The 119925-nt window shown below is 40.5% G+C and overlaps 3 protein-coding genes across 9 annotated transcripts; all 3 read left to right on the top strand.

Annotated features, from left to right (window-relative positions):
- Window positions 1-10891: 10891 nt before the first annotated feature.
- Window positions 10892-74854, top strand: PHLDB2 (pleckstrin homology like domain family B member 2). Of its 6 annotated transcripts, none has more exons than XM_058824478.1 (19): window positions 10906-10931; window positions 20507-20616; window positions 24651-25999; window positions 34843-35226; window positions 37474-37623; window positions 38479-38616; window positions 47239-47367; window positions 50941-51096; window positions 51849-51959; window positions 52697-52786; window positions 55943-56086; window positions 57665-57805; window positions 58379-58478; window positions 64453-64660; window positions 66427-66517; window positions 66941-67087; window positions 69398-69617; window positions 72160-72245; window positions 72939-74854. In XM_058824478.1, the coding sequence occupies exons 2-19, from the start codon at window positions 20568-20570 to the stop codon at window positions 73077-73079; spliced, it is 3834 nt and encodes a 1277-aa protein (XP_058680461.1). In that variant the 5' UTR covers window positions 10906-10931; window positions 20507-20567; the 3' UTR covers window positions 73080-74854. The 6 variants fall into 6 exon arrangements, with proteins under 6 accessions (XP_058680478.1, XP_058680461.1, XP_058680496.1 ...); XM_058824487.1 differs by lacking the exon at window positions 10906-10931 and adding an exon at window positions 11027-13014; XM_058824495.1 differs by lacking the exon at window positions 20507-20616 and having other exon boundaries at window positions 10892-10931.
- A 1545-nt stretch (window positions 74855-76399) lies between these two features.
- Window positions 76400-86407, top strand: ABHD10 (abhydrolase domain containing 10, depalmitoylase). The gene is made up of 5 exons (XM_058825128.1): window positions 76400-76484; window positions 79342-79525; window positions 80352-80463; window positions 81400-81537; window positions 82557-86407. The coding sequence occupies exons 1-5, from the start codon at window positions 76400-76402 to the stop codon at window positions 82896-82898; spliced, it is 861 nt and encodes a 286-aa protein (XP_058681111.1). The 3' UTR covers window positions 82899-86407.
- Window positions 86408-95553: 9146 nt separating this feature from the next.
- On the top strand, window positions 95554-106969 carry TAGLN3 (transgelin 3). 2 transcript variants are annotated; one of them, XM_058799964.1, is made up of 6 exons: window positions 95554-95677; window positions 96542-96651; window positions 97068-97249; window positions 98104-98278; window positions 102792-102894; window positions 106416-106969. In XM_058799964.1, the coding sequence occupies exons 3-6, from the start codon at window positions 97070-97072 to the stop codon at window positions 106555-106557; spliced, it is 600 nt and encodes a 199-aa protein (XP_058655947.1). In that variant the 5' UTR covers window positions 95554-95677; window positions 96542-96651; window positions 97068-97069; the 3' UTR covers window positions 106558-106969. The 2 variants fall into 2 exon arrangements, with proteins under 2 accessions (XP_058655947.1, XP_058655946.1); XM_058799963.1 differs by lacking the exon at window positions 95554-95677 and having other exon boundaries at window positions 96353-96651.
- Window positions 106970-119925: the final 12956 nt, after the last annotated feature.

Here is a 119925-nt window from a genome sequence, read left to right on the forward strand (position 1 = left end):
GTATATGTGTGGAAGAAATGCAGAGTACTCCCACTTGCTTTTCTCCCCCTCTCAGAGCAAAACATCAAATACAGTAACCAAAACATATGTGCTACACAGTACCCTACAGAAAGTATGTATGTACATATGTTTTCAAAATTATGTTTGGCTTGAATTTTGAGATTTAATCCAGTTTACATCTTCACTTACCCAAAACAGTTGTATCGACCTTCATTTAAAAAATGGAAACAGCAGCTCCGCTAGGGACCAGAAAATTGATTCTATAAAGCTAGTTCCAAATGAAATGGTTCAGAAAAAAAAATAAAATCTGAGAGCAGTACTCTTCTGGTAGCAGGTAGATGAGAGCTTTGCTTCACATGGAGGCTATGCTTGAACTCTGGGCATCCAAACAGATCAGCAACATGACATTTGTTTCTCACAGGAAAATCCTTTCCCTAGGGTACAGACAGGAAATCCAAAACGAGAGGAGGTAAATACCAAAGGATCACTGAGGAAAGGGGAGGAGAAAGAACAAAAAGCACAGTGTTCACTTGTGTCCACTAAAGAAAGGCTCAGGAAAGAAAACTGCATGAGAAATAAGTGCTTATTTTGATATTAAATGAAGTGCTATGATTGCAGGATGAACCACTTCCATACTCCAAAGCTGTAGTTCAGATCAGTGCACAGCCCAGTGAAATCTTTATTTACTGTGTTGTTTCCTCAAAAATCATTGAATTCCCTTGGGAGGAAAAAATAAATCAAAATTCACCTTATTCAACTAAAGCATGAGAGAGACTCTTAAGTTTGTTCACAGCATTTGTTTTTCTGAATGCTGTCCACCATGAATGAGCAACTTTTGTGAAGATCTTGACCCTTTTGTGTTAGAAATTCTGGTGCAAACTCAAGTGATCCAGTAGTGGGTGACTCGGGGACCTTTTGCTGACCCTACTGTGTCTAGGCTCACACAGCCTGTCAAGCTGCTTCCCTCTGAGTGCAGGGTGCTCTGTTTCAGATGTAATGAGGGCTGGGAGGCACAGGAGCTGGCCCACTGAGCCTTGCAGTCACTTCTTGAACCCAGTGACGGGAGCTTTGTTTTGCTGTTGCATCAGCCTCCCCCAGAGCTCAGCGCACAAACGCCAGGCAGCAGTCGGTGGGGAACTGAGAGCTCAGCGCTGAAACACAAGGAACAGAGCAAGGATAATTCACCTTGGGAGGAAGGGCAATGCAAGGCTCTTCTGTGTGGAGCTGCTGAGGTGCTCCATGACAGGGATCCTGTAAACAGGGGCTCTGAAAAGGACATTTTTCACACTGGAATTGCTGACTTGATGTTTTTGTCAGCTGGATCTTTGGGCTTCTTGCCAGCCCAGAAAAAGCTAACAAAGGCCATTTCTGCTGTTGCATATGATTAAGGAAGAAGAAAAGAAGGAAGAAAATAAATGAGGGACTGTACTACTTTTAAAAGAGAAACATTTTTTTCAAAGAAGTAAAAATATAAAGTTAGGACAGCTTTGAAACTGAGACTACAATCCTACTGTGGTAAAAACTTAGAAAAGATTAAGACTCTGATGGAATTGTTTGAACTGGATTTGTTAATGAAAGGTAAATTTATTTTGAAGTGTTATTTTCACTTACTCAACATTTTTTCATTCATTCATTTTTTCACTCAGTTTCCTATGTTCTTTGGAGAGTTCATACTGTCTTAGTGTTTATCAGGATTGCATGTGCTTTCCAATAAAGAAATAGGATACTCATATATCCCTATTTTTCAAACTTCCATTTCAGTTTCTTAGCCACTGAAATGCTGTCCGACTGTGATCAAGGCTGGTGAGCATATGGTTAAATATGCCATGACTTAGGTTATGAGCACCCTGAAATGGTGCTCATAGCCCCTGGTCATGGCATATTTAACAAAAGTTGAGCTCTCAGATAACCGGTCCCAAACAAATTCCAGTACAGCTACATTTTCTCTTCCTGAGCTTTGACCAGATACAAGTGGCACCATTTCATTGCCAAATTCTATCCAACTTCTACAAAAAAATTGAGAGGTGAAAACAACATTTTAAATAGGGAAGTATAACTAACTGTTCCTGTCCTTTCTCTGTATAAACTATTATCAAGACTTTGAAGTTCTGCCAGCTTGTTTCCATTACAAGGAAAACCTGATACCAGCTGGAATTTTTGGACTACAGAGAGAGCAATGGCAATAGTCCCATTGACTTAAAAACTATGCATAACATCCTGGGGTTTAGGAGCACAAAATAAAAAAAACTGGAAACAATTTTCTTTTTAGAGGTCTCTGCCTTTTCAACACCCTAAGCAGCTTCATCTGTTAAAACGTCTTTCTAATGTGATATCCACAGGAACTTTTCTCATTCCCTCGTTTTCCAGGCCTTCATTCCTCGTCTCTCCTGCCCATCAGTACTTCAGACTATCAAATGTTCCAGCCCTGTGCTTATCTGCCCCTTGAGAAGCCTCACTGCTCACATAGCATAACTTCATATTTTGGTTGTTAGCTTCTGGGGTTTCTCAGGCATCACTGCTCCTGAGAGTCCTCCAGTTTGCCTAATGCAAGCCTGGGACTGATGAAAAGGGTGACTTAACACTTTCAGCCTAACAGCTGGCTGCAGTTAGGAACATAAAAAACAGCTGCCATGTTCTGTTGATTGCATGCATCAGCGGGCAGGTAAAGCTTTATAATCAATATAATCTGTGGTAAAGGTCCTTCCTTGTATACACACACAACATATAGCCCTGCTTCGTCTGCAAAACAGCATTCAGTTTCAGCATGCGTACTGTATGAAGGTTTCTTTGCTTCAATGTAAAAAATCTTCTACAATATGTCATGATTGGAGCCACATGGTGTGTAAGAAACAGGTGAAGCAACAAGCATTGAAAGAAGAAAACAGCCATTATTTTAAATAGTCAAGATAAAGGATTACGTTTGTGGACATCACTCTCCAAACAATTATTAACAGAATAGTCAAGCCTGAGAGATATGCTGCTAACAGTTCTGTGCTGTATGTTGTCTACAGCCAGGACTGCTACAGGACAGTTTTCTCTCACATATATTTTGAGTGTTCACAATCTACTGGTTTTGTGATGATTTTTTCATCTCCCTCAAAAAGATTTATTTAAATGTCTCTATTGTGTGATTCTCAAATTCACTAATGCCCTTTGCAAAGTGGTGGCTGGAGCACATCCCAAGTAAATATTTGGATAAATGCTTATTAGGAAGACAATTTTCTTGGATGTTTTCTCTTTCCATGAATATTCATATTAGAAATGTTAATAGAAATAAGAGACAATTTGCAAAATTTGTTGATATTTCTAGAGTAGTGGAAAAGAATGCTTTAACTGGGGCATTTACAAATGCATGCCTCCTTTTCATTTTGCCTTTTGCTTGACATCTGGTTTGTTTTTATAACCAAAAAAACCCTATGCAGTTGTATGTTCCTATGGCAAGTAAAAGCCAAAGCAGTCATCCAGCTGTTAAAATTAGTGTTAGATCCGAATTTTTCTATGGATTTCCCACTGCATGGCAGGAAATCAGCTTTCATTGCAGCTTCCCCTCCTCCTCATCCAGCCCCCTGTTAGATTAATACCAGAAGCATGAAGTAATGTTTAACAGAAAGTTGTTGCTTTTAGCTCTGGGAAAACTTGGCAGCCTCTCTAGAAATGAAGGGGGAGGGGGAACCTGAAGCCTCCGTTAACTATAGAGGAGATTGGAGGCATAAATATACATTTTTCTCCCATTAAAATTCTGAAGTTTAAAAAAATGCAATAATGACAAACTGTTTCTAAGTCTAATGAGGAACTGCTGTCATTCCTCTTCTCTCTTTATGTATTAATCGCCCAGCTCCTATGGGCTACTTTTGGGTCACCATTTCATATTGCTTAGTAATTTATGTCCTGTTGGCAAAGCGTATCACTGACATAGTGCATTTCTCTTTTTGTTTAAAATGGGTTTCTAGTTTACAGGATGGTCTGAGGAGCTTGCAACCTAAAAGAAGGTTGTTGCTCACCAACACTGAGATGCCTCCCCTTGAGTGCTTTAAGGTTTCAGTAGTACAAAGAAATAAAAAAAAAAAAGGAACATGTAGACAAGGCATTATGACAAAGAAGCCAGACTACCCCCAGCTTCCTATCTCAGATTTTACAGTGGTCTTTAAACTACAGTATAAAATTAGAATTTATTTAAACAATGTGCTAAATATTGTCATATGTTAATTTCCTATGATACTGTGGGATCAGCAAGCATATTTTATTGCTTCCTGCAGGTCTAATCCTACATCAGTCAGTGGGAATTTCATGGGAAATGTGTGATGTCATGGCCACAGCAGTGCAACCCAGAGCAAAGAGCATATATGGGGCTCTGTGGAAAAGGGGTGCTCGAGCTCCAGGAGCAGCACGGCAGGACAGGGACAGGCGTTCTGTGGGGACCAGTGTAGACAAGGACATGTGCATAAGACAGCAGACTTTTCATGGCTCAGCTCCTGTAAAGCAGCATTTTCAAACTACTCATATTCCCAAAATATCTGTGTTTATTTGCTTTTCAGTTTACCTTGTACCATTAGCTGGTGTGCTGACATTTAAAGCTTTGGCTTCTGGTTAAAGAGCAGAGTTCCCACTGACCACCGGCTGGGCAGATGGAGAGATGCAGAGTTCTGAATCTGAAGTACCCAAGTGCTTTACTTTATTTACACTAAGCTCAGGTACCAAAAGCTCTTCCAGCAGTTTGCAGCCTGCACAAAGAGCCCTCCCACAGTTTCATCCCTTGCCCAGCGTGCCAGAACCCAGTCCTGTTACTGGCCTGTGACAGGCCCTGTGAGGCAGGTGGCACATCCAACAGCAGGCACAGGGAACAGTGTTACCTGTAGGATGGCTGGGCATGGTCCTCCACTATTCCCCAGGGTAACTCAAACTTGGGCTGACACAAGGAGGAAAGGGAAGAACAGAATACAGAATAATCTGGCACAGGGCATATATATCCTGGCCTCAGGAGCCAGGCTTGCACAGCACCCATCTCTTAAAAACCTGCGGGGAAGCGCTGGACAATGTTCCCCTTTCCCTTGCTTATTCTGTTTGGAATATATTGCATTCTGTAACATTCTCCACTATCCCGATATACTTTTAGGGTTGAAGGGGGCGCAAGTGCAGTGGAAAAGCCATGTGGTGGTGGCTTGTCGTTTGACTTCTATTTTGATTTAGGCTGATTTTACTTTGGGTATTAGCACATCTTCAGGATGTTTGTCTTTGGGTTTAGCATATTTTGTCTAAGCATTTCAGGCATACTTAAGTAAGGGCTGTGCAGGGAGAGAATTGTTATAATTTACATTTTTTAGATGCTTTTAATCCTGCTTCTGCTAGGAGAAAAAAATCCAGAAATCTGAGGCTAAAATCTACCTCTGCATCTTATTCTGCCTCTACCAGTGTGAGAAAGTAGTAGCAATACTGTGTCATCCTTTGTGCTGCGAATGGGACATAATTCTACATTTGGGGGCCATCTGCTGAAAAGAAAACCTCTACAACCCTTCTGAATGCACATATAAAAACTTGTCAGCAAAAACAGCTTCATGAATAAGTTGTGGGAATATATTTTATCTAAACTTTATTAGACAAAGCTTTTTCCTTTACAAAAGCCCAAATGTCTCCAAACAGAATGAAAGAAGCTTTGGCAACCATCTTTCTTTTTGGTACAAACACATTGTTTCACCTCTTTTGACTCCATATTAATTAATTTAATTTCACTTGAAGGGAAAGAATACTTTTTTGCAGGAGGAAGAAAACAAATGAGAATTTATTTCAGCCCAAAGAGATCCATCTTTACACAGATTAACTGTGAAATTAAAGTTGTAACTTTGGTTCTTCTGTTCCATACCATGTCCCCACTGAGATTTCTTCTGTAACCTTGGGCAAATAGCTTAAATTGCTTTAGAGTTCATCTCACTTCCTACTAAAGGAAGTACTGTCCTACTGACACGACCCACAGTACTGTTATATATGCATCCAGATTTGATAAAGAGAGCTCAAAGGAGAATAGAAAACTTCCCTGGCTTGGAATCAGAAGGAAATTATAAGGTACCAAACTTCGGTGCATGTAAGGACTTATGAATCAGCTTATTGCTTGCTGGGTAAAAGATAAGACTAGAAGGGGAATGAAGGCAACTATGGAATGAAGGTACCATTGTATCCAACCACTGAGTACAAAACTATTATCTGTCCTAATCTGTGACTATAATTGTAAACCAGTGTAGCTACAGAATTTGCACCATGTCTTGTGCCAACTGCTTTCCTACTGCTTTGGCATCTATGAGGAGCACTGGCCAAGGTTTTGCTAGTGCTTGTAGTTTTCACTGTGTTTTCTCACAGATCGTGTATTCAAAATGTACTTGTGTACAGGAAAAAACACTTTACTAGTACTGCAGAGAGCTTAGCAGAGCTGGCTGATGAAGCCCTAAGCCACCCTCACTGACCAGTGCACACACTGATTCTAGGAAAGGGAAGCAATTAATCAGCTGTGAAGACAGAGAACCATACACAAGCTAATAGGGGAGTGCTCTTGTGATTTGAAGCAATGTCCATACTGTGGTAGCAAAAATTCTTTTGATTACTAAAATACCCTATTTAATGAAGAAAAAGCGTGCTCTTTTATTGCATTAAATGGTCAAGTTGCTTAATAAAAATAGTTACCTCTCCGACAAATCTTGTCTTGTTTATATCTTTAGGCCATTATGGATGCAACACTGCTGCTACTTAAATGAGTCATTATGAGTTGTGCAATTATAGAGAGATTTTTTTAAGGTAACTACTGATTATTTACAGAAAATTAACTGTCTAAATTAGTCTTCCTTTAATGGTAGTTCTGCAACAGAGTTATACTGTGGGCTGGGCAGTCAGCATAAAGGAAAAGCAAACCTCCCAAATGTATTGTAAATCTAGACAAAAACTCACAGGAGTGCAACAAAACCCATGTACCAGACATGTCCCTTAAGCTCTGAATTCAACTGCAAAAGCAGCCAGGGCCTGATGATTCAGAAAACGTAAAAAATATAATCGCTTTTTTTGCCTTGCAATTACAACCTAGTTAATTATGTACAACTGTGCAAAGGAAGAGTGTAAGGAAATTCCTTTCTTGAGACTTCCAGCAATTGACTTGTGCCCTGAAGCATGAGATTTGATTAGTCATGTAACTTATTTTCCCCAGGGAGTTTCTTCTTGATAGCTCTTGTGTGATAGTTCAAGAAATTTCCAGGACAAGTCAAAAGAACACTCCACTGGTTGAACCCCAACTTATTTTATTACTGATATACATTTCTATTGAGTGCTAAATTAAGACCTTTTTAGATTTTTAACTAGGATGACCAGTGTAAGTGCAGGTTGTGATTTTTTTTTTCCACCAGAATGGTACTGATGAATGCAGTCATCCTCCACACTGCTTTTTGATTTTGCAGATTCCCAACAAGCCTTAAAAATCAAGATTCTTTCATAACCTAGAATCCAGCCTGCTACACTGCCTCAAAATGTCATTGAGGAAGTTACAGCAGAGGAATGACTGCTTACTTTGAAGTTGCACCCAAAGTTCTGCTTTTCAAGCTATAGACAGGTGGTTTAAAATGCTCTGGTTACATCCTGGAAAACTGAATCCTTATGACTTCAATTGTTGTAACAGGTTTGTTCAAAAAGTGTGCAACTTAATAATCCATTGGTGTGTTGGTGATGCTGGTTTAAGAAACAAAGGTTCAGTCTGAAGCACAGCTGCTCAGATCTAGCTGTTTCTGTTCTCATCAATCACTCTAATACAAGTAATTTCTGGACCTTTTTCAAAAGACATAGACGTGTTGGGAAGGAATAGCTTTCACCTGCATCATTTTCTTGATCTGGTTTTAATAAATAATTGCATCACCCCACCAAAGAATGTAACAAATCATAGACTATGAATCCAGATGAGTAGTTAAGGCACAAAATGGAAGACACCAGGCCAGTTTTGCCACCAAAGAAAAGGCTGGGTATAGCAGCACCCAGTCATCAATGGGAAGCTTTATCTCAAGCAGCTTTGTCTGACTGGGAATGGCCTCTCCTCCTGCAAGTAACAAAAGGCTGAACCAACTCCCAGCTGTGGGCTCTGGCTCATTTGGCAGAAATGCAGTCTTGTCCACACCTGATGTGGGTAAAATCTGTGAAGGTAAGGGACCAGGTAATGCAGAGGTTGTGACTGCGGGTGCCTGCTCAGAGATTACTTCAGTTCTGAAGCAGCTGAAGTGATTTCACCTGTTTTACAGAAGCATGGCATTGAAGGATGGTAACAAAATGGCATTTTATTACCATTTGCAGTGCTCCTGATTAAAGCATGCTTTTTGTAAACATTTCCACATTCAATTTCTACTTATATGGATTACCATGGAAACCAAACTTTTATCGGGCATGCTTGCATACTGAAGGGTGGAGAATTTTAAAAGCCTCTGTGATATGCAGTACCATTGATGTTGAAGTATAATTGCCATGAAAACTGTTAATGCTAGCTAGATAGACTGTTGAACCCATCTATGACTCGTAGCTCTCAAGCAAGTTTCCATATACTTTTTCCTGACTTCTTTTGCTCCAACAAGAGTTTTCAGCTCTTTAGTTTATGGAGGTTCTCTTGTTTCCTAATTTTTAAGTATTTTCTACAAATAAAATGTAAGATGGAGTTTTTGTTGTTGTTTTATATTGCCAGACTCTTGCCTGTTGAACTTTACAACTTACCAAGTTATTTCAGAACCTCAGCTATGGCTGAGTACTTATTATTATTTTGAGTACTTATTATTATTTTAGAAATAAGTCCTATTCTGTATTTGTATTTCTTTTGCTGAAAATAAACAGATCACACTGATTAAGGCAAAGTTTTCACAGCACACAGGTAGCAGGGGAAACATATGGTCTACCTTACCCGGCTTTGCTGCCTCCACACCTACTGGGTAGGAACTAAGTGAAGGAATATTTCAGCTGATATATCACAAGTCCTTCAGAGTAACAGTTTGACCGCAAGAGCAAAGTTGCAGCTTTCCATACTTCTAGGCTTCACGGTCCCTAGGGAGATTTTTGCAGACTATTACTTACAGTTTTTTCCCACTTAAAAGGAAAAGGAAGATCATGTGAGATGACGGGAAGGCTGGCTGCTTTTGGTTCTGTCTGTGGCAGGATTAAAAGCAATTTTCAGTTCTACCAACTGTGAGCATGCCTGTAACTGCATTTATTACACACATATGCCTTTGTTTTTTAAGTGCCTTGCTTGCTCAGCGAACAAAACAGAAGAGCCAGGTTCAATGCTAGTGGAAAATGAAACACTGGGATATTTGTAGAGGCATCATAGAAGAGACCATTTAGGTTCTGGCCTTTTAGAGTAATTAGTCTCAATGCTTGTCTTTTTATAGTAAACCAGAGGGGACACTAGGACAGTCAAGGGCATATTTTTTAAAATATTCTCTAGTATTGTGGGTATCACTATGTAGATTTCAGGTACTAATGAGTTATTACCAAGTTTATATTGTAGTGAAGTTATGGTTCTAGCCAAGTAAAATATCTCCTGGAATACATAAGGCGGGAAGTGTATCACAGAAAGCTCGTGGTACACCGGAACAGGCAGCGGCAGTGGCTTACCCGGCTGAGTGCTGGGTGAGCTTTGACCCATCCTGCCGGACCCCTGCACAGCAGGTAAGTGCTGCTATCCCCGAATTCCCTCTTTGGGAAACAAATGGGGAAAGGTAAAGTGACGAGGCCACACAGCATGAAACAAGATCTCTGTGCAGGATACTCTGGCTCACTGCCCTGAGTCCTCCAGGCTGGCTCGCATCTCTCGCCGCCGGGGTTTCCTTACCAAGCCTGACACTGCACAGGCGCTCGGAAAGCAAAGCTTGGTTATACGCCCTGGGCTGCCAGCACCCAGTGATCCCGGGCGAGGGACGACCCCTCCCCGGAGGCTTTATCCCCTTTTCTTTCCTCTTTGCAACAGCTCCAAGCCCGCAGGATGCTGCCTCTGCCACTGAGCAGTCTCCTGAGCCAGGACTCCTGAAGGTGGGTCCTGGCACCTCCAGCCGCTTGCCAAACACGGGACGGGCCAGACGCGCTGCTCTTGCAAACACCTTTTGCCGAGCTGGTGCTGGTGTGAAAATCCCTCCAGCAAGGACCGGCCAGTCTCACCAGCCCGTTCCCTGCTTTGGAAACAGCAAAGAGCTGGTGGTGGCAGCTACATCCTTCAGTGATGCATGGGGACTGGACAGGGGTCTTTTGGGAGCCCCGTGTGTGTGTATACACACGAGGGTGTCTATGTATTACACACATACTTTCATGGGTGTGTTTTTCTCAGGTAAGAGAAAATCTTCAATTTCAGGACCCCTCAGGCAGAAGCAACAGCAGGGTGTGATCCCGGGCTGGGTGAGTAGCAGGGTCGCCCCAGTCAGGGAACGGAGGCAACCCGGCTCCGCTCCGGGATCGGGAGAGCGGAGGGCAGACCCCTCTGAAACACGGCTTTCCCGGGGATGAGGAGGAGGAAGATGAGGTGGAGGGCAGGCGCAGGTAAAGCGCGCCCCAGGCACGGAAAACGGGGCCCGCGCCCTGCCAGTGCCGCCCTGTTTGCTCAGCTAATCTCGCGGGCAGGAAATTGCCAGGCGACTCATATTTATGGATCGTGAAGAGCTCCACGGTGGCCCCTCCGGGGACATCCCTGTGCCCGTTTCCCGTTCTCGTCCGCCCACCCCCTGCTCCGTCCCTTGCCCCCCCATCGCGGCTGCCCTTTGCCCGCCCCGCTCCCGCGACCCTGGCCTGAGGGGAGGGAACCATTCAGCCCGCGGGGGTGCTCCGGCCCCGCCGGGGGGCGGGCGCTGCGGCAGGGGGCGGCTCCCGGGGGCGGCGGCGCGCCTGCAGCCGGGCGGGCGGCGGAGAGCGGGATGTGTTGGGAGCGGCGGCGGGAGGCGGCGGTGAGTGCGGGGGAAGCGCTGTCCCGCGGGGTGGGTGACGCCCTCTCGGGCCGCCAGGATGGAAGGAGGCGGCGGGGCCCCGCGGGGATGGGGAGAGGGTCCCTCTCGGATACGCAGGAGCCTGGGCTGACGCCGGCTCAGCTGCTTGCAGCCGTCTCCGTTTTTTGGGCTACTTTTAAGGCAGTTTGTGCCACCATCACCCCCATCCACTCCCCCGCCTCCCGTCCCTTCGCACGTCTGACGGGTGAGGGCGGTGGAGTCTCCCCTTGCCGCCCGGCTCTGCAGGGACCCCGCAGCTGATAGAGACGGGGCTCCCTTCCTCCTTAGCCCTTTCGTCGCCAGACGCTTCTCCCTCTTTGTCCGGGTGTTTCCCCCGGTTCTGCCGCGTCCCCGCTGGCGAACAAAGCCTCTGTTCCGGGGGCGCCGGGGACGTCCGTCCGAGGTCCGAGGAAGCAAGGGAGGAACGGCGGGGCTTGGCTTTGCTTGGTTGGGTTTTCCATCGTAAATAATCTACCTGGTGGAGGGGAAGACGTGGGACAAGGCTCTTTGTCCGCGATCCTTTGTTCGGCTGGTGGTCTATAAGGGCTCCTGCGGCTGTGCGAGGGCTGCCGTGCCGGCGGGCATGGGTTCCCGGCGATGAGCCGGCGATGGGTGCCGTCTCGGCGTCGCTGGAGTTTAGCGACAGGAACCCGGCGTTACGGCGGATCGGCTTGCGGACGGAAATAGGGGGTTTGGGCTCCATCTCCCCTGATAGATTCAGAGCTCCTAAGTTCCCCCTCGTGTAGCCCTGTCTGCAGCCGGGTGGGATTCGGCGGCACCCGGAGCCCCGCGCTCGGTGATGAGTTCAGCTTGGAGATCAGTGCTTTTCTTGGGAAGATATCTGCCCACGATCAGAGGGAGCAGCGGGTTGAAAACTACGGTCTCCGCTCCTTCTCCTGCCCCAAAGCTGCTGAGGAATTTTACCCATGTCCAGAAGTGTAAATAGACTATCTGCGCTTACATAAAGACTCAAGAGATGGCTTTCTGCTCCTGCCACTGAGTGCTTTCTTGATCTCACACACATGGCTTTTGTCACCAGTTCCTTTTTCCCCCAAATGCTTATCTTGTCAACCTGTCATCTTGTCTCTGTGCCTTGACTCTGCACGTGCCCGAATCCTCTGTGTCTGCATCTTTAGGGCATCTGGGTGAACATGTTGCCAGTCAGAACATGGAGAATATTTCATTTTTGTGCCACACCTTCACTCTCTTTTGGAGGAAGAGGGACACAACAACAACCTTTTTTGCAGATTTTCGTGTTTAGTGAACTTTCTGGTTTTTGCATTCTCCATATTCTTGTGGATAATGTTCTCAAAAATAAGTTATTAACATGGGAAAGGATCAGAGATGGGAGGAAGTAAGGCATGATAGAATGGAATTGCAAAGGGTGAATGAAGATGGGCTTGCTTTCCCACAGCAGAAGGAAGCAGTGTAGTAAAGAAAGGAGATTAAGTGATGAGAAGATGGGAGAGCTCACTGAGATAAGTTAAAGGAAGAAGGAGGGTTAACTCATCTCAGTTAGCTACCTTTGCTGTCATGGGGAGGGGTAGTCTGAACTAACCGGGTTACAGAAAAAGAGATGCTTTTAGGGCTGTCAAGTAGTGACATCCTACCCTTTCTATATAGTTCATTTTACACAGTTCCTTTAACACACCAGTAATTTATTCTGCTTCCATTTTGACAAATGCTAAATCAGCTCATTAGTGTGTCTGTTTTTACAGAGGAAATGGAAATCTTTGCCATCAGCCAGGGCAGGAAGAGTGGCCATTTTTTTTCCATATCAGTTACTGTCTATGCTTATCAGATACAATTATCAACCATATCCTTGGAAGTAGTCAAAGGCATCATTTGACTATTGTTGAGAAGCAACAAAGCCCATCATGAAAAATTTAAAAGTATTTTGGGTTTAGATAGGAAGTGGAGATTGGGTGAAGTAAAGGTAGCTGATCCATCTTGAGGCTGGAGTTGGATAAGAAGGACGGAAGATATTTAAGATCTTTTTTGTCTTTTGCACTTGAAGATCCAGAGAAAAGCTGAATTAATCAAAGTAGGTATGGGCAAGTGCTGGTGATTGTTAATGAAGAGATTAATGCTGTGTTCACTGTGTATTACTTCTATTTTAATTTGTTAAAATGAATGGTTAAATCTGGTGTGTAATAACTGCCAGCAAGGCAAACAGTGTTTTCCACTGAATTAAACAAGCAGCTATAAAATTATGTTCTGGGTGTTTTGAGCAGGTGCTGTTCATTTAGGATTTGTTTTAGACTGGTGGAGCACATCCAAGATGCCACAGAAATCCAAGGGGATTTTTCCCCTGTAGAAAGAAGGTCCTCCAGAGACTACAGTGTAGAGTGAACTGTGTAAATATGACCAAGATTGAGGTTTTTTTTCTTGCTCGGGTCTTGTGCAGGTGGGGTCAGTTTTTAAGTGAACCACTTCGTTTAACTTCCTTTGTTATATAGTAAATTGTGTAACTGCAGGTGTAGCACCTCTGTGCCTCACCTGAGGGAGCACCGTCCTGGGACCTGCTGATAAATGCTGCCCCGTGTTGGCACAGGCAGACCCATGGCTGGGCAGCACAGCAGCCACAGCGGTGCCATTCAAGCTGTCACTGCCATGGTGGGGTTTGCCAAGCATGTGTGATGAGAAGCATTTAGTCTGGGGGCATGCTTGCTGCCCTGAGACTGCTGGGAAATGAAGAAGCGTTAAAGAGCTAGAGGGGACATTTGGAAATATGGGGCAAACATCCCGGGAAGGAGACAAATTGAGGAGAAAAGGATGAGCAAAACAGGAGAGACAGAAGCTGTCAGAGTAAATGGGCACTAGAGAGAGCTGATTAATGGAAGGAAGTGGCAGTGAAAGAAATCAGCACAGAGGAAAGCAGATCACGGGCAAAGGTTGCCTGAGAGTGGGAAAATGCAATAGATGGGAGAAAAATGGAGAAAAAAGAATAAGGGTGGATGTAGCTGTTTTGATTAGTTTTTCTATCTGCTTAGATTTTCTGGGCCTTACCTACCTGTTCTCATTGTATTTGTCAGGGGTGCCCTAGGGGCAAATTTGTCATGTCAAATAGGGTGGGAACAGAGAAACTTCTCTTTAAGGTCTTTCTGCTCTTGTACAGACAGAAATTCTGCTCCTGCTTGATATTAATTTGGATACATAATTGTTTTGCACTCAGTACCCTTCCTGAAATTTTAGATTAAGAAAATCTGTTTTATTGAGCTTCAGGAATGAGAAATTGGTCTAGAGTTTAAATGTATTTATTTGTACACCAGCTATGTTGTTTGGTTTGGGTTTTCTTAGTCTGCACAGTAAGCAGTCGCAGCCCAACAGCAGAGCTTTCGATTTGCCATCTCTGTGTGAAACTTTAAAGTTTCAGGTTTGCAAATCTTTTAAGCATATTCAACTTGTCAATAGCAAAGGAGTTAATGAAATAGCATCAGAATGATACCAGGGAGCTTGTCACTACTGTCATGACATGATACAGTCATTGGGTCAGATAACTGACTCTGGAACTTAACTACCAGAAAGGTAGTACCAAAATAGAAAAGATGAGTATGGTTGGAGTTTGGCTTGTCCTCTGTCAATCATATCTTTCTGCATGATGAAAGGAGTTCAGTTTTAGCAGAAATTTCTTCTAGTATGTTTCTACCTGTCTGGGGCTTTTGTTCCAGCAGAAAAGGATTAACCCTCCTTCTTCCTTTAATTTATCTCAGTGAGCTACTCCAGATGAAACGGTGGTTAGTGTGACTCTAAGGTAAGGAGGGGCAGTGATGTCTACTAAAGTAATGCTGTTTGAGTAGGTGGTCTAATATCTTGTCTTACCAAATGCATGTGAATTAGTTTAGATTCGTTGAAATCAGTGCTTTGACAGTTTCAGTTTCAGGTAAGAGTAGCTATGTTATGGCACAAAAGTTAGAAAGCTTCAGCATTTTCCCCAGCATTTTTATTTGTGTCTCATATGTCAATGGCTCTGCCCTCAGTTTGTAGTCACCTAGCCATAATGTTTACATGGTAATGAATGTTTTAATTTTTGATGCATATTTAAAATTGTCAGCTGTCATGACCTGATTAAAATTATTATGTCCATCAATTGGAAAGAGCAATTGATGGGCAATGCCTGCAACATCAATCTGTTTCAAATAGGAGAGAATCATGTTATAACAATAAGGATAATTAAAAATGTCATATTTAAGTGCAATTTTTGGAGTAGTCATGTGGGTTGTTACAGTAAAACATATGTGGTTTATGAGTGGGATAATGTTACTCAGGTGTTTCCTGTTGCACTATTTTATTTCTTCTTCTTCTCCAGTATCAACATGATAATTTCTCAGAGAAAGAGGTAAGCCATAAGAGCGACTTCCTCTGCCACTCCCTTTTCCACATCGGAAACCTGCAGGGTTGAAAGGGAGTGACTTAGTCAAATATGATTCACAGATATTTGATTTTTAATTCCTTTAGTTTTGCTGAAGGTGCCAAGCTGTGAGTTTTAGGAACTAAAACAATCTGCCTATAAGCAGGCCTTATGGTCACTTGCATGCAAAGACCTATGTGTTACAGGATTTATATCTTGAAAAGACAGGGACTGAACAGATTTCAGGACTATGCTGGCACAAAGTTAGGTGTAGTTTGGGGTCTAGTGTATTATGTTGTGGGGTAGGAGGAGGAGGAGGAAATTGAGAAGGATGTTTAGGGCAACCTTTAGATCACAGCCTTGCTGAGTTGTCCAGTTTTTGGCAGAGATGACTTTGCTGTCTCATAAAGATGTGTCCATTCATGGGTACAGAGTCTCCACCAAATTATGCAGGTGCCTTTCTGTGAATATATTGTTTTAGTATGACAGTGGGCTTGAGGAAAGGTGAATTTCCACATAAGTGTTTCAGAGGTAAACAGTAGATTCCAGTGAGTTTTACTTTGCCATTGAGCCTATCAAGACTTTTATTTGTAAATAAGCAGAATAAATCAGGAATAAAACCAAGTTTGATTTAATCAGGAATAAAACCAGGTTTGATTTAATCAGGAGTAAGTACATTGTCCTCAGATTACACAGGGAAGAGGTAAATGAGCTTGGTGATGGAACAGTCTGTTTATGCACGTAGGCGTGCTATACTGTGGGAAAATGAAATCTCCAGATGCTGAAGCCATCAGCACTCATTCACCAAATTTTGTTCAGAGTGTGAAAATTCAAGAGGCCTTCTTGCTTCTAAAACAATGTGTCTTTCATTGGAATAGTTGAAACAGACCCTAATCATTTGAAGATCTTGCGCAGAACAAATGAAACTCTAATGATGTGCAGGCAGTGCCAGTGATGGGCTTTTGTCCCCACCCTGATTCAGTTGGGGTTTCATCTTTTTTCCAAGAGTGGCAATACACTGCTGTAGGAGTTTCTGAATAGAAATGTCAGAGATAGTAGAAGTGCCAAGAGCTGCAGGGAGATGCTGTTAATGTTCAGTGAGAAACTGAAAATGAAAAAACAATGGAGAGCAAAAAAGCCTTAAAAGATAGATGGCCAAGTTTGAGAATTTGCTTTAGAGCTGTTTATTATCAGTCACAGAAGGGCATTGATGATGTCTGTGGCACTGCAGCCCTCTTGATTGGTAACATAAGAGCAAAGGGGTGCCAGAGCAGACTCTGCTAAAGGGAGGTAGGTAGCCCAGGCAGAAGTAAAGAATAGGTGAGAAGCTTATGTGCTGGGAAAACTTCTCCCTAAATCTATGGATGAAATACTGGGAAGTGCTGGGTATACAGGTAGTGTACTTGTGGCTTGGTTGAACTGCAGCTTTTGGCCCCTACAATAAAGTGTCCTCGTTTTGGCTGGGGTACAGTTCATTTCTTCCTGCTAGCTGCTACAGCATTGTGTTTTGGATTTAGTATGAGAATAATGTTGATAACACACTGGTGTTTTCAGTTGTTGCTATGTAGTGTTTCTGTTGAGTCAAGGACTGTTCAACTCATGCCACACCAGTGAGGAGGCTGAGGGGGCATGGGAAGTTCATAGCTGGGACAGCTGGCCCAAGGGATATCCCACATCCTGTGGCATCATAATCAGCATATAAAGCTGGGATGAGAAGGGTTTCCTAGGGGTTCAGTTCCTTATTTTGCTTTGCTTTGTACATGACTTTTGCTTTATATATCAAACTGTCATTATTTTAATACATGTTTTCACTCTTATGATTCTCTCCCCCATCCTGGGTGGGTATAAGCAAGCTGGGCTTAAACCACTGCACAAGGGAAAGGAGTTTTTACTGTAAAGCCACCCAGTGTTATAATATCTTAAAATTGGAATCCTTTGTTTGACTCTCTGCTTGAGTTGTGAATCATTGTTTCTTCTGGTTGTTAGTGAAACAAAACTTAATTTGGCCTGGGCACTGTAGAGATGAAACATGATTGGTAATGCTGTATACATTCACTTCAGATGACTTTATAAATCCCAGATGAAATAATTTTGCTTCATTCCAGACAAGGCAGAGCGTGGCATGTGCTCTGTTACAAGAGTCAGCCTTGCTGGAGGCCCTGCATAACCTTATCTAGAAGAGTATGATTTCATGAGAGTAGATATACTGTGGAGTTTGAGCTATTTGTTACATTAGCTCATTAATTCACTCATTGTTTCTTGGTTTTGCTCACAGTGGAAAGTTTTTTAAAAAGTTCTTTTCTCCTTCAAATCCAATTATTACTAAGTGATGACTTCTCTGATCTCTCATCCTCTAGGGAAGGAGATGTGTTAAAAAATACAGACGTTAGAATGGTAGGTGCTACTGCCTAACTCGTGTCCCCAACAAACTTCTCCTGTCAAAAAGCAGACTGAGTTAACATTCAGGCAATGCAGTCAAACCTCCACTCAACACTCACTGCAACTGGCTCAGCAATAGAGGCAAGAAAGGCTCTTTTGCAAGGTTTTATTCCAGCAGAGTAATACAGTCGCTGAAGGGAAACCCGACGGGAAAGAGAGCGAACCACATGGAGCAGGCAGCTTATCAAGGGGAAGGGGTGGGGGGCAGAGCTAAGGGCTGGGCAGATGGGACTGACCCGCCCCTCCGTCAGGGGAAGTGGGATGGCCCCCAGGGATGCCAGGCCAGTCAGGGGACGGGGGAAGGAGTAACCAGAGGAAGTTGTGACACAAAAGGTCCGGATGCGAGTCAGTTTTTCCCCTGCAGGAGGACTAACTCTTAAGGTGAGTGGTTACTGATGTTTCTAGAGCTGAGGGCTTGGGGTTTGACCAAGGGGAGGGAGTTTGTGGGATGCTATAATGTGTGATGAGTTCTCAAACATGAAATGAAACCATATAAATATTTAACCTTATAAAAGGTTATTAGAAAACCCAAGTATTCACCAAACTGAATAAAAGATTGTATTTTTAATTGCATAGAAAGCCTTCCCTTTGAGATGTGCTCTCCTTAATCAGCATATAAAGCTGGGAGAGTTTGTCACATTGATTAAGTGGTAGCTGTCATCTCACAAGATAGGAAGGATGAGGTTTTTGGTGGTTTTTACCATAAATCACAGGACTTTAATCAGAGATATGGGAAATGCAATGAATCTTCCTGGTTTTTTAACCAACCCTTTGTTCTGTCTTCTAATTCCAAGTTTTCCCAGTTTCATTTTTCTCTTCAATGATACGGTGACATCTTTGTTGCAGACATCTGTGAAATGTTGAGTGTCACTAGTTTTCTGTGTTAAGTTGAACATGGCCTGAAAAATTAAATTTTTGGTTCTTTTCTGGGGACCTCTGGGCACAAAGTGCAGTATTTTTGATAGAGATAACACAAGCAATATGCCAAGGTGTCAACATAGTGGCAGTATTAACTGGATTTGTGTCGTGATCCTTCAGTGTTTGGTCTGCAGACAAGTGGGAGAGCCACTGTCACCTCTTGCTGGGGTCAGCTGCCTGTGGCTGCAGCTGTGCTTGGGGTCCAGGGGCAGTCCCCCGCCCCGCTCCAGCAAAGCTGGGTGCCTGGGATGCTGTGCAGGCTTTGAGTTTGGAGGATCTGTGGCAAGCTGGAAAGAGCTAGCAAAGGGGTCTGTCAATGGATTGGAAGACAAATGAGGTAAAAATGATGGTAAATGTCTCATGTCAATAGAATAACCTTCTGAGGATGAAACTTGGGTTGTAAAGCTCTCTGCTGGCCAGGTTCTTCCCCATCAGCTGCTCTGGAGAATTTCGGTCCTGTTGTGCTGGAAAGCGTGGACATGTGGGTGAGTCCCTTCAGGAGCTGCAGTGCTCTGGGGGGCTTCCTGTTCTCTGGTTCCTTGGACAGTAGTGCCATTTTCAGGGAACAGTGGATTATGTGATGTTAAAGGAACCTGCATCTTGCTGTGAGGGGCAGAATATGCACAGTGGGGTTAAAACTTTCCTTAGGACTGAGAAATGACCTCTATAGAGAAAGAAAAAGCACTGCAAAGTGAGGCCAGCACAGGGGGATTCCTGATGAACAGAGGGAAAGGTCAGGCCTCTCTTGGGAGAGCAGCTTGTGGGGAGCAGGAGAGGCAAAAGGCAGAGGTCAGAGAGAAGGAGCCTCCCTCCACAAGGATCAGCAGCCAGCTCCCTTCTCCCAGGCCTGTCTTCCCAAGAGAATAACATGAAAAAGCATGGCACAGAAAGTCTGTGCACCACAGACCTGCAACCTTGGCGCTGTGATGACTGCAGTTAATTAAATAGGTGGCTTGTCTCTAGACAGCCCAGACATCTGTCTCCATTCTTTACTTGTTTTTCTGACACATTTATATTTGCTTGTCCAGAGCTAAGCCCAGAGGACTTACAGATGGTCATCATTAATTTTGTCACTTGATGCAATTAAATGTTTTTTTTCTCAACCTTTTAAAAACAGATGTGTATAAAAAAATAAATAAATCTGTTAATAAGCAACTCACTAGAGGTCTTCTATTTGGATTTAGATTTAATTTTAATTTTTAGTGGCTGGGATTCAATTTTGGCATTTCTTTTAAACCAAATCTCTCTTGTAGCCATATCAATTTTTAAATTTGATCTTAAATAAACTTTTAAGTTTCCCTTTGCATCCCTAGTCTGGCTTCTTTGGAAACTCAAAAATCATTACATACCAACACATTTTCTTTGTTTTGTATGGGTTTATTCATGATTGCAGGATGCTGGTGTTGTGTGGGCTGAACTTGGGCTATGGGCTTTCCAAATAACGTCTTCAGCAGCAAAGTGAAAACTTGTTAGTGATTTCTTAAGGAAGCCACAGTATTACAGACAAAACTCAAGAGGTGTGATTAGTAACTGCCTGTACAGAGTCAGGATCATAGATAATGGCTTGTTATGAAAAGTAATTATATATACTTTTAAAAGCATAAACCAGCTGCAGACAGGTTTTGGCACTTTTTTTTTTCACAGTCACCATATTAAATGTGAACTGTCCTTTCTAAATATCTTTCAACATATTTCTCTTTGAGTTGTCTCTGGAAATTTTACCGTAAGAAAAGCTAATTGTGTTCTATATTATGCACTTGAAAAATGTTCCCAGGATACACTTCGTAACAGAATGCTATTTTTTTTTCCTTTTTTACTTTATTTGCAGGTCAAAATTTATCTGTTTCACTCAAATTAGTGTCATTTTACCCATACAATAGAAGAGAAATATGATGCCAAACAGAAGTAACCTCTCCTCCTTCCAGAATGTTGGATCAGGTAATCAATTAAACTGAAGTTTATTTGTAATGCACTGAGATCTTTCAGAATTTCTAATTTACTTTGGTCCTTTAATTCTCTTGACACATGGATAAGATCAGTGCTCTGTTCTTATTCCATGTCTAACTCCATTTACCAGGCAGAACTAGGCACAGCTGGATATGCTACAGGCAGGCAACCCTCCCCCATCACTTTAATGCCTGTCTGTAATAGATATCAGTGACTCCCTGCTAAACAACTCAGGAAAGGAAGAAAAGGAATGAGAGAGGGAAAATAAAAATTAAAAAAAAAAAAAAGAAAAAATTTCCTTCTGTAGCTCCAGGCAGCAAATACTTTGCTAAACAGAGGACCCTTGTGCTGAGCATGAAAACTGGGTCTGACCTGGATGCAGGATGGGTTCAGGACACGTCACAAGCTGAAGCTCCCATCCTCAGTCTCTATAGATGCATGCCAAGACAGCATAGCCAGGATGTGTAACACATCCTGGCATATTCATCAAGTTTCTACTCAAACATTACCCTAAAGATAAACAAAACAAACAAGATATGGTTGGTGGGAAGCAGCTATGTTTTACTTGAACGTGTGCTGTTGTCCAGTTGGGATTTAACTGTGTGACTGCGGGTTCTGTGGCACTGGAAGCAAAAAGAACTGGCATAAGGGATAGTAGAGAAAAGCTCAACTGGAGTGGCTACATGAAGGTATTGTGACCTTTTCTTACTGTACTTGCTTGGATTTCAAGTACAATGAACCCTTCACTGCTTCACTGTGGTGAACAGGCATGAAAGTTTCCATGAGCGAACTTGTTTTTTGGCTAAAGCATTCAGTCTTTGAAGGATTAAATGTGTCCTACTGCTGTTGCAAGGGAGTAATGAACAATTATTAATATCCTATTAATATGTCTGCCAAGCTATTTATAGAGGAGCCAGTGAAATTTCTGCAAAAATATTTGAACTTAGCTGTGTTAGTTAAGGTTTGGACAGTAAAATTTTCATATGAAATTAGATTTCAGTTTTAAGAGAGATTTGGAAGAGGCGAGGAGAAAGAGAGACTGAGATGGAAATTAGGGTCCATTCCACAATGAAAGGTTAAGTATAAAAGGCATATAAATTGTGTTTTACATCTGCGCTCTTAAATAAAGTGTACATCTTTTTCCATAAAACACCACTAATACCATGAATACTTGATTTATCCAGATGATGTTTTCTTGTCCTGTGAAGAGTTCTTTTGAATTTGGGTCACATTTATCCTTTTGTTCATTTGAAATTCATCATTGCTGTTATCAAAATTTATGAAAATAGCAAAAAAATGCCAAGTAAAATATTGCAATATAAGAAATGGCAGTTTCTGTGCTCAAGGTGGTGATGGTGTGATGGAGAACTCTGTGAGCTCTCTGGTTCAAAGGCAGCTTCAATAGTTGTATCATCATAATGAGTGTGTTAAAATTATAAATATAGTATAAATCCCATAATTACAGCCAGCATAAAATATTAAATTCTGTGTAGTGGTAGACTTGAGGTTTAGTTTTGAAGATGGAAGTTAATGCTTTTGGCCGCTACGAGAGCTTGTAATTAACAACAGCTTAACCGGGTCCACTGTGGTCAAGAAGGTGTCATATTTTACTTTGAGTTTTGTGTTTGTGTTCCCTAATGCTGGCTCCTTTTATCTTCTGCCTACTCTATTCCATTAGTAGTGATGGTTACCTTTGTTCTCAAACTCATGGCTTTTTTCCTTAATAACCGAGGAGAAGCTGTTGTTGCATGCCTGGTGGTGCAGGGGAGGCCTGGGCAGCAGAGCACTGCTGATGCCCTGGACAGTGGTGAATTCCAAAGCATTGTGTCTCATCAGCAAGGAAGGTCCCAGAAACCCCTGTGAAGAACCCATTGCCACCTTCCACAAGATCTGAACCTAGTGATTCTCAATGAAACCAGGTCATATGAGCTCTGGTGGCGGACAGGAGTCCCAAATTCTTTCTCTTAGTTCATGTAATTGCATGAAGCAGTACTTGGACTAAAGTACTGCCTCTGAGGACGCTAAGGGCACTTTACACATTAGTTTTTCCCTCTGAGGACAAGCTGAAATTCAATTTCTCATGAGGAAGCTGAAGTCATAGCTGAAATGTGACTGAGCCAAGAGTAAATCCCAGATTTGACCCTTATTTTCAGAAACTCTTGCTGGCACTTCAGTAACTGACACTCAGGAGTGCTTTATGAGTTGCAGGTGTAGACTAGCACAAACCAGGAGCTGCTGTGAATATTAATGATGTCATTTCTACATCAGCTGAGGTCTAAGTGCAAATCTGCTGGGGGTCCAGTTTATCTCCTGCAGTAACTGGCACTGTCAGGAGCTGAATTCTTTTCTTTGCTTTTGGCAAAGTGGAGCTCAGAACTATATGCTAGAGCTTGATACATTGTTGAACAATAACATCCAGCAGAGCGAAGGCTTTTTTGGTCTGTGCTCTCTTCCTGAGTATAAATTAGATTTTTGCAAAATCATTAGGATCTGGAACCTTTCCCTCAGCAGTATTTTTAATAGTCATGTGGTTTTGTTGTTTTGAATTAAGTCATGCAACCTAGCATTCTGCTTCCTTAAGGTTGTCTTTTAACCAAAGTGTTCTTTGCAGAGGTAGTTGCAGCCTTATATTTTTAGAGCAATAAGCTGAAACACCTTGAAAAATGTGACTTGATTTTGTACTTTCCCATTAAGCTTTGCAGGACCATCCACTAAGCAAAAAGATAACAAATTCCTACTGAGCTTTAAATTGAGCTCGCTAGTTTGTTTGGGCTCAGATGCTCTAGCTGCCCAGATTAAAGGGAGAGGTGATCCACAGCAGTGTCTTATGTCTTTGGCCCTGGGAGACCTGAATTGGATTCTTTACTCTGCTGTCTGCGTTGTATATTTTCCCTGTGCCTCTGTTCCTCAGCTGTAAAACATCGGGGCAATAATTCTTCCTTACTTCATGGGTATCTCAAGAGGCTCAGGAATATAAAGGCTGAGCCACAGGCTCCTGCAAAGGATTGGACAGCGAAGATAGAGTCTAGCCTCTCTCCAATTGTGTTGCTGATTTTTGTATGGTTTTGTGCCTCTACCCCTTCTTTTTCAGTCTCCCATCTTTTGCGGAAACACATGGGAAAACTGTGCATCTCCTCCTTTGCTTAGTGATCTGAGACACATTTACTACGAGCACAGTTGTTGGGGAGGATGAAACAAGAAAGCCTTATAAATATGACTGCCTGGCAAAAGATTTTGAGAATATAGAAACTATAAGTGAGATTGAAATAAAAGAGATCCCTTAGTTGTAGTTGAACAACGGGAAAACAATGATGTGACCAGCTGAATGTAATCCCCCCTGGAGGAAACAATTCCCTCTACAAGCAGGCAGGCCTAAGAGTGAGAGCAGGCCTTGCAGCTTGGCAGATAGGGCCCAAAGAGTAAGATTTAGGCTTTAAAATGTAACACAGTATGGTAATGTAGTGATTCTTATAGGTTGTATAGAAATGTTATAGGATATGCATGCTGTAGTAGATTAGTTAATGAGAATCTGAATATTCAACACTGAACATGACTTATTGTATTGTAATGAGAACTTCGTCTCTTTTCCGCTCTCTTAGCTCTCTTCTCTCTCTTCTCTCTTATCTCTCTTTGCTTTGTCTCTGCTCTCACTCTTCTTCGCGCTCTTTTGTCTCTTTGTCTTCTCCTCTACACTTCTTCACCCCCTCCTTTCTACATGCTCTCCACTCTTAACCCTTTGCCTTTAACTCTCTTACACTTTAAGCCTCTCTTCTCTCCGGCCTGCTCCGAGCTGCGGCTGGCAGCTCCCAGCAGGGCCCTTCACCCACGCCCTTTGCAATAAATTGCAAGTTATACGACTTGGCTTCAAAGAGATCTCGTCTCCGTCCGTCCCAACCATGCGACCCCCCGCAACTTCTACACACAGTAATTATTGCAAAAAATGTTCACATTATTTTGCAGGCATGCGCATGCAAGAGGCTATTTACTTGCTAATTTTTTTTTTCCTCGTTTGGTCTTCTTTACAGATTCCAGCAAGATTATGGCAGACTATAGCCACTCACAGAACCAGATGGAATTACAAAATGCTAATTTGGGAAAGGGTTCTGTGGCAAATTCCCCTGAAAGTAGTCTCCAAGATATTACGGAAAACCTCAACACAAGGAAATATTCATCAACTCTTAAATTTAAAACAAATGGGGACTATGCTGGCTCTTATTTAACCCTTTCACAACCTATGCCAATTAAGCCTAATCCTTCCACCAGTGTTAAAAATATGCACTCTATTAACAAAATTCAAGGAGGGAAGCAGTTCCCCTGTGAAAGCCCATATCTTCCAGATAAAAGCATCTCTGCAAAGCATTTGAGTTCTATATCAGGCATGTCTCCATCCCTCAGTGGGTATAGTTCTGGAAGGGCAGATTTTGACATTTATGCCAGCAGAGAAAATGAAAAATCCCTTGGACACATGGAAAAGTTTCACTACTCAAAGTACAGTCAGAGAAATAAATCTTATGACAACATCTACTTCCCAGGAATGCTGGAATCTAAGAAGATCTCAGGCTCTCTTCTGACTATGTGGAATGGAAGCTCGGGGAATGAGCTGATGCTTTCACCTGGTAGCAATTCTGGGGCAGCCAGCATGCCTTCCAGCCCAAAGCAAGGCAGGAGGATGAATGCTGAAAACAGTCTGGCCCTTCACATAAAACCAGTGAAGTACAAGGATGAGCTGATGGAAACTCTGGGTTCACGGCCAAGGAAATACTCTGGTGGATCTCTAAGTCATATGGGAATGTACAGTCGTTCCCTACCCAGACTTTATAAATCAACAGAAAACCAGCTGGTGCCATTAAGTTTGCCCCCCAGAAGCTCTCTGGGTAATAGTAAAAGGAAAAAACTTGGAGAAAAAGATCTACCTCAGAATGCTTTTGATGCTGATAATTACCTGAATTTTTCTTCTTGCAGCTCAGGGGTTTCACCACATGTAAACTCTGTCTCCAGGAGTAATCCTTATGTCAGTTCAACTCTCAGTGTTCCTGCAAGCCCTCGTATTGCTAAAAAAATGCTTTTAGCACCTTCTTCCCCATATCTCCCTGATGATTTTGACAGACTTGGACTCTCAGGAACAAGTCCCAGTAGTTCTTTCTCCCCAGTGGATTTTGACAGGTCATTCTCTGTCCGGAGAAACCTTTCCACCAGTTCCATGGAACTTGATGACCCAGATCTGGAAAGTTACAGACAGATGCCAAATTCTGTGCAAACATCCATGCGTGAGCGGAAGAACAGCATTAGCTCGATTTCAGGAAGGGAAGACCTCATGGACTATCACAGGAGGCAGAGAGAAGAGCGACTTCGGGAGCAGGAGATGGAACGGCTGGTAATTTTTTCTCTTCCTCTTAATTATCTGTGATACTTAACATTTGCAAAACACCCATCCCAGGTCTAGCCATCAGGAAGGTACAGCAAAGAATAAGCTGCTCTGTTTTGAAATTCAAATGCAGCCCGCTCCAGACACCTTGTTTATTATCACAGTCCACGAAGCTGACACTTACAAAGCATGCTGCTTGGATAGACAGTACCATTCAGCCACCCTGGAAAAATGCTGGAACCCATGTAAATTGTGTTCAGTTATCCTGCGGGCTGTGTTAAAATGTCTGTATACATAAAACCCAAAAACTACATTGCAGGGATCCTGCAGGACTTTTTGTTTTAGATGATGGCACTGTTTTGTGATAAGTGGGCAAAGAAGAAGAGATTCTGCTCAGCCTTGTGTGCTGCAGAGTCAGGTGTACATTGGTGTGGGCTAAACGGCCATCAGCAGTTTTCTCTTCTTAGTTTTCATTTTTTCTTTCTGAACATGTTCATTAAAATAGAGGCCTCCTTGCTTCTCCCCCTCCCAAGATGGAGAGTAGCAGAGGGGAGCAGTTTCTCTCCTTGTCTCAGTCAGTGTAAAGCAGTGCATACTGCCTCAGCTTGGGATTATCTAGATAGTAAAATATAATTTATGTTTACTGAAACAACTTGTGTGTAGGAAAAATAAAAAGGTCTCCAGAACCTACAGAGGTATTTGAAACAGTTTTGTATTGAAACTGTCTCTAGAAGAACACATAACAGTTCCTCCAAAGGGTTTTCGAAGTTGCTTTGGGACTCTCTGACCCTATTAACATGTGTTCATATTTTATCATCCACATAGAAGCAGAGGTCATTAGATGGGCCGCTTGGTATTCCTGAGTCTTAAATTTGAGACACTAATGTTACATTTGTGTGCCTTAATTCACATCTTATGAATTTGAGCAAAATGGCAATAGGATTCTCTTGAACCTGTCTAGTTTGCATACAGACAGCAAGTCTGCAGGAAAAGTCACTTTCTGGGCAGGGTGGAGGTGAAAAGCCATGGGGAAGATGGATGCAGGGGTAGTGGGAATCTGGGAGAAGGAGATGCCTGTCAATGACACTAGCAATGACCTGGTGCCTATGCAGGGCCACAGTTCCCATCTTGAACCACACGAGGGAGCAGGTTTAGGCTAAAGAACTGTAACCCAGTGAGATGTCTCCCCTTCCCCCATCTCACCTATGTCCTTGATGCAAGCTGGTGAGGAGCCTATTATGCAGACAGAAGTCTGCCTTTTCCTCCCCATTCCACTGATCACTGTAGTTTGTAAGATAACCACTGTTGTTTGCAAGATGTGAAAAAGTCTTTTCCTGCTCAAAGACTGGAGTGTTGAGGCTCAGGTGTGAGAGGCAGGCAGGCACTGCCCCCTCCCCACTCCATGAGTGTCAGAGCAAGTCCACCCGTGCTCTGCTTTGCTCCCCAAAACCTCTGCTGGCTCCCCTTGAAGCTGCAGCTTCTCAGGAGCAGGGACTGAGCTCCCCAGGGCAAGAAGGACTGGCTGTGAGTGAAATGGCTGGGGGGCTTAGGACAAAGGTTTTGGGAAACATGTTTCTCCCTCTTCTTGCTGCCTTTGTGCTGCCAACCCTCTGCTCCTTTCAGTAATCTTCTCCCATCCTGGTGTGTTGTGTGTGCAGTGGTGATTGCTTCTTTGCTTCTTATCAGAAGGTTTTGCAGGCAGTCATGCTGTAAAACCTGAGATAATCAGTCATAAAAGCAACGTATTTGTATTTCAAAGAGAACAGCCCTTTTTTTTTTGTTTTAATTATTATTTGTGTTGAGGGATGAAAGATACTGGGTTGTTTCAATATTCAGTGATGCTGATAATCATTCTGGTTTTATATTTGGATGAAATGGCTACATTCCTACCCCTCAGTATTTCGTCTTGCTCACCAAGACTTCCTTCAAGTCCCAATTCTTCAAAAAGAGAATTTGCTTACTGTTTTTCCAAAGCTTTTGAAAATAAGATGATGTTCTGTGTGTTGCATATTTGAGCATGAAGGATTTTCCTCCTGCTTGAGGTCATCTTATACTCAAGATCCCATATCTGCTTCATTCTCTATTTACTAGAGCTATCTGATAGAAGAGTGAAATATCAGGACAGTGCATCCTTCCACTGGTTTGAGAGTCTGAAAAATGCCATAAGCAGATTTGTAGATCTCTGAGAAGCAGAAAGATATATATTAAAAAAATCCACACATCAGTTCTTTGTATATTAGAGTCTGTCCTGTTCTGGTGTTATTTTACTTTGTCCTTCTGTATGGATCTCTGTCCAAGGATAGTCAAGGATCTGTCCAAGCAGGGTCTTGATATATCCAGCCAGAGCTTCCAAAGAACAGTTTTGTTTGCCATTGTGTACTGACATGGGCAAAGGATCCATGTCTGCTCAGGTCTCTCTTTTTTTATGGGGTTGGGGAAGGTACGAATAAAAAACCCCAACTAAAGAAGCACTCATGGATATCAAAACTCTGTGCTCTGAGCTTGCAGTACTATGTAAAAGCCCAGGCTGAGTAGCTGGTAGGTAAATGGCAGGGGAAATGTAGTCTCACTGTGCACAAGTGTTAGGATTTTCCCTACTGGGTTTTTGAAGCACAGTAGGGAGAACAAAAGTGTAGGAATACTCCAATAAATCCATCAGAAAAAATAACACTCTTTTTTAGAGGACTAGACTGCCCTGTGGCCCACATAAGAAGTGGAGACTGTCTTTCTTTGCACCAGCACTGCCTCTGTACCTATTCTCCTGGCACAGAGTGGCTTGAAAGTATGCTAATTGATAGCTGATATTCACTTCCGGATTTTTTTTGGTAGTAAAATCCCTGCACTCATTGCAATTTGACCTAGTATCTGCCCTTGAACTCTTCTGTTTACTTTCACTTGTTTACTTTTTCTTTTCCATATAAATTATTCTATTTACTTGTTTTTAGTTTGCTTTTAAGTGTCAGAGGCTCTTCTGGAAGTTAGCATTTAGAGCTGCTGCTGCAGCCTGCATACGAAAACAAATTATCTGCCGTCATTGCCCAAATAAATAACCAGAGATTAAAAAAAAAAAAAAAGAAAAAGTAGAAATAGTAAAAATATGCAGGTTGGTTTTTCTTTAATTATTTAAAAGTCCAAGTTTTAATTTGTTTCTGTGCACCAAATATAAAAGACACGTAAGTAGTTGTGTAGGATTTGGTGGTTTTCCATATCTGTTTCTTTAGATCTGCTGTCTGTGGCTGGATTCACATAAATTGGCTGAAGACTGGTGCCCCTTCTGCTTCGCCAGCCTGTTCCTTTGTGGCTTGAAGAGCCGGGGAAGCTGGCATTCCGAGTCCTGCCATCCCCGCTGGTGCTGGTGCTGGGGGCTGATGGGCTGTGGGAGCAGGTGGGGCAGCCACAGCTGCTCCTGGCACGGGCAGCAGGGTCACAACCTGCTTCTGCTTCCTCTGCAGCCCAGCTGACCGGACATTGTGTCCCACCATGGGATGTTTATACAAGCTGTACACAAGTAGAAGTTGGAGTAGCTATTGCTGACACTAGCCCAGGAGCCTTATAAACAAGGAGAAAGTTACTGCTGTGATCTAATAATGTTCCATGTGATTCAGTTAGCTTTTTTTTTTTTTAATTATTATTATTACTATTTAAAGAGGAAATCTCACTCTTTTTTTTTTTTTTTCCTGAGATGAAAGCCCAGTTGTAGCTGCTGGAACTATAAGGGGCTCTTTTTCTTCAGCTGATATGGGGCTTGGGAGTGGAACTGCACAGGCAACATAGTTTAGTAGATATTAAGGGTCATCTGTTTTCTTTGATAGCTACTTGTTTAAATAGCACTAAAGTTTAAATAGCACTAAAGTTTAAATAGCACTAAAGTACTGGTTTTTAGGCAGTACAGTGTATTTCCTCTAGATGGTGGTAGGTACCTAAAAATTAGATGTGCAGTAGGTTCATGATGCCTTCCATTGCCCAGCTGTCCATAGGAATCTGTGAACATACATAAACATTGTTAATGAAGTTTTAGTAGACCCAGGATTTGTACTGGGAGAGGTTTGAAGTTATCAGTGCTTGAATGAGCAGTAATAAAATTCAAGGGGCTTATTCCATAGTCCACTTTGTCACAGTCAGAAGAGCACTGAATTTCATTAGTGTATTCAGAAGTAGGGAATAATACAGAATATAACTATGCCTGGTTTGCATTGATGCCTTGCAATTTAGTAAGATGTTCTTATGCAAAGGGAAAATGAAATGAAACTGTTTTGTGGTTTTTAAGATGGTACTGTTTTAAAATCATGGTTAATGGAGCTTATGTAAATCTTCATATGGTTTGTGGAAAACCTCATATACATGTTTTATAAATCTATATTGGCACTGTGTCTTTCTATAGACCCTTAAAGCATAAAGTACCCAAGCTGTATGTAAAACTGTAAGTGATTAGCTCTTAAAGGAGTCTGAGCCAAGTAGACAAAGGTAGCTTCAAGGTAATTTTTCCCACCACTAGTATTTGACAGTCTCTATAGTTTTACAGAATAGCTACTTAATATGATTTAGTTTTGTAATTGAATAAGTGCTGTATAATAGGATAAAACCCCCTGCAGAATATAACTAATATTGATGACTCCATAACTTTCCAGGAACATTCAGTTTCAATTGTGTTGTAAAACATTTCTGTGGGGTCTTTAATAAGCCAAAATCTGGATTACATATGCCTAATTTTTGCAGCTATATGTATTATGTAAATTAACACTCAGGTCCAGGAAGAAATCAATTACAGGAGACCTGTTCTCATTTACAGAACGTAAGTACTGCTCTGTAACTCTGGTCTTCAGGCTTCTGCCCTCAGTGTGGTTCGAAAAGGAGCATCTGCATAGGTACTATAGTGACAAAAGGGATGAACAATGCTGTTATTTTGGCAGCCAGTGGCATTCCCTCAGGAGCAGAACACATGCCTTGGGTACAAGAGCTAATTCTTGGAAAGTCATCTGCTCAGCTCTTCCCTGCAGGCTGTCTCTGCTCTGTGCCACTGCTCTCTCCTGCTTTTACCACTCCGTTTCTCCTGTGCCTGATCTGGGAAGGAAAGGACGAGGCACACCTGCTCCTCTGCTGTGACCTGGGCCTCTCCACACTGCTCTTCTGTGCAGGTGTCTCTGCTGTCACAGCTGCCTCTGAGAGTGGGACATGAAACACAGGTCCTGCTTCTGAAAGCTGTGCTACTGCTGGTAACTTTGGAGCTGAAGCACTAGCTATAGCAAAACAAGGACTGGCAGTGAGAAAACAAACTAATCTGGAGTGAGAAAATGGTGCAAACTGCAGGGAAGGGAAAGAACACTTGCAAATTGTTCTCAGTCCCAGTTCAAGTTTATCATTGAAATAAGCTCCTCAGAAATGTAGCACAGAAGGAGAAAAGCTTTCTCCAGCCTCTCCTTCATGAGGTAGTGAATGTACATGTGAGAAAGAAAGTTTGGGGATTTTCTGCAGCTGTCTTCTCCAGTCTTTCTGCCTCTCTCCCCACCATCCTTTTTTACTAGCTCCTTTTCCCAGCTTTTGCTGAGAAAGTGGTGGTCTGTCTGAGCAACTGTAGGAAAATTTTTCTTTGGCAGCTGAAAAGTGCAACAGCTTCTCCCTTTCCCAGGCAAAGGGAACCTGGCTGCATGGACTAGCCATACTTCATGTTAGTCTTTGTCACAAGGGATAGACTACATATGTATTTTTAATGAAATTTGAGGTTATCTAGTTCCTAGTAGCACTTACCTGAAAAGCTTCCTGTTTGCCACAGCCAATTAACAGAGGCTTGCCTTGATATCCAGATATCAGGCACTTCTACACATTTGTAAAATTCATAAATGTGATATGTAGCAGATGAACAAATCTAGGAATCACCACATGGTTGCTGTTAAAAAAGTGGGATATTTATCTTTGCTGTTTTGGAATTTTTTTTACAGGGTACCAGGGATGTCTCTTAATGTCATTGATAATCAATAGCAGAAGAAGTTTATTAGCTCCTTATCCTTGTCCCTCAGCACTTAAATTTGCAGCCAACCATAGGTGATATGTAGCTTTCTCAAAGCCAGGAATAGTGAAGCTGCTCAGGCAGAAACAGCACAAGACTTGTTACCCCTTTTTGTAGTGGGCAAGAGAATTACACAGAAATGTTTAAATGTTAAAAGAAAATAAACAGAGATGTTTAAATCAGTTAGAAAAGACATTTTATAGGGAAACACACTGACCAGCTTACAAGGCTTGATTCAACATTCCCCCCTCCCACCAGAGCCAATTTTAAATCCATTTCCTGCTCTTGACGTACCAATGTTTTTTCCCCTCTGCTGTGTTCAGTGTTGCAAATAACTTGTGTGGTATCTCTTGCAAAATTATTGACTGGATTTTCCATGTCCTACTCATTCGGTGTTCTTCATTGCAAGGGTGCTTTCCTAGCTTGCTTCTTCACTGAGAAATTAATTCTGGAAACAGTGACATGCAGGTGTGCTGGAACTGGAACGAGCTGGCTGAGATGAAATGATGAGAATAGGGTGTATAAAATAACCACAGAGCTTCCTGTCCATAAGCCTCTCAGCACATGTCAAAATAGAAGTGAGAAATACCAGTATTTCTGTAATGTGTCTGAAAGCTCATCAGGAATTTTTTGAAGACTGGTTTTCCTGCAATTTTTAAGCTTCTTCTGAGCAACTGAGACTTGACAAGGGGGTGGGGGGGGTGGGGGCGGGGGGAAGAATTCCTTTTTTCCTGACTGCTGGCAAATGGCTGGTTTGCTGCCAGAGCCCCTCACCTGAGCACTTAGGCTGGAATGAGCAGTGGCCTGCTTTGAAATTTGCTGTTTCCTATTATTGCCCAAGGGATGGAAGCTTGGCATGGGGTAACCCGATACAGCCTGTTTTTGCAGGAGGGATGGGACCTCCCTTATATCCTGATGTCCATGCTTCCTGTCTAATAATCATCTATAATCATTACGACAGGCCTGATGCCGTCACAACGGGAGAGCTGCATAATTACTGACTGTCCCAGCCAGCACTTGCACAGGGCTTTAGGAACTGGGTTGCCTGGCCAAACTCTTAGTAAGAGGGAGGATAGTGGTGTTGGAAGGGTAAGAGGCTTATAGGGTCTGGCAGTAGTTGCCTGGAGGGAAGAAGGCTTTGGAGAGTTGTAATTATGTCGACCATTTGGGGTTGAAGGATGTCTGAAAATCTGCTATTAATGGAATAGCAGAGGACCTATTTAATGGAAAACAGAAGTTTTCAGTTGCTGCCCTGCGCTCCGTTATTTCAGCAGCTCATCTCGATACAGGAGGATTCTGAGGAAAGCTGCAGTGGGAATCTGGGAATAAGCCCCCCAAAGGCAAGAGCGCTGTCTTGTTTGGGTAGTGCTTGGAAAGGGGTGGGTTCAGACAGGTTCTCCTGCTCAGAGGTCTGAATTGCAGGTGATGTGGATGTGTGGTGCATACAGCCAGGTGATCTCTCAGTAGCCCTGGGGTTACTTGGGGTGCATGTAACCAGTGTTGCATTTTCATACAACGTAGCGGCTTGCTGCAGGAAAAGTTGAGGCAGTGCGTTGCGTGCCTTGTTTTGCTTGATCCTCGTTATCACTTGCTGTTGGGCATAGGAAGTGTTGGGGCTGGCAGAAGTAGCTGCTGTGCAAATTCTGCTTGCAAATGTAGTGCCAGGTAGAGCTGGGAAAGCAAGTCTGTCTGTGGTGGTTCCTGGGGATGGAGGGTGAGTACGTTGCTTTTTTGGCTATCTTTTTAAATACTACTGTAGAAGGATTTCTTAGAAATCAGAAATTAGATCATTAGTGCAGATACTAATGCCAAGCATAGAACTCTCACAGTGGTCTTTTTTCCAGCAAAATTTTCAATAGACTTATGGTAAGCAATTTTTCTTTTCTTTTTTTCTTTAACAAAAGTAACACGAAATTACATAAATGTTTTACCTCTTAAAAACGAAAAGGTATAAAAAAAATCCGTCTTAAATAGAAGTTACCAGAAGCTATGCATGCAGTAAGATAAAACAAATATAACTTGCTAATAGTTGATAAAAGGTGTCATAAAGATCTATAAATCCTTCAGAAATTAAATGTTTATCAAAACCTGAAGCATATCAAGTTAAAATGGCACAGCTACTCTGAATCTCAAGTTTGAAATGTTGGTATGAATCCATAGAGAATTTGAGTAAACTGGTAAATAAAGATTCCCTCCACTTCTGTGCATTTGATAGATGCTGTATTTTAGATGTGATGCCTCTTTTTTCTGTTAATGCTCCTAAAACTGTGTTTTTCACAATGTGGACTAATTCTCTCAAAAGGAGGAATCACAGTTAACAAAATGGAAAATCGGAATAGGTCAGGAATGCGTGAGTTCATGGAAAATCTGTGCAATATTTTGCAGCTTGGTAGGAATATAGCGTAAGTGTGAAATGGAACAATTAGTGATTTACGTAGTGAGATCACTGGACGTGTGTACATACAAATGGGATGTAGACACAGACACCTCAATAAAAAATTTAAAAGCACATTTCACAGAAATTAATAGCTAGTTAAATAAGATGTCCTAACATTAATTTATCTTTCCAATGTAGAAAGTTTTAATATTCTTAAAATCTTCTTTCACATTAATTTTGATTCTTCATCTTGCACTGTAATTTATTTCTTACAGTTTATTATCTAGAAGTGGTAGATGTACTTTAATCCTTCACTCTAAAACAAAACAAAAAAAAAAAGACCCAAAGCAACAAACAAACAAACAAAACACTAACCCAAACAAAACAAAAAATACAAGCAAACGAATTTTGACTTCATCTTTACTCTAGCTCACAAGTGACACTCAGTGCTATTATCTTTTTCTGAACCAGGAACGACAGCGGCTGGAGACCATCCTCAATCTGTGTGCAGAATATTCCAAATCTGACAGCGATCCTGCTGCAGCCACTACAGTTGCTGATGTTCAGAAAATTAACAAAGAGCTCGAAAAACTTCAACTCTCTGATGAGGATTCCGTGTTTGAAGACTCACAGATGAATCTGGAAATGAGGTTCAGAAGCCACTTGAAATCATCTGCGAGTGACTCTGATTTCTCAGAGCTGAGCAGCCACAGCCGTGGCACTGCTGCTTACCTGCCCTTGCGGGGGCTGAGGCCTGAGGAGCACTTCAGTGAGAGCACCAAGCCTCCACCTTTCGCTGCTCACAGCTTCCTCAAGGACGCCACTGAGTCATCCTACCTAAGCATCACACCAAAGGTAATGCTTTGTAGAAGGAGACAGCGTAATCCAGACTTGAAATCCTCCTCTAGGAGTTATCTGTCCTGGCAAGGGCCACAATTAGGCTGGCTTAGGTATGGGAATTAATCTCAGAACTCGTACAACTTTATAAGCCATCAAATATAGAAGATATAGCCAGCAAAATGTAGCAGCCGACAAATTATTATTCCATATCTTGTGGAAGCTAATGGTACTGGAAGTTGGTTTGTTTGTTTCATGGGATGTACTGTTCAGGAAGAGTTTTAAGACCTTCCAAGGGAGAAAGATTTGCTTGAACAATTATAGCTACTTAAATAAAGGTTTCCAGAACCCTGCTTATCATCCTGCTGAGATGTAGGAGGGAAGAGAACTCTGCTGGTTTTTCCCAACCTGAGGCTCTTGTAAGAGGAGTATGTTTTCTCACACTCACATGGGAAGTGAAGAGGAGTTGCCTGAGCCAAATTTACTTCCTGTCTCTTTTGTGGGGTTGGACCTGAGCCTCTTGCCAGATCAGCTGTTGTCTCTTGGGAATGATGCAGTGGCAGCAAGCCTTCTGCCTCTCCAACCCAACTGCTGCCTTTAATAAGCTGCACCTCCTTTCCTGTGTGCTTCTCACTGCTGTTTCATTGCCAAAAGGAAGTTGTCCTTTAATAAAGGAGCTAACAGCATTCCTAACTATTTCTGTGCTCGTGCAGCAGCAGCCTCCTCCCGGCTGTGCCAGAGCAGCAGTGTAGCAAGTCCAAGTGGCAGGCAGTGTGTTAAATGACTGGACTGAAGAGCTGGAGTCAGGAGTGAAATGAGATCAAGCAAAGCCATAAAAGTAGGTTTCTGTTTAACAAGTTCTCACATTCAAAATACTTTGTCTCTTCTATTTGCTGTTATTTACACACTGTATGATCTTAAGCGTGGTTATATGCGTCAGGTGAATTGTATTTACCCCTGCTATACTCACAACTTGAGAGTCAGTGGGGTGTGTGTAGAAGATGAGAGAGGTGTGACAGTAACAGATTTTCATTTCCAAAGGGTGATCTCTGTGGAAATCTGTCTGCTAAATCTTCTGGTGTGAAATTGTGTTGAACAGGAACATGCTATTATGGCTTGACTTGCTCTTTCCACATTGAAAAGATGGTAACGCATGCCACTTACAAGTTGTTGTGGTCTTTTATTTCTTTCCCATTTGTTGTTTCGTTCATGCAAGTTCAGAGATCCTATTTAAAATCCTTATTAGGAAGTTGCAATCAAAGATGTTATGTCAGCATTATCCAAACAGGAGACAGAACAAAAAGAGGCTTTGCTGCTGGGACTACTATTGCTAAATCAAGGAATAGTGTTCATTCATTCATTGTAAAGGGAGTTCTGCTAAGCCCTGAGAAAAGCACCAGCAAGCAATTGCATTAATGATGTGCAGCTTGTCTTTAAATACTGAGTTCAGATTTGTTCAGGATAAAATGCCTACTCTCACAGTAGCCATTCATTAGCTGAACTGAACCTCTCTTGAGCAAGGCTGTGTGGCCCAGAGGTGACTGCGAAGACCTGCAGGCAGCCCAACTGTAATCCTGCTTGGGGATAATGAACAAGCAGCCTTCCCAGAGGAAGTGGACTGCAAGCCCCTGGGGTCAGGTGAACATGAAGAATGCATTTCAAACTCAGTACTGTTTGATCTAGTATTGGATGGTGTAAGATCCCATGTATTTTCTTCCTAATCTTGTTTAATTCTTGACACAGGCATCTAATAAGGAAATATCAATGAAAAGTGGAGCATTAAGGGTGCTACTTCCTTAGTGCTACCTGGGGAGATAGGATCAACTTTTGTCCTTATTTTACAGAAGCCACCCACCTTCATGGCTGGTTACAAAAATGTCCTAACCTACTTCCTGGGCTGTATTAAATGAACAGCTGAAATTTACCTAAAAAGTGTCTTCATCTGTCTGTGTTTTTTTAATAAGGAAAAAATTGGATTTTCACAACGTGAATAGCACAGCATGTTAATTATTCTCAAAGGTTAAGTTTTAGAATGAATAGTATTTACTGCTAAGTATAGTATTTACTTCCAATGCCTGGAAGTAAAGTATCATGTTGTTTCTGTTGTACACCTCCTAAATATAGAAATGGCAATATAGTAGATAGGAAATATGTAATGAGTTCAAAACCAACAGTGCCATACTTGTCTAAAGTGAAAACCATATGGAAGGGGGCAAAAAAGGCAGCATTTGCCTCTTTTTCTAATGAACCTCTTATGATGTGCAGTTGCAGATATCAGAATGCGCCAGTGAAGAGCAGAGAAGGCAGGAGCTTGGTCAACTGGAGGAGGAACGCATAGTAATACTGAATAACTTGGAAGAACTTGAGCAGAAGATCAAAGATTTAAATGACCAGATGGATGAATCTTCAAGAGAGGTATGAAAATATGGTTTTGCTTTTCAATGTCTTGGCTGTTACGTGTGCTTCCATAGCGGAAGTCTGATGGGTTCAGCAAGTACAACATGAGGCAACTCGTGGATGTGTGTAGTCTTCATATTCTGTGCTTTTTCACCAGAATCACAAACCTGGCAGTCTCCTGCTGTAAAGGGTATTTTTTCTCCAGCTGGGGGATGCTTATAATGCTTGGATTAGCTTTTCCCAGCTGTAACCATTACACTCTGAAATGGAATTGGAACAACCTTGCTTATTTAATGGCCACTCAGTTAATCCAAATACCTTGGGTCACTTGGGAGTTTTACGGTGGTATCTCCTGTGACTGTTTAAAGAAAAAGGAAGTGAGACAACTTCCTTTCAATCCTCCTCAGCTTTACAGTGGCAAGGGTAGGTTGGCAGCCTGTTGAGTTCTGGAATCTCACAGTTGCAAACTAAGCTAGCCAGGCATTTGGGTTCTGCCTGCTCCAATTATCAGCAACGGGAAAGAAACAGCTGTTCCAGAAGGGTTTCCTATGGAGCCTGGGCACAGAGACGGTATCATAACAGGAGATAGCACAGAGAAGAGTTAGAAAACAAAAAATTTTGGAAAAAAGAATCTTCAAGCTAAAGTTGGTTTGGACTTTATTTTGCACTATTTTATGTGCAATTTTACTTTTTCTCAAATTTGTGACCTCTTTTTAACTTTTGTGGCAGAAAAACCTATGTTTTTTTTATCCTCTCCTTTTTAAAAAATATTTCTCTCTTGTGAACCAACTCATTCCCCTCCTCCTGAAAATAATGTGTATTGAGATTTCTTCTGAATCTGGACTGCTTCTGAAAGATGTTTTGTGTTCCTAGTTGGATATGGAATGTGCCCTTTTGGATGGGGAGCAGAAATCTGAAACAACAGAGCTGCTGAAAGAAAAGGAAATATTGGATCATCTAAACAGGAAAATAGCTGAACTGGAGAGAAGTGTTATTGGTGAAAAGACAAAGGTAATTCAGTTATTGTAGCCTGCTGTGTTCTCCGTTACCCTCGATTTTCAAAATATTTTTATATGGTTAACATTAATGGAGCTTATTTGATGAAATACTGCCTGTAAGTAAATTTTCTTCATAAATATGGAAGAAAAATTTATTTTCACTGTCATTTCCCTTTCACAGTATTGTTTTCCAAGGTATGATTGACAAGCAAAAGATAGTAAGCTAAAATAGAAAGACCTGACCTACTGTGAAGATACTTTTATTAATAAAAACACCCCATATAGGCTTGTACTTGTGCTACCTGTTGTTTAAAAGAACAGTATTAATTGAACTGTTCCCTCCTTTATATAATTTGGAGGGAAAAAAAAAAGAAATTATTTTCTCAGCAAAGGAGCAAAATGAATAAGGGGGCAGTTTTTATCTAATATCAGATAGAATACATAATATAAGACATCCATCAAGTATGTAATTTTAAAGTCATTATATTGTTTTGTTTGCTGACTGAAAATTTAAGTACTGAAGACTATTTCCTCTGTAATAAAGTCTCAGAAATTAATTAGTTTTGATATACAGTCACATACTTAATTGCTCTCAGCTACACAAGAAATAGATAGGCACATATTTCCAAAATAAGATAACAGGGTAAGAAGTTTTAAGTGCAGAAATGGAAAGGGCCTGCAAGATGAAGTTGCATCACTCAAGGCAGGGAGTGCTGGTTCCCTCCAGCAGGCTTTTTGCTGGCCTCTTCAGGCATGCAATTCCCTTCTCCACAGGGGATCTGCCACGGCCAATAATACCTCAAGGTCAGGAAGTTTTTCCAGGGATTTCAGCCAGCGTTGTTTCCTTTTAAAATTTTATCCTCTACCTCATAATTTAGGCCTGTCACTTGTGGAATTGCTCTTGCTAGTCTCTCTTCTTTTCTTAAGCTTTCCAGAAATATCTGTAAGTCTTCTGCATTTTTTGCTTAGAAAAGCTGCATGTTTTTAGCACCTCCACAGTTCCCATTCAATTCACATTTTATAGCTTGCACTGTTTTATTCCGAGCTTTCTGTCCTCAATTTCTGCCTCCCCTGTCAGGAACCTGGCTGCTGTTTTTTGGCTCTGCTTATCATGCTTGTGTCTGAAAAGGAGAATGGTGGTCCCACATCTCCACTCTGTGTGGAGACAGTGCACATCCAGTTTGAACTTCCTGAACTTCCCTGTCTGCACTTTTCTTTGTGCTTGTGTACCCCTCACTGATCCTTCAGCTTTCAGTGTTGCCTCTGGTCACATTTTAAGTTGCCTACGGGACATGTTTCATACTTGATTTTAGCAGAAAGATGAGTTTAAAGTGGGTATCAGCAGACAGGGTGTGCAACCAGATGCCCTTCAAAAGAATGCTGCTGGAAGTTTTGGTTGGTAAGCAGTAATAAATAACACGTTCGGAAATTCAAGAGATCTTTTGTATTGGCTTTCCAGTAGCCTGAAAGTTCAGTTAAACTAATGGAAGTTATTGTAAAATCTGGACAAAATTTAAATTTCCTTGCAGCCATCTGTTAGTGTGTAGGTAGCAAATGACAGGTCTAGATTAAATTTTCAGGTGAAATGAAACATGGAAAGCAGCCTATAAAAAGCACTTTTTGTTTAAAAGGCAAGTTCACTCAAAACATTTTTTTCAGTATGAGGCATGGCACTATTCAGATCAGCTACAAAATTTAGTTATGTTTTTTTTGTGTTCCTCTTTGTTTTAAACAAACAAAGAAACCCAGTTGTGAGTGTGTGCTCTAAATGTCAAGCCATGGCTCAGTATGGCTCAGTTAATACTGAAATTATCTTTGCAGGAATGCACTCACAGTTGGTTTTTTTTGGGTTTTTTTTTTTTTTTTGGGAATATGTCTGGAAGCATTGCATAAAAGTGAAAGTTGAAAATAGAAATGAGAGATGGGCTTCTACGAAGGGAGTAAAGTATAAAGTGACAGCGTAAGTGTTCTGAGGAAAGTAGTGTCAGCCAGAAAAACAGATGGCATTGATCCTGTCAACAAATAAAAGTTCTGGCAGGCTTGAAACAGTAGCATTTTTTAAAGCTTGATTGTTGTATCTATGTTGAAGTTCAAGCAATGCCGATCTGCTGCAAGATAGTCAACATCTTGGCTCTGCAGTAATACAGAATCAGCCCCCACCCACAAAAAGGGGGCTCAGGTGGAGGTAATAGGTAGTCTGTTTTTCTGAAATAATTTGATACTTAGGTCAGAATTAAGGCTTGGGTTTTGACCAGGAGTTTCCACTCTGCTGATGGTACTTTTTGTGTTATGTCTTGCTAAAACAAGTGTCCCAGTGTCCACTGGTTGGTCACAGTTTCTATTAGTTGCCTTAATATTTCACCCCTACTGATAGCTGGGGTCTTGGTTTTTGGTGGGGCTTCAAGGCAAGAAGCTGTTGGGGTCCCATATCTTGAACAGTGGTTACATTTCTGCCAGGGTCAGGGAGTGATATCTGAATACACCACATGGTGTTTGTTATCTGGAGGTGAGAGGGAGAGTTCATTTGATGGCGGGGGCATTAGTGCTGTGTCTCGGTCCCTCAGCGAGCCTCTCAGGAACCCTCGGCCAGTCCCGAGTCGGCAGACACCGGGGGGGGGGCAGCCCCGCCACGGCCGACAGTGGGGAGACACTCTGTGCCCCGAGGGCACCCAGGCTGGTCGCCTTTGCAGCCGAGGGCACCCAGGCTGGTCACCTTTGCAGCTGAGGGCAGAGACACTAGAGGCATCGGTAGAAGATAAAGGGCCCACTCTTAGCAGGGGTAAATCCAAGGTTTTATTAGGAGTCCCAAAGGAGCTCCTCAGGGGGCCTCCTGCCAAGAGCCCCGGGAGATGTGCAAAGGTTACATTTAAAGGGAGGTGGAAACCAAAAGTAGATAACATTTTACTAACCAATAAGTGACCCTAAGAGATGGGTACCGGGGGATAGATATTTAGGACAGCATATGGGGCAAGGCTTGGGGGCCTGATCCCTAGCCTCTGGCTAATCACTCGACGATCTGGACTAAAACTTCTAGATGGAGAGATGGGATGGTGAGTGATTGACAGAGAGCCAGGGTGGGGGTTTGCAGATGATCTCATCCTGAGAGAGGGATAACACAGGTAAAGTGAGGGGAGTACAGTCTGGGATAAACCATTTGGGAAAAATATAGGGATACAAAACAAAACTACTTCAAAGTATTACAAAGTATAAAAATGCACTACAACAGTGCTGTATATGATAACATTTGTCTCTGGAGCAGCTTGAGCATCTCATGAAATTTGCTACTGATCTTGACACCTATTGACAGGAAACTCCTGCCTTCTTGAGTCTTATCCTTACCCATACACCTGTTTGAAAAACTGTGAAATTCTTAAAAAGAGAGATAATAAACTACAGTCTAATTTTTTGGCCATATTATGTACTTGAAATGAACTGTTTGTAGAAGCTCTTATACTACCTTCTACCTAACTATTTAGGATTTTTTTTAAAATGCCTGTGCACGTTTCATTTAGGTGATAACACAAATTTTGACAACTTTTTCAGAGTATTAAAGCCACAATTTTTAGTCCTTGCAAGGCAAAAGAATTGACTGGAAAACATACTGGAAGTCAGAAGGCAGGAGTGAGTTCAGGATTGGGCTGTCGGTGTGCTCTTTGCTGTGGTGCAATCTCTCTGTGTCCCAGCCCCTTGCTTGTAAACCAGGGATGTATTTTGTGACTGGGTTTGTACATTATGTGTTAAGCTGCATGCTGGTCTCATCCGAGTCCCATGCTCAACCCTCTCAGGTCATGAGGCAGGACTAATACGGGAAGAGGACAAATGAACGAGTGGGGAAGATGATGTAGTGCACACCCTCAGGGTAGTTGAAAGCTTTTCCCTTGCCTTTGTGATTCTGCCACCACACACATTAGAAGGAGTGAAGCACCTTGTAATGGTTTTCTTGGGTTTGGAAAATCAGAGCTATGGGTGATTGAGTTTCTAAAAGATGACAAAACCTTTCAGCACCCCTGCTGGACTTGGGACAGTTCTCATGTGGTACCTGGCCCGTCTACGACCTACCAGTGCTGTCAGGACTCAGTTGTTCTGGCTGGAGTAGCTACTTCCAGAGCTGTTTCACATGGCCTGTGCTTTCAGCTGTGCTGGAAAACATGCTAGCATATGGAGAAAAGTCCAACTTTGCCTCCTTGTCTGGTCTTCTTGAGAACAGCTTCCTTTCTTCTTCCTTTCTTCTCTACAGAAAAAGATGATGACCTACATATGTGAATATCAGCTATTAAGCTATTAATCACAAGTTCCATTTATGTAGAGAGAGCCCTGATAAGTCCTTACTAACACAATTTGACAGATACAGCTTGAAGCTCTCTGAGAAAGAGCTTAGTTATAGATCTTGACAAAATTACTTTGAGCACAGCTTGCTCAAGATGGAGCTGAGCTAGGCAGTATGTAATAAGTTAGTTACCATTCATACAGAAAAAAGAATTATTATGAACCACCTTCTGTCTTATCAACCTGCTTCTTATGCTCATTTTCATATGCCTGGCATACCTGTTATTTTCTTCTCTTAATAGCTTTTGCCGTGAAACTGACTGGAATTTAGTGACAAAGAAAAAAATTGTGGCAAGTTTCATGCATCTGTCCTTAAAGAGATGGAGAAATGCAAGAAAGAGTAGTCAGAAAATACAGAAAAGGAGCATGTACAGTTTGCACAGGAGACACTGTTTTATTTCAGTGGAGTTTTCTGGTCAGTTATATGTAATTACATTTCTCAGAAACCTGTGAGACTTGTGAGACTAGCTGATTCCATAGTAAGAGGGACTGAATGTGCATGTCTGAAGTCTAGTATGGTTTATGACAGGTTGCTACCTTAAAACATGATGATTTATAGGTGAGTTGGACTGAGGAAGATCCTGGAGTATTTCAGACCTAGATCATGGAAAGTATGAAAAATGAATTATTCTGCTTGTTGGGATTTTTATTTCATTTGCCTTGTAGGCTTCTTTACAATTTCTCTCTGAAATTAACACATACCTTGGGGTTTGGAGGGGGATTTTTTTTTGTTTGTTTGGGGGGGTCTTGGGTTTTTTTTTTGTTATTTTGGAGGACAGGGAGATTTGGAACATTGGTAAGTAAGCTCAAATCACCTAGCCATACAATGCATATCACAGTAAGCTGATAAAATGATAGGGTTCTTACTTGTTTAGGGAGGTTTTGCCCAGTTTTTAACTAGATTTTCAAGAAGTTTTCTCTATTTTGTCCAATTTACTTTAATTTCTTCAGAGTTTCCATGAGTTTATGCAGAAAGGTTGGTTCACAGGGAATATGTCCGTGCAGCCACATGTTGGTCTACGGTTTTAGCCAGCCAGCCTGCATGCAATAGCAGACTGGGATGGAAGACAAATTGAAAAGCAGCAGCTCTCTGCAGAAAGGGTGTGGAAAACCACTAAGGCTTAAAGTAGCAGCATTGATCAGGTATAGGGCATTGTCAACCACTGGAGACAGCACCAGAGCAATTTTTTTTCTCCTTCTTCCTGTTCCCATTCCTGTAGGGGCTGTGATTGCCTTTAATACCATCCTTTTCTCTCCTCTCTGTCATGATCATCTATGAGTTGTATTGTGTATATACAGTTTGGTTTTTTTTCTCTTTCTTTGCCCTTAAATCAATTTTACCAGATCTAAAGATTGGTTTCCTTTTCTGACCTGTGTTGATCACCTATGGTTGGTGTTCATACTGTGTATCCTCTGCTGACATCCCATCGCTGCCTTTGGGGACAGTGTCACACGTCAATTCTTTTTACTGCTATCCTCCACAATTCCCTGAAGTCCTCCAAAACTGATCCAAGCATTGCTCCAAGCATGATCAAATCCCAAGTTTGATCAGTCCTGCTTTGTATTTGGGCTGACCCCACATTTGTTCATAATGTTCATGTAGAGGCAGACCATAGGCCAAGTTGGGCAGTAGGCTAAGACCAGATGTTGCACTTGTTTTCTCCGGAAATAGGATGTTAAGAATTCATCACATCAGCCAGACTACAGCTGATGTGCCTCTGGCATTCACACTGGGGCTTACTGCAGAGAGGTATTAACCAAGTCCCAGCTCCTGCGGTAAAATGAGCATGAGCAGCAGGAGCATGGGTTCTGTTTCAGCTGTGCTGCCAGTTGCTCTGGAGCAAACAGATGTGGAGTCAGCCACAGACCTGTCTCAGCTGCATATTAGATTTGGCTTGCAAGGTCACAAATATTTCCCCTTCTAGAAGAACTTGTCTTGATTCACTTATAGAAAACACTGCATGAAAAATTTCTCATTCACTTCTCTCTTCTCATTCGCATTTAAATGCTTTTTGTAAATCAAATGGACTTTGCACAGCCTGAGACATCAGTGAACTTAACTCCACAGCTGCCAAACATGTAATGCCTCTCATTGCTGAAAGTGATATTTCCTGTTAAGACTGCACATTTTGAAGGGAGCCAGTTTGGTGGAATCTTAGCACTTCCTATGCTATAAATAGACCAGATGAGTATCGCTTTCAATCTCAAAGGAATAAGTTTCTAATTTCTTGAGGCATGTAACAGTATCTCCGGCAGGATTCTCAGGGAGTTTTATCCTTGATGATGTCTCCTCACACTCGAGGTTGGACTTGGTTGTTGATGAATGAGCATGCTTATAGCTGTGCATAGACATTTAGAGAGCTATTTATAGCTTCAGAGGCACTGCAGCTAAGGTCAGAGAAGTCCTTGCTGCTTTGGATGGCTAGGTGGGCAGAAAAGGCAAGTGTGAAACAAGGTGGAAGACTGAGGGCTGAATGTTAAATGGACAATTGAGTTTGTGAGTAGGGGAACTATCAGTTTATTCATAGCTTTCCTTCTGTATTGGAAGTAAGGAGGATTCAGCAAATGGGGCTTCTTGGGAACAGCACTCTGGAGGTGACATCACAGGAGTTGCATGCTTCTCCCTCACTGTGCAGCTCCCTTGTGCTACATCCTCTGTATTTCTGATGCCTGCTGTTGTAAGACAGAGGCTACTACAGGAAGTTCAGGTCATAAAATATGCTGGCTCAGTTGCTATTTTCACAAGCTTAATAAAATCTACTTGTGTTCAGCATAATGTTCATCTGATTGTATGAACTGAGAAGCTGCACATGTAAATGAACATAATTGAGCTGGGACTCTGGTTGATATTGGACTTGTATAAAAATTCTTCCCATTGTTTTTATATACTGGGAGAACTGAATTCCACTCCTGGTCCCACTCAGAGATAAAAACATAAAGAAAGCAGGCAGCTAATAAATGTTTATTTGTATACCTCTGCCATGCATGGGGGTTTGATAAACATGTCAGGCATAGCAAAGAGGAAGTTTTCCCACAGTTTGAAATGGCAAGTGCTGTATACTGAAAGACATTGCTTCTCTATGGCAAAGGGTGGTGCAATGTCCAATCATACAGTACCTGCTGTACCACACATTTGATTTCAAAATTAAATAATAGTTGGGACTGGAAAGAGTGGAAATGAGTATATGCTGTGACAGAACTCAACTGTTCTTGGGGTAATCAGAATACTACTAATTTTTGAGTATTAAGGAGAGCTAGAGACCATCTGGAAGGAGATGCATTACCACCGAACAACAAGTAGGAAAAGAGAGCTCTACAGGTGCGATGCTACAAGATAGCAGAGAGCCTGGCTTCAGAAACTTACTTGATTATTTTTGCCTGGCATATCAGGCATAAATTGTTTTTCCAGTTATTAATTGCTGAATTTGAGAAAATGCATCTGCCATGTCAGCCAGTGAAAGACATTGAAAAAATGCTCTGTGCTCTGATTTATTGGTTCCCAAACTTTGGTCCATAGATAAATAACAGTCTACAGCCAAGCTTTAAGTGATGTGCAGCCAGTCTTTGGAGCTGTGTTGCACAGTAAATAATGTAGTATTTGATTACAAAGATTAAAAGGCCAAAGGCTTTGGAGGGTGAGAAGCAGTGTTCTGAGTACTGTTGCTTGAGTGGAACAAAAGGAAAGTTGAACTAGTTGAAGGAGACCAGGAAAGCTGTCCCCTGTGATCCCCATGGACAGGTTGCAGTTCCTATATCCTGAAGCAAATTTGCTCCATCACTTGATATTTCTGCTGCAACAGGATTTCCTGGCCAAGAGTTATTTCTTTATAATGCTCTGTCTCATTCTGGCTTGTCACTGTTTGCTAAATGTATTTATCTCTACAGAGCCACACAGGCATGAAATTGATTCTCCTAGGAAGCTCCATTTCTCTCTCACTACCAAACTACAGTCATTTTCCATCTACTTTGTTTTCTAAAAGCTGCTCTTTCTCAGCTTCATCAGTTACCTCACTGACATGGCTACAGTTCCCTTATTTTTTTTTTTTTCTTACATTAAGTGAGACAAGTGTTTGGGCAAGGGGCCTTTAACAGCACAGTGATGAGGGAGAGAAATAATCACCCCCACTAAAATTATGAATGTTTTGCTTTGATTCTTTTGCGTCCCACCACTGCATTTCAACTAACAAGGTTTCTGTTTCTGACCTGCATGGTTCAACTGTTTAGTAAGGTTTTGCCACACACTGTCATAATCACTAACAACTGCTTGGGTTTGAAGGTAATTGTCTTTATTTTCTGGTTCATGCTTCAGGAAAAGTTAAAACTTGATGCTGAGAGGGAAAAACTAGAGAGGCTTCAGGAGCTTTACTCCGAGCAGAAGACGCAGCTTGATAATTGCCCTGAATCCATGAGGGAACACTTACAGCAGCAGCTGAAGAGGGTCAGTAGCAAGTTTCAAGATTGCACTATTTTTTTTTAAATTTTGTTGATTTTTAATTTTTTTTTTTTTTTTTTTTTTTTTTAGCTAAGTGTAACATTTTCTCTTTCAAGTATCCAGTGCCTGAACATATTTGCAGCTTAGAATTGTAACAGTCATGAGGGTTATGGCTTGTGGTTTTTTGTGGAATGCTTGTAATAGATTATATGCGTGCAAACAAGTAACATGCAAATGTGTGGATTAGAAATTATTTGGTGTTGAATGTTTCTAAAGCTTTGCATCACTTGCCTGTAATTAGCCCTTTAGGCCTACTGGGTTATTTGGAAACTGTTGTGATGTTTAGATGGATGGTGGAACATCATTCTTTATCTGTGTGAGCAAAGAAAGAAATTGGCCAGTAAATTACCATTTCAGTGAAGCTATGGATAACTTCTTTTTTTTCAATATATAACTTAGCTGTTAGCCTTAACTGTAGTTTGAAAAGTTAATTTTGAAGATTTTACCACTTGCTAAAATAGCTTTATTTTGTTCTGTATTTCCAACAGCTTCACATTGGTATAAATTAACTTTTCATAAAGTCTAATTGCAACTTGATTTTTAGTTTGTATTATTTGTAAGCAAACAAAAATAGAATATTGGCAGTGAAAGCACCCTTAGTTTCGGTGAAAAAGTCTTAATATTCATTAGCCTTAAGTAGGTTATACAGCACATATAGTTAGCTTTAGTAGGTGGGGAAAATAATTTTAGAAGCATCAGTATGGGACGCTCAAGATGCCATCTAAAAGTTAAATCTTTTTTTCTGTCTTGGGAATAAAGGGTGTAATAGCAATAATGAAAAAAGGACTTTTTCTGCTTTATAGGAAATACTCTTTAGATTATTCTATTTTATTCACAGAATTCTATTTTGTTTTTTCAAAAAAAATGCCCAGCTTTGGAAAGAACAATGTTAAATTCTCAGTTGCTACAGAAAGTTTGCTTGTTTTGAGACACTTAAAACTTTTGTGTATTATCTTAAAAATAATTCTTAAAAAAAAAATCTCTTCTTAAAAAAAGGAAGAGTATTATGTAATGTCTCATACATATTAAAAGGAAAGGAAGCTTTTCCTCTGAAGTCGCATGCTTGAATGTACTGATTCATGAGATGCTGCAGTCTTGTTGCTGTGGGATGGTAGTAAATCACTTTTCACTACTGACCACCAAGATGCTTCTAGAAGTCTGTTTGGTTAAATTTTTTAAATTATTTTTTTAATGATTTTTGTTCCTTGCAAGTCGTCTTAATAATGATTTTGGATTTGAAAGTGCGACAAAACTTGAAATGTGGGGGTATGGTTGTGTCCAGTTAGTTCTATTGCATATTGTTGTAGGCCAGTTGCAGTGGGAGTTTGCTGTGGCTGCTGTGGTCAATGCAGTAAAAGTTATCACTGAATTAGTGCCCAGTAGCTTCAAACTGATCTCAAACTGTGAGAGCAGTCGTGAAATGATTGTAAGTATTTTACCCAAAATAGAGAAAATATCTTCCTGAAAAATAACGGGCTCCCAACAAAAGAAGGACATGGACCTTTGTGAGTTCAGAGGAGGCCACAAAGATGACCAGAGGGCTAGAGCCTTGCTCTTGTGAGGAATGGCTGAGAGAGCTGCGTTCAGCCTGGAAAAGGAAGGCTCCAGGGAGTCCTTACAGCTCCTTCCAGTACCTAGAGGGGTCTTCTACAGAATTGGAGAGGCACCTTTTAAAAGAGCAGGTAGTGATAACCCAATCACATTAAACTGAAAGAGGGGAGGCTCATATAAGATGTTAGGCATAAATTTTTTACACAGAGGTTGGTAAGGCTCTGGAACAGGTGGCCAGAAAACTTGTAGGCTCATCATCTGTGAAAATGTTAAAAGTTAGGGACTTTGGATGGGACTTTGAGCAACTTAGTCTAATGTAAAGTTCCCTGCCCATGGCAGGGGTTTGGAATGAAGTGATCTTTAAAGTCCCTTCCAACCCAAACCATCATGTGAAATACCTTAGTCTGCATCATGTTCTGTTGTGCTACTTTACTGACAACAAAGAAGGCATGAATGAGACCAATTCCCTGAGGGTTCTCTGGGGCTTCAGTAATTTTTGCCCAGGGAAGTGGGCAGCCAATTTCACTGTAGCAGTTGGCTGCAGGGTGGGGCTGGAGTTGGGGTTGTAGTGGGCAGATAACGAATTCCGAATTCTTGCTTCCTTGTACCTGAAACACATATATACTCTCCCTGTTGGGCAGGAAGTGTATTTTAAAGGCCCCCAGTTGGCTTTTTCATCATCAGTTGCCTTCTCTGAAGTCTGTTCTATTGCCTTAGTAGCAATTACTGTTGTGTACAATAGGCTAAATTTACTGACTCTCATGGCCCAGGCAAAGCCTTTTGGTATTTTTGGGGATGCTGAAGGTGTCTGGTTAGTTCTGTATTGTAGGTAACTGCTTTCCTGTAAATTTTACCCAACACCTTTGCTTTTGATCTCTTCACCATCTCCTACAAGTGAAGAGCACGTCTTTGGAGAGTAAGGGGAAAATATTTGTATTCCATGTATGAACTTGGATTCTTCAGTTTCTGCATCCTGTGTCTTTCTCTGGTACACTGGAATCTGCTTTTGAATTCCTTTTATAGAGACCTGTCTTAGTAGTAGCTTAGCTTGGCCACTAATCTTTGCCTTAGGTTGAAATAAGAAAAGGAACAAGTTTGCATTCTTCCAGGATGTAGGTTTTCTTGTGTAGCAAGTCATGTGTCTGTTTTAGAGAGCCTTTCCATTTACTAATGCTGCAATTATTGAATACACCCTTTTCTTCAACACTCTGAAACTTGTAAGCAGGAATTCATATTATGAATGCACAGATGTTGCAGGAGGGAAGATTAGCATTCATTTCTTGTGCTGAAAAGCACCATGCGTTTTATCTCATCATCCCTAAGCGGAAAGCAGGTGTGTTCTTATTTCTTGGTTCATTTCTGCAGCATTTGACTTCTTTTTCTGACAACACATGGTATCAGTTCAGGGGAATGCGTAAAAATTTGCTGGTACATTTTCTGAAGTACTGTCTGTACCTATTGGCTAGGGTGGATGACTAGAGTCCCTAATTGCACAGAGAGCAATTTTCAGCAGTTAATTCCATGTGCAGTTCTCTAGGTTACTGGTGCAATACTTTGTCCTTTTTGGTTGGAAAGCAGATCTCCTCTGAGTTTGGCATGTGACAACCTCACCAGGTGGGTTCAGGCTTTGGTGGTGTCCCAGCCAGGCTACAGCAGAGCCCAGCCAGTTCGGGAGGCTGCACTTGCTCTGAGTGCTGCAAAACAGCTCCCTCACAGTGCAGATGCTTCTTAGCAAGAGGCACAGTAGGAGTTGATGGAGAAAGCAATATCAAAACAATAATTAGCCCTGTTTATTCTCTTATTATGCAAGAAGGTCATTAAAAGTATTGAGATCCTGGTGAGACATGTTGTTAGAAATAGATAAATATAATTTTAGGTTGATGTTTGTGTTTGTAAGTACCTCTACTGTGGTGTCAGCAAAAGCATTATTATGTTTTTTTATATTACCTTTTCCTTTTTTTCCTTAAGGATGCTGATATTCTGGACATAGAAAGCAAACACTTTGAAGATTTAGAATTTCAGCAGCTTGAACACGAAAGCAGGTTAGATGAAGAGAAGGAAAATCTGACACAACAGCTCCTGCATGAAGTCGCTGAATATCAGCGCAGCATTGTCAGTAGAAAGGTAACAACATCAACACTCGATTAATTTGTTCTTTGTTGTTGAGCATAAGGGCAAGGAAAGGGATCTACAACCTGCCTATCTGCAAGAAATAATGCAAAACATTCCACTTTGAACGAGTTTTTGAAGCAGAGAATGGCCCAGTGGCATCCCACATAGATCAAATAATATCCTTATCCAAGAAGAAAGAAATAAGTAACATTTCATGCCCTGTTTACATATTTCATATGAAAATCAAAGCCCTTAATTTGCTCAAAAAAAGCACCAAAGCTTTGGTTTTTTTCTTTTTTCCTCTTTAAGAAAGGAGATTTGTACTCTCTGGACAAAACTGCAGTAATTTTAGGCTTGTTAATGATTTTTCTGTTAAATGGTTTTGTTAAAATAATAGTAGAACACCAGATTAAGAAAAGACAGTCATTTTAAAAATCAGTTTGAAAGGTATTATCTCAATCAATTCATACCACTTTTTTCAGAAATCACAGGTTGGATCAATAACCAGTTCTGTTCAGTATATGGATGCTTGTCACTATATTATCAAAGAATACATGCAATTATTCCTTTGTCTCTTGAATAAGTTTTCTCTTTACTGTCTAATTCTTATTTATCTCCTTCAGAGCAGTGAGCTGTCTTGTACAAACTTATTTTCCTGCTGCTTAGCCATGCATATGAAGTGAACTTTCATGAGCAGGATTTTTGCTGCAGGTTGTCTTGAGATTTGAAAATAAATAATGTAAATTGTGATTTTCTTGTATTAGGAAAAGGTTTCTGCTCTCAAAAAACAAGCCAATCATATTGTCCAACAAGCACAAAGAGAACAAGATCATTTTGTAAAAGAGAAAAACAACTTAATTATGATGCTGCAAAGGGTAAGTATTTTTTGTCTTTCAAACATTTTTGGCAATAAAAGAGCTTTTCATAGAATAAAAGAATGTAGAGCAGAAGAACATCAGTTGTGCAAAAGACAGCAAGTTGGTAATAATGTGACAGACATTCACCTTCAAAAAAAAAAGGAAATCTTTTGCAGTCAGTCAGCAGGTGTTCTTAAGAGAAACACTGCTGGTATTTGATAATCAAGAGTGTTTTAGAGGTGCCCTCTTTCCCAAGGATTCAAGCAGAGGCACCCGCCCACATGCTAAAGCTGGAAGCCTGTGTTCCCTTTGTGGCTAGTGGGACTCTGCACAGAGTGCTCAGATTTTGGCTTTAATAGCCCCTGTGAGGCCATGAGATGAGCTACTGCTCATCAGCTAATGTCTGGTTAATAAGAAGCTGTCATGAACCCTTCATGTCCATTTTATATTTTGCTTTTAATCATGAGAGAAACTATGTTTAGCTCACTAAGCAGAATCATCATTTTCAAAACGTTGAAGGAGCACTTACCTGGTTTGGCTGTAGTTGTTAAATAAAGCATTTTATTTGTTTGTTGTTCTGTACCTCCAATTTTGTTCAGTTCTGTTCTAAAAGGATGAAGCTGAAGCTCTGCTATGTGCTATGTAGTTTCAGTCTTGTATCCCAGTGTGCTTCTTCACATAGTAAAGGAAATGGCTAACATTTATTTTCACTACTTGGCTTTTGTTATTTAATATAAAATGTCTCGTTTTAACAGGAAAAAGAAAATCTCTGTAATCTGGAAAAGAAATATTCCACACTTTCTGGAGAAAAAGGATTTCCTGTCAGTCCCAATAGTCTGAAAGAGGTAAAGAGCTTCTCTGCTTTTGACGTTACCATAACTAACTTTTAATAATGCCTCATACAAAAGCACTTCAGTATGTAGTATTGAGTGAAGTCCTAGTCATCAAATCTTTGCAAAATAATTTCATACCATTTTTTAAACTTATTCGTAGAAGGCTAGATTCACTAGTGAGCAAAAATAGCTTCTCTTGACATTCTTCCAAATGTAACTGGTATCGTTTTAATCTCTTGCTGTGGAGAAATTATTGGTTTTATGTGTGTGGAGTGTGCGTGTATGTCTAATTTTCTCAAAATAGACAATCAAACCTCATTGAAGTAAAGAAGAATTAGATCTGGGAATAACTGTTCAAGTACAAATACAATTTGGTCTTATTTTTGCACTGTAGATTTTATTATTGCCTCGCTTCCTCATTCTAAGACCCTTTACTAAAGCATGACAAATGTACATTTTGTTCTTTTTAAAAAGCATTGATTTGAAGACTTCAAGCTATTGTGGTTCTAAGATATGTATTGAGCTATTTATTTCACTTTTTTTGAACAGTTAAAGGAAGCAGAAAATTTAGCATTTAAAATACACTGACAGGCATATGTGGCTGCTTCATTAACTTCTTCTTAAGAGTTCTGACTGAACTTGCTGGATCTGCTTGTCTTGAAGCCCTGACCAAGGTCTGCCACATATAAGGATGATGTAGGTGCCACTCTGGGAAGTTGGGCTCTCGAAGTCTAAAGCAACCACAACCTTTCAGTACCTGGGAACTGGGGTCTTGCTTTTATGATCTCCAAGTTCCCAGTGTGCAATTTCACTTGTCAGTGGGATTGAGCACCCTTCCTTTCTTGCTTAGATTTTCAGCGTCCTAGGTTGTGTTCTGACCTGGACATCTGTCCTCCCACCAGAACATCTGGCAAGTCTAAGTTTCATTTTTTTCCTTTTGAGATGGATCTGCCCATTCTCTCACTAGAGAGTGGGTGCTGTCTGGTTGGTTTTTCTCACACACAGTTCTCACACACAGTTTACTCACATACTTCAAACTGCAACTACATTAAGTGAGGCTACACTCTTTTTAAAAAGAAATGGATAATTTAATGGTGTCAGTCTGATCACCGCAGTGAAGTCAGTCAGGACTTACTCCAAGGCAAATAAGAGAAGGAACAGCAAGAGTTATCGGTTTCATTCTCAGTGTTTCCATAGGCTCTGTCCTACAAAAAAACACCTTTGCCAGATGTCATGTTTGTCTTGGTCCAGTTTAATTCTTCTCTGACTGCGCTGGCACTTTGGAAAATCAGGCACCAAAGACAGGCTTACAGAGACTGCTGAAACAGCAGTTCATTTCACCATAGGGTTGCTATGCATCAGTTGAGTCTGTGGTCCAATGTTTGCCAGCCCTCTTCACTAAAGCACACATTTGCCTCTGCCATCCATTGTGAGCTGGCTCACAGCCTGCACAGCAAGAGTAACGCTGCCTTAGGTAAAGAAGCAGGGTGCTTATCCCACTACTTAAATAAGCAAGGAAAATTAATGCTGTTTAAAAGTTCAGCATTGAAAAAATTACTTGGATGACTAATCTGACTTGAAACCATTTATTTAATTAAATGTAGCAGGGGTCTGAGCTAGTGCAAAGTGTAGTCATTTGTTCCTTACTTAGTTTTTTATTCCCCTTCTAAATCCTCACTGGCATTGTGAGTCAGAACTGAATGCTCTTCATGTAAAGGTGAAAGTGTTTATATCTTTATAATTAACACAATATTGCATTGCAGAATTGCTGAGTTTTGGTTACTGATAAACTGCCACTACAAGATGGTTAAGCAATTTTTTGTTAATTCATTCTGGATTCTATTTTACTGTACTGTAGTCATATGCTTTGAGAGATAAACTTTAGTATCTTAGTCAGTTTCCTCAATTAATGGCTCATCAAAAAATATGAGAGTTAAGATTTGCCTCCTATTTGTAGAGTGCTTTGTTCACTGTATGATACATAATTTTACAGGATTGTCTTCTATGACTGAACTAACTGATATCATACATTGAAAATTATGCTCATAGATAATCTTGATATTACTTTTCAAGTTGTCTTCTATGATCATTGGTAAATTTAGGCATTTCTAAAAAGAAGTAGTAGTATAGCAGTCTGTGCCTTCTCTTACAGAATTTCCGAAGTATATGTTGGTGCAGTAATAGAAACACAGCCCTTGCCAGACACTATCAGTGTGAAAGCAGCTTTACATCTTGATTTAAAAATAATCATATTTCTAGCTCTCCTTTATGGCATTGCTTCAAGAGTGATTTACTCTTACTTTTGTATAGCCTTGTTTTCTATGGATTAGAAATTAGGACATTTTACTTTTTAAAACCTGGTATCCTATGCACAATGGATTAGAATCCATATTTTACTTTTTAAAAAACATTTGTGCAGTTAACACCGAAATACATGCAATAACCACATTTCGCCCTCATATCTTAAATCTGCTTGCATAAATCTCAGCAGGTAGCAGCACACTGATGTTCATGCCATGCCTCAGTCTATCACTTTCTGTATGACTGCTTAATTTAAAAAAAAAAAAAATAAAAGCAAATAGTGATGGCTGCGGGATAACACTAACAGCATCTTACCTGGTTCTTCTGGTAACAAAAGTTAGAAGTGTCTTCCAGGCAATGCAAATGGAAGATGTGTTAGTGTAATTTCTGAGAACAGCTTGTCCTTATAGAAGTTCTTCTCAATTCTGTTAGTAATTTGATTTACTCAAATTAGCCTAATATTTAGGCAAGAAACAAATCAGGTTATTTAATCAGAAACAAAAAAATTAAGATCTCAGAATAAGATTTATTCTTCCATTTTACCCAGTCTGCTTTCCTGAGAAAGAGCTATATAATTTCTAAACGGTATTTGCCTTTTAGTAAAATCTTTTGGACACTTAATGTTCATTTGCATTTTGATTAGACAAATGTTTCTGGAATTAAATTAAGAACAATTTTCAGAATCCAAGTATTTAACATTCAAAAATCTTGATGCTAATTTTATTTTATTTATGATTAAGTATTTCAATGATAACAAAGATTTGGCTGAATCACTCTAAACTAACTTTCATTTTACTGGGAACATTAATACTCTTGCATGTCTGTATTGGCTTTTGCTGCTTTTAATTTCTGAATTCCTCCTTTTAGGGCTATATCTGTGTAAGTGAAATTAGTGAGCTGTATGGCAATTCCACGAATATATCCCCTTCCACTCAGACCCCCTCAGATGTTGAAGCAGTTGCCACTGAGCCTTCCACGGCTGTGCTGACGAGCCAGCCACAAAATAAAGAGGTTTGTTTGAGAGACATTTCCCTTTGTTTGCATTGTTCTTTCATGGCTGCCTTTTTTTTTTTTTTTTTTTTTTTTGGTAATTCAACATGTAACAAACTGACCCTAAAGCAAACTGCCTCTGCAAGTTACCAAGTTAGATAACAGGTTAATAGTAAAGCTGAATGACTGCTCCAGCTTTAAGGTGTCTTTGATGAGGTAGATGGGACCCTGAAGGCCAAAAAACATGAACTCTTATGACCCAAGCAGCACTAAGCATCAAACTTTGCCTGCCCAACACTACAATGTATTGCACCTTTGGGAAACCATCTGTGGACAAGCTTATGACAACTTGATTAGTGGTGTTCAGGTGTTCATTTTGTTTTGTAGCTTCTTTTTCTTTTCCCCCTGTAAGGTGGTAGAAGACTATCTTGAATAGTTGTGGGAGATTAATAGCTTCTACCCATCTTAGCTATTCCATGGAGTCTGTCCAGTCTGTTTTGTAGCTTACTTTCTCTTCCTCATTCTTTGTGAAATTTTAAACAAATCCCCTTTTAAAGGAATGGAATAACCTTATAATTGTAAACCCACTTACTTTTGCATTGCAAAAAGTCAGAAACTGATTTAGAATTTGGCATTTGTTTGCTGCTTCTGGTAGCTCAGTATACCATGACAGGATGCATGCTTGCATCCTTCCTGCTAAACACTCCAACAAACACAGTGCTAAAACTGCAGCTTTTATGTGCCATATCTTTTGAAAAATTCCAAAAAGAAAACTCTGTGTGTAATTTCTCTTTTTTCTATAAAGCTAAGATCACCTCTCTGTTCTGGATTTGTATTTCCTCACTCTCTTTCTCCTCGCTCTATTGCTCAACTTCCATCAGTCCATTGGCCTGAGGTCATGGCTACTCATGTAGATCCTATTCCTTTATCTGATACACCTCCACCTCTGCCAGCTAAGAAACACTGCAGGGAACAACAGGTAACAGATTCAAAGCTGATAAATTGTGATTATTTTGTTTTGTTTGCTTTTGATATGATGGCCACAAATTTGATTTATACATGAGAACTTTAGTGTGATACTCTAAGTTGACGGACTGCTCATTTAAAAATTAACATGATCTATTATAGAATGTGTCTGAAAAAAATTCACCTTATAATGCAGAGGCAAATATTAATATTCAGGACTCATTGTAACTTTCAGAGGACTTGCAGCAATAATGTATGTGTGAAATCCTAAATTAATTTTTCATATACATTTGAACAATGCCTTTCAAAAGTCGTATTGTTTTTAAGCCACCAATTAATTAGAATAACTTCTAAGGAAAAGTTTTCCTTTATAATTGGGTTCCACTTGTACACTAGACTTGAATATTTAACACACAAGAAAAGGTACAGGGACATGTACATACAATGTGCACATGAATTTAACGCATTTTTAAAATCAGTATGATTTTTATGTGATGGAAAGCACTGTGAAGTCGGAGATGCTCTGTATGTTAGATTTTGTTTTTTCCAGACTATCAGTATTGTCCGTATAGAGTATAACTGAGCAAGTGCATCAATTCTTTTTATCAAAACTGTAACAAATTCCCCATTAAGCATTTCAGAAACCTGGAGGAGCGCAAGAAGCAGCACAGGGAGGGCACGTACCTGAGCGATACTCTGCCCCGCAAGAAAACAACCCCATCCATGTCTCCCCACTTCAACAGCGCCACGCTGGGACGCAACATTGCAAACAAAGTACGTGCCTGCTGCTATTTACAGCCTTCCAGCCTCTGCAGGAAATCCTGCATTGGGTTACAGGGAAGGCTGCGTAGCGCCCTAAGCATTATGTAACCCCCCAAAATTCACACCTGAAGTTGACTATGAGATGACTTGAGGATCATTAACAAATGGGGATGTATGTGAAAGCATCTGTACTTTTGGCCATTCTTCTGACTTCTGGAAATGCTGAGCTGTAGAACATTAATCATAAATACACAATTTCTATATCAAGGATTATATTTTTTGACTGGTTTAAATTGATTCTAGAGACACAACTTGTTGTTTTCTTTCCTACTGAAGGCCTCTAAATGGTAAAGATAAAGTTATATATAAAGGAGAAATACTCTTTATTTTTGATGTGGTCAGTCAGGAGGGTGGAGGTACTGCTTTGAAAACATTTTGGCCTAATAGACACTGTACACAGCTGGCTGATTGATATGACATGACACTAATATCCATGAAAAAGCACATTATTTTGCCATTGCTGATTAAAAAAAAAAATAATCTTGAAATACAATTTTAAGCACATATTTACAAAATTTCCTGCAGGGACATTTACCATTAGGACAGAGCAACAGCTGTGGCAGCGTACTTCCTCACTGCCTGGCAACCATGACCAAAGAGTCGGAGTCAAGAAGGATGCACAAAGGTAAGACCTTTTAATTGTTGCATTTCTTTTTAAAATTAGTGTTTCATTTTTCAAAAATAAGCCTGAAACTAGTGTTGCTATGACCAACAGGTCTGCAAAATAAAAGTTTACTTCTTGGTGACAAAAACAAGCTCCAAATGTAACTCATTTTTTTTATATTGGCATAATAAGAGGTTAATATTATGATGTAGGTACATGTGTAGTTTTTAAGTGCATGGTCACCAAATATAATCTCGTAAAAAAGAAAACTATATTGAAAATACACATTATGTTAGCTGGGTAATTTCTGCAAGTGATTTTGAAGCACTATATTACATTCTTTCTTATTCTTCCCTTTTTTTTTAATGTTGGGATCTTAAAAATTGTTTTTCACAGGCACATGTTTTTGTCTGGATAAATTCCGCAGAGAGAGATAACTTTGAGAAGCTGTGACTGTGATATTATAAGTGGTCTTAAAAATTTAGGCTACAAAACACAAAGGGAGAGAGCTGTTCTGTTGTTGATAGATGGCTGGGTTTGTTAATAGGAACTCAGCAATTCTGGATCCAAAAAAAACTACACCTCTGAAACATGATCTTGTAGGCTATGGGATTCTGTGTCTGCTGTGTGTTGACTTGAGTTGGTACATACATTTTTTTTGCTTTACTGAGACATATCATTCATAAGTATCCCATCTTCAAAAAGAGGCACTCCTCGGTGCCATCTGTCAGTTTATTTTCTTTCCAGCATCTGCATCACCATTGTCGATACCAGTGCAAGAGGTCCTTGTGTAGAGCTACACTAACTGAGCCTGAGCTGAGCTAGATCCATCTCATTGTTACAGGACTTGTCAGAGCTTGCAGCTGTTAAAGGTCGCAGTGACTGAGGTCAGTCATATGCACAAAGATGACTCAACACAGGGATGGAACAAGCAAGCTGGAAAAGGATCATGACATGCTCCTTTCCAGAGCTGATCCTGTTGTGATTTGTTGGTTTTGAGCTTTAGCTATGCAGCAGGCCTTACAGAAACCTGCAGTGTTGTGGCTAACTTATCTTTACATATTTCAGGTGCAATAAAAAAGGAGCTTCATGCTCGGCTTGGAAAGTGTCTTCGATGTAATGTGTGTGTGAAGGTGGAATAGCTGGCAATTATGTTCAAAGTCATCATTGCGATGTTATTTCAGTCTGAAAATCAAGAGGGATGTTTTGGCTAAACTCTAACAAGAGATCAAGTATTTAAAATTGGAAATACTTCTGTAAAATCAAGTCAGACTGCTATGTCAGCAGTCCTGTAGATCAGGTAGATCAGGTTTGCCTTTTCAGGATAACTGAATACTTTTCAGAAGATATGCTGACAAATCAATAGAACTTTGTAAATGTATAGAGACTGATTATAGTGATAAATATGAGCTCTCTAATCTTCCTGCTCCAAAAGTTAGTTGTTCACCTAAAAAAAGGTGATGAATAGATAAAAAGTGTTCTCTACCTGTCATGTGTAGTGAGTTGTGTTTCTTTCCACAATTGACAGGTCTTTCACTCCATCAGTTTTCACTCTGTCAGTTTTCCAAGGTGATCTATTGCAAACAACATGGGTGTCTTGGCTTCCTGATACCTTGGGTATAGAGCTGCACCCAGTGCACTGGAACTGGGTTCAGTGGGAAGACAGGGTCTCACACGACAAATGCCACTTTATCCACTCAGTCTGGAGCCCTGGCTATCAAGCAGTGACCCACACACTGCTATCCAAAGAGGATGATGTGCTCCAGATGTGGTGTTAGTACCTTCCTGTGCTCCTTAGAGCTCAACAGCATCGAGCAAATTTCTAGACCAGATGTTCTGGTGTGTGCATGTAGATCTGAAAACAAGTATATTCAAGGCTGGCTGGAGGCAGTAGCAGCTCAGCTGGTTTAAAGATATTATCCGAGTGTTATCACAAAACTAGTCGTGGTCCAAAGTGAGTTTTCTCCAATATGCTTTCTCTGGTTTTTCTTATTTCAGTCCAAGAAGATAACTGTAAAATTCTGAGCTGAAAAAAAAGGACAGTTAAAAGTGAAATCAGGAAATTAAGAACAGCCTCTTGGGTTTTAACATGGAGTTCATTCTCATTTTCTTTATGCAGGAACAAGCAATATCTATGAATAAATTTTAGGCTGGATGCAGTAATAAATATTTTCATGGATTTCAAAGTAATAAACAGTCCTTATTCTAGGATTACCAAACCATGTTCAGTCATAGGAGTTCAAGAATTGTTACTGAAAGAAACAGTCACAGTCAGTAATCACAGCCTGAGTTAAGGGCAACTTAAATGTTTTACAGGACACATATTTGTTGTAAATCATTAGTGGAAAAGGTATTTCTTAGCAGTCATTCATGAGGTATTTTTGACAGACTGTATTTATAAACTGACCTCCTGTGGACATGTCTTTGTAACCAAACCATATGCAAAAACAGAATGAAGAAACTGCTGTTTGGTACCAACTCGAGACCTCACCCTGCACAGGTGGATGCCTGGAGCTCCCAGGGAGTGCTGCGTGCCAGAAGCTTGCACAAGGAGGGAGGGTTAGCCAGTGCAGTCCCCCTGACTGTAGGATGGACTCCAGAAGGAAAGAAGAAATGGTTAGCTGGGAGTTAAGGTGTAAGACCAGACACAGTGCTGGGAACAAAGCTGTCGGGACAGAGAACTTATGTACCAATAAGATGATTATTTGTGTCCTTTCTAAGCTCTGTATTAAAAAAAAAATATACTGCAAGCAAGGGATATTTGTACAAACAATCTAGAAACTTTTTAAAGGAGTCAGCCTTTTTTGTTTGTTTTTCAGTCTTTTTCTTGTCAAAATCAGGAAAAAACAGAAGAGGTATGAAAATATCCCCTTCCCTGGCTGTATTCTTCATGTGATATTTTTGCAAAAGTACCAGTTGCATCAGCACTATCAAGCAGTTCCTAGACTCTTGAAAAACTTGTAAATAATTGTTAAATAATGACAGCATTTCAAAAATTCTTTTTTCCTGCTGTCAAATAACCTGCCACAACAAAAACTTCTGACTCATGCTAATATCTGCAGAGCTATGGTGCTGCACAGGCCTAATTTTTTGCTTCTTTGCTCATAGCCACACAAGTAGAGCAGAAAATTCAAAAATCTTTGCAGCTCTGTGAGTGACAGTGACAAGGTAGACAGACTTGAGCTTCCTACTTTGGCATGTTTCCAGACAACAAATGTATCTTGACATGTTAATGTCAGTCTTTACAAATGGGAAGAAAAAAAAGAGAAAGAAGAAAGAATACGAATAAAAGAAAAATAAAAGAAAAATGTAATGGGATCATTTTCATAAAATACTAGTGGGTTTTTTACATACTTGACAGTGCAACTTTTAATAACAGCTTTCACTTTTAGTTCTACCCTCACTATAATTTTGTGGTGTATATTTGGATTTTGTAATTCTGCAGTAACTTCTTTGGAGTATTTTTCTTTGATGACATGGCTTTATGGGTTTTTGCAATATTTTTCTCAACGGTATGGCTGTTAACATTGTTAAGGTTAACACTGTTTACAGGTTTGCTGCAGAGCAGTGGAACTCTGTAGTAAAACCAATGCAACAACAAATATTTTCGCTCTGGTATCAGGTTAGACTTCACTGATAAAATCTTAGCTTGTGGGAAATTTTAGTTAAGTACTGGATCTTACATGGAGTCAAATATTTTTAAGTGCATGTTGAGTGAATAGGCACCTGAGCAGCTATAAATTCCTTAAACAACAGACTGTAGCTGCCTAGTATGTGCATGTGGCTGTAATGGAGGTAGGTCAGTTGTGAAGCCTTGTGGTGCTGGTTCACAGCTGATCCTCGGCTTTGAGGTTCGTGCTGCTTACAGCATGAAGATAAAAGATGAACACTGAATTATGCTTTGTTTCTGTGAATGCATCTCATTTTGCAACCTAAGAAATGTTGATTTCTTCCACTGTTTAGTTATATTTGCATGATTGCATAAATTTGACTAATAAATGTCTTCTTCAAAAATGGGTTCTTTATCTTAAGCGGTAGAGTGTTTGTAGCATTGCTATGCTGCTCTATGTCTTTTAGACGGGTTTATTTTGCAGTGAAATATAAAATACGGAATTAAAATTTCTGAGTAGGCAAGGATTTGTAGAGGGCTCATCAGAAAAACATGCATTTTAATTAAATTTTTCAGTAATTTATTTTTTTCTCTCTTTCATTAATGAATCATTGATAACCATTTCACAGGAGCAATTAGTCATTCCAAAGGTTCACGTATGAAAGGTAATTGCTTATCTGCAATAACAGAAGCATTTGTCAAAATAAGGGGGAAAAAGCAAACCACATATGTGAATCAGTAACACCTGTGTTGTGTGATGTTATTATTTATGACTGCTGAGATGTATTTGTGTCCCTTTTGTCTCTTTTACTAATCAATGCAACTGAATTTTTGATTTAAATTCAGCGTTCTTTTAAATGGCAAGTGAGTCTTATTAGTTTCCTTAGAAACCAGCTTTAACTATCTCCAAGAAAGCCTTGTATGGTACAGAGGGAAGTGAGGAGAAAACTACCTTGGAAATGCTTGTAGGGCACAGTTTCTTCAATGACATGCTTTAATTATTCAGCTGAAGACACACTTTTCAGATAGCTGCAGTTGTTGGCTCTCTGAACTGGGACTCTCCCAGCTCTGGCTTGGCAAAAAATACCAGAGAGTAACTTGGTATGCACAGATAGGCAATGAGAATGAGGCAGAAGAACACTGCACTTTAAGCATGCCTTCATGATTTCATGCATCAGTGTCTTAATGGTGTCTAGTAAAAATTTGTATCTGGACCTTGCTGCATTTGTACATTTGTCTGCATTTTTCCCATGTCTGTTTATCTTAAATATGTGGAATGTCAGTGGCTGCCTTCCTGTAAGAATGTGAGGTTTTTGTGTAGTCTGTCAATCCTTCTTAATCTCCAGCTCTGCCAGCAGCTCAGAATTTGGGTCAGAAATGTGCAGACAATATTACAAACCTAACGATCACAACTATTAGAAAGTCTCACTACTTGCATTCATTGAAGGAAAAAATGAGCAGTGCAGTTGCATTTGTAATCAATAGATGAAACAATCTTAAAGGGCACTGTAAAATACTTCAGCAGTTAAAATGACAACTCTTCCTCATCAGGCAAGCTCAACAACCTCTCTCAAAGTCTGCATTACTTTAAAGAGCAATGGAGACATGAGATAAAAATAATTGTGAAGAGACATTTTTAAAGGACACATTGCCAAAGTTCCCTGTGTTCAAGGAGGATGACTTTTCAGAAAAAAATGTTTTTGTGGAAAAATAACAAAAGAACCTTTGCATGAACCTTATTTTTCTTCAGAATTATTGAGCTATAAGGATCTGCTTCAATTCCATAGGATGAACTGCAATTTCAAAACTCCAGTAAAGTAACTCTATACTAGTAACTATGATTCTGTAAGAAGCAGCCTGTATTATTTCAGCTGAACTAAAAGTCCTATTGCAGTTACCAGAAGGCAAAGTTTCCCAAAGAGACAAAAAAAAAAAAAAATTAATATTCAATAAAGTCAACCAGACAAGTACTTAAGAATACTGAATACTGAATATCAGGACTTTTTTCTTTTTTTTGTAATTTAGTCAGTGTCAATTTCTTCTAAATTCCTGGATTTAACTACATTACTTTCCAGATTAGGCCTAATTGTTATTTTAAAATGTAAATACCATTTTTTCAAATTAGAGTTTCATAATACCCATAGAAGAACATATATTGAAAAGTCTTGTACTATGTGCATATATTTGAATCCATCATAGATAAAACAGGTATTTAAAGCTTTTATTTCAGTGTGATTAACTTGTAAAATTAACTGTAATCTTGTAGTACCTTGGTCACAGTGCAGTTAATTCTGAGGTGATATTAAAAATGCTTGTGCTGCTAACAAGTTATGCTTCTGTGACATAATTTTTGTGTGAAATCAGTGTTTCTTCTGTACTTTATAGGGTATAACCATCAGCGTATCTGTGAAAACCAAAGGCAGAAGTCTCCGGAATTTTACAGCAGAACAGCATCAGAATCCAATGTGTACTTGAACAGTTTCCGTTACCCAGATCGTAGTTACAAGGACCATGCCTTTGACACGTTAAGCTTAGACAGCTCTGACAGTATGGAGACAAGCATATCAGCATGCTCACCAGATAACATTTCCAGGTAAATCTTCTTTCCTCCTGATCCTGCAATTGTCATAGGGTCATATGAAAAAAGAGAGTATGTACATGTACACTGTGATAGTGTGAATGCTGCTGATTGGTTGAGAAAATGTAAGGTCATTAGGCATCATATTTGTCTAGTTCCTCATAATCGGATTTAACTACATCTCACCTGTTTATTGAAAGATGAAAATAAAAAATTAAACTATGCAAAACTTAAGTGATAATGCTGAAGTTTACTGAAGAGCAATCAGTGCTTCCTCACCTGATCACTGCAGGGAAGGAATTTCCTCTGATAGGAAACTTTTCAGGGACATGTGCCATTGATGACCTACACTGTTCCACAAGTCCAGCATGTTAACCAACTAGGTGCTTAAGCTGAAACACTCAGGCTTCCCCCAAAAGTCTTACTGCCCTTTCCTCTCCCTTTTCTGGGTCAGTAAAAATGAAGAGATGCCACTGAAAGGCTTGCTTTACTCATCTTCAGAGGCTGTCAGCTCAGACACCATTTCTCAGACGAAATGAATTTCCATGATCTGTGTTAAAAATCCAGATGAGTCTCAAAAATGTGTGCAAACATTCTCTCCTGGCAGTCCATTTTTTTATATCTGACATTAGTAGTGCTTCCATTCCTGCTCATAGTCCAGCCCCAGCAGTTTCACAAGCATAACTAGAGGCTGATGATTAAGTACAGATTTGTCACTATGAATACTTTGTGAACACAAGGACAGCTTTTTTGGCTAGCATGTAGTGTTTTATTTAGCATCTTTTTGCTGTGGCAGGGAAGCCCCTGATTTCCCCTTTAATGTCATTATCACTGCAGTGTTAAGTTTTAGAAAATACCACTGGCAGTCATTCTGCCAGCTGGTTTGCTTGAGCTTTTTTGCATTGGTTGACATTGGTTTTGGTTTTCTTAAAGGTTTTGAGGATTTCTGTTTTAAATGGATAATCAACAAGTCTCTGATAGCTGGAGACAGGCTGGGAACTAACTCTGTGCATTGAGCTAATGTGCCAGTGATATGAAACTTTTCTCTCTCTGACTTGCGGCTCTGACCATTTGGAAGGAGGATGGTGTGTCTGATCTTACTATCCTGTAAGTCCAGGCTCCAGCCCAGGACTGGGAAACCCCAACAGCTGTTGAATTTCACTGGTACTGCTTGCTCTTCTGCTTCCCTCTGACTCTTGCAGGCAATGCCAGAAGGAAAACAAAAGAAAGCAAGACAAAGAAAAGAATAGCCCAAATCAATACAAAAACCATAAAAGAATCCTTTACAACAGATCTTTCTGTTTCTCACAAGGCAAACTTTGGTGAAAGAAGAAAAGAGTGTGAGCTGATTTTGTTGATAAATTCTGGATGGTAGCCAGTTAATTTTCCTTGACAAAATTTCCTTTAAGTAAAATTAATTCATACTGTTTTAGGTGGTGTTTGAACATATTTTCAAGCCTTATCAGACTTTAAAGGAAAACAATTTTTGATGCTTTTTTCTGACCAATTTAAAATGTATAAGTTATATTTTACCATGTTTAAGGCAAGAGAAACTTTTTTGTAGAAATGCATAAAATTTGTGGGTGCTCAAAGTACAGAAGAAACAGAACTGCTGTAGTCATTTATCAACTCACCAAAGATACCTCTTTTTTTGTTAGTGGCTACTGCACTGAATTGGATCTGAACACTGTCAACTCCATTCTTAAATTATGTTGGACTGCAAAATATTTCTTTAAATACCAGCTATTATTTTAAATAAGAAATAATGGGGTCTTTTGCAGTGCTAGCACTTCAAATGTTGCAAGAATAGAGGAGATGGAGAGACTTCTCAAACAAGCACATGCTGAAAAGACTCGGCTGCTTGAGACCAGAGTAAGTGTAATTTTGAGTAACTAAGAGGAGGCATGTAAGTTTGGATAATATTCTCCTAATGAAACATAGAAACCCACCCCACTTATACCTAATAAACACTTAAAAAACACCTCTTCCTCCTCCATGGCTTCACCTCACACTACAGCCTTGAGCCCATATGCAATATCTGCTGTCTCAAAGGACAAGCTGATGGCAAAATCCCCAGAAATTTGTTCAGCTTTGGTTTGACACCTTCTGGGGGACTTGCTTAAGAAGAAACTTCATTTCTATTTGCAATTCTTATTCCAAATTTCAGTCCAGTGTGCTGGATATATATTTCTGCCTAGTTTAGGGACAAAAAGGTATTTAGCGCTAGCTTAGAAATGACATTGCCCACTATAGTTTTGCATATAATGGAAGTTCTCTGTGTGCTGTGGTATTTAGGAACGGGAGATGGAAGCTAAGAAACGAGCTCTGGAAGAAGAAAAACGCCGCAGGGAGCAACTGGAGAAAAGATTGGAGGAAGAAACGAGCCAGAGGCAAAAATTAATTGAAAAAGAAGTCAAAATACGTGAGAAACAAAGAGCACAGGTCAGATATGGGGATGTGAAATGGTTTTGAAGTGCAAGACTTCCCCTTCATATACGGAAAAGGACTTAGTGTATTTCTGCCAATGGTAAACAGCTGAACAGATAGATTTATTATTTCTGAGGTGCAATTGTTTTGCGAAAAGTATATTAGGGCTCTTGGAGCCAAGTATTCATTTAAAGTTAGATAACAGCATAGGCATCTATTTAGCATTTTTATATAAAAAGTATGAATATTAATCCTATAAAGTTTGTTACTGAATATAGGCAGAGCAGAATTTTTTGGCCAGAACAGAAATTTGTGAATGTGTTAATTTTATAAACCATTGGTGTGGAGTTGGGGAGGGGGGTTCTTTTGTTCTGCTTTTTCTTTTAATACATAAAATGCCTTGAAATGTGAATTATTACTTTCAAACATTTGACAGAAAAGACAAATAAGGAAGTTTTTTTCAGCTCCACACCTAAGTACAGAGTAAATATTATTTTTTCTGAAGTTAATGGGATTGTACAACATGAGAAACATTACTTAATTTAACAAGTGTTACCTCCTACATATTTTTGCTTCTTCTTTGTGCTTAGAGGTACCTTGAGTTTTCTTTAGGCTTAGTGTCTTAACTATTTGTTTATTTCTTCAAAACCAGTAGTATCTATAAGGTACAGCAAATGACTAGGCAGTCATTGCTTGTATACCAGAGCAAGACAATGTCTCCATCTTAATAGACGTGTTTGAGTGCAGAAGATTCCATATCATATTGGAATATCTTTCTGATTTTATCTTTGCTGCCTTTGCTGATGTTTCACCAGATGTTTCTAGTTAAATATATTCATTCATTTGTTTTCATATAAAATGTAATCAGGAATGCTAAATTTTACTTGCTTCTCTCCTTTTTTTCTAAGAAATTTGTTGACAACTCAAGTATGGCATAAACAACAATGCAATGCTGATATCTTTAACCCAAACTAGAGCATGCATGTGTTGTAATAGAATGTCCTATCAGTTACTGCTAATTGGCAGAGAGAAGAAGACTGAATTGGCAGGAAGACAAAAACTTATCTGTCAAAAATGACAGACTTTTTTTATTTTTTCTTTCTTTTGTACAGTGAGACCAATATTTTCCCCAGCACCTTTTGACACTTAGAAATGTAAATGAAAAGAAGGCAATCTCTGCATTTGCCAGAGCCGGTGCCAGCTCGTATCATACAGAACATACATAATTTTAGAAGGGTGCTTGTGAGCAACACAGCTCCTATTGAACCAAGGAACGCTTAAGAATGCAATGAGGGAAAATCCCTTTGATTTGAGACTCACAGTGGGATTTAACAGGCTAACTTGAGGAATGGAGCAGGGGTAGATTAGTTTCTTCAGGTCACCGATTTCTCTGGAGTCCAGGGGGAGAGAGAGAGGGAGATGGTCCTTTCACAGATCCTTGAAAGCATCTAAAATTAGCTTCTGTTCCAAAGTAGCCTCTGCCTCAGCTGCAGCAGGAGGCTCCTCTGGGAGACCTGTCTTCTGTGTTTAAAATGATGGGGTAATGATCGTGCATAGACCCTTCAGGCACAGAAAACAGGAATATTCCCTCAGTTGGCAGAGCTTCTAAATCATTATCTCCTCTTGCTTGTTCTCCCAACTGACACTATCCAGGCTTGGTGCAGGGTCTTGAACTGCAATCAAGAAGGAGGCACTGTTTTCTGCACTGCTTTGCTGTCTTTTGCAGAGGGATGTGAACTAGTTATCACAGTTAATTTGTTCAGCAGAAAATAATTCTCTTTTGTTCACTGCAATCTCTGTGAAACTAACTAGCAATTACAGTTCATTTCTATTATTAATGTTTCTTGCAATAGCATGTTCTTATTTATATATTATACTCTGCATAAAAATGCCTGTAGCAGTGACTTAAAGAGTGACATCTGTGCAGTGAGTACTTAGAGAAATAAAGAGTTTGATTAACATCCTACATATGAAGTTCTTGGACTTCATCTAAGGCAGCGACACACCCTTACATTTAACTAATGTCTTAATTCTGTGACAGCTTTTCTGTGCTTTGGCCTCTGTTTTACCGGCTTATCAGCTGTTGATTTCAAGAAACTTCTATACTATATCTGGCTTTTACAAAGTTGTCCAACACTGTAAAGTTAGAAGTTTAATGGATTTTTCTTTTCAAGAAAATTATAGCTGCAATAAAAGCTCTTTATTTTTCTTACATTTATTCTTAAACTTTAATAAGCAGTTTTCAGTTATGTCTTCCCAGCAGAAAGAGTAGGAGATGATAAGGCTTCTCTTAAAAATAATATGATTTTCTTTTCTTTCCTGTAGGCCCGTCCCTTGACTCGCTATTTGCCCATTAGAAAGGAAGACTTCGACCTACGAAGTCACATTGAAACAGCTGGGCACAACATAGAGACCTGTTACCACATTTCTCTCACTGAGAAAACCTGCCGAGGCTTTCTGATTAAAATGGGAGGGAAAATTAAAACATGGAAAAAACGGTGGTTTGTTTTTGACAGAAACAAGAGAACTTTTACTTATTATGCAGGTAAGTTTCAGGATTGCTACGTGGGTACATCTGTTCTTCTATTTTTTTATCAAACTCAGCTGAGTTATGAACACGTAGGGAATCCAGATAAAACTTAGATTTCCATTTCATCCATTCCTTTAGAGGTCATGTGAACCCTTGCCTATAGCATTTCATTCTCATGCCAGGTAAGGCAGAATTGAGCATACAAAACAAAATGAAGGAGGAGATGCAGATGGGCAAGAGAAAAAATGGAAGATGGTCAAGTTACAAGTATACAGAATAATGGTTCCACGTATTTTATTTTTAAATAGTATATACTTCCCTCAATGACTGAATGATTTCTTGTACCCTTCATACAAGAATATAATTTATACTTACTGTGAAAATTGAAGTGAATGTTTTCACAGTCCTGTGCTTAATGTGAAGAAAAGGTTTTCAGGAAATTAAACATACAAGGGTAGACTTTTTGAGTTTGCCTTATTTTGAAAGTGTAAGGAATTTCAGATTAAGAATGCGCAATAGTCCAAAAGTGTTTCTGTTCATGAAGTTGTGTAACACAATATCTCAAGCCATTATAAGCATTGCATTACTTTCTTATCTTAGGGTAAACCTAGAAATGGGGAATTTAAGAACATACTTATTTCTCCAAATGCTGTGCAAATATACGCAGTGGTTTGACTTTGAAGTTTCAGTTCTGAGGAAGCTACAAAAATAGCATTGTACTCTGAATATTTATTGTTCAGAGAGGCCAGGAATAGGCATATGCAGGACAGCTTATTGCTAAGATGCAGGAGAAAACACCAAGTACAAAAACCACCTAAACAGTTTCATTTACTTTATTGACATAACTCCTTTCCAGCAACTTCTAAGGAACATAAAATTGAATTCATTACATTCATTCATTACATACCCACTGAATATTTCTTACTAGTTTGCAGAAATACAGTGAGGAATGTGACAAACATTCTTTATTTTGTTCTAAACATCTGGTTTATTGGTTAGGAAGGCTTGTAACATACAGTAGTGTTCCCATTTGGTACTGATCTTTTTTTGTCTTTTTTTAGTAGTTATGTTAACATTTAATGGTTTCACTTTTGAGTTCATCATAGTTGCCATAATGTAATCTCAATTACCAAAGAAAACTTTTGCTAATGTCTCAAGGACTCCAGCCAACAAGCACAGTTTTATGAGGAGTCTCAGCTGCACTAAAATGCTGCTTATGAGTGAGGATCTTTAGATCTTTAAATACATAGTAGATTTCCAAAATAAATATTGGTGCTGCAAATTCAGAGTAATTGAACTCTGAGTGAATGTCCTGAGATAATGCTTTAGTTCTGCCAGTGCACTGAACCAAGAACTTAGCCTGAAGTCTGACAGCTTAGTGTGGTGACTGAAGCATCTGCACTTTCTGAACTGAAGCATTCAGGGAACTCTACCAAGACACTTTCAATGGGAGCTTCTGGGTACCTGAAATAGTCTGGTAACCAAGGCCCCAGGTGGGCCTTGAAAAGAGAGTGGGTCCCCTGCTTACTAGTGGTGCACAGACAGCACACTTTGTATTGTGCTGTGTTTATTTCAGTATAATGTGTGCTGTGATCTCATAATCCTGTATCTCAGTGCTTCAGCACTGCTTCTCTGTGGGCTGGCAGGAAGATTCCCAAAGCTGCATCGTTTGCTCTCTGGGATTTTATTTTGCCATCATATGAAGCTTTAAGAATTGCTTGCAGCTACACATAGGATGTAAGCTGAGTTCCCCAAGTGTTTGAATGACAGCAGAATCCCTCCTGGGACTGCTGAAGATGTTCTGCATGACTGTTCAGTGTTGAGATGATACTATGACTTGGGGGCAGAAAACATTATATTCCCCTAATACAAAAGTGCTGGGAGCAAAAGGAAGTTGGCCTTTCAGTGTCCACATGCAATTGGGATGCTTCTTAACAATTTCTCTCTCCACTGCAGGAAAATGGAGTGAAAATGGCAGGAAGATGCTGCCCTGCCCCGCTCCTTTTCCTTGTGAAAAATTTTAGTGGTGACTCTTAAATTCACATGCGAAGAAGCATTTTTTTTTTAAGTACGTACACAAACTATGTTCTAATATAAAGATTTTGCTGTCAGATTGTATTGAAAATTCGATTATCATTGCAGTTTTATCTTCAAGGCAAAGTGGAGGTCTTAGCCTGTGAACTGTGTGAACTCTGGCTGGTTTTAATGGAATTGGAAGAGTGGATATATCTGAGAGACATCTGTCCTTCTGTGGGCTAATACCCTGCATAACATTTAGCCAACTCAGTGAAGGGAGTGACTTGCAAATAGATGAGGAAATTACAAAAGCTTTTATTCTTGGAAACTAGGTGAAGAAGAAGACATATTAAAGTCAAAAATGCATCTCTCAATAAAACCAACAAACTAGTAAGAAAATTTGAAGGTATCCATGGGATTTCAGAAGCAGAACTGTTGATTCAGTTACTTATCAGCTGAATATATATGGAAATGCAAATTAAGCTTTTGCTTCTTAGTAGTCATTTCAGTTCTGAGGTAATTTCTCTCTTTTCTGTTTTAGACAAACACGAAACTAAATTAAAAGGTGTAATATATTTTCAAGCTATTGAAGAAGTCTATTATGATCATCTAAAGAATGCATATAAGGTAAACTTTGTTATTGTTGTTTTAACCATTTATCACACAGAGTACCCAAAGTATGTAGCAGCTGTAAAATTAAAGGGAGAACTAACATTATTGGAGGGGAAAAAACCTTAACAAATACTTAAAAAGAAACCCTGGAGTGGAGGAAAAGGAAGAGGAAGCTTATCAGTGATTAGCACTGTTTTAGTGGCTTTTTTTATTCTGATGGAAGCAGACATAAGTGTCTACCTGCAAAGTAGTTTTGCTGCAAGGAGTTCCCTAGTCCAGTGGCAAGACCACTGAAATTGGTGGCTTGGACAAGTCAAGGGCTGGCTGCACACCTCAGTCCCAGGGAGGGAGTTAACTGTGCCAGCAGTTCATGGCACACCCTGCCTCTCATTTTTAATTTAAATGAGCTATGAACAATTTGTGGAAGGCACTGGACAGAGTGGGGGAGTTACTTATTTGGGCATGAAACAACAGCTTGGAGCCCTGTAGTACTGTATAATAGTCTACTGGAAAAATGCTGTAAAAGGTGTTTATGGTAGCTACAAACACTTTCAATGCATCTCTGCTGCAATATAAGATTCAGTGGTACAGCACTTTATCTTTCTTCTTAACCCTATTCATAAATATCCCTGTAAGCAAATCCACTTCTGATACCAATATATGGCTTTGATTTCACTCTTCTGATATCTTCTTTGCATTTTATTCGAGAGTCCCAACCCGCTGCTGACTTTCAGTGTTAAGACCCATGACCGCATCTACTACATGGTTGCTCCTTCTCCAGAAGCCATGAGGATATGGATGGATGTCATTGTTACAGGCGCAGAAGGCTACACCCACTTCCTGTTATAATAAAAGGGAGCAATAGGGCATCCTGCAATAACATAAATAATGAAGTTAGCCATAGCTAGTGACAGCTGAAAAGCCAGTGAATACCCTGAAATGTCCTCCTTATGATGTGCACCCTAAAATCTCAGATTGAGAGGGGATTACAAATGCATGGAAAAGGGGGGGTTGTTATCTGTTGTAATTGATCTTTATAGGAATGAATGAACTAAAGCTGTTGAGAGAATCATAGTGCTCCAAAATGGATAATCAGGCAATTTTAATTACAGAATCTTGGTTGAATGAAAAGTTTCTACAAATTCTCGTATACAGAGAATGTCTTCATAAATTTATACAGAACAGTTTACAAGTGTGTGTGTTCCTACTGGTATGCAAAAATTCTAGTAGTGAAACAAAAAGGTGTAATAAGCATATATTTTAATATACAACATTTGACATTTATAGATGATTAGGTGAGTTTTTAAAACCTTTAGTCGAGTATTTTATAGAAATACAAACAAAAAAGAAGCCCTAAGGTACACACAGTTCTTGCCTTAGTAGTTAAATGTTACAACAGAGCCAAAGAGTTACATGAGTCCCTTACATTTTCATATTGTTACTTGTACCTAACTTTCTGTGAAGGGACAGTGCCAAAACTCTTAATGACTTTTAATGTAATTAAATTATTATATTCTTTGTGTTCAGACACTTTGTGGCAACAACTCTATGTTTAAAGTTTGCATCTATGGAGCTCAACAAGTGAAAAACAAAAAAAACCATGAGAGGGATAGCTTTATAAAGATGCATTTTTTTCCACAAGGATGAGAAACGGAAACACATGTATTAACTTCCTCATAAAGGGAGATTTTTAAAATCCTCCCTGTTGAACAGAATAAGCTGATTCTGGACTCTACAGCACTTTTATATATAAGGTCCCAGTATCCTTCTAATGTTACTCAGTGCCAAGTGAACGCTCTGTTGAAATCTCTCAAATATTGTCTGCCTTGAAGCCAGCACCAAAATCTCTACCTGTCTGAATTCTTTGGAGCCAAGCTTTCAGTCCCAGAGAATTGTTTTGTTGTTTAATGTACATCTGCACAGAAAAATGCTGTCAAATAGAATAAAAGAGGAGAGGTGAGTTCCAAGAGTTTACACTAAGCAGTGTATGAATAAAAAACTGAAAGTTTGAAGTAGTAGGGATTGAGATTCCTAAAACAGCAAAAATACTGAGGGTGCAGCGGTCTCCCATTTTAAAATCACCTCCAAGTCCTTGAGTAATATTGCAAAAAGATAAAGTATTTAATTGAAATTAACTTCAAGAAGGTGTCATATTATGACTTTAAAGAGGTTCTCTTTGATTATAATTGAAACTTACACACTCTGTGGTTTGTGTACTAGAAGAAAGCACATTCACCTTTTTTTTCTTTGATGAAAAAGTTAATGGCTTTTAATTGAACAAATAAACTGAAACCAGAATAGAAATATGCTGGCAGAATATTTTTGTTATACTTTTTAAACTCTGTAGCTGTAATGAACAGGTTTGTGGTATGTACAGGTGATGTGGTTGTTTTGGCATGACAAACATCAGTTTCTACTTGAATCATAGAAGAGACTGTTGTTGCAAGATAATTGTTTTCATCTGTGCAGATCACAGCTTGTAATCTATAATTTAAAACACTATCAAATAAATTGCTTTTGTTTATACAGTTATTATTTTTTCCTGATGTTTTTTGATTTTATTCCCAAGTATAGTTATAAAGGTTTTCTAATACTGATTTTTGTATCCTGCATGATGCAATGAAGGCATTTCAATAAACATTTTTAAAAATACACTTGTTTCAAATATTTTCTTTCTGCATTATCCTGAGACATTTATTCTTGTCTTTTAAATAGTTGTATACAGTCATGCAAACAACACTGTATTTCTCAGTAACACTTAATTGAACTATTCCATGTATTTTCCAGAAAAGAGCTGTGGAACATAATCTTTTGGAGGTCAGTGAAATTAGGAGTGTAGTCTGTTTTCTGCATATACATAATATAATACCTTTTTCATTTTTTATGAACCTTTTTGAAAAATTTATTACCAGCTTTGGATATTGACAATTTTTTTTGTTTAACTGCAAACCAGAAACTGCTTGACTTTAAGGATTTCAGTTTTTCCAATATTTGGCTTAGACATGATCTGAATGGGATTAACTCACGTGGAAATGAAAATAAGTGTGGTTTTATGATTGACTTGTCTTCACTAAGTTTGCCATCATCATCATGATGTGGGATGGGTTCTTAGGGGTGTATATCAAGACAACGTAAATAGAGCATGGTGGTAGGCACCCCCTTTATGATCAGTCTGCACTGATCATAGAAGTCCTTCAAGCTTATCCACCTGGGAGTCAAATATCTGTTTACCTTGAAAGTTCTCGGGCAATTGCAAACCGTGGAGTCTGAGTCTTAAAAACCTCCTCAGCTGTGTCCCATGACCTACAGGTGCTGGCCTGGTACTTGAATGAGAAAACACCCTTCCCTTGGCAGGCACTGGCCTTTCCTAGCATTAATTTTCATGTGCCAAGGGAGGTTGGACATCAGGAGGGGTTGTCAAGAATAGGAATGGGCTACCCATGGAGGTTGTGGAGGGGCATCCCTGAAGGCATTCAAGAAATGACTGGGTGTGTCCACAGGTCTAGTTGATGTGGTGGTATTTGTCAACAGTTGGACTCAATGATATTTGAGATCGTTTCCAATCTAAATAAATGATTTGGAGATTCTATGATTATTTTCTTTGTGGCTGCCATGGCCTGTATATGAAAGATGTATGTGCATAAAGATGTCGTTTTGGCTCCTGTGCTCGTATATCTAAAGCTGAGAGAAGATGAGATGTGAACCCATTAATGAAGTCCCTTCTCAGCCGTCTCTTCTCGAGGCCAAACAGGCCCAAGCTTTTCCCTCGGCCTCTCCTCCTAAGAGAGGTGCTTCAATCGCCCTCACAGTCTGCCGCTCAACCCACTCCAGGATCTCCGTGTCCCTCCTGTACTGAGGAGCCAAGACCTGGACACAAGACTGCAGAGCTGCCTCACCAGGGCTGAGCACAGGGGCTGGATCACCTCCCTCGACCTGCTGGCAGTGCTCTTCCCAATGCACACCTTTGGCCTTCTTGGCTACAAGGCACAGCTAGCTCGGGGAAAACACGCACGCTGTGAAATGCACGATCAATGTTGTGGCTCTTTTTATTGATAAAACTTTGCACTTTCCCAGGGAGGTTCCGCCCTGACCGCAGACCCGCTCCCGCCCCGCCCCTGCCGTAGCTTCACTCCCGCGGGAGGCGGGCGGCGCGTGCGCGCGAGGCGGCCATGGCGGGAGTGCTGGTGCGGGCCGGCCGTGCCTCGGCCCTGCGGGGATCGCTGTCACCGCTGAGGGCGGCTCGGGCATTCCTGGGTAAGGGAATGGCCGCGGGGAGCTCGGAGCAGAAGGGTTGCCAGTCGGAGGGGAGAGGATCTGTTTCGGTGGCGACTGTGATGGCCACCGTGCGGCTCTTGGGCAGCTGCGGGTGGCACCCTTTCCTCCCCTTCAGGGCCGTCGCCATCGGGAAGGGCCGTGGCGCGGCTCTCTGGTGGGAATGAGCATCTTAAACTCGATCCCCTTCGCACGGGGTTCCTGACAGGCTTCTCCCCACCTGGCCCGCGGGGGAGCTCGGTAACTGTGCAGAGGGCAGGGCAAGTGCTTTCTTACGTGTGTTTGGTTGGCTCTAAGCCCTTGCCCCGGTGGGTTTTGAGGAGCAGGGAATCGTGCGCCAGCGCTTGATCGGTTGTGAAACGTGCCTGCCTGTAAAGCTCCGTCAGGCACCTGAAAAGCTTTGCTGGCGTCCCCTTCTGAGTGAGCTCGGCCTCTGCCCAAACACGCAGTGTCTCTTCCTTATGTGTCCTTGTCTGAGCTGTTGAGTTTATTCATTGCCTTTAATTGGACAGGTGGATCTCATCTAAGGTTGCTCAATGAGTAAAACTTTATTGCTACTACGGGTGCACATTTTCTAGCTTCATAAAAGCTTGAATACAGTGGGATTTTTTTTCTGTGTTCTTCTCTCTTTCTGCGTGTTTATAACAGTAATATTTTCAGAGTATCTCTTTATTTGAGTGTGTCTTTAGGTGCTCTGGGACCAGGCCAAGCAGCAGTTCCTGCTGGAATGTGGATGGTTGCATGAAACCGAGTGTGGATGGAGTTGAGTCCATTTACCTGTCACATTAACATTAATCTGCTGCTGCTGGGAGTGGGGAGATCTTTGTGCAGGAATATTCGCAGAGTTCAGGGAACTTCTTTGGCTTTGATGCGTAATGTAACACTGGTCTCAGTCACAGTTTCTGATGTTCATAAAAGTTCACAGTGACTCCAATATTAAGAGAATTCCATAGATACCATCAGGCAAGGGTCCTGTGGTCTTACTACAGCTATCACCTTCTGTCTGTAACTTGCTTTTATAAACACTAATACCTGCCTTGCACCCTTCAAAAATGTTTCCCTGCTCTTAATAAGGTCTTTCCTAAAATCAGGAGGAGAAATTACTGGGTAGTTGCTGATGGTTTTGTTTGTCTGAAGAGAAATCTGAGAGGGTGACAGCATTGAGTTTTGCTTTTGGGTTGGCTGCGGTGGTTGCTTTTGGGGTTTGCATTTATTCAGGTTGGAATTGCTGCTGGTGCTTCCATTAACTTGTTAAATGGAAGAATAGTTCGTGAAATCGCTTAGATAGTGTTTGTGTCTTGCAGCTGCAGTTGGAACCCTGCCCAATATCAAAGTAATTTGAGGACACCTCCAGGGTGCTGTAGCATGGAAGACAGTGGCTTCAGAGACGGCTATCAGGGCTTAAGGGGGAGAAAAATATTCCCAGTTATTCTTCTATTAAATTTAGCACTTCTTGGTTCATCTCTTATTGGCACTTGCACTCTACTGGCCCTGAAGAAGTGACTGGCTCAGTGAGAGACACACACAAATCAAAAGCCACAGTGTGGATGCATCTGAATACCTTTACTGTGGAGGTCATTCACCTTTATAAACAACTCATTCCTCAGTAGGATAAAGAACTACCTCATTGTTTGAGGAGCAATTTAATGGTTTAAATCTGTAGTTCAAATGATGCCATTTCTGTTGGACTGTAAGAAAGTTCTGAATGCTAGCTGCGCCCTGTATCTGTTATGTATCCACACTTACTCATGCACATCCAAGTTTAACAACAAGCTAACCCCCCAAAACCCCTTGAATGTAATCTCTCTGATAGTGACAGAACTCAAGGCTGCAAGACAGCTAAGTGGTGTGATACTGTCAGGGCTTGGGTTTTGTACTATTTATCCACACCTGACACTTTATTTTGGGTTGCATCATTTCTGTGCCCTCCTGTTGAAGAGCCCGTGAGGTTCTAATCTAAGAATTAAGAATGTCAAAGTCTTAGAATACTTGACCAAGCTTTCAGTTTAACAAATTGCCTTGCTGTGTTGAATAATAGAGTGGATTAAGTCTCCTTAATAGCTTTCCAGGAATTACTTTTCCTCACCTGCAGTAGAGGTACAATTGACTGCTAAAGTTAGATTAAATCCTGTAGCAGCTGTTGAGATTCAGCAGAATTATTAATTAGTTTGCATTTCCTCTGGTAATATCCTTGTTTGATGTTATTTATTTCATTTGGTTTAAACAATGCTAATGTTTTATGCTCGTCATGATGAAAAAGTTAGGCACAAGATTCTTTCCCATTTCTTGATTATGAACTTGCCCCTATACCCCACATATTGTGTGGATCCAGGGCTTTGATAAAGGTGACATTTTATCCTTCAGTTTTAATTCTAATGAAAAATTTGTCACTTCCTGTACTCTTAAACTTCCATTGCACAGAGTACACTAATCTCAAAATTATGCTTTTTGAAAATAAAAGTTTAAACTAAGCAGATATTAAATGGGAAGATTTTTTGGTGAAACAAGTAAATGTGTTCAAGATGAAACATGAGGACTCATGAAGTCTAGGAAGCCAGAGAGTTTCTTTTCAGTCAGCCACTTTGCTAATTGCTGAGTGAATTCTCTACATGGTTGGCATTTAATGATTTGAGAATGAATCGCAATAAACTTTGTCTTTCAGGTTCATCAATACTTGTCAGTCATTAAAGAACGTATGAGATGCTTTTTTCATCTCTCTTGAGCCAAAATACGTTATTTTCACATAATGTGTCCATATTTTCCAAACCCTGGTTTCATAAAAACTTGTTTTTCTGCCTAGGTTATCATGATGATTGTATTAAATAGCTCCTCTTACTAGTTTGCAGGCTGAAGTCATCGGTCAGCTTTCTCACTCGACCGGATCGACCAAATATTGCTTATCAGAAACTAAAAGGAAGAAATCCAGGGGTTATTTTCCTTCCAGGCTTCAATTCAAATATGAACGGTCAGAAAGCAACTGCCCTTGAAGATTTCTGCAAATCGTTAGGTCATGCCTTCATCAGGTACATAGAGGAATATCTATGAAAATTAAACTAGTCTCATGAGTTGTGGGAAGGCTTATAGCATAAATACATAAACTTTGGCATTTGGATTGGTGTGCTCCCTGTGCTAAGGGAGCTCATATACAAGACAAGAATTCTTTCTCCTGTTTCCAAATGTAGGATTTCTGTCAGTACAGAGACTGAGATAAATCAGGAGAATGTATTCTGAAAGTAACTCAGAAAATTCTCTAATTTTCTGTAGTATAACCAGTGCTACCTGTTACAATCAGGCTGTAGGCCTAAAAGTTTAAAATTAAGGACCTGGAGTTCTGGTTTTTTAAGTTACCACTATAAGCACTCTCCTTTTGTGCCAAGTCCGATTAAGCTACCCTGTGTCTTCTGTGGGTTTAGAAGAACATGCCCCTGCTTGGTGATGCTGTCCTTTGATAGACAAGGTTGAATGCTGTCTGTCTGAATGTGTCATAAGTCTTCATGTTTGGGTTCAGTGTTTGAAAGAGTTTGTACATTTTAAAAGTACCTTTAAAATTCAAGTGTCTGAGGGGTTTTTTTGTCTGTAAGGGAAATTTTTTGCCTATTCTTGTAAATTATGATGCTCTATCAAATGATAGAGAATGCTGCATTGCATAACTTAATTGTGTTTGTTGTATTTAGACTGGCTTTGTGTGATTTCTGGTCCTAGTGATAAACAGGACAAAGTAAGAAAATACTCACTGTGGTATCTTGTTCCCTGCCAATTTGATTATACAGTAGTATTTATTTAGTGTCTGTATTGCTGGACACAGTCATAGACAGTACTATGACTTTCCTGTTGATGGTTATTTTTCAGATTTGACTATACAGGATGTGGAAGTTCAGATGGTAAATTTGAAGAGTGTACAATTGGGAAGTGGAGAAAAGATGTTCTGTCTATACTGGATGAACTTACAGATGGACCACAGGTTATATTTTATTTTTAAATATAGAATGCTGTTTTTCCCTCAGGGTAGAATCTTCATCAAAAATATGCCATAATAGCTCTGGTCAGCAGTAGCTTTTGCTGAACAGCTGACACCTGCTCACTTCCAAGCTGAATCATTTGAGCAGTCACATTCATAGGAGCTCTTTTGCAGGCAGGTAGGTCATGAAATCATGGAAGCATGCATTGGCAGGACCTCCTGGAGGCTGTTTATTAGAATCTCCTGCTCAGAGTGGGTCTGTTGTCCCAGAGAGTCTGAGAAAGCCTCATGGTGGAGGTGCCACCTGACAGGAGACAAGGAATTGTTTCTGTGCAGTGTGGCCCTGTTAATGAAAAAGTGTGTTACTGTCCCCTGCTGATGCATTCATTAAAGGATTTGCAGGAAGATTACAAGATGCTCCATATGATCAAATAACTTTAAAAAACAGGCAGGAGAAGCAGCATTTGATTTCTTCAGTTACTTTAGAAATTGCTGTGAGAAACTTGGAATCTCCTACAACCTAGAAATACCTAATACTGTGTTTAAAACAATTTTGTATTATGAATTGCTTTTGTTTAGTTCTTTCACTGCACTGAGTCTTTACCATGGTGCATTTATCTTGAGAAGGAAACATAAAAGTATGCATATGATACTGAATTGTTTCAACTCTCATTTTGTTTACAGTGTTTCAGTCTCAGACAGCAATAACCAGCCATGACAAACAGAATAATAAATACCAGATCTTGTGGTGCTTACTCAGGCAAAATTTCCATTGGAGGTGACAGCAGTTCTGCCTGGGTAAGGACAGCAGGATTATGCCCAAGGTTTATATAGTTAAACCAAGTGAAAACAGGTATTTTGTGCAAGAAGAAAAAAATCTATTAGCCATTTCCTGTAAAACACTATATTTTCTTCTCTTTTTTTACTTTTGTTTTCCAGATTCTGGTGGGCTCCAGCATGGGTGGATGGCTGATGCTTCATGCTGCAATAGCACGTCCAGATAAAGTAGCTGCTCTGGTTGGAGTTGCTGTAGCAGCAGATCACGTTGTAACAACTTTTAAGAGGCTTCCTATTGAGGTAAATGTTGATCGTTGACTTTTGTGCAGTCTAAAAATCTTAGCAAGAATTTAAGAAATGATGTTATTTAAACTGTACTTTTCCTGCAAATTTTAGGGTAAGTTTTCTGTGTTTGATCAATCTAAGCTTACAGTATGAGACTAGTGTGAGCACTAACCAGAGTGTACTTATATTACTGTGGTTTAGAGGATGTGAAGTCAGATCCCTACTGTTTGCAGTTCATTAGATTTCAGTTTTGAATATCTTATATTTGCATTGGAATTGGATCCTTGTGCTTGGAAGGATGGAGAAGTAGCCATTAAAGTTGAGGTAGTTGAGGTTTCACTGGATGAGATGCATATGACACAGAGTGTGCATAGAAAGGTAATTCTTCAGATTAGTGTGTTTGTAAAGACTGTGAGATTTAGATAGTAGGAACTGCCCTTTTGAGATTCTTCCTTGATGGTAATAATATCTAGTCTTCAGAAAGTGTGTGCCTTAGAATAAAGAAAATATTTTCCCAATTTATTTGGGTTTTTTCTAAGGTACTTTGTAGTGTCAGTATTACTACTTAGGATTCAGAATCTGAAAATACATAAGAATCTGGAAATGGAGTATTTAGAGACACCTACTGTGGCAAAGACTGAAAAGACTGATCACTGGACAATGTATTTTCCCTAGGATTTCCCCTTGTTTGTGGATCAGTGAACTGATTGAAGCCAAGGGGATTTACTGTTCATGGTGGCAATACATATTTTTCTTTTCTGATAGAGCCTGGCTAAGAAACTTAACTTCATTGGTGAATTTTAACTAGATTAATTTGCAGGACAAGTTTGGAGAGGAGATTTTGTGACATGGTAGGGGATTTGTCCTCTCAGATGCTGTGAGGAGAACAGGAATACACCCATGATAATAAAAATCAACAAGGTGAAATTTTATGCTTGGGGGAGTCTTACTGCTTTTAGAACAGAAATAAGATCAGGTACTCTTAAGCACTCCTAACATGTGTTTTGTCCATTCTTTGCTCTCTTTTTATATAGGCACAAAAAGAAATAGAAGAAAAGGGTGAATGGAAGTATCAAACAAAGCAAAATGAAGAAGGCTATTACTCCTTGACCTATGACTTTATCAGAGAAGCAGAAAATCACTGCGTGCTGAATAGTCCTATTCCTGTGACATGTCCCATACGCCTTATTCACGGCATGAAGGATGGGGATGTCCCTTGGGAGATCTCTATGCAAGTTGCTGACCGTGTTTTGAGCAAGGACGTGGATGTTATCCTCCGCAAAATCGGCCAGCATCGGATGAGTGACAAGGAGGATACAAAGCTCCTTGTGAATACTGTTGATGATCTAATTGACAAGCTGTCAACAGTAGCATAAGCTGAAGAGTAGCATTAGTGCATGAACTCTACACCTGACCTTTTCCTTGAATAACAGAAGCCTTGTTCTTACCCAGACGGTGGCAAGCTTGTGACTGTCACAGTAGGAACTGAGCTTTATCTGCTGTTTCCTTACCTCTGTTTCATAAATACAGGAATTGTATTATTGCTGCATTTGCACACAGCCCAAAGTGTGAAGGGGTGCTGCTATTGTGTTCAGAACCTCTCCTTCACCATTTTACCCATTTTTTTTCACAAATTTCCTATAATTTTGTACTGACATGTTGATTACTTTTTGTTGCTATTGGCCTGTACAGTAACTTTATTTTCACATCTTTGACACCTCTTACTGTCTTTCCACTGTAACATCATTGTATCTTATGTCTAAACCATCTGTGCAAGGCAAACTACAACTTGAGTGTTTACTGAAGTTAGTTATTAGAATAGTTAGTACCGTGAAACACAATAAACAGATTGCAGATAAATAGTTATTTTGTTCTGAAATGCTGTTAAAAAGTGGAAAGCACACCCTGATGGTGTACTTGTGGTACTGCATAGGGAAGAATTTGACTTCGAAGAAAGCAGGGCCTCAAAGCCTTAAGAGCTCTTTATCTGTGCTTGTCAGGAGGGTGTCTGTGATCTTCTCCAGGCTGCCATTTGTCGTTCATTTGTGGGCCTACTGTTAAGGAAACAATAAATAATCTTGATGTAAACTGAAACTGGATCAATAAGATGACTTTAATAGTAACTTCTTCATAGTAGGGAGTACAGTGCCACAGAGCACCATTGCCTCTTTCCCACGACTTGAGAGAGGATTGCTGGGCACAGTGTCTTCTTCAGCTGCATGAGTCCAACCCTGAGAAGCTGTAAATGGAACTTGATAGTTGAATAAGTCTTAAAATGTAAATCCATAGAATTTATTAGGAAATTGATTTAATTGCAAATATGACTGTTACCTGGGTTTTGTACAGAAATACAGTACCATTCGTACACTTGAGAGAGAGGCTGGAAATAGTTCAGGCTGGCCTTAATGTGTAACATCAGTCAAAAGCATATAATTCTTTCTGGGTTTATTATTTGAAGTAGTAAATGGCATCACTATTATTACCTTAAAAGACTAGAGCTGCTAGGGGTAAGGTATTTCTAGAGAGTTTGTCATTTCCAGTTTTAGCTATGTCAGTAGAAGTATGCTGAACAGGGCTTTGCTGAGGCAATGGGTTTTAATTTAAAAAAACCACCACAAACAAATAACTAAAGCTAAAAAGAAACCAAAAACACAGCAACAACAAAACCAAAATTTTGGATGAGTTCCTGTGAACTACAGTTCTGTTTAGGCTTGCAAAAACAAGCAGTGATGGAAAAAATCTGAATTTGGTATAAGAGTAAAAAAAAGATGGCTCTTGTTTAGATACAAATTTTCTACTTCAAATGTACCAATTCCCTAACTTAGTGAATGATTTGGTTTGGAAGGGACCTTAAACATCATCTGGTTCCAACCACCATCCCATGGGCAGGGATATATTCCACTAGACCAGGTTGCTCAGAGCCCCATCCAACCTGGCCTTGAACACTTCCAGAGACTGGGCATCCACAACTCCTACGAACAACTTGTTCCAGTGCCTCACAGTAAAGAATTTTTCCCTAATTATCTGATCTAAACCTAGTCTCTAAGTTTGAACCCATTCTTCCCCTTGTTCTGTCACAACATGCTCTTATAAATAGTCTCTATCCAGCTCAGGATGATCTAGATTGGGATAATTGCTTGAGGAAATTAGAACATTTCATGAAATCTTGTTCCCAAATATTTCTGGCATAGACTCTTCCTCTGTTCGTATCACTATGCAATTCACTTTAGCTTTGAAACCTCTGAAATATGTTTGTAACTTTTGAGAAAGTTAATGCAAATGGCATTCCTGGAGTTGGAGCTGTGTTCATGTTTATATACTGTTAAGCAGTTGTCATCTTTGTATGTGTTTGTATGACTTGCATCTGATAATACCTAAAAAACAGATTTTGCGGGTTTTAAAGATGCAGTCAAATCAAAATTATTTTAAAACTTTGTGCCCTAAGCCATGATACGTTTTTAAATCCAGTTTTTTCGCATCTTGGATTAGTTTGGCTCATAATGGAAGAAGAGGCTGAAACAAGTGGACTGCAATAATTCCAAAGTAATTAATTTTAATTAATGCCAAGAGTTACCAGTTGTAATAGATATGCTTTTTCTTCACATATATTAAAGTTAATTCAGTGACTGAAAAGTTTTGAGCTTTTTTTTTAATAGGGAATTATACCTGTAAATACTCAATTTAATACTTCAGACAAGGTAAAGGCTTTGTGTGCCTGCACAAACTGTAGCTGTGTATTTGTCTTGAAAGAGTTGCATTGTATTCATGTTTCAGCCTTTATTATATAATTGATATTTTACAGGTAAGATGTCTGTGGCAATGCCTTAGAGCAAGATAGGTGAAAGCAAATGTGAAGTGGAGCAGTTGTATAAAGAGTTTTCAGGAGGGCTTTTTTCCTTGTTTGCTGTTGGTGTTTTGTGTTGTTGCCCCCTCCATTATTTTCCTGTAATAACATGAGGTGGGAGAATTCAGTGTAACAGTGGTTGCTGAAACCACAGCATTACTGAAAAGTCCCGTTTTCCTTCTCTGCTGGCTAAATGGAGATCAGTGGTAGCATTTACAGTACAGGTACACCCAAAGTTTGTTACATATAGTCTAAATGCAAAGGCAGAGATTGTACTTTTTTCATAAAGACAATATTCCAGGTAGTGTTTTGAAATTCAGGGAATGCTAGTGTCCTTCTCTCTGTGCTCACTTTTTGTTTTTTAAATGAGGTTTGCTTAAATATGAAGAGGTAGACCTTATGCAGACAGACCTTTTTCTCTGACTTTGGTGTAGTAATTCCTTTGATATTTATCTTTGCAAACATAAGCATTTTCCCTGTGTTCATGCTGGGAATTACCATAGTTTTGACTGTTGGTAACTTTGCATGTTCAGGTGCCTGAAAGAAGGGATAATCATAACTAGGGAGATTTACATCCTACCTCTGAGCAGCTGTTCACCTACCAGAAGTTTTGACAATCTCAAATAATGTGGCATTCACATATTACTGTGTCATTCCAGATTGGTACTGTTTTGTCTTCTGCATTAATGCCTGGGGCATGGCTTTTTTCTTTGTTAGATGCCTACATAGTAATTATTTTCAGTATTAATCATGCTTTAAAAACTAGTATTTCATTCCTCTGTAGAGATGCTGTATTAAAATAGGATGTTACACACTTGGAAAGCTCTGCATGATGCAGATTTTAAAAATAATTTGTAATTAATTATGTTCTGTTTTGGGATTTTTTTTTTAACAGACTGCTTATTTGTTGACAAATGCAAAGCATTTTGTGAACATACAATGTACAATAAGTTTTATTCACATGAAATATTCCGTTTCTAAAGCTAACTCAACTTGTTTCCTAATAAACAAGTGCTCTTATTTTGCTTAGATTGAGCTGTACTTCCACGGTTTTAGATACATGTATTTTTTATCTTGTTAAATATTCTACTTGTTTTGTCTCTCCTCTTGTTTGGTTTTGTATTACACACCATCTGATTTGAGCTTTTTGGTTTTGGGGGGTTTTTTAACTTAATTGGTGTTAAGTGTTTCATGTAGTTTCAGTTTAGCTAAGCTGTTTTCTCTTGCTTCAACCCTAAATTTAAAAAAGACAGTGTTCACAACAAAAGCCTGGCTGGATAGGCCTTAGAAGAACCACCTCCTGCTGTTTTATTTTTATGTTAATTTTGGTTATGTGCTCTCTTGGACATGCTGTTACTCAATGGGGCTAAAAGATTTATGGTACCATACTTTTCATACCAAATTAAAATGTGCTTAGAGAGGAACATTGAACTGGTAACTTGTCTGCAGCTGCTCAACTATCTTCAGTGTTCCAGTCATGATGCAATACAGAGTTGTAACATTTTCTGAACTGGTGCTGTGGTCAGAGTTTCTACATTAGGTTTGTGCTTGTAATTTCTTCTCTGGCAGAAAAAAAACCCAAACAAATGGGAGGGAAAATCATGTCCTGGGGAATAATGAGATTTGAACTTGTTTTCTAAGCTACTCAGTTGTGCTGTTACAAAGAGACCTACCTTACCCTTTCACATTTTTTTGGTTTTCTTAAATGCTGAACAGTTACATTATAATTAAGTCTTCTGAGGAGATAGAAGAGGGCTCTGTGTTTGACCTGTCTTTGAGATGAGCAACCTCTCTGCTTTGTGTTGATGACCAAATTCATTAAGATGTGTACGAATGTAAAATTTCACCAATGCTTGGTGGAAATTCATCAGCTGTGTAAGGAATGCAGACAGAAATACCAAATATCAGTGTGCACTCTCACGCTTCTAAGTTTGTTCTCAAGCCCAGCAGGGAACTCAGCCATTACATTAAATAGCAGCCAGCTTGCTGAGCATGAGGTTTTAATGCCCCTGTCAATGGCACTTTGCTTCTGGCAGGTATTTTCTAAGGGAAGATTTTACTGTTGGGAAAGAGAGACAGAAATTAAGAGAGTTCAGAAATGCACTGCTCATAGATTTACTGCATGTTGGTCAGTTTTTATAGCTCACATTTGCTTTGTGACCTCATCTCTCTTCAGTATATATTTGCCTAAAACAGAAAAACGTTACAGCTTTGGTCATGTAATACATTAATCTAAACTTTTTTACTGGACTTACTGCAGTCTGGTTGTAGGCTTGACCTTGTATTTCTCTTTCAAGTCCTACATATGTATGTTGTGTGGTCCAGTGCTTCTTTTCTATTAAAGAGAAATGGGCATCCTCCTTATGATGCAGTAATTACAGCTCACAGGTAGACACATTTTCAACTTGCTACAATCTCTTGATTTGTGTCTGGCAAGGAGCTTCAACTAGCTCTGCATTTATGTTTGGAAGGAAAAGCAAATGACAATTCCTAAAACTTCAAGTCATTTGGTTCTGAAATTAAAATACATATTTGAAATCTTTCTAGGCTAGCACATGAAAGGTTGTGTTCTTTTTGGGCCTTCTGATCTGCACCATGCTGTCTACTTGCCTCCCACTTGGCAACATGAGAAGGTCACTACTGCCTGCTGGGATGGAAGCAGGTGCTCATGTCAGTGGCAAAGATCTGCTGAACAGTAGTATACTTAGAGGTTGGAGTGATGCAAGTCAGCTGCCCAGACTGTAGCCTGGGAAATGCATTCCCTGAAGCCTTCCTAGGATCAAATCTCAACTGTACAAGAATCCTTGGGTTTGGGGCTTAATTGGTTATGGCTTGCTAGCAGAAAGTGTGCCAGAATGTGCTAGTCCTTGGGACAGTATCTCTTGAAAAAGTTCCTTAGAGTAAAGCTAAATCCTTAACCATAGGAAGCAGCATTTATGTAGTTAGAGGATTTGATCTTTTAGGGGGTTTTTGTTTGTAAGTTCTGCTGTCTGTTTTCACCTGTATTTCAGTGAAGATGCTACTTCCTTTCTGTTCTACTGTGAATGTACATTGCAATGTATCATTTTCAAACCAAAGTAGTTCTCATGAGGTAGTGTTTTAGTTGGGGAGGGATAAGCAATTGATATGAAACCTGGGTTTCTTTCAAAGGAGAATCCAGCACAAAACTTAAGAGGTCCTGAGAATTCAAATGTACAGTTTACCTCCAAGATCATCTTGAGTACTGGGAATGTTGACAATTATATCCATAGGAATTGGTTTCCAGTGCTAAGTGGTAACTGTTTCTGCTGGCGAGCTGCTTGGAAGGTGGTCAGTTGTAGCCACAGCTCTCTTCATAGAGAGCAGATGGCATGATTTTTCCAGGCATTTTCCTGGGGAAGGCTGTGAGAAGATCAGAGAAAAGAATGAGAAACAGTTATTATGTCCACTTGCTGCACCTGTTGTTGTACATATGTGGAATGTGTTATGGAGATTTGTTTACCAGAGGGTGGTTTCTTAATTGGACACTCATGATGGTGTTTGTATTGATTGACCAATTGGATCAGTCTGTATCAGACTGTCTGTAAGGGTGACAAGTTTCTTAATAAGAAGTATAGTATAATATAGTAGAATAAAGCGATTGATCAGCCTTTGCAATCATGGAGTCAATGCTAATTATTACCCATCTGGGGGCCTGCAACAACAGTCAGTGACTTACAAATTCCAGAAACACTTCTGTTCATGGCAGCCTTAGGAACTGCCTTGTTCTGCAGGCCAGAGTATTGGTGCATTCTCTTTTGTCACACAAATAGAAATGTCCATCTTTACTGAATTACTTTTCTTTTAAACCCAAATTTGAGGTATTCCAAGTATGCTCTTGCTTGAAGCGTAACATCTTCAGAGCTGGCAAAGAAACCTTTTTGTGGGTGGAAGGGAAGATACTTGCTTAAGTTAGCATGTTTTGTCTTCAAGGACATCTAGACTGTAGGTTTCAAAGTAAAGAGGAAGTTAGTATTTCTAAAATTAATGTTGTCCCCTGGTTCTGATAACTGCCACCTGTTTTTGCACAGTTAAAAGGAGGGCAATATTCCAATATTACCTTTTATCCCCTAGTCTGACTAGTTCTTTTGTGTAGAACATCTACAGCTATCTTATGACAAAGCAAGGCCATGCATAAAACCAAGGCTCTGCAGAACACTTTCCTGCCTTGAAGCTCCCAGAAAAAGGCCCTGTACTTAAACTTAGCTTGTACTGGGCCTGAGCATGCCCTCCGCAACTCTAGAAAACCTGACATCACACATGGACATTCATGCAGGGAGGGTCTTTAAAAGCTCTTTGGGGGTTTCCTTTTGAAGGGAGGTTTGGAAAAGTTTAGTTTTGGAAAACTCCCTCTTTTTGTTTTGGTTGTTTTTATTTTTTTTTAACTTAATAGTGAGAGGTCCATTACTGTACAGTGGCATGCCAGGGAAATGGAGCCTGGGCTTCACAGTTATTCTTATTGCTGGACAGCTTTATGTGATGGGGATTCAACCCACCATACTTTGTAAGATTGTGCTTGGGGTAGCTGAAATACCAGGCTCTTTCTAAGGAATTAATTGCCAAACAGTGAATCTGACAAAGGTTAATGATTGCTCTGTGGTAGGATAGGTTTTACATTTTCTTATGTATTCTAGTAGGAACACATTGAAAGCTACTGAGTTACCCTGGATCTACATGTGAGTAGTGAGCTAGTTAATGTCAGTTGTTGGTTTTGGCAGCATTTATTTATAGGCACACAAAGATTTTTTTCAATTTATAGCATAATATTGTGATTATCTGGGAGCATAAGGGGGGAGTCATGGTGCTTACAGGCATGAAATGCCTTCAATTATTCAAGCTTCAGCCCTAGGTTTTAGTCATAAATTCTAGTGTTGTGTTGCCAAGAAAAGTAAGAGGACAAATCCATTAGAAGCAGTCGGTGAAGTGTTCTAATGGTACTACCTTCATGTTGTAAACCTGCCTCTTTTTTCCACATCACATTTCTAACCATCAGGCTTTAATCTGCCTGTGTCTGACATAAGGAACTTGAGCTTCTTCATTTGTTCTTTACCTTGTGTTAAACATGTGTTTGCCATTTCTTAACTTCTGGTTTTGGTGAGATAAACTAATTTTCAGTCCTCCAGTTACTGAAATCACTATTTAAATTTACTTTACTCTTCCACTCCTTTTTATGAAAAGTAATTGTCAGAACTTGATATGATATTCCCATTGTTGTTGGTGCACCTCCCATGTTTTATTCAGCCTAGCCCTTCAATCATAGGGTCTTACCCAACATCTTCATCATCCTCTGCATTTTTTTTACATCTGTTTTGTCATAGGACAGAGTGCTGCATTCTTAAAAGTACTTCTTCAATGATGGCTGGACTTCGGCTGCAATAAAACACTTTTTGTCTGCTTTCACATAGACTGCTTTCAAAGAAGTTTATCTTTTTTGCTTACTCACATGAGCTGGGATCTTCTTAGAAGCCCGGGGTGGGGGGGGAGGGGGAGGTTATTGACTTCTAATAACATTAACTAATTCAGGCCTGGGAACATATTCTTGTACAAACTGAATAAAATTTCCACCATCATCAATGATTTTTCAGTTACAGTCATATTACAGGATCTACTAGTTAGCCAGCTTTAATCTCTCTAATGTGTCATGTTGCTTCAGAATTGGTTTAGTTCCCTAATCAACATGTCATGGAGTAGCCAACTCTAATATATTACTAGAGCATCTATTACTATATTATTAATATATTACTAGAGCATCTAGTAAATTGCATCAACATTATCACTTAAAAAAAAATCTATTGTTTTCCCCAGGATTGATGGCACAGAAAGCAGGCTTATTTGCAAAATATTGGTGGGGAGCTGGCATTTTTCCAATCCTCTGCTGTTTCTGAGTTTTTCAAAGGCTTATTAAAAATTGATATTGATGGGCAAGCTTTTCAAGCTTTCCCAGTGTGGAATGGTCCTTCGAGAACAGATTGCACAGCCAACATCTGTGAAGGGTGAGACCTCTGCTCTGTATCTTCAGGGAGTTAAATTACTCGTCCCTACCCCGAAGTTAGGAAACAGAGGCTGATGCCAAAGTAGGTGACTTTCACGACATCTTGTTGCCAAGGAGCACTGAGGCCCCTGGTGTGACCAAATGACCAGAAACTGCCAGGCACCCTAAGTAGCTCCCTTCTAAACAGACGAACACAAAAAGAAATGAAAGTGCAAAATAAATGTTATTGGTTGTGCCACTGGCCAAAGGGTGTGAAGCCCAGCCCTTAACAGCTGCTTGAAAGGAAAGGATGTCAAATTAATATACTACTGTGGGATCTCAGCACCTCAGGACTGATGTGCAGAGTGACCAAGACCACCCTTGGGGGCTCGGGAGTCCTGGAATGTTGCCAGAAGTGTCTGGTGGCTGGACTTTGATCCTACACGGGAGACGACACCTGTATGAGGATAGGAGAATTTCACTGGGGTAAATGGTGAAGGGATAAGTTAATTAGAGTGTAAGACACAGGGTTTAGGATTTCTGTACAGGGGGGTCTAAAGAAGTAAGATGGAGGAATTGGGGCATGTCCTGTTCTTCTTCTTCTTCTTCTTGGCCTCCATCTTCTGTGGTACTGTTGGCACTTTGGGATTGGTTATTACTAAAAGTGCACTGGTTAATAAGGGTAAAAGGCATTGGGGAAAAATGATAAATATTGTATACGTAATTTTGAGTATAAAGATAGGTGACCGCCCCGGGGGCTCGTAGTGTGCTCATGGCTGGCTGCTGTGCAGACCTCTGTTGGGCTGAGAGAAAATCTTTTAGATAAACAATTAATAAACACCGAGACCGAGAAAAGACCTGAAGCCTCTTCTCGTCCTTTGAAGCGCGGGCTGTCCAAGGCCACCCCGGGCCTTTCCAGGTCACCTAAACAGCCGAGAAACCGACAAGTGGCGTTCGCTGCATGGGCTACCCCCCACCAACCTTTTGGGGGGGATCAGCCCTGAAGAGCCAAGAGGGCAGCTCCGGCCTAGGACGAGTTCCCAGGAGAGCACTGATAGCTCCTGAGGAGAGAAGCCTGAAGAAAGAAGAAAAATAAAAAACAACGGCCAGGAGAGTCTGCAAAAAACAGCAGTCACTGAGAATTCCATCTCTCAGCTTCTGCCGAAGAAAGATCGTAGCAGAGCAGCCCAGATCGGAACCAGAAAGGCGCCTCTGGATCCTTCCCTCGTGACCTGCTGGACGGAGATCAGGAGCCTTCGGACAGCTCTGACGACAGATTCGGTGAGAAGGTCAAAAATAGGAACATGGGGGGCACACTCTCCCAGGAACAGCGGGAAATTTTGTCCGCCTTACAAGGCGTGGCTGAATCATACACGGAAGGGATCCCAAAGAAGGAATTAAAACAACTTTTATTGTGGGTGAGGCTAAATTATCCACTTGCAGAGACATGCCTGCTATTCGAAGTGGGGTTTTGGCAGGAAATTAACAGACATTTATATCTCTTAGCAACGAAAAAAGATGAGACAGCGTTAAAGCTGCTCTCGCCAGCAAGAATAATGCTAGAAGGCATTTCGGTGCAGTCGAAAAGACTGGAAAAGCAACGAAAAGTTGCGGCACCCTCAGAAGGAGGGAGGGAAGCAAAGCTCCGGGAAAAAATTAGCTCTGGCCTCAAGAAGCCAGGGGGAAAGGGCTCTCGAGGAAAGAGAGCAGGAAATAATATTAAAAGCTCCGGTCCCAATACCCAGAAACCCCAGGAAACTCCTAAAGCGTCCTGAAACCCCGGAGAGTACAGGGGAGTCAGGATCGGAAGGGGGGATGCAGGGGGGAGGAAAGGGATCGGGAGGGGCACTTTCTCGCGGCGGCGCGGCAGCAGAGCAGGGTGGCCAGGCTGCGGCGGTGCAGGCGGGATGCGCGAGTAAAGAGATAACGGGAGACACGAGTTCCGGTGCGGCTTTGGTCAGCGCAATGCCGGGGGTGGCAGCCGCCCCGGCCGGCAGGGCAGCAGAGACACACGCGAAAGGCAGGACTCGCAAAGACCCGGGGGGGTAGTCACAAACCAGCGCGGAGGTGTTAGGCACGGGCAGCGAATTGGGGGAAACTGCGCAGCCCCAAAGGTCCACCGTAGAGAGACGCAGGAGGTGCGCGGTTGTGACGTCAGACCCGGTGTGGAGGTCGGCCCGAATCGCGGAGCGGGCCCGGGGGCCAGCGGGAGGCGGGCTGTACACACCGGCGGGAGGAGTGGACACAGCGTCAGAGGAGGAGGAGACAGAGTCAGGGACAGACCGAGGGGAAGAGACTTCGGAGGTGGAACGAGGGGGAGAGAGTTACGTCAGCTTGGGAGAGACAGGGAGCAGCTTGGAGAGCACCCATGCGCAGAGAGCAGAACGCGGGCGGGGGCGGGCCAGGTCCCCTGTGACGTCTCGGGCGAGGAGGGGCCGTGCTCGGGATTCTAAGTCCCGGGGCTCCACACCCTCTCCAGACTTGGTACCTTTAGTTGAAACCCTCGGGGTCCAAGGCTCATCCCTTCAAGGGAGACGTTCTGGTGTTCGAGCTCCATTTTCAGCTGAATTAAAAGCCAGGCAGAAGACACGGCAGTCGACCGGAAGAGCAGTCAAGCTCATTCCGTCATCCGAGCTGGGGAGGCCGGTGACAGCGCCACCTAGTCGGGGGCAAGGGTTTCGCTTGTATTTCCACAGACCGAGGTCTGAAGTGGGTGTCGGCACGACACGTGAAGCCATTTCAAACGCAAGAACACGAGAACGTTGATCCGAGAAACAAAGAGACGAGTACTCAGACAGAAGTCGAGACTCAGACTGGAAAGAGCGATTCAGAAGAGAAATAAAAAGAAACTAAGGACTTTGGGGATTTTCACATAAAAGCGAAGTAATGAGTTTCATGATGCTTATGTGCATCATTCTTTCATTCATTGCAATAAGCAACGGTAGAATTCTTTGACATCTCTCCCATTTGGAGAGGAATTTTAAGGGTAGGGTTCTATGTCTTAATAGTTCTCCTAGTCCTCATACTTGTCGTCCCATGCATCTTTGCATGTTTAAAACGTGCCATGAATCAGATAGCAAAAGAGGTCTTCTTGGTGCAAACAGAAGGGGGAGATGTGGGATCTCAGCACCTCAGGACTGATGTGCAGAGTGACCAAGACCACCCTTGGGAGTCCTGGAATGTTGCCAGAAGTGTCTGGTGGCTGGACTTTGATCCTACACGGGAGACGACACCTGTATGAGGATAGGAGAATTTCACTGGGGTAAATGGTGAAGGGATAAGTTAATTAGAGTGTAAGACACAGGGTTTAGGATTTCTGTACAGGGGGGTCTAAAGAAGTAAGATGGAGGAATTGGGGCATGTCCTGTTCTTCTTCTTCTTCTTCTTGGCCTCCATCTTCTGTGGTGATGTTGGCACTTTGGGATTGGTTATTACTAAAAGTGCACTGGTTAATAAGGGTAAAAGGCATTGGGGAAAAATGATAAATATTGTATACGTAATTTTGAGTATAAAGATAGGTGACCGCCCCGGGGGCTCGTAGTGTGCTCATGGCTGGCTGCTGTGCAGACCTCTGTTGGGCTGAGAGAAAATCTTTTAGATAAACAATTAATAAACACCGAGACCGAGAAAAGACCTGAAGCCTCTTCTCGTCCTTTGAAGCGCGGGCTGTCCAAGGCCACCCCGGGCCTTTCCAGGTCACCTAAACAGCTGAGAAACCGACATACTACCTATTCCTGTTACAGCTGCAGCCTGTTCCTTCTCTGATCTCCAGGCTGGGCTTGCAGTCTTAATTCCTGCACATCCGCTGTGCCTTCAGCCCCATGTTCACTGAGACAGAAAGTGCCCAAGCGGTGGCCCTGTCACGTAGCATGCTCTGAGTTATGTAATCAAGTGCTTCATAGGGCTTTAGAGCAACCAGTGCACAGAAGAGAAAGCACTAAATGAAATGCCTGTGGAAGACAACAATGAATTAGATCATCTATTAAATTTTTCATCTTTTGAGTCTGTTCAAGCCCAGCAGCATCAGAAGCAGTATGTCTGAGAATTCAGAATCTTAAAATGAGAAAGTAATGGATGAAGAGCCCATTATGAAACAGATATACATGGAGCTGTATTGCTTTTCTCCCTTTTTTTTTCCTTTCTGAATACAGCAGCAGGACTTTTGTTTGCCAAACTGACTATGTGTCCATCTTGGGTTTATCAACTTCCTTGCATATCAATCTGAACATTAATCATTTGCTAAAAGGAAACTATTTCCTACTACGGTGGATAATGCAGCATGAATGAAAGATATTTGACAGTCTTGCAGAGCTCGGAAAGAGGTAAAGTGATTTTATTTAATATAGGATTAAATCAGACCACAAGAAAAGTCTCATCTTAACTCTTCTCTCCCCTTCTACATTGTATGAGTGATATAATCAAAATTTAAACGACTGTACATGGGCATAGCTGCTTTTCTATCGCTGCAGGTTAGCTGACTCATAGCAGCAGAAAGTAAAATCCTTGTGCTTTATAGTAGGTTTGCTACTTTTCCGTGATTTCCCCTTGGTTTCAGTGGTTTGAGTTGTTTTTCAGGACACCATTCCACTATTTGATAGCCTTCTAATATATACTGATGAGAGGGCGATAATAATATTCTACTACCTGCCTTCTCTTCCTTCACTTTTCATCCTATTATCCCCTTGTTCAAACTTTTTATCAGCATTTGAACTGGGAATAGGAAAAATTATTTGTCACACTCTCAGCCTGTTATTGAGGTGCAGAACAGGGAGAAAAAAGGTTTGTTTCTGGCTTATGGCTAAAAAAAAACTAGATGTGTGGTAATTTCTGTCACATGCATTTAACAGAGTGCCTATATTTGTGTTTCTGCCTATCTGTTACTGGGATGCTTGATGCAATTTGGGTTGATGCAGACTAGGTGGAGTAAATCTGAGCCAGTGGGGTGAGCAGTGCAAGGCTGAGGAGAGATGCATGAAAACAGACCACAGACGGGCGAGATAAACAGGCTCCCTGGGCTGTGACTGAGGAGGCAGGTCTCTTTAATGGCTCTTAGCAACGCCCCTGCTCTGACCCTCCCTATATGTGAGGAAAATCAAATCAATATACTGTTCTTCAAACCACAATGCTGCAGCAGCAGCAGGGCATTGTGACAGCCTGCATCTCTTAAATTCGTCTTCGCTTTTCAGTGTGCTGATCTCTGGATATCCATCCTTGCATCTCTGCTGAGGAAGACTGCATCTTTAATCGGATTGCTTGAGCTCCCATGCACAACCTTCTTCTTATTAGCAAGTATTAGGTAGGCAATTTTAAAGCGCTTTTGGATTTGCAGGCAGCTGTAATGTTGATCTGACAAACCTATTGTATTCTCTATAAACATAGTAGAAGCTTCTCTTTAAAACCTACTGTGTTTTAAATCTTGTTTTTTCTGTTTTTGTGTTTGGGTAGGGGGGACTGCTGTTTTCTCCTTCCTTTTAAAAAAGATGTAGCTAATTTGTGCTTTTGGAAAAGGACATTCCCTTGTTGATCCCTCCCCTGTTCTGTGGAGCTATAACCCGGTGCATATACAGTTACTTGCAGTGCTGATGAACATCTGTTCAACTGTCTAACATTTAGGGCAGGCTGCTTAATCTTTTATTCTTTAATTTTCCTGTGCATACTTCAAAGATGTGGACTGTGACTCTGCCCACTGAGTAAGTTCTCCCTTGTTTCCAGAGATGGCTAACAGAGGACCAAGCTATGGCTTAAGCCGAGAAGTTCAGGAAAAGATTGAACAGAAATATGACGCGGAATTAGAGTCTAGACTGGTGAACTGGATTATTGTACAGTGTGGAGAACAGATAGAGCACCCTCCTCCTGGAAGGCAACATTTTCAGACCTGGTTGATGGATGGAACAGTGAGTGTTTTGTCCAATTGCCCACTTTAATGTTTTTATCTGCACAGTGCTCCTGTGTTCTGTCTTCATTTAGATAAATTGATCAGAGCTCATGGTCAGTGCAGAAATATACATCTTAGGATCTGATTTATTTCCTTTTGACCAAGAGTCTTAATCTCAGAATATAAATTATCCTACTAGTACACTGAGATCAGTACAATATTTATGATTCTTATGAGTCATGCATGTTTTATATATAAGTATGACTCATTCCTTCAGCTTTTTCTCTCATGCAGTTAAATGAGATCTTTTTTTAAAACAAGATGTATACTTTTATCTTAAAGAAATAATCAGTGTTGACAAGGAAAGGCAAAGAGATATAGCAAATTTGAAGGACAGGATTGTGTCATAACTGTCTTCTTGGGAATAATTCTGTAGCTAAAACATTGTATTCCATTGGTTTATTGAACAACAGGCAGATGCTGCTGTTTGCAGCAGCTGTAAGACTATGCTAATCATTGAATCTCTGCCAAAGTGACTTTAACAACATTTCAATTGATATTGCTTATTTTTTGGCTTGGACATTTGGCTTCTTCTCTGTCAGTTGTTATATAACCTCTACCAGTGATTGCTTTGCTGTTTCTAGCAGATTAGGATTTATATGGCTATGCTTTTGCCTCATTTAATGAAAGCTTTAATGCTTTTCTAATACACTTTGATTATTATCAATTCACTTTTTGTTTTTAACTGAAGAAATTATGTCCCTAACAGAAACTGGCCAGGCCAAAAGCATTTTGCAACATCACTTAATAAGCACAAATTGCCTTCTAGTTTGGTGCCTGCTTTCTAATTTTGTTTCTGTCTTTATCTCTCAGCTGTTATGCAAGTTAATAAACAGTTTGCATCCAAAGGGAAATGAGCCTATTGCAAAGATCTCTGAATCAAAAATGGCTTTCAAGCAGATGGAACAAATATCTCAGTTCTTAAAAGCTGCTGAAATCTACGGAGTAAGAACAACAGATATTTTCCAGACAGTGGATTTATGGGAAGGTAAAAATAATAAACTGAAAGTCAGTTTACAGTCTTCATTTTACTTTGCTTTGATGTGCATTTTGTCTTGGCATATTCTCTAATGTAATTATCTTTTTTTTTCTGTTTGCCTTACCTCATTCCCATGTTCTTCCAGTGCTGCATTATTTCTTCTGAGGGATTTATATTGCCCTGAGGGCATAACAGAACCCTTCCAAACTCACGTGTTATCCAAAACCCCATCATTCTGATAGAAATTCACAGGCCTAATAAAAGATCTGTTCTCTCTGCTAATTATTTTAAAGTAAATAAGTCCTAATAAGAATATCGAAAACCCTGATTTTCTGATGACAAAATTTTATTGCAGTCTTCAAATTATAAGCAAAGCTTAAATTGGAGCTAAGAAATGCATTCCCAGGTGCCTCTGTGAAGCTTATGAGGGTTCATTTATGACTCGTGAGAAACAAAACTCACTGCTTAATGCCATGTTAGCTGACCTTCTCTCTCTAAGGAGACTTTTAGGAGAGGTCACTGGCAAGAGCAAAAAACCTCGGGGTGCTTCTGTGGTTTTACAATAAGGCAGGTGAAGTCTCCTTCCCAGGCTGGAAATGGAAACTGCTTGTTCTAGTTGCTGAAGAGCTGAGTCATTTGTGCATTCATGGAGCTGGTTTTGCTCACTTTTATGGTGGTACATCCCATCCTGGTGCTCAAACCAAACACACTGTATATCCTGCATCTCCCTGGACAGGGTGATGCAATGCTTTGGCTAAGCACTCAGAGCAAAGACAGCTGCAGAGCAGTGAAAGGCACATATGAAAGGGTCAAAAATCTTCCATGAGAACCAAACAGTGGAAAGAGGAAAACAATCCACTGAGAAAGCTGGCCAGCATAGTTTGTGTAGGAGTACACATCAAGAGAAATAAGTGGGGTGTGTTTTCACAGGCAGTTGGAATACATGTGGAAGAGGTCATTCCTCTGAAGGACAGCTGGAGAAATGAAAGACTAGGGAGCTCTTCATGAATGGGTTAGAGGGAAAGGACATACTGACAGATGGTGTTACTGGGATCTGTAAATGTCTCAGAGTGCCAGATTTGCTTGGCAAATCCATACCCTTGGCACAAGGGCAGGATTGTTTCTTCCAATTTAGTCTTTAGTGTTTTATGCAATCTATCTTTACATGTCTTAAATGAAGGGATTTTCACTTCTCTGAAGTAGCACCTTCCCACCCCTCAGCCTAGCAGACTGTTGAGAGAGAAGCTCCTAACTTGTAAGGGATGATAATTGCTCATTTCAGATGTTCTTTACAGTCTTTTGCAACTCATAATGGCTTCCCACCATGCATATGAAAATATAGTACATTGATCCTTATGAGGAAAAGAACTTGTTTTGAAGACATAATGCTCTTACTGCTAGTGGCTGTCTCCTAATTTCCTTTCACTCATCACCTTTTCTCAACAGACATAAGGTGAAAAGATAGTAACTTTTAGAGGACAGGAAGTCAAAACAGAACTTGCATCCTAGGAGGAAGACATACAAGGTTTTTCTTCACTGTTATTTTAAGACTTCCCAGACCTAATCTGTAACTCCTCACTTTCCCACTCCCTTTTCATCCTTCCTGCTGCTCATTTCAGTGCTGGGATGACATAGTATGCCTGTCCAGTAGGGAGAGTTCTTTGTGTCTCACTGTAACTCTGACCTCTGGCATCTGTGCTGCTTCAGGGCTGAATTGTCTGGACAGGGATGCCTTAGCTGGGCAGAAAGAACAATCTCTATTTCACTGTTTCATAATTGCAGCACTCCTACACTTCACACCATAATCTCTTTAGAAAGAGAAATGTCAATGTAGGTTTATAGGGAAAGAAAAGTGGGTGACTGAGAAACAGCTTTCCCCTGGCACTAATTGTTTCCCATGAGCTTTTGCTTTGAAATTCTTAGCAATGATTAATGAAAATATTTTAGGATATGATCTACTGTTGGCTGTTTCAAGCTCACTCAGTCCATCTGTTGCACTTTTCTTCATCTCTTTGGCTTCTTGATCCAGGGGAAGTATCACCTCTTTTTTGGCCCCATCTTGCATAAATGTACTGTGCTGAGCAGCTTTCCCTGATCCACACCCAAGACATGTTTGCTGCCTTTTACAGATCCCTCCTTGATATACTTCCAGGCAGGAAACAGGCAGGTGAATCACTGGGTATTTTTTCAACATTTACAAAAAAAGCATTTCAGGAGTACTCTGCAGAGCGGTTCTCCATCTTTGTTTGAACTTTCTCCTTTCTGGACCTGGAGAGGAGGTCCTTCCAGATAGGTTTCGCCTAAAGAGAAAGGCTTGGAGCAAGAACTGAGCAGAGACCCCTTCCTCCTTGTTTTAAAAACAGTGCCAAATTCCTATACAACGCTGTGCTATTCAAAGCACACTGCAGAGGACACTGAGATGCAGGAGTGTCATCAGTGTGGGTCCCTGAAGAGAGGCTGAAGCTGTGGGCTAGGTGGGCGGCCCACATGGCTGTCAATAAACAAGTACCGGAGCTGAGGGAAGGCACTGACTACAATTTGCTGCAATATCAGAGTCGAACCTGGCTTCAGGGAAGGTGTATGATCCCTTCTGTCAGGTAACTGCACTGAAAATTTAAAATTTTTCCCTGCTTTTTTTTTTTTTTTTTTATGCTGACCATCAAGCCCTTTGTATCCTTTGCTGGAGGAGGGCAAGTAACACAAGACCACTTGGATTCAGGTCTTCCCTCACCCACAGCACTCCTCTTATGTAGCAAGGAGTCTCTGAAGAGCAGAGCTGTGGCTTTGTTTTGTCACATGTCATTCAGCTCCCATTTACCCAGTTTTCCCCCTGCAGCATCTCCCACTTTTCAAATGTGACAAATAAAGCAGAGCTGAGCACAGAGCATGGAGGGGGCTGCCAGATGGCTCTGCAAGGCTGATCATCATATGTCACTGCCTGTCTTTTGTTCCTTTTGCTTTTTTCCTTAGCTTGCCATCATTATTCAGCTGATTCACTTTTAAATCCTTCTCCACATCTCTTTTTATCCCAGGCAGTCACTGCTCTCCTGCTATACAGGAGGCATCCCAAGGACATTGTATGTGGCATCTGTTACAGCATATGGTACATCTGCTGCTGTGGGAGCTCTCGGGGTTCCTGCCTCATGCTCCTCTGGGTGCGCCTGCAGATGTGCATGTGGGGAATGTCGGCTCTGTGGCTGCCCTCCCCAGCAAGGACCCTTCTGATGCAGTTTGCCTTAAATACAGTAAAATAAATAAGTTCTGGAGGGCTGACAACTTATTTTATGAACAAATGGTCCCCTGCAGATAGGATTTTTATAAACTTTAGTGTCTGTATGACAGCCACAGTTGGAAGCTGATAGATGTTTTCAGCTTTAGTGTGCTGTCCTTACTTCAGCCACTGTGTTACAGAGCCCTGGACTACATCTGCCTGTAATAAGGGTGATGCACCACAGAAACACAGAATGTGCACTGCTCCCTTCCCTCTACACTCCAACTCATCTACAGTGATGCCCATTAATATTGTTCCACTGGAGGTATTTCTGAATTCTGTTATCATCGTGTCTCTGGTGTCTCTTTTTTTCTGAATTGCTTGTTTTCACATGTGAAGAGCCAGAATCAGATCTGTTAACTAGACACATTACTTTAGGAAAGAGAAAGAACTGGAATGAAAGAGGCAAGGGGAGTAAAAAAAATGCTTATGGAAGAATTTCATAAGGGAGAGGCAAAAGGCAGATTTCCAATAACTTACTACCTCACACAAATTGGAAATACCTGCTGCAACTTATTTTCACTAGAAAGTATTCCAAAAGGTAGCATGTCTGGATTGGGTAATGAGTTATGTAACTTCTATTTGGCTAAAGCTGAGACAAGCCCTGACTTTGTGAACTGAGAAATGACGTAAGATAGCATAGGGAGAACATGGGAAAATAGTGGACCAAATGGGAAAAATTAAAGGTATGAAACTGAATAGCATCAGAGTAAGCAGGAAGGTTTAGGAAGGTGCTTTGATGGTTAATTTGGGAAGGACTGATAGAATTTATCTGCACAGGATCTCTGCTGTGAGCTTTGTTACCACAGGGATTAAACTGACTCTGAATAAACTGAGACACACCACACACTGTTTAACACACTATTCTCCTTCAGCCACATTTTACTGACTATATTACCATTATTTGCATACCAGAATAATCTCTCCTTAGGAGAAAATTTTGTCGAAGTGATTCTATAGACTTAAAATGGTATGGAGGAAGGCATTAAAATAATCAAAGGCTTGGAAATCTAGAAATGCCTGAAAAAGTACGTTTTGCTTTAACTTCATCCCTTTGTTGACTTTAATAAGCTCTTGCATGTCAGTATTTTCATTTCAGCAATGGTAAAATAGCATTTATAATTCTATTAATGCACATCTTCAGGAACCTGGGAGAGTTAGTTAATACATCAGATAAAACTGGTTTTCAATGTGCCAAGCTATTTGTTGAGCAAAGATTTCCTACATTAATTTCACTGTCTGGCTTTCTAGGGAAGGACATGGCAGCAGTGCAGAGAACCTTAATGGCTTTGGGCAGTTTGGCAGTCACCAAGGATGATGGCTGCTACAAAGGAGATCCGTCCTGGTTCCACAGGTAAAATCCAGAGCTCAGCTGCCCACAGCTGTCTTCCCTGGGAAGCTAGTAATATCATCTGCCTTTAGGCTTTCAGGAAATTTATTCAGAAAGGAAGGGAAGAATATTTCCCAAGTTTCCTTGTAATAGTGAGGTTTTTCTCTCTGGAGGTTACAGACGGGAGGCAGGAAAAGTGTACATTTGTCATCAGGTTTGCTCTCTCACATCAGATAGCAGACCAAAGGACTAAGGAAGACAAGGCTGTTGAGGATGTCTGTAAACCCTCAAGGAGCAACCCTCTCACTTAGCAAAGATAAGCATGAAGTCTCTTTACTTTTTTCATCCAGACAAAAATGATTTAATTTCCTAGGCTTCTTAATTCTTGGGGAGCACTGCTTATCTGTGAAGAAGTCTCTGTCTTGGCAAAGCTGTTTATTTGTTCTGAAGTTCTATTTATTTTGGCTAGGGAGGCTGTAAAGCAGGGACAGGAAGAAAAGGAAATCCTCCCACAGGCATATTATTGACATAAGTTTCTGCCATCCAAGAGTATCTCTTACACAGAAATGTCGAAGGCAGGTTAGCAAAAAGACTTCTGACTGCTTGTCTTTTCTTTGCTTGAATTTTCTGATGTCTAGGTGAGGCTCAGCAAAAATAAAGCAAACTTCACTTTGTCTTAAACACCAAGCTGGTTAAACTCTGTTTAAATCTGAGATTTGAATTTCAGGTGAATAAATGCAAACTCCTATGTAAGTTTTGCTTTAACCTGATTTTATGAAATCAGGTTACATTAACTTAATACACTGCACAAATAGATTTATATTTATGGAATATAATTAGGTTTAAAATTTATATACTTCAAATCCAGTTACATTCTTTAATATAAACCAGACATGAAATCACTATGACCCAGACAGGCTTATTTGTTTTATGTAACTAAAACGAAGTCCCACATAGAAAAAATAATTTTCATCTGGACTCTTAATTGTGGGTGGGAACAGCTTTTTTTTTGCATGGATGAAGATGTGATCACCTCCCTTCTCTTCTAGCTGTCTGTCCAACCCATGCTACTTGGATAGCCAATCCATATCCATTGCAGTCCCTGTGAAGCTCCATGTTATAGCTGCTGCCTTAAGGAAAACCAGTGTTACGGCATGTTGCCAGTCAGGAGCTGTTTCCTGAGTAGTTTCCCTATCTCTTCAAGCAGACCAAACCCTCTCACTGCCACCCAGTGTTACTCATAATTCAGGGCTTTCAGGATGATTCTTAATCGCCTTAAGTTCAATTGAGAGACCAGTATCAAACAGAGTAAGAATATCCATGCAGGGATCTACAGTGATTAGGATAATACCGCACTTGAGGTAAGCCATTTAACTTTCCATTGCCAGTGTCTCACATTCCCAGTGCCATCAGACTGATGTCCCCGTCCTTGCATAGCAAGATTCCTGGATCCACAGCTGTTTGTTATTCTGTGGCTTGGCAAACACAAGCACTAGTGTAAAGTTGGCACAAAAATTTGACTGATCTGGTGGGTTCAGTTTTAGGTAAGAGTGATGCCAGACAGGCAAAACAGAACTTGACATAGTGTGAGACATGGCAGGTGAGTAGACTTGCCTTCGACTCTTTTCTTAGTCTCAGTTTGGGCCATTTCCACTCATCTAAAAACAGATCTCATACATGTTATCTGTAAGACCATCATATACTAAAGGTGGGGCTTGTGATGGTAAAAATAACACTATATGATCCAAGCCATATATGTAATCAACTTTTATTATTCTAGCCAGGCTATCCTTTAGTCTCTCCTTTTATTTCTTCTTTGCAGTTCTTATTTTTTTCTCTGTTTAATTACTTTTTGACTTTCTGTGGAAGTACTCATCAACATAGCAAAAAATTCTAGGAGGAAGGAGAAAAGAACAGTAGAATACTTTCCTGTTCTTTTAATTAAAATAGAGGCAGACACAGTGAACCTGAGATTCACTTAGGTAATAGGAGTTGTTCTAAAAACATCCTCTCATGAAGATCCTGGCAGTAGTTTGCTGCCTGTGTAAGTATTCTGGAAAAAAAAATTAAGTAGCAGTGAGAGGGATCTGCTTTCTGAGGCACCACAGTTCTGTGTGCCTCCCCCAAAACAGTGAGTTTTCTGGCAAGAGCTGTGGGATCTGTGGTGGGCCTCTATAAGCTCTCTTATTAGCCTATACTTCACCACTTGAGGGCTCATTCTGGAAAATGACTGGTCAGCCCTGGTGTTCTGTGGATCTTTCTCCCCCTTCCACTTTGATGGGCTTTCACGTGGTCGTGAGTTCGTCTCCTGCAATTTCCTGAACACCCTGAGCCTAACAGAGGGTTTAAGTGCTTTTTCAGACTTGAGCCAGGGTTGTCAGCACAGTGCAGGATCTCACCCTCATAGAGAGGATCATATTGACGGTTTTCAACCACAGCAGGTACCTAACCTAGTATTCTCATCTAGTGGAGGGATAGGAAAGAAAAGCGGAACTGTAACTGGATGCCATACTGCTGCGTAACCTGAAACCTAATCACAGGACATACAGACACAGCAGGGAAATAGATTCTACACATGTGGGAGTAGAGTCTGGTAGTCCCTCAGTCTGGGACTCTGCTGATTCATATGGCTCATTTGATAACAACAGCCTGGTCCTTCTCCATCCTAAATTGCTTGTTTTCCTCACCTAGTAGAAATGAAAGATGAATCCAAGACGAACATTTTCTTGTGAGGCAGCAGAGTGCAAACTTTGCTCCTTCTGCTTAGCTGCCACTTTGGCCTTCAGTGCTATTTTCAGAGAGAAAAAGGCTTCTTTTATGCTCCAACAAAGGTTCATTGATCCAAACGGCTTTTGAGACCAGGGACACTGAACAAAGTGGTCAGTAGGTTTTGGCAGAAGATAAAGAACTGCCATACAGTTAAGACACAGGTTCAAGGGGCAAAGCCTATTGCTTAGGAGGTGAGAGGTCTGGAAATGGCAACAAGGCAAACATTCTGTCCTGCTGACAACCAATGTCCCCTCTGCAAAAATTATTAAGTCCCTTCTCCGACCCACGGCTGTTCTGGGTACACTCAGCTTTTATTTAATCCACTGAGTTAAATTACACCAGTTTTTACTGTTGCTCTAGATGGGTATCAACTTGTAGTACAGCACAGGTAAGTGTCTTATGGATCAGATCCCATGGACTACAGCTGTTAAGAGCTATAGTGCTCAACATAAATTAACCCTATTTTGTGTTTTATATACAGAACTGTATACATATTTTACCTATGACAGCTTCTGGGGAAGTCCCTTGGGGTTCTGCAATAACAGGGACAGTAAAAGTCTAAAGTACTGTAGCTTTGAGTAGAGCATTACTTCTGCAGGAAAGCAATTAGCTCAGCCGGTACAGTCCAGCACATGGGATGGGGCAAATGACTTAATGCATTACAAGGGATAAGAGCCAATTCCAGATTGATTTTCATGATCACAATCTCTGTGATTTCATGATCCTACACAGAATGATATGTATGTATGCTGGTTTTTTTGTGTGTATCTGGACAGGAAAGCACAGCAGAATCGACGAGGATTTTCAGAAGAGCAACTTCGGCAGGGACAGAATGTAATAGGCCTTCAGATGGGGAGCAACAAAGGAGCATCACAGTCGGGTATGACAGGCTATGGGATGCCAAGGCAGATTATCTAAAAACATCTCTCGCTGTGGAGAAAACACTCTTTCTGCAACATGGTCCATTAGGGAAAAAAAAAAAAAGAAAAAGAAAAAAATGCTTATTAGTTCCTTTTCTGCCTGGTTTTTAAAAGTTAGGCTCTCTAAGGTTTGGGGTATTTTTGGTTTGGTTTGTTTTCTTTGCAGCTGCAAGAGCTCACCTAGGAACTTGGGTTTTTGTGGTGGTATGTGTCAGTTCACAGCACGTGCGCACTGCTGCCTCCTACTTTTCACTTCTGAACTATGCAAAGGCAATTATTCTGTATTAATTTATTTGCAAAGTGTTATCTTCCATATTTGTCTCACACTGCACTTGTATTTCAACCAATAACCTCATTCTTCGATTAGTGACTGAAGAATAAAGACAAAATAAAGATACCTCAAAGACTCATTATTTGAAGGAGGTAAAAGCTGAAACCAACAACCACATGGTACAGTGCAGATGAGTTAAATATTTTCAATGGTCAATCTCTCTTATCTCTAACCCAGAGCGCTCTCTGAGTGACTCCCTGCCATAGTGTTTACAGTCTGTGTTACATGTTCAATTTAGTGTTTGTCTAAAGGCACACCCAAAGTATTTTCCTGAAAAGAAGATTTATTGTCCACTGAGTCTGATTCATGTAGTCACAGCCAATTTAGCTCAGATTTTTCTTGACATAGTATGCTGGGTCATCTGCAGCCCATAAACTTGTGGAGCAAGTTAAAATCAGTTTTATAGGGAAAGCAAAGGCCACGTGAAAACAAAGCAAAGCAAGCATTAATTCAGTATTTCCCATTGGCAGGTAGACATTTATCCGCTTCCTGGAAAGCATGGCCTCAGCATGCATGATGGTTACTTGTCACCACAGTTATTCTCTTTTTCCTTTTCCCTGAGCTTTTGCTGCTGACCGTGACACAATACGTATGGGATATCCTTTGGGCAGGCGCTGTCAGCTGTTCCAGCTGTGCATCTCCCAGCTTCTTGCCCACCCACAGTTGTGGGGACAGAATGAGAAAGAGAAAAGACCTTGGCACTGTGCAGGCAGTTTAGCAGTAGCCACTACTGGTGAGTTATCAACTTCTTCAGTCCCCAGTCCAAAGCACAGCACTCAGCCAAACTCGGTACACCCACCAGCAGGTGGGTCTCCAAACTCAGGGAATTCTCCACTGTGAATGAACAGTCTGTCAGAGAGAGGTGAGAACAGGCTTCATCTTGTGATAGTTGCTACTATACCAAGCAAAGCACAAAACAAATCGTGTTTTAAATGCAAAGCAAGAAATAGAACAAAAGTACCAGAATGCTTCTGACCTGCAAAACATCCACAGTTCAAATTCAAATAATCTGTTATGCTCACTGAAGGGCTGTAAATGTGGCTAGTGGTTCATTTGGAGACAGTTTTCTGCAGTGTCAATAGATGAAGTGGCTGACACAGTCACCTGGCCACCAAAGGCTACCAGAGCATTCTCTGAATACTTGACTTGCCAGTCAGTACAACTGCCTTGGGGCTGTGCCCCACACAAACTTGAGGGGTGCACACTATTTTCTATCCAGGTTTCCTTGCTATTGACTGTCTCTGGGCTTTCACCCACAAAGCCCATTCACCTCTTGCCCACAAGCAAGAGGGAAAGGAAACATGATAATTAAACCCTATGGGTCCTTTGGATTTTTTCTTTTTAATTCATTAAAATCTTGCAAGAAGGCCTGAAAACATAATATGTAGGCAGGTAACAAATGAAGATTAATCTGTTCTGACAGCTCTCTAAGTGCCTACGTGTATAGATGGGGTGATTTCTGTCTGGCTTTGAACCCAGTGACATGCGCTAACACAGCTAGGTGTTTACTAAGTAGCCCTAGGGCCAGCCACACACAGGTTCATGTGGCTTCAAAAATTTCTACCACCGAGTAAACTGAAAAGATGGTTCCTTCAGCCTGTGGGAAGCTCTATCTTTCCTGTCAAGAGAAGAGAATAACATCTCCCTGCTTCAGCCAAACACTGCATAGAAAGTGATAAGAAGGTCATGCTATATCGTTGGGGCTGAGTGGATCTGCAGTATCTGCCACTGAAAAGGTCCTGTCCCCACTTGTACCTCCTCTTGCAGCTGCCAGAGCATCTTGGCTCCTCCACTGTCCTACTGTCACACTGGTTTGTATTTACTACGTGTTCAGGGCTATTCTTCTGTTACTTAGGGGAATTAGCTCAGCAGAGGAGCAGATGACAGCTCCAAAGGGTGCATCTCAGACAGAGGAACTCACACTTCAGCCGTAGTAGGGCAGAAGCTCAGTGCAAAGTATAGTACATAACTTCCCCCTAGATATGACATTACTTGTAGCATGAAGAAACCAGCAGGTTTTCTTACTAAAAGCAAATAAGCTGATTTCTGATAAAGAAATCCAGGCTGATGGCAAGACAAATGCCTGCCACCAGAAATTTCACCTTGGTGAATGTGAACAGCAGCCACCATCCTCTAACAGAAACTACAAAGTCATACCCACAGTGGGTGAAATGGCTGGATGGGAGGAGCTGGAAAAACTGCCTTCAGACAGGTAAGAAGTCTGAGAGGTCCTAACCTGATCCTCTGCCCCACACCACCCTCACAGGGGACACAGCCTGCAGGATCAATCCCAAATTTGGTGACCTTGGCCTCCCTTCTCTGGCCGCAGAATTTTCATTCCATTTTCCATTTATATGTCCTCCCTGAAAACACCATTTTTAAGAGCTACATGACAATTAAATTCCCAAGATATATTGCTTTCCCTATTTCCGATGCTAACCTCATTGAAGTTATAGGAAACATTTTGTGCTTGCATATTAAAAAAAAAAAGCAACCAACTTTATTAGGAAAAAACAGCTAAATGCTCCAGGAAAGAAAATCTATTCCATGTAGCTCCAGACACAGGGTAACGTAACATATAACATAACATAACATAACATAACATAACATATAACGTAACGTAACGTAACATAACATAACATAACATAACATAACATAACATAACATAACATAACATAACATAACATAATATATTCTTTCATTACCTTAATCCATCAAACTAATCTAGCTGTTAGTACCTGGCAGTCAATGCTGCAAAGTATACTTTATTCTTGGAGTTAGCTTTATCCTTTAATATTCCCATACAGCAGATATAGAAATAATAATGTTACTGTTAATTAAATGCTAATATGCTCTGGCCTACTAATGTTCTTCCATTAAAATATCCTTACTACTAAGTTTACAAACATACTAAGCTAAGACGTAAATCAATACAGTTAAAACCATGTTAGTTGCCACCAAGTTAACAGAAAACATCATCACTTCTCTTATATTAGCAATAAGCCATTGTAAATTTGGTTCTACTGCATCAAAAGCACCTATGCAGAGCTCCCAGAAGGCTATTTAATTTATGTGGCAACCTTGTGTATTGTTACTAGTTAAAAGCCTTGATATACATTAGAATATAGACATACAGGAGCTTTGAACACTGAGGGGCAGAGTGTGTGTTTGGGAGGAGGGGTTTTTGTGTTTCCTCTCCTAGCTCTCTAATGCTTAGGGGGACTTTCCCCTGCAGATGATGAACAGCATCTCACTGAAGACTTTGGACTCAGTTTGACAGCAAGGACAAACTAAAACAAGACTCCCCACACACTGCCTATAATCCCGTTTAAAGCCTGGTTGTAACTTGATGAGCCATCCCAGGAACAGAATAGAATAGAATAGAATAGAATAGAATAGAATAGAATAGAATAGAATAGAATAGAATAGAATAGAATAGAATATTTTGTGATTAAAAATAAAAAACATTGTAATGTCATGCCCTTCAATGGCTAGAGAAAGCCTCATCAGAGCAGGCTGGGCCAGAAACATCTTAAATACTGTCACCCTTGAGCTTCATACTTTGCCATACTTCTAGACAAGTAAATGACATTTATCTGCCTTTATAGAGGTTTTGAGACCATGATCTCATTATGAACAATTCCTAAATAACTTCTTTTTAACATTAAGTTGGCATCTAATGGCCCTATGAAAGGATGCTCAACAGCTTTGTGGGGGAGGAAGAACTGCATATATGAGTATGGGATCCAGGTTTATCTCCATGTATAAGAAGAGCAGAAAGAAAATACAGTGAACAGAAAGTCAGCACGAAGTTCAGCCAGTTCAATTAAGCTGGAGTTTGAGGGCTGTCAGGCTAACATAAAAATATCTGTTCAAAATAAAAACTAATGAGGGTGAACACCATGACGATGCTTTGCTCTCCAGTAAATGAGCCCACAACATCACTTTCTAAGATGCCTGTGCTAAACAGCATCTCCCACACTCAGCAAGGATGAGAGTAGAAGGAAGGTGCTCCTTGCAGCAATAGGCAGCAGCAGCCCTGTCCCTTTCACCTGGGAGCTGTCTGTGTGTGCTGTTCACAGGCCACAATGCATTCAGACCAAGCTTTCTTGTTTTACTGACTTCTTAGGTCCAAACAGAGCCCCCAAGGAGCAAGGATAAGAATTCAGGACATAAAAGTTTCACTTATATGTCTGCAATTGATTGCATTTGGCTCTGGCTGCATTGTTGGGATTGGTTACTTCCATTGCTCTAATGGGAAATACTAACACTAGTGGTTGTTTGAACAGCTCAGATATTAATAGCATCCCTGTTATGGTAATGTCTCCTAACTAGAAATAAGCTTTAAATATGTTGAGAAGAGAAGTGAGCACGTTTAGAGGAAAGAAATTCAGTCATTTACTCTAAGCCTGTGATTCTATGATTGCCACAGTAGGTCCTGAGCAATAGAGCAAGGCGTTACCAAGGCTGCAGATAAGCCTGTGTACACAGACCTTCCAGCTATTTTGTCTTCTATAAACAGCTATTTTGTCTTCTAGAAACTTTAGGAGAAACATAAAAGCTGATCATTTTAATGCATGCTACCAAAGGAAACAATATGCAACACCATAAATTTAAGGCTGTCACCAAACAGAGTAACAGACAATTTTGTCAACATGAGTTTTGCACACAGTATGCTCATGACAGGAAACAAACTATTTTCCTTTTCTTTGGGGCTTGCCATCTTGCAAAAAGGCCAGGCAAGAAGACAGCACAAGCCACTAGCAGGGAAACATTCAGAAGCAGCCACTACTCCACACCCTAAAAAATCAATGTATCTATTTTAACTTTGCTGAGGTTGCTCTGCCCACATGAATCTCCAAAATAAAACCACCACAGTTCTACAACTAAGGCTGAGCAGTACAAAACAATGAGATAAAATGGCAGAGGGGGACAAAAAATATTAACTGTTACCACAGAGGTAAAATCACTGCCTTGGATTGAAGGAAATTCTGCTTTCACTTGCATTGTTTGCACTACCACACAGTGTGTGTTGCTGTGACATTCAAGTGAAGTTATAATGCCATTCCTCAGATGTAGAAATAGATTTGTCTGTGATACTATTGGGTTTATAGGGGATATTAGAAAGGTGACCTTTCTCACTAATGAAATTTCTGTTAAAGGACTCACTTAGGTCGAAGTGTTACTCTGTTATTGGGCAGCAGTAAATCTTATGCTCCAGTGAGCCAGTGCTCTGCAGACCATGTGGCAGCTTCAATGTTTATGTCTAGGTTCAGAAGAAGTGATGTCCAGAAACTCAGGAGAGCGTTCTGCTTTCCTGAGATCTGCAGGGCCCAGCTTCCTGGTGAGGGCACAGGCAGTGCTAGAGGGAAGGAGGAGGCAGCCTCAGGCTTTTGGGGACTGGCAGCAGCCCATGTCTGAGACGGGCTGGTGACTGCTGTTGCCTAAAATCAAAGACAAAAATTTCCAAACAATATTAAGAGTGCCTATATTAACAGGAGATCTTTAATGAAAGCTTTCAGATGCACAAATACGGCTCTGCACACAAGCACAATTGTATTACTACAAATTTTATAAGGTTAATTAATTAGTATATCTAGCAGATACATCCAATAAGAGACCAGTTGCCCCAGTAACCCACCCTTGGGGTCTGCACCTTGGAGTTGTCCAGGGACATCTTTGCCCTTTTTCTTGTTACGTCTTCTAAGTTCTAATGCAAACCATGTCCTTGTTAGAATTCCTCTTATTGAAAATAAGACTAAACAGAATTTTAGGAATGAGTTAGACAGGGTTAGCTTATTTTCTAAAATGTGGGAGAAAGGGCAGGAAAAGTACTAGAAGCTGTATGACTATGTATTAACAGTCTACAAAACTACAAGTATGTGAAAAACATATGAAAAGCAAAAATCTTCAGGCATCACTGCTGGGTACTTTCAAACTGAATTTTAAGAAAGAGCATGCATTGTTATCTTGTCAGCAAAGATGTGAGGTGGAGGAAAGCTTTTCTGTTTGCACAAGAATCAATTAAATCCTCTGTTTCTCTAATTTCTTGTCAAGACACAGAAAGGCCAGCAAAAATGAACAGGGTTTGTTTCTAGGAGCAGGTTTTGCATTCGTGTCATGAGTCAACACTTCATTCTAAGTGTCTTTGTATTACCTCCTACACATAATGTAAATACAAGGGTAACTCTGCTTCTTTCCAGCACTCAGCCCAAGCACTGTTTACCAGATTCTCAAATGTGCTGGCGGAATGCTTGCACCCATGTAAAATTAATCCATGAATGATTAAACAGTTTTTTTGCCGCTTGCTTTTTAACTGGGAGTTGTGAAATAAAGCAAATAGTACTGCCATGTCACTGAAGCAGGCTTCATGAGTGTACCTCACTCTGACAGAGCATGTTCTCTATTTAAAATGCCTGTCTCTGAGTAATATGATTACTCCCTTAAGAACTACCTTCTGCAGTTGCTCTGTGAATTGCACTCCTACTGGAGTCAAGTACATCCAGGCAAATTGGATTATTAGCTGGAGATAAAGGGGCCCAGGGAGCACTTAACTGCAGGAACAGTGATGCTCTTGCCTTCAGCTCAGTGTAAATGCTGGCTCTTACAAAAGCAAGAGGGATAAAGGAAGGATGTTTTAGTTCTGAACATTGTTTTCTTCCTTTAAGAGGCTCTGTACTAGCTATAATGGGATGAATCATAAACCTTAATCTACATCTAGAATGAATCTTTAGTTTTAAACACAATGAATTTCAGAAACGGTTACATTCTTCATAGTGATTTTGAAATGAAAGGGGCATTTTAGCTTTGTATTTGAGAGAACAACTGTAAAATGATAGTTAGTTAAATGGTATTGTAGGTATAATACGTGATCAAGGCCAGCAGAGACAGTTAGCATGCTTTAAACTTCAAAACATTTCAGTGATATTTTTAGAATATGAGAAGATGTGGAATGGAAACAGCTGGATTTATTTGTTTGCTTGCTGTGTCATGGTGGTGAGATGGGAGCCCTTACAGAGTGCTGTGTGGTCAGCAAAGCTTGCAGGGAACTGAACTGCAGTGGTCATGGCTGGCCTAGCTGGGGCTGAGGAATATAACACCTTCTAATGGGCAGAGCAAACAAGAGAGGGTTTTTTGTTGCTATTGGTTTTCTTCCCACTTCTGGGTACCTTGCTTAACTCTGAAAAGGGGAGCAGATGAAGTCTGATAGCAAATAAACCTACCTGCTGCTAACTTGCCTGTTTTGTATATGTGGTAGGTCTTTAAGGAAAAAAATGCAAATTAGAAAGAAAAAATTGGAAGAATAAATGGGTTTAAAGCTGTCTTTCCTGTGAGCAGACTTGAAATAAGCAATAAAATAAAGAAAAATATCACTAACAAAACCCAGAAAAATATAGACAGAATAAAATTCTTGGGAACAAAAGACTACAGTGGAGGGTAACCAGCTATTCCTATAGAAAAAGGAGTATCTCCCTCATTTGGGAGAAGACGGAGAGGAATGACCTCTACAAATGGAAACATAAACCACTCATATGTCATCAATACCACCCCTTCTGTCATCAAAGGTCACCAGGGGCCTTGAATTTTAGTTGTTCCTTTGGTCAATGTTTGTATAAGCTCAGTTAATATTTCTAATTTAAATCTATATAGAGCAAGTGAAGGTGCAAGTCCTGTCACCTTGGCTGGGAACAAGGGAAGGCAGATCTTTATTCACATTAGTGGCAAGTTGCTCATAGCAGACACTGGTAATGTACATTGCTTAAAGAGAACTGGAATTTGCTTGTTTACTTGGCTGTGTTAAAATAAGACTGAATGCACAGCAAAATGCACATGCTCTCCAGATCCTCTCCTCTGTGCAGGCAGAGCTGCTGCGCTGGGGAAAACTGTTCCAGTGTCCAGCAGGAGCTACTCAAAGAACAAAGAAATAAAAGACAATGTTCTGACTAAAGTGTTTTTATTCCAATATAGATGAGTGTCTATCCATCAAAAAGCAACCAGGACCTCAATAAGAACATTTTATTTAAAATTTGATTTTTACGAACACTGTTTTACTCCTTGGAATAACTCCAAAAATAATTCTGTAAAGAATATCACTTATGAGCTGGGTGCTTCTAACTACGCCTTGTCCTTTGGGATCAAGCATATGGCTATTGCCATGTGTTCAGTGTTTTACAGAATGAATCATGTTTCCTCCCTTAGGATTCATTACAAATGCAAAGCACTTCTTAGTGCTTCTCTTATGATTGTGTCTGGGAGTTCTTTGTAATCATCATGAGGTGGGCTGCACTGAAAATGCAGGGTAGTATGAAGACCCATTGAAAAATGCAATATCTCTAACTAATTTGAAATCATATACATACAGTTATGTGTCATGTCCTCACCTCCTCACATCCACCCCCAAAGAGAAATTGGATTATATATTCTTTAAACTATTATGAGAAAGAAATTTGAGAAATTATGAGGCTGAGGCAAGCTCCAAGATTTGATGTCTTGAACAGGATCCCAACCATGTGATGGGTTCAGTGTGTAATGAATACTCTGGAGGAGAAATATTGACAGAAATGTTACATGCAAAACTACAAGCGGAGACAACATGAGTGTGCACAAAATTCTGAGCTGTGTGAGGAGGGGTCCAGGTTGTCCTTCTAGAAGCGTAGGTGGTTTTTGTCTTGTTTATATTGTTTTGTGGCCCTGGCAGTAAAAAAGGTGGCCAGCATCTCAGATGATCCTAAGTTAGGTCCCTGCTGCTTTTGACTCATTAAAACACCATAAGGAATCTATCTGGCCTGTTAAAATAAATCCACTACAAGTCTGGACAGGCAAAAGCTAGGTCGGTAGCCAACATGGAGGTGAATCTAGGGAGCTCCCTGTGTCTGAAGGTCAAGAGACACAGACATTCGGCACTACTGCGTTACACGCAGGAAGTGCAGTCTGTGCAGGTTCTGACATTACTGTACACAAAGTGTGGGGATCTTATCCCATGCTTTCCAGGCAAAAAAAGCTACTGAAATTTTGCTGCAGTAGGCTGGTGCAGCTTATGTGACCAGCTGTGCTTACTAGGCACTGTGCTTGTATGTGTGATCAGCTTGTGTGCTGTGATATCCACCTGAGCCTTAAACAAATCTCAGGTGGCTTGCCTGATTTGGCAAATTGCTGATAAGACTGATTTCCCCCAATGATCTTGATTAGCTTCATTTTACCTTTCACAAGGTGATTGGCTCTAACATTGGGAGAGTTGAAGCTTCTTAAAGAATATGGGATAGGACCTGCCAATGGGATAATGCAGTATTTAAATCCCAGGTAAAGCTTTTGTCCAAAAAGCTGGCTCAAGTGGGGTTACTGTGAGATTTTGACTGATGGAGCTGGATAACGTGATGATGCTGAAGAAAGGCTCAAAAGCTCTTTGTGTTGAGGTTGTGTGAAGACACAGCAGCTGGAAATGGTATTTCTCTCTGCTGACCTTCCCCATGGCAGACACAAAACATAAAAACAAAACCAAATCCCTTCAGCTCTAGTTCAAACTACACTAAGATTTTAAATTTTTTATAAGTGATTTCACTGTAAAAGAAGCAGACAGGGCTGTAGCTCCCTCCTGTTTATAGTTCCTTAGTTCTTACAATTTCTTCACAGGGCAGTGAATGTGTAAGGACATTGCCATAAGCAGAATATGCCCACATCCAACCCTTGAAGTCCTGCTTCTCTAACCAACATACCAACAGCAATCCTTGTAATGCAGAACCTAGAAGCAGGCAAGGGGGAAAAAGCAGCTTGTGTAGATCACAGTAACAAGTTTTATATTTAGACTTTCATTTGTTTCCATCAGTCCAAATCCTCTTAACTTCTGTCTGTTATTTCCTGACACTCAGCCCAAGGGCACGAGCAGGTATTCAGCTGGTGATCAACCTCTAATGAAGATTAGAATCCCTGCAGCTGAGATAAAGAAATTGCCTGCTAGTACCCAAAGATGGCAAGGTCAGAGAAGTGGTCAGTGACCTAGGTAGAACAGCAAGAGCATCTCTGGAAAAAAATAGTAAAATTTCAACAGGGCAGTTTGGTCAATTTGACCCAATGCAAATCTTGGTCAATCATATTCATGGTTAACAGCCCTCACGAGCTGTTCATCTTGACAGGCTTGTCCGTGCTTCCGTGTGTTTTTTATTCTGAAAACCAGATTTTCCTTGTAAATTATCTGGGAATAGCAGAACTATGTTATTCAAATACTAAGAATACTTTTGTGTAAACTTTTCTTTGTCAAATTATGTGGATTAACTTCCTGGTTCCCCTCCCTGTCAAGTAGGTTTTTTAGTTCTTGAATTAATCTCTTTAATCTCAGGGCTTCTGGGTACTTTGCTAATCAAAATCTTTAGTGGGTGAGGGATGACAACAGCAGTGTCAGTCACTTCTAGGGATGAAATGTTTAGCTGCTCCATAACTCCTGAACAAAAACTGACTCCGTGAAATAGTTTGTTTAATAGTTGAAAGTGCAAATGATCTAACTGTTTATTAGTAGATTAGTTTGAGTTATTTGCTTTGAAAAGAAAGAAAAAATCTGTATTGCTCCTTGACAGTTTGAAGTTGTATATGCTTGACATATTCTCCCTGCCTGGATCATAACATGGAAGGACTGATAGAGTAGAAATAAAAGTATCACAGGTGGCATCCGTGCCTTCCTGAAGTCTTTTAGGTAAAAGTAATAAAGCATAAAAAACTCTAGGTATTGGGTTTTGGTTGGATTTGTTGGGATTTTTCCCCCCAGGCTTTTTTGGTCTATCCTCCTACTTAGAAAGTGCTCAGAGTAATAGAAATAATCAAAACATGAAAGGAAATGGCATGGGTAGGTTTTTGAAAGAAAGAGGAGGGAAGACAAGGAGTTAAACTTCCAGTGCTGGTCTTCTATCAGGGTATCCCAGATCTTCTCTGCCTAATTGCAAGGAAAATGCAACAGTGGAAAGGCAGAACAAGTAGATTACATTACCATTTTGTAGGGGCATTTGTTTGTGGCAAACACTGAGGCTAGGCTGGCATGGGGCTTTGGGTTTCCTGGGGAGATAAGCATGAGTAAGATATTTGTGGTTTGCTTGCACTAAACATTAGACTCACATCAGCTGGCATCTCTTGTGTCAACAAATATGACTGCTAAGAAAGTGAGAGAAGGGCTGTTTTCCTCTTTGCTTTCCATGTGGCACACAGGGTTTGGTGATAGAGAACAGGGTATCCATTAACCATAAAAATTTCTGGAGGTCTTAGCCTCATGGACCAGTGCTTTTGTGCAGCACTGCCTACAAGCTGAAGCCATGACCTTATAAATCTTTGTTCACTTTTAACCAATTAAGGGCCAGGTCACCAATTGAAGTGTGATTTGCAGGGACAGGCACAGAGGCTTTCACCAGTAAAAGTGCTTTGACTTGGCTTGTCAGACTCTGCTCAGGCCTGACCTATCCGAGCACACGTCACTGAGCATTATGAACGATGGGAGTTTGCACATCAGGAAATCACCTGAAAAGCTACAAATGGGGCTTTTGCTTGACTGAAGAGCTGCCCTAACTTGGCCTCTGTAGAGGCTATTACCATTGGTTTCAGTGCTACTTCAGCTGGGTCAACCTCATTTATTGCAGAAACTTTTTTTTTTATAGTATTTATTTTATTTGAAACACAGCAGGTTTCATACCACTGTGATTGTCCTAATAAGTCACATTTAATCCAGCAGTATTTCTGCATGTATGCTGTGTCAGTATTGCTTGACTTCTTACTTGCCCTGCTACACATAATTTCACATAAGCAAGACAGAAATGGAGAGTAAAATTAGCTAGTGGCACCAATGAGCATTGAATAGTGCAAGACCATTAACTGATGAAATAGCAGGGCTTGCTGTCCTTAAAATGGCACAGACTGATGAATCGATGTTGTGTCTGAAAGATGTGCTCACTTAGCATTTTAAATTTAATTTAAATTGATGTGATGCAAATTACTAAGCTATTCTCAGTCCGTTGCTGAGATGAAATAGCTCTATTAGTGCTCCTATGCAAGATGGTCAGCTGCTTCATTTCAGGTGATGTGCTCTGCCAATGGCAATTATGTATGTATGTATTGTTTCAGGATCCTTGATGGCAGCTCAACTGCCTGTAATTTCCAAAGTGATTTTGTCTGTTGGAAAATGTTTTGTTACATCAGAGACCTCTAGTGCATAGTCAAGCATTGTCAGCAATCAGAAATTGAGTAAGAGGTCAAGTAGAGGAAAAATAATTACAAGCACTGTGATTCCAAGTTGCATTTCTAGACGACAAAGACCTGGAGAGCAAGCAACATGGTACTCATTCAGTGGAGGAGGGGAAAAGAGGTTCAAAGTTGATACTGAAATATGTGTTACTAGACAGTTATCAATAATTTAGTATTTAGTAATCAGTTGTCACCCACTTTCATACTTTGATAAAAGCATCACTTCATCTTGCTCACAACTTCAGCTTTCAAAAAATTGAAATAGCATCTATTGTGCTGGTTCTGTCTTCAAGGGTGGAAAGGATGTAGTCAAAATGTTAATGACTGAACTGTGTGTATGCAGATCTTTGCAGACTACTAATACCACAGTAGTTATTAGTACATGCTTATGAAGGTATAGGTATTTTACTTTCTCTGTGTTCATAATGAAGCTGAATAACAAATTCAGCTGGCTTATTAGGAAGGACAGCCAAAACCTCTCCTTCCTCTGTTGGAAGTAATCTCGGCTGTAATTTGAAGAAATTATTGGAGTGACAGAGTATGGAATCAGACAGTGTGATTGTGTACCAATGAAAATTGATTGATTTAAAGATGTTCATGAATGCCTCCTGAAAGGTTGCTATAAATTGCCTCTTAAACTCTTGTTTAGTTTTCACAGACATGTTAAAATCTGTGCTTTACCTGAGTTTTGATTAAAGAAAAACAGATACGAGCAGCATGCAAGAGAATTCTTATAGGTAATAAAACCAGGTTGTAGTAGAATTAACTTTGCTTTGTGCAGGGACTTTCCTCCATGATTTCATGTAGCTTGTTAGACAT

Source organism: Ammospiza caudacuta, chromosome 2, assembly GCF_027887145.1.
Source record: "Ammospiza caudacuta isolate bAmmCau1 chromosome 2, bAmmCau1.pri, whole genome shotgun sequence".
Lineage (NCBI taxonomy): Eukaryota > Metazoa > Chordata > Aves > Passeriformes > Passerellidae > Ammospiza > Ammospiza caudacuta.

Excerpts from the sequence above, each read along its gene's own strand:
- ABHD10 (XM_058825128.1), top strand. The coding sequence starts at position 76,400 with ATGGCGGGAGTGCTGGTGCGGGCCGGCCGTGCCTCGGCCCTGCGGGGA. Across the intron at positions 76,485-79,341 it reads GGCGGCTCGGGCATTCCTGG|TTTGCAGGCTGAAGTCATCG; the intron begins GTAAGGGAATGG and ends TCCTCTTACTAG. Across the intron at positions 79,526-80,351 it reads TTAGGTCATGCCTTCATCAG|ATTTGACTATACAGGATGTG; the intron begins GTACATAGAGGA and ends GTTATTTTTCAG.
- TAGLN3 (XM_058799964.1), top strand. The coding sequence starts at position 97,070 with ATGGCTAACAGAGGACCAAGCTATGGCTTAAGCCGAGAAGTTCAGGAA. Across the intron at positions 97,250-98,103 it reads CCTGGTTGATGGATGGAACA|CTGTTATGCAAGTTAATAAA; the intron begins GTGAGTGTTTTG and ends TTTATCTCTCAG. Across the intron at positions 98,279-102,791 it reads GACAGTGGATTTATGGGAAG|GGAAGGACATGGCAGCAGTG; the intron begins GTAAAAATAATA and ends CTGGCTTTCTAG.
- PHLDB2 (XM_058824478.1), top strand. The coding sequence starts at position 20,568 with ATGATGCCAAACAGAAGTAACCTCTCCTCCTTCCAGAATGTTGGATCA. Across the intron at positions 51,097-51,848 it reads GCAGCATTGTCAGTAGAAAG|GAAAAGGTTTCTGCTCTCAA; the intron begins GTAACAACATCA and ends TTCTTGTATTAG. Across the intron at positions 69,618-72,159 it reads AACTTTTACTTATTATGCAG|ACAAACACGAAACTAAATTA; the intron begins GTAAGTTTCAGG and ends TTTCTGTTTTAG.